Here is a 126,000-nt window from a genome sequence, read left to right as displayed (position 1 = left end):
GTGGAGGCAGCCAGCTGGATTTGCCACCTGAAGTAGGTGCAGACAAGGGTGATGCAGGTCTCCAGCACCATGAACATCAGCAGGATGCCCAGGAGCCCCCTTGCCACACACTGGCAAGAAAAGAGACTGCATGAGACCGAGTGGCAAGCATCGCCTTGCTCCAGGGCTTTACCAAGATGTTACAGCCTCAACCACAGCAGGGAGGGAGCAAATAGCACCTTTTCCCTCTTGCATAAACTTTGCATGTCTCAAAAAGCATGGAGTAATGCTATAAACATAGTAATATCCTCAAGAAGCAGTGATGAGCTGCTGCACCTGTAGAAAGAGGTCATCCTTCAGCAGCAGCATGTCCTCCATGCACATCCCAACCTGCCCTGGGGAATGGGCACCCATCTCTGCCTCCCCCGCATGACCACCAGGACATCTGATCACCATGAACCTGGTCCTGAGCCGACAGCACTCACCAGCTCCTGATGCAACACAGGCTCGTAGCAAAGCTCGTCGCAGAGGTTGAGGTCCCAGAGCACCAGGGTGATGCCCATCACTGTTGCAAGGACACTGGTGACGTTGAGGGCCATGCGGCCCTCACCTGAATGGGACAGGGCCAGGCAGGCACCCTCCTTGGGGCAGGCTCCCTCCAAGCCCCTTCCAAGCCACCACAGGCATTTTTCCCTTTGGCTCTTTTCCTCGGTGGGGTTTTCTCAGCCACAGAGTCCTCGTGTCTCCACTTACCACATAGGTGCCCTGGTTCTTCTCTGCCACCATGGAGCAGGAGCCAGAGGAGATGAAATGTTTGGAAAGGAGGATGTGGGCATGACAGAGCAGGCACTATCCTGAAAGCAAGGGGACATGTCTGTCCCCTGCTGGGTTAGGGGTGGCTGGGGGCTTTACCCCCTCTGCAAGGCATGGTCCCAGGGAAGCTGCGCATGGTCAGGGTCATCGCACGTGTCCTGGGACACCCAGAGCTTGCTGCATGCCCTGTTGCCCTTCCCACCTGGGGCATCATCCCCTTCTCCCTGCTCCAGCCCTGGCCGACAGGGTCCTCACCTAGAGTTCCCCCCCGAGAAGAGGTATCAGGAGTCCATGGTCAGCATCTCCACCAGCTCACTGGTGAAGGAGATGAGGACACCGCCAGCACCGCCGTGAGCAAAGCCGAGGAGGAGCTGGGGGCCCTTGGGAGGAGAAGGGACATGGGAATGCCTGGAAGTGGCTGCAAGCCCGGCAGGGGGGCAAGGGCTGGCAGGCACTCTCACTTACCCCCAGCACGCTGAGCTCTGCTTTTGGGATGCACTCGGCACCAGCCTGCAGTGGCTGCCCCACAGCACTGCCCCCTGCCCCACCAGCATGGGCTCCTGAGTGGTGTAGGGAGGGAAGGCAGCAAAGGGCTCTCTGGACATGGTCCCCAGCACCGCCACCCAGGTGCTGCAACAAAGAGGACATGCAGCCAGCTGCTCAGCACCATCCCCTTCACCCAGCGCCAGCAGCAGGGCGAACGGGGGACGTGTTGCAGCTTTGAACCAGCTCTTGGTAGCCCTCAGTGGGTTTTATTCTCCCCTTCCATGCCAAATTGCTTGGCTGATCTCTGAGCCTTTTCAGCTCTGTGTCGCCCATTTCACTGATTGTGGGGTGCAGAAACCCCTCCTGCAGCCCCTTCCCAGCCAGCTCGCTTCACTTGACGTTCCCTGCATATCAAATAAAGATAGGGAACCAGCATTTCCTTTTCATCTTTGGCTGCCTCACATGCTCTCCTAGACCTCTTTTCCAGCTGTCTTTTCCACCCCAAAGAGCACAAGCCTGCTCATCTGCCAGCTGCCCTGTCTTTACTTTTCTTACCCTCTAAGAGGGGACCTACTCGGGACCGCCAGGATGAGCCAAGCAGTCCTTTGGCCCTCAGGCATGTCTGAGGGCCGCAGCACATGTTCAGAGGGGTGAGCAGATACGTACGGGAGGTCGATCCTAGGTCTGCTTGTGGGAGCCGGTGTAGGGATGTGGTCCCTGGGGAACATTGACAGCTCCCAGATGTGGTTTCAGCCCCCAACCCAAGGAGGAGAAAGCCAGACCTTTCTGAGCAAACCCAGCTGACACAGAGGGAGAGACACTGGTCCTGTCTTCAGGGTCGGCTTGCAGCTGCAGCAGCTGTTGCGAATGCCATAAATAAATGCTTTAACATGCTTCGAGGGCTGCGCTGGGACAAGCCCAAAGCATTTTTCGGGGCAGTGCAGGGCAGGGCAGGGCAGGGGACGCAGGGACCAGTGTGCTGGGCATCTCTCCGGCTCCCCCAGCCCACAGAGGTGCTGCCAGAGGCAGGGGGAGTCCCACCAGTGGCACCAGGGCTCAGGGCAGAACAGCTGCTCCGCCAAGCAGAGCTCTCCTGGGAGTGAGCCCCAAGCCCTGTGGGCCCCCCGGGTTTCCCATGGGCCCTGAGCACAGAGGAGCAAATCCCCCATCCTTCTGCCATCCTCGCTATCATCTTGCCAGCCACCATGCCTGTGGCGAAGGCATCTCCCTGTTTCTCCGCCCGGCATGGGGCACTCACCGCGCTCCCAGCAAGCCCCGCTCTCACCGGCACGGGGCGCATCGGCTGCCAGCCTTTGCCCTGCTGCCTCACCAGTCACTACCCCCTGCCTGCCTCTCCACCCTTTTTATGGCCCTCGCAGTGCCACCACCCTGCTGGCTCGCCAGCACCGCGCTTGGGCCGAGCATGCCCCCCTCATTGCCCTGCCGGGTTCTGACCCGTGCCATGTGCTGTCCCTGGCCCCGGCATGCCGCGTTGTGGGTGACTCGCTCCCAGGAGATGCCCCTTCCTCCCCCTAGGCAGCAAAACATAGATGTGCGCATGCAGAAAATACATACATTTCCATGCATGCATATTTCTGCATGTAAGGGAGCAAGTTGCACTGAAACACAGCAAAGCAGTGGAAAACTTTGAAAGCCGGTAGAAACAAGCCCTGGGTATAGAGATCCCCAAGTTACCGTGTGGGCTTTTGGTTATTATGGTGTTAACATCTGATTTCACAGAAATGCATGTTGAGCACAAAGCTGTGGACACAAGTCCAAGCCAGAAATGGATGCAGGAGTGGCTGGAGAGATGCTCTGGCCCCTGCCTTGCTCCTTATCCTCAGCGTCAGCCCGCCGGGGAGGAGCTGGGGCCTGGACAGACTCTGGGCTGTCTGGGGAGGCTGGCCTGACCTGACTGTAATTTCACTGAAAGTCTACAAATCCCACTCTATCGATCAGCATTAGAAGCAGCTTTACAGACAGACCTGACTGACCCTGGTGCTGCCGGCTCCTGGGCTCCAAACCTGCTTCTCGGAGCCCCGCGACGCTGCGGGTGCCTCCCTGCCAGCCACCCCAGAGCAGGAGGCTCTGGAGGCACCACTGAGGATCAGGAGTCATAATGGGCCGTAAATCAGATCCGAGACAGCCTGTTTGTCCATATTCCCTGAATCTCTGGGGCTTCTTCCACTGAACCCGGCTCATTATTTTTTCAGAGCTGAGAACAGAAATAACTGACAATGAGTGAATAATCCATGAGATTTCGGCTGAGCACTGTGTGTGTGTGCGTGCATGCGTGTGGTTGTTTGAAATGAGAAAGAAAACATTTAACTCCACCCCAAATGTCTTTTGGAGGATTCCAGGGCTCTCCAGGCACCGTGCAGACATGTGGGGGCTTGGCACCTCTGTCACCCTTCGTTGGCCTCGAGCACCCCAGCTGCTGTGGGAGGAAGGTGCCTGTGTCCCAGTCAGTAACAAGCTCATCGGGAGCTGACAAACCTCGGTGCTTGTTAAAAACGGGCTGAGAGCCATCTCAAAACCTGCCGGATCAGTGACTTTCTGGGGATCACTGGCGCTCTTTTAGGTTCAGGGGATCACCCAGCCCATTCACAGCCTTCCAGGGAGGGGAAGCATGTGCCATGGCTGTTCGCAGAGGGCTGGCAGGTCCCCTCGGTGCCCTCCTCCGGGGAGCTGCCAAGGGGCTTGAGGGTACCGCACGCCACAGACAGCCGGCTGCCGGCATGGAGGTTGCATCAGGGGAGCAGGACGGGAACTGTTTCTGGCAGCCTGAGCCCCACCGTCAGCCTGGAAAGGGCCTTACGCCAGCAGCAATACCAGACCCCAGCCATGTCCTGGGCCGGCAGGCAGCCCCGGGGGCACCTCCGACACCAGGAGCTGTTCCCACTAGCCGCCGTCTCCCTGGCTGCTTGTGCAAGGCTCCCTTCGCTCTCACAGCCACCAACTCTTTGCTCGGTCGCTTTGCAGCGTGCTTTGCCCCAGGGCCAGCGCCAGTCTGCCACGCTGGCTTGCTTCGCATTAGCGCTGAGTTAACAGCAGCCTCATGCTGCGGCTCTTTGCCTGAGCCCGGCGCTTGGTGCCCTTCTGCTGAGAGCAGCCCGGAGGCAGCTCCTCAGCCTGTGCAAGGCAACGCGGCACCGTGAAATCGAAGGAGCTGCTGTCATCTCTGCAAGCAGAGCAGCTGCTCCGGGAGCACTATATATAGCCAGCTGCTCTCAGAGACATCCTTGAACTTTCCCGTCTTCCTTTAACCTTTCCAGCTCAGTCTGAGGCGCCGTCGCTTGAGAGGTGCTGGCTCTCAGGCTCACCATAGCCCCCAAAGTGGCCGAAGCCAGAAGGGAGATGACCATAGGGCATTGTTCCTGGAAAGGAGCAGGGTGGCAGATTTTGGTGTGCAGATTTGGTTGCTGTAGGGAGCAGGACATAGGAACGGAGACACAGGAGTGTGTTGGTGTCCCAACATTTCCAGCGGGCCGGTCCCCACTGAAATCACTGCTATCCTCTGCTGCCCAGGTCTGAAGTACCCTCCAAGGATGCCCATCTCCATCCTTTGGCAGCCTGGCTCCTAAAGGAGCTTTAAAGCTGAATGAGACGAACCCCTCACCCTGACCAGGTGCAGCACGGACCTCGGCACATGGATGGCCAGCTCCGGAGGAGGGCTGGCCGGAGAGTTTTGGCCCGAGGGAGGATTTTGCAGCTCCCACTTCACGAAAGACCTGGCAAAGGAGAACACCAAGGTCCGACCAGAGCATTTATTTCAAAGATAAAATAAAGCCAACAGGGTACAACCCGAGGTAGAAGACCGAGTCAGATACAGGCTATCCACACAGCTCCTGGCGTACATCGGATCAGGGGTTTCTCTAAGCTACCTGTTACGTTGCTACCAGACCTCTGGAAGGTCACTTCATATTAATGAACCCCAGTAGCCAGTCAGGTATTTAATGGCTGGCAGAAACATCCCGTGAGGTCCCAAGATACCCTCCCCCCCCCAAGTAAGACCCTTCTCAAAAGCAGCCAGTGGGCAAAAAAAAGCCCCTCCTTGAGGCAACATGGGACGTGGGAGCAGGGGAGGAAGATGAGTAAAAAGCTGCCCCGCCACCACAGGGGATGTCCACAGGAGGGTCGCCAACTCAGGGCCGGCTGGGTCACGGGCACGGCCACGCGTTGGGAGGAGGATGCGCACAGCCTTCGGCCCTCGCCCCGGGGCAGGGCGCTGCGCCTGCGGCAGCCGGACCGCTCCAGCAGCAGCAGCCGGTTGGGGGCAGCGGGTTGGGGAGCGCAGAGGCAGGATCCAGCGCGAGGAGGCAACCCAGCGCTGCTCTTCGGCTCTGTGCCACGCGCCCAGGCGCACGGGACATCCTCGAGACGCGTCACCTGGCTAGACATCCGGGGCAACCAGCTGCAAGAAGAAGAAGGAAATGGTGGCTGCTGCTTCTGGGAGCTGCCTGCCCCGTGGCCCCCTGCACCCCAGCTCCGCTCCCAGCTGACCCACTCCTTGGGCTCATAGCTCACCTCAGTGTAGCTGGGCGGCTGGGGCAGGTCCGTCGGGGGCACCGCCAGGTCCGCCCGGGTGGTGCTGGGCACGATCAGCATGGCCTGCGAGGGAGGAGGAGATGGAGCTCGCTGTCGGGACCTGCGTGGCCAGAAGCTTCTGCTCAGGCTCGCTTCACCACCTCTACCTACCTCGTTGGAGCTGAGGCGAGTGGCCCGGCACCAGAAATTCGCAGTGGCAACAGCAATGCAGAACTCCAGGATGGTGAAGATGAGCAGCACGATGGAGATCCCGTTCCCTGCGAGCTCCAGGCCGGGGGAAAGCGCCCGTGAGCATCGCCGGCATGCACGCTCGCCAACCCTCAGCCCCTTTGGCTCTGCTCCCGGCAGCGCCCAGCCAGGAGGGTGAGGATCTGCAGCGCTGCCAAGCCCCAGTGGAAGTGCAGCACAGATCCCACCCCACATCTTGGGGGTGAGTGTTTCACAGCTCCACCTCCAGTCAGTCCTAAACAGCAGAGCCAGCTGTGCTACTGCTTACCATGATGAGATAGCTGTAGTAGTCAAAGCCGGAGCGGTAAAGCCCGTTCAGGTTCAGGTCTATGATGAAAGCAACAATGCCCAGCAGTGCGAAGATGGCACTGATGACGTTCATGGTCTGGCTGCCCTTCACCTGTGGCCACGGGGAGACGGGCAGGGGTTTTGGCGCAGGGGTAAAAGCCCTTTCCCCATGCTTGGCGGGGACGCCCGGCTCCCAGCCGGACCGGGCAAGCCACCCTGTCGCTGTGACAGGCCGTGGACACTCACCGCACACTCTGTGGGGCTCTTCTCCGCTCCAATGGACAGGCAGCCCGAGATGATGAACTGCACCGAGGGAGAAAGGCGGGCGGTCGGCCACAGCGCTGCCCCTCCACCCCACTCTCAGCTGTACATCCCCTTGGGCATGGTGGCGTTAAACAGCCGCCCACCACCGCAGCCTCGTGGCTGAGCACTGGCTTTCCCGTGGCTCTTCCAGGGACGGGGACCCCCCCCGCCTTGCAGGCAGAAGGGCCGGATGCTTTCATAGACTGCTAGTCCTTACATTTTGCTGCAATTCACTGTACTGAGCCACTGAACTTGAGCCCCCCACGTGCCCGGTCCCCAGCAGGCTAGGGAATCCTGGGAGCCCTAGGGGTCCCGGGGAGCATCCCCCCCACCAGCCCTGCTGTCACGCACAGACACGCCGCCCAGGAAGGGGATCTCGCCGATGACGAAGACGGAGGTGTAGACGTTGGTGAGCGTCGTTAGGACGATCCCGAAGCCGATGTGCATGAAGCCGGTCATGATCTGAATGGTCTGAGGGAGGAGGCAGGGAGAGAAAGTGGGGCACGTTCACACACCCCCCAGCACGGAGACAGGGGTGCTTGGCCGGACATCCCTTCACCTCACTGGTCTCCCCCCGCATCCCCCAGCTGAGCTGCCCTGGAGCAGCCCCCACTTGGCAGTGCTGCAGTGACGGGGGAGCCCAGGCTGGAGGGGATGTCGCTGCAGCCCCATTCCCAGGGGCTCATCTCAGCCCCCCTCCCTTGCAGCTCTCCAGAAAGGACAGGGGATCCCTCGGGTGCAGCCCCCCCCATTGCATCCCCCCCATCTCTTGCCAGCCCTCCAGGATGAGGTCCTCCATGACCAGCTCCAGCCTCGACAACGGGGGTGGAGGGGCTGAGCATCACCTCCTAGCAGCCCCCAGACGGGCCAGGAAAGCGCGTCCTGTCCCCGCCAAGGAGTTGGGGGCACCAGCCGGCAGCTCTCTGACCCCCGCCCCAGCCCCCTTCCCCGACTCACCCCCATCACTCGGTTCTTGCCCTTGGGCAGCGTCTCAGCCGTGTACATCACCGAGCGGCTGCCCAGCCGCAAGGTCCCCATGCCTTGCATGGGCGCAGCTGGCCGGCCTGCGGCGGCCCCCCCGGCACAGCCCCCGTCCCCGCTGGCTCGGGAGCAGCGGGGCTGCCCTACATCCCGCTCCGGCGAGCGCCGATTGGCGCAGCCCGGTGTGTCGTCAGAGGCAGCGAGATTGCAGCATCCCCGGGCTGACCCACGCGTGGCCGGCCGGCTCACTTGCCGGACGGGGGTCCGTGCTGCCCCGGGGCCCCTCGCTGCCTGGAAGGGGATGCTGCAGGGATGCACGAGCCTTGCCGAAACAGGAGACCCCCCCCGCGCTTGCTGCCTGCCTCCGATGGAGCTGGGAGGCTGGACATGGAGCGGTGGTCCCCAGAGCATCCCTGCAAACCCATCCAGACCCCCAAAAGAGTGGACATAACACTGGGGAGGGGGAACAAGGGACACGACGTACCACAGTCCCACTGCTCCCAGCCACAGGTGGTCTCAGAGACCGGCCGAAAAGGGGAACGCAGCTCAGACCTCACCCCCCAGCACACCTGGGGCTGCCTGGGGGCAGGCAGCAGGCCAGGGCGATGAGGGAACCAGGGGAGCAGGACAGCACAGAAAGCCCCACTAAGCCCCTCCCCCCCCCACTGGGGACCTCACGGCTGGGCAGCCGCTCAGTGATGTACACAGCTGAGATGCTGCCTAAGGGCAAGAACCGAGCGATGGGGGCAAGCTGGGGAAGGGGGCTGGGGCAGGGGTCAGAGAGCTGCCGGCTGGTGCCCCTTGACCCCCATCCGGCCCCACTGCTCAGGTGCTCTGAGAAATACCCCCTGCCCCAGGGCTCTCCACCTCCCCTGTGAAACGCCCTGGGGAGCGGAGAAGGCAGCGACCCACAGCCCTAGGGATGGGGGGCACCTCCCTTGGCTGAGCTAAGTCTAGCCGAGAACTGTCCCCACCTCCCCTTGAAACTGGCCCAGCAAGATAAAATGTTTACAGGGGCTCAAAAGAAGCAGGGGCGGGAGAGCAAAGCACCACAGCAAGTTCCTGGAAGAAAGATCCATCAAAGCCATTAGGCACAGAAATAAGTCTTCCCTGAGGAGCTCGCAGCACTTGGTGAGGCAGGGGGAGGCTGCAGAGAGCAGCTCCAGCCACTCAGCTCCTTCGCCAGCCCGGCGGGCAGCATTTGGGGCTGGGGGAGGGTGCAGCTTCCCCTTGGATCCTAGGATTTGGGGCTTTTTGGCCAGGGAGAGGGTCCAAATTTCCCTGGTGGTGCCACAGAGCTGTCTTACAGCTTTATCAGTCCTGCTACCCAGCACACTCAAGTGCTACTGGCAGCAACCCTGCTCCTTACCCTGGCATAGGCAAGCTGGGAAGAGGCTACTGGGGCAAAGCTGGGGAAGCTCCCACATGGGAGTCAGAGCAGATCCTGCCCAGCCCCAGGGACTAGTGCCAGGAGCCCACAGCAGCACCGATGCCCACCCACCTCTCCTCCTTTAACTTCTCTTTATCTTATCAGGTCTCTGCAGCTTGGAGGGCAAGGGGAGGGATTGGGAACCAGACCAAATGAGTCTAGCAGTCACATTGCACCAGCCGAGCTCAAGCTCCAGCCCAAGGCTGCCAGGCCTGCTGTTGGGGAGCCAGCCCAGGGGAGCTATTTCTTTGAGGGCGTTCCTGCCCAGCCAGGCAAGGACACATCTACTCAAGAGAGCACCACAGTTTAAGATAGGGGGGGAAAAAAAATTTCCACACTCTCAGGTGTTCCACAGAGTTCATGCAGAGATAGCAGTAGGACCAAGCTCAGAAAATTTGCAGCCCAAGAGGAAAACTATGCAAGTAGTGGGAACAGCATCAGGCAGGCAAGAAGGGCGCTACATCCAGCACGATTGTGCTCCATCCTCTGGCTCATGAGCGTGGTACCTCCCTTTCAATTCACTGCCTCCTATCCCAGTGGCTTCCAGGACTCAGGACACACGTGAGAAAACCCTGTGTTTTCAGGTCCCTTCTTCCCCCATTGGCTCAGGTTTGCAACCCCCCAGAGAAGAGGCTAACGCAAAAGCAGGTGGTGGGTCACCAATGCCCACCCGATCTCTATCCTTGAGAGCCAGGAGGAGCCACATTCATCCTCATCAGGTGTTGCAGGTATTGAGGTGAGCAGAAAGGGTTCATCTGCATTCCAGCATGCTCCTGAAAACACCGGGGAAATCAAACGTCCTGGTGCTCTGAGGGGAAGTTTTCTTTGGTGTATGGTGGCGGGAGCCCATAGGACAGCTGAAAGGGACTGGTCCCAGCCACATCTTGCTGAGGCCAAGCTTCCAGCAATGGGAAAGCCTGCTGCGTGGGCTGATGGTCCAAGCTTCTGTCTTTCTGCATCGAGAGCCAGGAGGATGTTAGTCCCTGCTGCCCCCCTTGCCGCCACACACACACACACACACAGCCCTCCTCTCCCCCCGATGGGTGCTGCCTCTAGCTGCTAGGGACAGAGCAGGCATCCTTACCAGGCTGTAGCTGAACATGATGGAAGAGATAGTCATCTCAAAAACAGTGAAGATAATCATCAGCAACAGCAACCCCTGTGCAAAGACGACAGGAAGGAGACAGTCACAGAACAGTTGAGCTTGGCAGGGACCTCTGGAGTTCCTCTAGTCCAACCCCCTGCTCAAGCTGGGTCACCTACAGCAGGTCACCCAGGACCACATCCAGATGGCTTTTGATCATCTCCAAGGATGGAGATGCCACAACCTTTCTGGGCAACCTGCTCCAGTGCTCAGTCACCCTCACAGGAAAAAATTTTTCATTATGTTCAGACAGACCTTCCTGTGTTTCAGTTTGCGCCCGTTGCCTCTCATCCTATCACTGAACACTGCTGAAGAGTCTGGCCCCATCCTCTTGACGCCCTTCCCTCAGATACTTATACACTTATACTCAGATACTTATCAGATCCTCTCTCTGTCTTCTCTCCAGGCTGAACAGGCCCAGCTCTCCCAGCCTTTCCTCAGATGAGAGATGCCCCAGTCCCTTCATCATCTTAGGAGCCCTTTGCTGGACTCACTCCAGGAGCTCCGTGTCTCTCTTGTATTAGGGAGTCCAGAACAGCACACAGCACCCCAGACATGGCCTTACCAGGGCTGAGTAGAAGGGCAGGATCACCTCCCTGACAATGCCTTGCCTAATGCAGCCCAGGATGCCATTGGCCTTCTTGGCCACAAGGGCACATTGCTGACTCATGGTCAACTTGTTAACTCCCAGGTCCTTCTCTGCAGAGCTGCTCTCAGCAGGTCAGCCCCCAGCCTGTCCCGGGGTAGGGGGTTAAGCAATCCTGGGGAGCCCAAATGCTGCCAGCCCCGCTCTCAGTGGGGACAACAGGGGACTGCATCACTAGCTTGGCCCCAGTGTTGTCTGCACCTGCACACTGGCTCCCCTGCCCATCCTGCCAGCACGCGCCAGCTCACCAGCTCATAGGTCAGGAACCTGCGACAGTGCTCAGCCGGGAGGTGGCTCCTCTCGCAGTACAGGAACACCGTAGAGCTGCCTGGGAGCGGGTAGAGGAAGGAAACCTTCACCAGGTCCCGGGCCAGAAGCACAGTTCCTATCAGTGAGGCAAAGAAGCTGAGGCAGCTGGAAACAGCACTGCAGGACACCTAGAGGGGCAGAGGCAGGGTTAGCCATGCCAACACTAGCAGTTTGGTTGAGACCGAGCCGGAGTTAGTCTAGGCTCTGGCCTTGTCATGCAGCTCTAACCTCTTCCCACCTCTGAGGGGCCCCAGCTGGGACTCAGAGGGGCCCTTTGGGGAGGGGAACAGCCACTGCCCTGGGGTTACTGGAGCAGGCAGAGACCTCCACCCCTCTCCCACTCACCAGACATCTTGAAGAATCTGTAGCAATGGAAGAGTTGTAATAGCCAGAGATGACATACTGGAAGGAAGAGAAGAATATGTGCCAAAGTCTTGCCTCCCCAGTTCCTCCAGCAAAGCCTTCCCAGTTTCCTACTTACCAGCGCAGCCCCCCAGAGCGGGTACCAGTAGGCAATGCATAAGTTGTAGTTGCTGGAAGCAAAGAACAAGGTGCCACCAAGCCCGAGGAGCACGAGCCCGATGAAGAACTGTACCACCTGCATGGAAGGAAACACCCAAAGGGGATGAGCACAACCACAACAGCCATAAGCCTCAGGCCTGGCCAAAGCCTTCCATGCTGGGCTAAGAGGCACATGAGCAGCCCCTTAAAGGATATGGGTTGCCTACAGGGGCTAGCAATGCCGGGGGAAGGCAACTGGCCCGCCATGACTTACCCCCATTACCCAGCACTTGGCCGACGCGGTGCGCCCAGCCTGGGCTGGCTGTGGGCCACTCCAAGGGGTGACTGGGTAGGTGGTGAGCGGCATCCAAGCTGCAAACAGGCTGTCTCACCCTCACCTCTGCTCTGGGGCCTGCAAAAGCAGGGCGCGTGGTGGGAGCCAAGCTGCCAGAACAGGGACTGATCCAGGGGATGGGACCAAAAAGGGGCTGGGAGCAAGCGCAGGGAGATCCCCCCACTGCCAGCCGGGGCTGTGCTGGGAGGTAGGTCACGTGTTTTCTGAGAAAAGCAGAAATGAAAGCTTTGCTTCGTAGAATCAAATAAGGAGCAAGCAAAGGAGCCTGGCAGGGGGTAAACAAGCAGGTACTCTGCCTGCACAGGAGCTGCTCCCTCTGTGGCAGAGGGGACCCAGCAAACCAGGAGACAGACATGCCGCTAGCAAGTCCAAGCACAGCTGTGCACAGGAGCCCCCTCACCCCTCTTGTCCCACGTGCAGAAACACCCTTGTGCAAAAATAGCTGGGGAGAGAAACCCTGCAAGCAGCAGGGTGCGCGTCCCAGTGCCACAGCAGTGCCACCTGCCTTTCAGCAGAGAGCTCTAACTCCTAGGCAGTTGCTTGCACGTCCTCAATAGTAAGTGGGAAGAAATGGATACGGGCTGAGGGGATTCACTGCCATCACCAAACACTGGCTGAATCGCACCCCAGGGAGACAAATAGGTCTGCTAGGTACAGAGGGAAGCGATTTCCAGCTGGGCCATGGGAAGCTAGCAGAGATGAACCCCACCTTGGTCTCTGCTATTTCCTCCTCATTATGGTTAAACAGAAAAAGGAGCTGAGCCAGAAACGGGTGCTGAATTATTAACTCTGGTTTGAGCAGCTGCAGTGTTTGCCAAGGCCAGCTGGGGTGGCTAAAGGATGTGGCCTTGGAGAAAAGGCACTTCCTTGGGATGCTTCTGGTCTTGTCTGTCTTTTTTGCCATTAAAAGCCAACCTTTTCCCTCTGTTAAAAAGCAAACCTTTCCTTGGAGGTCCTTGGTCCAGCCCAGGACCCTTCCTTTGGCAGGGGGAGATACAAAACCTCTGAAATACAAGAGGAAGAAAAACGTTCCCCCCTCCGATGTCGCACTGCACCAGTGTGTTTATAGGCAATGACCTGTTCTCCTCTCAGCCAAGCTCCCTTGGGCGAAGCAGGCTCCCGGCAGCTGTTCCCCAGCTGCTGCCACTGGGGCAGCTCCACTGCCCTCACCCAGGCTCTGCTCTTGGCCCCGTAGCACTTGGTGCATTATCTGGGTTTGGTGTTATCAAGTCAAGTGCTCCAGCCAGGGAGAAAACAAATAAAAGAAGTGAACAATTAAACAGCAGCACACCAACCAGGGCCAGGCGATATTGCCCCAGAGGCAACACTGCACCCACAGCCCTGCAGCAAGATGCTGATAAAGCAAGGCAACACGTGGCACCAGCAGCAGAGCCGCCCTTGCAGCTGGTGGCCCAGCCCCGAGGAGAAGGGGAGGGAGGAAAGAGGTTTTTTATGAATAGCCCCAGGACCGCGTTGGAGGCATCCGACAGAGCCACATGCCAAGACAACCCAGGAGCTCCCACACCAGACATCAGCCCTCTCCAGCTGCTCCGCTTGTCCCCCTCTTGCAGCTTCCCAGCCCACCTGCAGCCCTGCAAGCAGCTCCCAGCACTCCCTCCATCCTTCCCTGGGCCTCTTCCCCAGCCACCCTTCCCTTCAGGATGAGGGGCTGCAGCCATGCACGGCGTTCGGGAAGGGGTGGTGTTGCAAATAACCCAGACAGAGCGGCATTAAGACAGGTACAAACCAGCTTAGTTCCCACCCATGCGCAGGGACACTGGGAACCAGGGAAGCCCCTTGGGATCATGCTTCACCCCCCTCCCTTCCTCCCTGCTCGCCCACCACCCCTTCATGCACACAGCCGGACACGTCCTTCGTTCCACTGGTTTATTGCTAAAACGGGAGGCTCACACCATGCTGGGGTTTCCGGGAGCAGCAGGCGCCCCCGGCTCAGCGTTCCCAGGGCCAGATGTGGTGGGTGCCATGGCCATGCCATGGAGCTCATCGGGAGCACCCTCCTGGCGCCCGCGCCTCACGGAGCAGTAGCAGCCCAGCATGCCCACGGCAGCCAGGATGGAGCCCATGGCCACCATGGCCAGCGTGGGGCCGGGCGCCGGGAGAGCCAGCCCTGCAGGAGACATAGCAGTGCGGGGCCGTGAGGGCGACCAGAAAACAGCGTCTCCCCCATGCCAGGGGGGCTGTGCAGGGGGGCTCAGGGCATCCCCTGGTTCAGGGCAGCGGGTGCCCCAGGGGGTGCTCGCACTCACCCGAGTCCCTCCTCTCCCCTCTGACCACGGGGGCCGAGGGGCGGCGCAGCAGTGGCGTGCCCGGCTCCGGCGACGTGCTTGGCTCTGGTGACGAACTGGGCCAAGCCAGGAGCAGCCGCAGGGGGCCGAGGTGGGCGCTGGTTTCCCCCAGGAGCCCTGCAAGGGGAAACCCGCCAGATGCTGCAGCGTGGGCCAGGCTGGCCATGCCCCCCCCCCATGGGGCCTAGGCATGCCCACAGAAGGGCTCCTGGCCCCAGGCACGGCTCTCACCTCTGCCACCAGCCCCCCGGCGCTGCCGCCGGCCCCCGCAGCCGGCTGGAGCGCCGCAACACGAGCAGTTGGCCCCATCCGGGGAGTGCCAGGTGGCTGTGTCGCGGTCATACGAGCAGGCTCTGCTGGACTCGCCGCCAGCCTTGTGTGCTACGGCCTTCAGGTGACAGCGGAGGTAGATCTGCAGGGACAGGCATCCTCCTGGACCACTGCTGGGACCAGGAAAGGCCCCAATGCACCTCAGCAAGAGGCCACCCCACATCTCTCCTCTGGGGACAGGGCATCCCGTCCCCGTGCTGGCAAGCGGACATCACCCTGCGGCACCGACCTGGCTGCTGGAGGCGTTCGGGAAGACAAAGGTGTCCAGCTGGAAGCGCAGGGAGCGGCCGCGCCGTGGGGAGAGGAAGCGGGAGCGCCCGAGCTGCCCATCCACCAAGCACCTGGAGGGACGGGGAGGCAGGGGGTGAGCCCAGCTCTGCAGCGATGTGGGGGCAGCAGAGACCCCCCTGGAGCCACGGCCGCGCTACCCAGCCCCGGCCCTCACCCGTTGTCTGCGATGATCGGGTACATGACCGGCGAGGCCACGCTGGGGCTGGCCACACACTCGTCCACGAAGACGCGCAAGGGCAGGCGGGGGCCGGCGCGCACCGAGGCCTCAACGTGGATCAGGTCACCCCGGGAATACGTGGGCTGGCGCAGGCGGGAGGACCAGGCACCTGGGGGGCAGGCGGCGGTGGCTGCCCCACGTGCTGCCCACCCACAGGACCATCCTGCCCTGGTTCCCGCACTGCTGCGGGGCGAGGGGGAGGTCTTGGCCACTCACTGTCATACAACTCCAGGGCGAAGCGCAGGCGTCTGTGCTTGGACACAGTGGAGACCAAGGGCACCCAGGTGGGCTGGCTGGTCCCAGAAGACACATCCCTCCTGCAACACAGAGCACCCTTGAGCATCCACTGCGGGGCTCCCGGGTGCCGATCGGATGCACCCTCCCTGTGCAGGCCAGCAGGCTTGGCACCCAGGGTCCCGGGCGTCCCCTCACCTGGGGTAGGGGCAGTCCACAGGGAGGGAGACAGGGCTGGCGCGGGCGTCACGGTCCGGGAAGAGCTAGGGAGAGCAAGCGGACGAGAGCCCCTGCAGGGATGCTGCCCCAGCAGCGAGCAGGTCCCCAGGCCACCCATCTCCCCAGCCCCAGGAGGTCCCCAGCAACCCCATCAGGAGCAGCATCACCTGCCTGAGAGCCCAAAAGCTCCAGGCCAGTGCCAGATCTCAGGGGAATCGATAACAGCACCCCTGCTCACCACCCAGTTATGAGGAAAGCTAGCATTTCCGCTCAGGCTAATCAGCAAATGCTTTTTCGGGTATGTGCAGAGGGGAAGGTAATCCCACCGGGTGCTTGGAACAGCTGGCACCAGCAGCCCAGCTGTCAGGGACCCAAAAGGGCCAGTCCCACAGTTTCCTTCCCTGCTTCCAACCCAGGGTGCCCCGAGCCTATTCCCCCTGTTTATCCTCTTAAACATAGCCCCGTGCCCACCCCACACCAGCTCTGCAGGGACACCCTCCCCAGGCATCTCACCTCCATGGCAGGGTGCTCCAGTGGGTGCCGGTCTCCATTGATGGCAGTCACCAGGCAGCCAGCCCCCAGCCTCAGCTCGCTGCTGCCCAGGAGGGCAGGCAGCACCGTGCCACTGAGCTGTGAGCCACCACGTGCCATTGTGACTGCCGCAGGGCCAGGAGTGGGGCTCGGGGAGGCTGAAACAGGCAGGATGGGCACTGCTGGACTCAGCACCACCAGCCCAGGACAGGGAGAGTCAGTGCTCAGCCTCCCCAGCACCACATCCCACACCTGCAGCCCTGCTGCAAACAGCCCTGCCCAGGGCAGAGGGACCCAGCCAGCTGGTCAGCCAGCACAGGACTGCTGCCCCAGCACCCCCCTCTCACCCCCAACGATCAGCCCCTCCCCAGCCCCTTACCCAGGGCATTTTGGGCCCAAGCACTAGCAAGAAGGAGGAGCAGCCACCTCCTCCCCAGAACCTTCATCGTGAGCAAAGAGGAAGATGAGCAGCCCTCCCCCAACTGCTTTTACACCTGGGGCCGCAGTCAGGTGGCCACAGCTCTCCCAATGGGAGCCCCTGCAAGCCTGCACCCAGCTGGGACCCATCCCGCAGAGCCCTGCTCCTCCCGGGGGGGTAAGTCAGGGCCCTGCCCTGGGGAGGGGGGGGATGCTGCATGCATGTGCGTGCATGCACAAACATGCACTGGTGGCTTTCTGCACCAACCCTGCATTTCTGTCCCCCTGCCAAACCTGCCTCTACAACAGCAGGCCACTTTTCCTTACAGAGGGGATCCTCAAGGGAAATGCAAAGAGCCCACGGGAGAAGATCCTTGCTCACAGTGACAAAGGGTTCCTTGGCAATGCCTGCAGCACAGGACTGGCCATGCAGGTAAGCCTCAGGTGGAGTGCTCAAAGTCACCCTTGAGCGCCCGTGCCAGGCACGTAGATAAGCAGCTGGTGCTGGGCGGCACGGGGACAGCGGCTTCGGGGCAGGCGGACGGAGACGGGCACGGCCACCGTCCTGTCAGCGACTCAGAGCAGGGAGGACGCCCGGAGAGGCCAGGACCCCCCCCCCCCGGACCAGAGGATGCTCTGCGCGGCCCTCGGTGTCGTTGCCCTGCTGGGGCTGGCGGGCAGCTGGGTGCCGCCCGCCGCCGCGGACGGTTGCGGTGAGTGTCAGTCCCGCCGCGGGACCTGCCGGGGCAGCCCGCGGGGCTCTGCCGGTGACGTCCTGTGGGGTGTCCGACCGTGCTCCTTCCAGCTGCGCCGCACGACGCCGTCTCCCGGATGCTGCAGCGCCTGGAGGGCTCTGCCGGCGTGGACGAGCCACCCGACCCCAGCGTCCTGCTGGCGCTGAACCTGGCCGGGGCCGCTGACAGCAGCAGCTGCAAGCTGCTGCTCCAGCAGCTAAAGGAGGCAGCGGTGGAGAGGGCCCCAAAGGGTAGGTGGGGGCCCGGGGGTGCCCACCTCGGCCGCGTCCCTGGGGCCCGCACTGCCGGCTGCTCTCTGTCCCCGCAGATATGACGTCGGGGGAGCTGGCGCTGTACACGCTCGCCTTCCTCTCCTCCTGCCAGAGCCCCCGGCAGGTCCAGGCCCTGGGGCACACCGTCGACCTGCTCCGCCTGCTGCAGGAGAAGACGGACAAGGAGGTGGCCTACCTCGGTACGGCAGGGAGGGGATGGCCATGAGCCCTCCTGGGGCGCTGCGTCCCCCTTGCCGCTGGCTCACGGCGCCCCGCTGCTTTGCAGAGGTCGAGGACACGCCGCAGACCACGTTTTACCAGGTCAGCCTGGATGTCCTGGCACTGTGCCTGGAGGGGACGGGTAGCTACGAGGTGGCTGCCGTCATCCTGGCCAAGGAGGTGCTGAGCCCCCAGAGCGGGCTCTCCGTGGGTAAGACGCTTCGCCAGCCCCACGACCTCCTCCGTCCCCCGGCCGTGGGGCAGCCGGCTGATGCCAGGGCCTTGCAGACACCCGCGCTGTGGCAGCGCTGGCGCTGACTTGCGCCTACGGCCAGGCGGCCGCGGCGGGCCTCAGCGAGGTGCGGGACCTTCTCCGGGACGCGGTGACGGAGGTGGCCAACACCTTCCTGGATGAGCAGGAGCAGGGGAACGGCTTGATCGGGAACATCTACAGCATGGGGCTAGCCCTGCAGGTAGGGGGGAGCTGGCCGCGCCAGGGGCGGCCCAGCCACCCGCGCCCCCGCAGCCCCTCACGCTTGCCCCCCGCAGGCACTCACCGCCACGGCAGCATTTTATGCCCCCCGGGAGTGGGACTGCGCCCAGGCCTTCTCGGTGGTGCTCCAGCACCAATTCCAGCAGCCCGTGGCCATCGCCCAGGTGCTGCCCGCCCTGCTGGGCAGGACGTACCTGGATGCCGCCGGCCTGGACTGCGCCGCTGCTGCTGCCGCCGCCACCACCGCCACCGCTGCCGCCACCGCCGCCACGAGCACCACGCGGTCCCCAGCTCGAGGGCGCACGGCCAGGGCTGACCGAGGTTGGGTGTTCCCCGCCCCCCGTGATGTCCACCATGGTGTCCCCACCAAGGGGTGGGGGTGACAACCCTCGGCCCCATCCCTGCCACGCTCCACGCCGACAGGCTCTTCCCGAACTAACGAGGCGCCCAACCCACCCCTCGCAGCCTCCCTCATCACGGTGTATTACTCCGTCGTCAACGAGCTGCGGGGAGCCCACTTCAACTACACCACCCGGGTGCAGGTCCCCGCCGGCTCCGTGCTGCTGGCCGTGCTGCGGGCGGCCCAGGAGCAGGACCCCGCTCGCTTCAGGTGAGGCCCCGCGGCCGGAGGGGGCAGCCGGCGGCAGTTGGGGGGGGGACACCCCCTCCGAGCCGCCCTCCCTCCGCTGCCTCTCCGCGGCAGCTTCCAGACCGAGGCGACGTCCTGGGGCGCCATGGTGGTCTCCATCCACGGCCTGGCCGCCAGCGCCGCCGACAAGACCTACTGGCGGCTGCTGAGCGGCAAGGACGCCCTGGACCAAGGTGGGGGGCTGGGGCCGGGGCCGGGGCGGGGGGCCCGCCGTGCCGCCGCCTCACGCCGTGCCCTTGCCCAGGCGTCGACGCCTACGAGCCGCGGGACGGGGAGCACATCCAGGCCGTCTTCAGCACCTACTGAGGCGCCGAGGGACCCGCCACCGCCACCACGCGCAATAAACAGTTCTGGCACGCAGCCCAGCCTGTCTCCTTGCTGCCCCTGGGGTGGGACGGGACAGGGGGGCCCAGCTGGCCGCCCCCTACGGGCCTGCTGGGGCCGGGGTTGGGGGGGGGAGGGGGGAGACGTCGCCCCGCGGGGCGGACCCGTCGGTTCCGCCTCGGAACCAAGCTGCCGTGGCTCCGCGCCCCGCCGGGCGCCTCGGGCGGGAGCACCTCGGCCCCGTTTCCCCCCCCTCCTTTTGGGGCTGCCGGAAGTGTTTCCGGCCGGGCGGGTTAAGGGGGCGGTCCAAGATGGCGGCGCCCAAGGGCGAGTTCCGGCCTGGTGGCAGCGGGGATGTGGCAGCGGCTGGGGCGGCCGCTGGCGGCCGGCGGAGGTCAGGGGCGGGGGCGAGCCGGGGGCGAGCGGGACGCCGGGGTCCTCACTGCCCTTTGCGGGGCGGGGGGTGCTGCTCAGAGGCGGGGGGAGGCTGGACGGGGAGGGGGCCCGAGCCCTGTCTGAGTGCTCTCCTCCTGCCCGCCAGGTCCCGGCGGCACCCTGGTCCCCCGGGCCGGCCTCAAGAAGTACGTGCTGCCCCCGGACTACAGCGGTAAGCGGGGCGCGGGCCCCTCCGCCGGGCTGGCGTCGCTTCCCCGAGCTCGGCGGCGTCGCCGGCGCGGCCGGGGCCGGCCGAGCCTGCGGTGACCTTGGCGCGTCTCTCCCCTGCCAGATGTCACCTTGCCGGAGAGGCCCAAGCTGAAGTTCATGGACAAGGTCCCCGCGGTGCCCAAAGTGAGGCGGGAGCCCCGGAGGCTGCGTGACATCCGCGGCCCGTCCAGCGAGGCCACCGAGTTCAGCCAGGGGCAGTACGGCATCCTGGTGAGCGCGGCGGCCTGGTGCCTCCGAGGGGGGCAAGGCGCAGGCGTGGGGAGGGCACAGCCCGAGGCAGGTCACGGGGCTGCCCCAGGGTGGCTTGCACCCTCCCAAAACCAGCAGAGCTGGCTCCGTGCAAGCTCTGGACCCCAGGGGCAGGATTCGGCTGTGGCTGCAGCCAGAGCAAGTGGCAAGAGGTCCTGCTCCACAGGCTCCAACGGGCTCTGCGTGGGAATATCTTGCTTGCCCACCCGACTGCGACCGAGGTTGGGGCTGGAGAAGCGGTCGCAGGTCCGCAGGTTTACTCCGGCCACTTGTCCTGCAGCCTGTTCTGGTGCCAGCAGGTCCCGGGCTGGAGATCCCCCATGTGGCGCTGAGCCCTCCTGCAGGCAGCAAAACGGCCAGCGCTCTTTGAAGAAACGAGCCAAGGGAGGGAGCCAGTACCAGATCAGCCCTTCTCAGAGCCAGAACTAGGCTCTGAAAAGCTGAATTTCCCAAGTTATCTGGCCTCCCTCTGCCAGCAGGGACCTGCAGTTCCTCTCTGGTGACAGGGTAAGGAACGTACTGCCTAAATCAGATTTGAAAGGCAACTCTGAAACCTCTTAAATGAGGCTGCTCCCACCCAAAAGCAAAAGGGAGAAGAGACAGCTACTAACGTGGCAGAAGCAGGTCATGTATTTGCACCCCTCATGCCCCTGTGAGTGTTTTGGTCCCTGATGTGCCTCCTCCTTTTCCTCCCGCAGGCCTTGGGGGGTGGTTATCTCCACTGGGGCCACTTTGAGATGATCCGCCTGACCATCGGCCGCTGCATGGACCCCAAGACCATGTTTGCTGTGTGGCGCGTGCCAGCCCCCTACAAGCCCATCACCCGGAAGAGCCTGGGGCACCGCATGGGGGGCGGCAAAGGACCCATCGACCACTACGTGACAGCAGTGAAGAGCGGGCGCCTGGTCGTCGAGGTGGGTGGGCGCTGCGAGTTTGGGGAGGTGAAACACTTCCTCACGCAGGTGGCCAGGAAGCTGCCCTTCCCTGCGGTGGCCGTCAGCCGCGACACGCTCCAGCGCATGCAGAAGGAGGAGGAGGAGAAGCAGCTCAACAACCAGAACCCCTGGACCTTCGAGCGCATCATCACAGCCAACATGCTGGGGATGCGCAAGTACCTCAGCCCCTACGACCTGAGGTTCAAGGGACGCTACTGGGGCAAGTTCTTCCTGAAACACAGGGTGTAACGCGCGGGGGGGGCTGGGCTGCCTTAATAAATCTCCCCCCATAACTTCTTGTACTTGCTGCTGTGTTGTTTGGAGACCCCAAATTCAGAAGAGGAGGCCAGGGACATCCTTGGTGTTGACTCCCTAAATCAGGGCCCCCGCTGTTGGCACCCCTGTGGTGGACTCAGCACCTCCGAGCAGCAATGTAGCTGATCTCTTTATTGCGAAGGAGGGCTCCGGTGCGGGTGGCCATACATCCGGACAGCTGGCTATACAGAGACATCACCGCAGACAAACTCCAACCGAGGGGAGAGGTTTCTCCCCTCAGCCACTCTCCAGGACAGGTGACAGGAGACGCATCACCTCGGAGGCTGGGAGGAGCGGGGTGTCCTGCGCCCCCGGGGCACCCAGCGGCTCCACCCGACTTTCCCAGCTGCTGGGTTCCCTCTGCCTCCAGCGATCGACAGCAGTCCTGGTGGGCAGCGTGACCGGGAGAGGAATCGGCTCCTCCAGCGTGAGCGAGGAGATGCAGCGACGGCTGCAGCCGAGGAAGGTCCTATGGTGGCAGGGGCCTCTCCGCGAGCTGGAGGAGATGAGCACAGGCAGGATCATCCGGATGGCAGGGCAGGAGAGGGAAAGGCCATCTGCAAACCAGAGGAGGAGGAAGAGGAACCGCTGAGGACGGAGACGTGGCTCCCACCACTGCAGGGGTCCCCATCCCCCTCCTCCCTGACAGCCCAGGTCTGTGCCAGCTCCTTAGGGACCCGCTGGCAAGTCCGAGGGGGACAAATTCTGCCAGCCCAAGCCCTGCTAAACCCCAGAAAGGAGAGGCCCAAGCCCAAGGAGGGTTCAGGGGACCCCGACCACCACCATCCCCTGAGGCGCCAGGTCACCTGGAGGGCAGGTGGGGTCTCAGGCGAAGATGCTCCCAATGCTGGCAGCCAGGATGATGGCGAGAATAATGCAGCAGATCATGATCATGATCTTCTTCTACTTTGCAAGAGAGGAGAGAGGGTTCAGGCAGGGACGTGTTGGATGCAGGGACGGGGAGGTGGGTACAGGAGGCTGGGCAGGCGGTGGGGCAGGCATGAGCTGGTCTCATGCAGCGCCAGGACACGGCTGGTGTTGGTGACTCCCCTACAACCCAGCAACTTACCCGAAACCATAGGGGAGGACAGTCTGGGCCGGTCCGGCAGGGTCCAGGCAGCGTGCGGCTGTCTGCGGCCGTCCGCTCACCCACAGCACCGGGCTCCCCTGCCCAGCCTGCTTTGGCCACCCTTCTGAGGGGGCACTTTGCTGCATCGTGGCAAAAACGAAGGCCAAAGCCGCTAGCTGGGCTTTAACACAACGGCGGCCACGAGCAGCGCTGAGGCGCGAAGGCTCTGTGGGGTGAGCTGAGCTGAAGACGTTCTCAGCCCAAGGGCATGCAGGGGTGCTGCTGCCATCCCCTAGCCCAGGGAGGGCTCCCTGCTTGTCCCCCGCAGCCTCAGGGCTGTGCAGGGCTGGCCCCCAGCAGTCACTTCACATCAGGAGAGGCAGGGGTCAGCATCGATATTTATTGTAGCCGGGAATTAAATAACAGCAGCCACCGCTTCCCCACCCCACCCCAGGGTGGCCAGCGGCTCCATCTGCCCTGGCACGGGGAAGAGCCAGCAAGGGGTGGCGGCGAAGCCTAGCCAGACCCGCCGGGAGCTGTCGGTGCCAGCCCAAACACACCCCGTCCTGACGATCATCCCTGTCGCCTAGCTCCCAGCCACACCTTTGCAGGGTAAGGATCCCGCCCGCAGTGGTCCCTGCTCCCTGCAGCTGCAACTGGCATTGCTACGGCCGGGAAAGGGGTCCTGAGCTGGCAGGCGGCCGCGCGCGCAGCCAGCCCACGCCGGGAATGCCGAGGCCAAGAGCCGAGTGCTGCCGTTTCCCGTCAGGGACGCGGGGGGATGCGGGGTCGGCGGGCAGGAGGTGCCAGGGGAAGAGCAGGAGTCGCAGGGGACCATCAGGTGGGGGGAGCGCTTCCAGGAGGGACGAGGCAGGTAGTGCCGAGCTGGGGGCAGGTCCGGGAGGAGCAGGGAGAGGAGGGGATGGGGCCGCAGCACCCGGGAGGATCCTGCAGGGAGGCTTCCCCGCTGGGACGGTCGGGAGCGTCTGCAGGAGGGAAAGGGGGAGACATCAGCTCTGGCAGGAAGCACCAGCGGGGAAAAGGGGACACGGGGTTCCAGGAGGGACCTATGGACACCCACAGCCCAGCACCCACAGCCTAGTGGCAGCGCGTGTCCTTGGCCCAGCACCCACAGCCTAGTGCCAGCACCTGGCCCAGCACCCACGGCCCAGCACCCACGGTGGGTCCCTGCCTGCCTGCCCCATGCTACTTACTTACGTCTTCGGGGACTTATTTAACCCCACAGCGAGTCCAATGATGAGGGCAACTATGCCCAGCAAAACTGCCACCACCACTGCCAAAATCAGCATTTTCTGGAGGGGACAAGAAGTGGAGGGGGGGGACGCAGGGCCCAGTTACACATGTCCCACGCATGGGGACAGCAGAGATGGGTGCAGAGGAGCCCTGAGACACCGTGGTGGGACAGCCCTGGGGGGGTCATGGGAAACTGAGACTGAGCCCTCACCAGCTCATCACACCTGTGGGGTAGGAGTGGGGACGGGAAAGGGATGCACTGGGGAGGGGAGAGCAGAGCTGTGCGCCACACGGAGGTTGCCAAGGGAGTGGGCAGGGTAGCAGGGACCATTGGGGGCGGCTGGGGGGATGCACGGGGGGCTCAGGGCGCTGGGGTGGTGGGGATGCAGGGAGCTAGGCCGCTGCTGGGGACAGCTGGGGGACATTGGGGCCAGCAGGGGCACTGGTCCTTCTCACCCTCCTGGCCTCGCTTTGGTACTTCACAGCCTTTTTGGTGTCGGCCACGGCCCGCTCCACGAAGCCCACGGACTGGTCCATGTTGTTCTCTATGCGGTCGATCATGGCTCCCTGTCGGGGCGCGGGCAGAGAGAGAGGGGTGCTGAGCACCCCCGCAGGCACCAGCACCCCCAGACCTTGCGGGCCTGGCCCTGGTACCGGAGCGCCTTCCTGGCGTGCTCAGCCGCGTGCGTCCTGCTCAGCTCCGCGGTATCCACCAGCCCGCCCTGCAGATACGGGGGCAGGAGGGGCTCAGCAGGGGCCCCGGCACGGCCCCCGGCCCCCCGGCACGGCCCCGTGCTGCGGTACTCACCCTGCCCTGGTGCGTGCGGCCGGTCCTCACGTGGCGTGGGGATGACAGAGAGGGGCTGAGAGGGGGGCCGGGACCACCATGCACAGCGCGCGCCCTCCCCAGCGTGCTGCACACCCTCCCCACGTGGCCCTGTGCTTGGGTCCTGGCCAGGGGTCCCTGGGCAGGTTCCTGAGCAGCCCCATGCGGCACCAGGCACCGGTCCCCATGCACAGGTCCCCAGGTGGCCCCATGCACAGGTCCCCATGCACAGGCCCCCAGGTGGCCCCATGCACCGGTCCCCATGCAGCTCCATGCACAGGTCCCCATGCACAGGCCCCCGGGTGGCCCCATGCACCGGTCCCCATGCAGCTCCATGCACAGGTCCCCACGCACAGGCCCCCAGGTGGCCCCATGCACCGGTCCCCATGCAGCTCCATGCACAGGTCCCCATATGGCCTCATGCACAGGTCCCCATGCACATGTTTCCAGGTGGCCCCATGCACAGGTCCCCATGCAGCTCCAGGCACAGGTCTCCATATGGCCCCATGCACAGGTCCCCATGTGCATGTTCCCGGGTGGCCCCTGGCACAGGTCCCCATATGGCCTCATGCACAGGTCCCCATGCACATGTTTCCAGATGGCCCCATGCACAGGTCCCAGGCAGCTCCAGGCACAGGTCCCCATGCGCAGGTCCCTATACAGCCTCATGCACAGGTCCCCGGGTGGCCTTGTGCACAGGTCCCCATGCACAGGTCCCCATACGGCCTCATGCACAGGTCCCCATGCAGAGGTCTCCAGGTGGCCCCATGCACAGGTCCCCAGGCAGCCCGCGTGCGGGGCCCCGCACCACGGCCCACACCTGGTTCTCCACCAGCATGGCGATGTCGACGAACATATCGTGCAGCTCCTTGATGCTGCTCTCCAGCCGCACGATGTCCTTGTGCCGCCCCTCGATCTCGCTCAGTGCCTGCTTCGAGATCTGCGAGTCCATGATCTGCGACAGAGCCGGGGCCGGGGCGGGGGGGACATCAGCGGGGGGGTCCCTGCTGCCGGCGGGACACTGCGCCCTCTCCCCCCCCCCCCCCGCGGCACCCCCTGCGCCCTCACCCCCGAGGTGAAGATGGAGGGGTTCCCGCTCTCCAGCATCTCCTCCAGCTCCTCATCCGTCGTGTTCTTGCCGGCTGTGGGGCACCGAGGGTCATGGCGGGGGGGCCCCCCGGGGGGAGGGGCCTACTGGAGAAGCCCCGCCTCAGCCAACAGGGGAGGGGCCTGAATGGCTCTGGCTCCACCCATCTGGTGAAGCCCTGCCCACTCCATGAAAGGGGCGGGGCCTGCAGGGGTCCAGCGGGCAGGGGGCTGGGTGGGGGGACGCACTGATCTCCAGCTGGCGCTGGATCCGGCCCTTGCTGCGCTCCCGGAAGTCGACCTGCGCCTCGTTGTACTTGGTCATGACGTCGACGAACTTCCGGGACAGGACCGAGTGCTGGGGAAGGGGACGGGGGCGTGAGCGGCGGGGACGCCCCGGACGCGGTGGGGGGGGCTGCCCCCCACCCCCCGCCCGGGCAGCGGGGTCCTGGGGCCGCATCCCGGAGCCTCACCTGGGACTTGCGTATGCGGAGGTCGGCCGACGAGCGCGCCTCGTCCTGCTCGATGTTCCTCTCCATGCCTGGCCAGAGCGGAGACCCCAGCCTGTCAGGGCGCCCTGCGCCACCCCGGCACCCGCGGGACCCCCGGCCACCCTGCTCGGCCCCGCGGCACGGCGGCAGGCACGTCGCCACTCACTCTTCAGCTTGTTCCGGACGCTGTTGGCCATTTTCTTGATCTCGGCCGTGAGCTGCTCCAGGTCGTCTTTGGTCTCTGCGGGGGGCACGGGCAGCTGAGCCGGGGCGGCCCGCGAAGGGGACCCCCGCGCCCGTCCCCGCCAAGGGGACCCACAGCCCCGGGACGGGGCACCTTACTCTGCTCGGGGATGGGGGCTGAGAGGATGATGCTGTAGAGCTTCTTGGCCTCCTCCACGTTCTCCGCGATCTTGTCGATGTTTTGCCGGGTCTCCTCGATCTGGCCAAGCCGGGTGGGCGTTAGGCCGGAGCCGGCGGCCCCCTGCCGGCCCCCCGGCCTGGCCGCCCCGCTCACCTCGGAGAAGAACTCGTCCATGAAGGCCGTGTTGTCGATGGCGATCTCCAGCTCCTCGGCGTCATCGTCGGCGTCCTGCTTCTGCGGGAGGCGGCGAGGCGGCGCTCAGCCTGCACCCACCCGGGGCTCAGCGCCGTGCTGGCGCCGGTCCCCTCTGGAGGCCGAGCGCCCCGGCGTGGGGGCGGCCACCCAAGGCAGGCGGGAAGGGGGCTACGGGCGCCGCGCCAGCCCCTGTCCCCTCCGGCCCCGGCGGGGACGGGCGCCGCAGGGCCAGCCAGGGCCCGGAGGGGACCCCCCGGCCAGGAGCGCCGCAGGGTTTTGGGGCCGGGGCTGGCGGGGCAGGGGTTAAGCCGGGCAGAGGCTGCTGTGCCATCTGCGCAGGGAGGAGCGGGGCTAATCTCACAGCTGGCCGGCGGCAGCGTATTAAGGGCTCGCTGGATGGGGATGGGACGGGGACAGGCACCGGCGGGCGGCAGCTGCCTCTCGCGTGCCCACACAGCCCTGCCGGGCCGCCGCTCGGGCCCCCGCCGGACCCTCCGGCCCAGCTGCCCGTCCCATGGCCGGCGGCGGCTCGGCTCGGCAGCCTCCCCGGGACCGCCAGGAGCGGCTGTCACCCTGGCGTTGCGCCTCCGGCTCGCGCAGGGGAGCCGGCTCGCACGGCCGCCGCGGCTCGGCTCGGTGCCCCCCGGGCCGGGGGCTCACGGCCGGGCCCGGCCCCTGAGCTGGCGCCTCGGCCCCGCGCGCGGCTGGGAGCCCCGAGCCGGGGGCCGCCTGGCTGCGCCCTGCCCTCCATCCCCCACCCCTGCTCCTCCCACGGGAATAAAAATAAAATTAATCCCTTCTCTCCCTCCCGAGCGTTTTATCCCCTCTCCCCGCGGCTGACGGCTCTGTAATCCCCGCTAAGTCCCTGCCAAGGCTCCCGGCTGCCCCCGGCCCCGCGCTGCACCCCGGGCTCGGCACCCTGCAGTGGGGCCGCTGAGGAAGAGCGCAGAGGAGGAGGAAGTAACCGCCGGAGACGCGGGGCTGCGTGGCCCCGGCTGACCCACATCCGCTCCTAGCCCCTCACGTGCCCCACAGCTGCACGGCCTCTCGGGGGGAAGGCACCCAGCCCGGAAACCCCCAGCCCCACACGTCCCAGGTGGGGTCCCACCACCGCACCCCATGTCCCAGGGGACAAGGTGCAGCAGGGCACCCCCCAGCCCCACACATCCCGCGTGGGGGGTCCTGCCGCAGCACCCCATGTCCTGGGTGATGTGGGGCAATGCGCTGCTGGTCACCATTCCCAGGACTCCCCAGTGCCCCGTGGGGCCAGTCCCAGGGATCTCCCCATGACACCCCGGTGGCCCGTGGGGCTGGTCCCAGCTATCCCCCCCATGACACCCCAGTGTCCCCTGGGGCCGGTCTCGGCGATCCTCCCGTGACCCCCCGGTACCCCGTGGGGCCGATCCCAGCGATCCCCCCCGTGACACCCCGGTGCCCCGTGGGGCCTGTCTCGGCGATCCTCCCGTGACCCCCCGGTACCCCGTGGGGCTGGTCCCGGCGATCCTCCCGTGACCCCCCGGTGTCCCCTGGGGCCGATCCCGGCGATCCCCCCCATGACCCCCCGATGTCCCCTGGGGCCGGTCTCGGCGATCCTCCCGTGACCCCCCGGTACCCCGTGGGGCCGATCCTGGCAATCCCCCCCGACCCCCTGATGTCCCCTGGGGCCGATCCCGGCGATCCCCCCCGTGACCCCCCAATGTCCCCTGGGGCCGGTCCCAGCTATCCCCCCGTGACCCCCCGGTACCCCGTGGGGCCGATCCCGGCGATCCCCCCCGTGACCCTCCGGTGTCCCCTGGGGCCGGTCCCGGCGATCCCCCCCATGACCCCCCGGTGTCCCCGTGGGGCCGGTCCCAGCAATCCCCCCGTGACCCCCCGGTGCCCCGTGGGGCCGATCCCGGCGATCCCCCCGTGACCCCCCGGTGCCCCGTGGGGGCGATCCCGGCGATCCCCCCCGTGACCCCCCGGTGTCCCCTGGGGCCGGTCCCGGCGATCCCCCCGTGACCCCCCGGTACCCCGTGGGGGCGATCCCGGCGATCCCCCCCGTGACCCCCCGGTGTCCCCTGGGGCCGGTCCCGGCGATCCCCCCCATGACCTCCCGGTGTCCCCGTGGGGCCGGTCCCAGCAATCCCCCCGTGACCCCCCGGTGCCCCGTGGGGCCGGTCCCGGCGATCCCCCCCGTGACGCCCCGGTGGCCCCGTGGGTCCCCCGGGGCCGCCGCGGGGCCGCTCACCGCCTTGAGCTGCTCCAGCCGGTCCTTCATGGTGCCGGGGCCGGGGGGCCCGGGGGGGCCGGGGGCAGCGGGGCTGCTCCTCGGCCGCCTACATGCAGGCGAGGCGCGGGTGGCCCGGCGCCGTCCCCGCCCGGGCGGTCCCTCCGCTAATCCCCGGCCACGGGAGGGAGGCAGGAGGCGCCGGGGGAGGGACGAGGTGGAGCCACCCGCGGCCACGGCTGCCAGGACAGGCGACGGGGCGGCCACCGCCGAGCCCCGACGGGGCGGGCGCCCTCCCGGCGCCCATGGCGGGGGGGGACACGGCTGGGGGGGAGGCGGCTGGCACCAGGCCGGGGCCCAGGAGCCGGCGCTGCCCCAGGGCCGGCGGGCACAGCCCTGTCCCAACGCCACGGGGATGGGAGCGCACGCGTGTGGCCGTCTGTGCACGCATGTACACGCGTGTGCACGCGCGCGCGCGCGCGGCTGCGTGCGAGGGGGTGCCCACGGGCGTGTGCCCGCTGCTCTGCTCGGCCCCTCTGGGAGGGGGGAAAGCTCGGGCTCCGCGGAGACCCCCAGGCGCAGAGCAGCCCCCGCGGAGAAAAGGGGCCGCTGGCCCTTTAAGAAGAACCCATCGCGACTCTGCTACTTTAAGGCGGGGAGGGGGCGGGGCTCACGCACCCGGGTGCTCCGCCCCCCGCCTGGCGCTCGGCCCCCTGCCGGATCCTCCGCGCCCTACCCATTGCGCATGAGCACGGCGCGCTTCCCCCCCCCCCCCCGTCGGCACCCCGGCGGCCGGTGGAGGGCGGGGGTGACGTCATGCGCGTGCGCCCGCGGCGGCGCATGCGCGGCGGGGCGCGGGGCCGGAGCGGGCCGCGCGGAGCCTGCGGGGCGGGGGGCGCCGCCGCCGCCGCCATGTTCCGGTACCAGGTGAGGGGGGGGCGGCGGGGGCTGGGGCAGGGAGAGGCCGGGGGGGTAACGGGGCCTGTGGGAGCGCCTGGGGGAGACGGGGCCTGTGGGGGCGCCTGGCGGGGGGCGCTGGGGAGAGACGGGGCCTGCGGGGCACGTGGCGGGGGGCTCAGGGAACATGGGGCCTGTGGGGGCGCCTGGCGGGGGGCTCTGGGGGAGAGGGAGCCCGTGGGGGCGCCTGGCGGGGGGCTCTGGGGGAGAGGGATCCTGTGGGGGCACGTGGCGGGGGCCCAGGGAGGAGAGGGGGCCTGTGGGGCGCCTGGCGGGGGGCTTTGGGGGAGAGGGGTCCTGTGGGGGCATGTTGTGGAGGGCTTGAGGGGAGACGGGGCCTGTGGGGCACCAGACAGGGGACCCGGGGGAGATGGCAGCCGGGGCGGGCTGCAGGCTCCCGTGGGGCAGGTCTCTGCGCACCCCGTGCATGTGCGGCCGCGGGGCACAAGGAGGATTGTGGCAGGGGGCAGGGGGCTCTCTCTGTGGAGGCAGAGCAGGGATCCCCTGCCCCGGCTGGGGGAGACGGTCGGCAGGGAGCGCTCCTCTGGGGCTGTGTGGTGGCACCTGCTTGCGTGAGGTCTGGCGTGGACAAGGATGAGTTCTGCTCTGCGCTGCCAGCTCTGGTCTCCTGGCGGCCGCCCCCTCTGCTAGTCAGAGAGGGTTAGAGCCGCTCGGGGGGAAGGTGAGGGACCGAGGCAGAGCAGGAAACTTAGGGCAGGGGGCGAAGATGCTGGAAGTCTTTTGGTGGGGCTGAGGCGGGGTTAGGGGGCTCCTAAAGAGGGGTAAAGGATGACAGCAGGAATGAGGGATGCGAGATGAATAAGGGAAGAGGAGGTCTGGCAAAGTGTGTTAGCAGCCAGCAAGCGGCCCTGAGTCGCGTGCTCATCCCCTGCTCTCCTCAGTCCCTGGAGGACTGCCCACTGGATGAAGATGAAGACGCCTTCCAGGCCCTGGGCGAGGAAGATGAAGATATCGACCAGTTCAACGATGACACGTTTGGAGCTGGGGCTGTTGGTGAGTGCTCGCTTTCCCCCTTATTCCCTCACCACTGCGGTGCCTGGTGTGAAATCTCCGCAGCCCCTGCTGCCCCCCCACCCTCAGGGCTGGGCCCTCCATCCTTGCCCATCCTGTCTCTGCCCTGGTGAGCGCATCGCTCGCGGCTCAGCCTGCGGTGGGGGAGCTACGATGCCGGCATGCGGAGCAGGCTTGCCCTCCTCACTGCCTCACTGCGAATCCCACGCAGACGACGACTGGCAGGAGGCGCACGAGCGGCTGGCAGAGCTGGAAGACAAGCCCGCGGCGGCTGGGGAGCAGGATGGACCGGGTGGTGATGACGCAGACCTGCTGGGCGACCATGAGGACACCCTGGCGGAGAGGCTGACTAGGCTGGTCATCGACAGTGAGCTGGAAGACCCCGCCATCATGCAGGCAGTGCAAACCAGGGCCCCTGCCCAGGTGGGAGCAGGCTGGAGGGCTGGGCTGGGGGCAGGCCTGGCGGCCTCCATGGTGCTGACTCCCACGTCTGCTTTCCAGCAGCCAGGAGGGCTGAACTCCAGCATCTGGGATGGCTCGGCTGTCCTGCGGCGTATCCGAGGGCCGCTTCTCACTCAGGTACGATGCTGCGGTGCTGATGTGCCAGCGCTCAACTGTGACCTCTCTGGGGGAGGAGGGGAGATGCTCTCCCTATCCTAGCTCACCCTACCCAGAGCAGAAATGGTGTGGATGCGCTTGGGCACTTGCGGTTTGCCCGTCCTAGATCTCGTGCTGAGTCGCTGGTCCATCCCACTGAGCTGGAGCCTCTCCTGAAAGAGGAAGCAGAGACTTCCCTAACATCCCTTGTGATTTCTCCCTGAGCCCTGTGTCAGGCAGCTGGGCCCTAAAGGGTGAGACTTGCTATACTGCAAAAGGTTTGTCAGTGCTGGGAAGCACCTCCAGAACAGCCTAGCAAAGCAGTGCACTTTGCTTGCTTCTTGCTGGGTCCAGATCAAGGTGTTTCAGTTCATTTATAGATGCCTCTCAGAAATCTCCCCTGCCCTCCTGATTCCCTCTGCGGCTGGAGAGCCACGCTAGGGTGGTTTATTGCCAGTATGTTATCCCAAGTAACTGTTCTGTCTGAGAGATGTCAGTGCTCCTGTGAGGTCTGGGAATATTGGCGCCTCAAGGCAGAGGGTTTTGTTTGTTGCGGCTTAATTAATAATCAGGCTTTAAAGCGCAAGTGGAGTGCGCTGCGCATCCAGCCTGTCTCCCAGCTCTGCAGGGTGAGTGAGGGTGGAAACCCAGCCTGTATGTGCATGCACGAGGGCTGTGCAGCGGCAATATGGAGCATTCACGCGCTGTGCCCAGGCAGCGCTGTCACTGCAGACAGGCATCCTGGCAGTGATGTGAGATCTGCTGGACAGGCCCGGGGATTTCCCAGGGATCCCTGGCCGTCATGTGGGGCTGCCGAGTGCCCAGGGAAATGGAGTGGGGTGTGGAAGAGACTGCGTAGGAGGACTGATGGGGCAGTGACTGGCTCTGCGGGTGGGCAGTTCAGAGCATTGCTTTGTGCTGCGAGTGCCATATCTCCGTGGAGGCTGAGGGCCTCTAGCTGTTGTCTCCCTCACTGCTTAGCCAGGCAGGAATATCTCTGGGACGTGTGGTGGTCGTCTGCCCAGTCCCAGTAAGTGACTGCTATCCTGGGGGGAGGTTTCTCTCCCCTTCTGCTTGCAGGAGATGCCTTCGGTGTCCGTGCTGGACTATGCTCTGCCTCAGAGACCCCCACAGGCCCGAGAGGAAGAGCGGGACCCCTCAGAGCGGGCGCTGCCCCGGCGTTCGTCATCCCCGGTCATCGGGAGTCCCCCAGTCCGGGCCATCCCCATTGGCACCCCTCCCAAGCAGGCTGCTGTGCCCAACTTCAACCAGCAGGTACTTGCTTTCAGCTCCACTCTCCAGGCTGGTGGCTCAGATGGTTTCAGCAGCGGACTGACTGCTGAATTGTATTGCTTTCCTGCCCTCAGATTCTATGTCCAAAGCCTGTTCACATCCGGGCCACCATGCAGCAGCGTTACCCTGCTCCCTACGGCGAGAGGATGTCCCCCAATCAGCTCTGCAACGTGCCGGTACCAAGTCTCCTCTTGACCCCTTTCCGTGGGTGCTGCCTTCAAGGCCCACATCGCTCTGAGGTCCTCCAACCTCCCGTGAAATCGTGACCACCCTGTTCCCCTGTTCCTTTTCGGCTCCCACGTGTAAATCCAGGCCCTGTTGTGCAGATAAGCTGCTTTCTCAGATCACTGGACTCTGCATGTGTGCAGACAGCAAACTGCTTTGTCTTGTCTTCCCTAGCTTGGCCCGTCTGCCCCAACGTGCCGTGCCCTGGGCAGAGTTAACTCTGCTCTTTGGAGCCTGGCCTGGCTCCCAGCCTGCCTGGGGCACTCTCACGGGGCTTGGTCTTGTGCCCTCCTCCATTCCACGTCTGTCCGCTGGGTTGTCCTGCCTGGGAGGGCTGTGACCAGAGTCCTCTTTCTGTTCTCTTTCACCAGAATTCCTCCCTTTTGGGCCACCCGTTCCCCCACAGTGTCTCTCCTGTCCTCACCCACCTGCAGAGAGCACAGCTGCTTGGAGGAGCCCAGGTAAAGCCCCACTTCCTACCCCTTCAGCTGTCCCTTCCTGCAATTCCCTGGGCAGGGCTTGGGGGCCCTACATTTCTCTTCAGCCCTTGGCATGGCCATCAGGGCTGGCTTTACAGCTGTCCTTCGTGGCTGTCCCAGGCAGAAGTGGCCACCCTGGCTGGACCCTTTTCCTTGGCCCTGAATTTCTCCCTAGCTGACTCTGAGGTATTCTTTCTGCCCCTCCAGGCTGGCCGAATGTCTCCCAGCCAGTTTGCCCGGGTCTCCAGCCTTGTTGGGAGTCCCCTTCCCTCTGTGAATCCCAAGCTGCTCCAGGGCAGAGTTGGGCAGATGATGTCTCCGGCCAGCGGGTTTCGTGCCTTCTTCGGGGCTCCCCCTGCTCCACCTCCATCCCAGCCACAGCACCCACCGGGCCCTGGATCCCACCTGCAGAGCCTGAGGTAGGTCCTGTGCCTTTTCTGGCCGTGTGTTTAGCTGAGGCTGGGCTCTCCAGGGGTCCCTGCCGCCTCTGCAACCTCTCGCTCTCCTCAGGCCGCAGCCGCAGATGTTCCGGCCAGACACGACCCACCTTCACCCCCAGCATCGCCGCCTCCTGCACCAGCGGCAGCAGCAGAACCGGAAGTGAGTGTTTGCCCCACGCAAGGAGCAGGGAGGGATGGCCGGGGGAAGGGACCGGCTGGCACTGGGGAGGGTTTGCATGACCCTCTTCTGGGGGGGTTTGTGCTGCCGGGGCTAGCCTGTGCACTGCTCTCTGTCCCTTCCTGTAGCTCCTGTGTGCTCACGGGTGCCCTTCTTGCCTCCTGCCAGCCAGCACCGGAGCCTCAACGGCTCAGTAGGGGACCGAGGGGGCCACCGGAGCAGCCACCAGGAGCAGATGCGCAAAGACCCCTACGCCAACCTCATGCTGCAGCGGGAGAAGGACTGGGTGTCCAAGATCCAGATGATGCAGCTGCAGAGCACTGATCCCTACCTGGATGACTATTACTACCAGGTACTGGGGAGACTAGTGTTCAGCCCACTGCACTGCGCGTCTCACCCACCTGTGATTGCTTGCAGGGCAGCACTTTAATGCTCCCACCACACCCGCATCTTGCCAGTGCATGCCCAGGGTCACTCAGTGCCCACCACGTGGGGACTGTAATGGGCGTTGGGGACGCTGCAAGTGACTCTCGCCGTTGTGCTGAGAGTCTGAAATGAGCCATGGAACAAACAATGGCAGAAGAACCATTTCTAGATCCAATTGCAGGGAATAGGCTGTGAACGCGAAAGGGGATGGGGCGAGCTTTCCCCTACGAGAGAAGTGAGGGGCAACTGCAAGAGGTAACCTGCCTCCTTGCAGTCTGCAGTGAGCACTGGAAGCTGGTGAGCAGGATCTCCAGGGGTGAGGAGAGGCTGGGGAATGCTAGCAGCACCAATTTGGAGGGTGCAGTGGAAGGCCCGAGAGCGGAGCAGGAAATCAACTTGTCTAAACCAGCAGCTGTGCCTGGCATGGCAGCGGAAGAGTAAAACACCCACAAGAGGAGACTGGGAGGCTACTAAAGGGGACTGACTGAATGTACGAGGTGGCCCTGGACAGGGAATGGCTGAGTAAGGGAGGGCTCTTTAGTCTGAAAGGAGGGATGGTGATGAAGCCTATGGAGTCCGAAGAGCAAGTTGCAGACAGTGGATGGGGAGTGACTGCTCGCTCTCTCTTCCGGTTCAAGAATAGGGAGCACCAGACGGGGCCAGGAGGAGCCAGATTTGGAGCCGACAAAGCAAGGTGACGGTTGGGCTCTTGCCAAAGGTGGTGGATGCTCAAGGTTTAGCTGGGTTTGAGGGTAGACAGGGCAACTGTGTTGGCGGGAGGGAATCCACAGAGGGCTTTTAGCTACGCAGCATGGACATGCGGCGTGGGAGCACCTTGAGCTGGGCTTGCAGGGTGCATGGGAGAGTATCTGGGGCGATCATCACCTGTGACCACCTGGTTATATACCCCTTAGGTGTCTTCTTCGGGGCACTTTGGGAGACAGGCTCCGTGGCCTGGTGGACCTGTGGGCCTGGCCCAGCAGAGCTGCCCTTAACAGGCAGGAAAACCTCGCACGTAGGGGTCAAATGGCAAGGGCTGGCGCACAAACTGAGCGGGAGGCAGCAAGAGGCAGAAGCCTATGAGGGTTGTTGGAGAAATGTGGGTTTGCAGCTTAACAGGCAGGAAAGGCTACAGCAGGCGCCACAGAGAAGTACAAAGGATGCCTTTTTTAGCCCTGATCTTCGCTAAAGATGGTTAGCAAGGCTTTTGCTGGGTGATAGGGAGGAAGGTCAGGATTAGGGAAAGAACAACCTAGAAAGTACTGAAATGTTTCTGGGGTGTTTGCACCTGACAAGTTTTGCCTTGAGATGTGTGAAGAGCCCTGGAAGTTCTCTTGGAGCTGCTAGTAGTGATTTCTAAGTGCTTGTGGAGGGGCCAGAAGACTGGAGAGGGGCAGACATAGCACCTGTCTTCATAAAAGGGGTCGAAAGGAGCCAGCCACGGTTCCGAGAAAAGTCCCGGAGCAGCCATGTGGTCATGAGTGTGGGGCAGGAGCAGGGAAGGCAGTCACCCAGCTTGGCCTTGGGATGGTGAACCACATCAAAGTAGTCCAGTCTCCTCCTCCAGCAGGTGGAGGGCTCAGCAGGAGGGGAGACAAGCAGTTGGTGCGGTTTGTCTTGGCTTTGAGTCTGGCTGCTCGGTTGTATTGGCAGTCGGAGGGGCTCACTGGGGAAACGCAGTCTGGATAGAGCTATTTAAGGTGGGCGCAGGTGGCTGCAGACAGCAGATCTCGGTGTTTGCTCTCAGGCTGGAGGGGAGGCACTGTGCAGAGCACTGTGGCAGCTTGTGCTACCTGGGGTTTTCACTGGAGATATGGGTGAGTTGATCCCCAGCAGAGGACGGGAACTGATGTGGCTGCAGCCAGGACATGCGTCAACAAAGTCCTGCTGTTGTGAAAGAGGCAAACATTGTCTGGGGTGGATAGGAGGAGCTCGTGACCACACGGCACAGGTGCTGGTGTGGGAGGCCTCGGCCAGATGCAGCGTGCAGCCTGGGCACGACGCTAATGGAGCAATGCAGGCTAACTGGACTATGCTGGGAAAGACTGGGAATCAGAAACCTTGGAGAGAGAAAGAGAACAAAGGAATCGTTGTTTGCATCGAGAAAAAGAAGGCTGAGGAGAGGCTTCCGAACAGACCTCTGCGATCCCAAGGGATGCTAGAGAGGAGAACATAACTATCTCTTTATGTACTGGGGGAAGGAGGGGGGTGTAAACTGCTGTGAGGAGGCTTATGCTGGATGTTGGAAAGACCAGTAAGTGATGGGGTGAGGGATGGAGCCATATGCGGGGTGGGGAAAGGCATGTGTGTTGCATCAGTCCTTGCCAGCCATTTTTCTGAGGTCGCAGTTTCTCCTCTCTCCCTGCCTCAGAACTACTTCCAGAAGCTGGAGAAGTTGTCAGCAGCTGAGGAAGTCCAGGGTGATGGTCCCAAAAAGGAACGCACTAAACTCATCACGCCTCAGGTGGCAAAGCTCGAGCACACCTACAAGCCAGGTAAGTGCTGGTTGTGGACTGGACTGGCTCGGGGGCAGGGCAGGCAGGTCAGGAGATGCAGCCCAGACCACTGTGGGTGGAGGATGGTGGTTCATTCTGGGCTGAGGATGGGATTTCCAGTGTGGGCTTGAGTTTGGGGACAGCCATGAGGCTACCCTGGGATGCAGATAAACCGGGGTGATATGGGGTTGGGCCCAGACTGACTCCTTCTGCCTCCCTTCTCCTCCCTTCCTGTAGTGCAGTTTGAGGGCTCACTAGGGAAGCTCACAGTCTCCAGCGTGAATAACCCCCGGAAGATGATAGATGCGGTCGTGACCTCCCGCAGTGAGGATGATGTGAGTTCTGGCCCTTCCTCCCCTCCGATACAGCTCTGCGGCCTCACGCGCTCAGCCAGCGCGGGAGCCAGCCACGCCTCTGATTTGCTGTCCCTTCCCGCAGGAGACGAAGGAGAAGCAGGTTCGAGACAAGAGGCGCCAGACCCTTGTTACGATTGAGAAGGTGAGCTTGAGAGGGGCTATCACAGCCTTCAAAGATCTGCTGTGTGGCAAAGGAGGGGCCAGCAAGACCACTGTGCAGTAGGGAGGAACCCGTGGAGGCCACTGAAAGGAGTCGTAGGTGCCTTGGTTTTAAAGACCAGAAGACTCAGTCTCATCCTTGCTGGATTCAGAGCAGGTTCATGCTGTATTTCAATGACATGCTGAGAGATTATTGGGTGTCCTGTTGGCTATGCTGGTGATTGGAGCCCCTGTGCCTGTATAGCTGGGGGCAACACTGGCTGAGGTCCTCCTTGCAGGAGAGTGGGGATCCTGAAGCAGAAAGGCTGGAGCCTGGTACCAGCCGTGCCTTTGTTCTGTCCCGGAACAGCCCAGGCAGACTTTGCGGGGTCAGTTAGCAGTTCACAATGGGGAGACAGTAACTCTCGCCCCTCTGCAGCTGCCGTGGGAGGGGGTACCTGTCTGCTGGTCCCCAAGTCCCTGCTCAGTCACCTTTCACAGCCTTTTGGGACTCAAGGAGACTGATGTGTTCTGGGTGGGGATGCAGCTGCTGTAGCGGCAAAGGAGACAGGAGGGCCCTGGCTGGGGCCGAGTGTGTTCCAGGTCTGTGGGGCAGGGCTAGACCAGACCTGAAATTTAGAGACCACCACCAGTACTTGTCGATTTCCTTGGCAAGGCAGAGAGAGGGCGAACAGGTATTTCTGCAGGGGAGGGCTCAGAAATTGGTTTCTGGTCTGAACCCCCTCGAGGAGGGCACAGATCCCCATGCCCTGCTGTGATCACTGTCTCTCCGGCAGACGTACAGCCTTCTCCTAGACGTGGAAGACTACGAGAGACGCTACCTCCTGAGCCTGGAAGGCGAGCGGCCGGCCCTCATGGGCGAGAGGAAGCAGAAGATATGTGACATGTATGACAATCTGAGGGGGAAGGCACCCGGGCAGGAGAGGTGAGGAGAGATGTGGTATCTGCAGCTCAGTTGCTGCCTGGGGCTCAAGACAGTCTATCGCTACTTGCAGCTGTTGTTTCTGGCTTTCCAGTGACCTATTTCCCAACTAAGAGTCAGTAGTTTCCCAAATAAGAGCAAGTTAGTTAAACTTGCTGCCTGGGGGCTTGGACAGGGGTGAAATAACCTTTTTTTCCTTTCTTTCTTTTGCCATTTTCCTCCATCGAAATGCCCACTGTGATTACAAACCCTTAACAACATCCACCCCGGCAACTTGGGTGCTGCTAACGGTGCTTGCCTGCATGTTTGTGAGCGTGTGTCAGGTGCTCAGCACCATGGCACAGCTCTCACTGCCTGTTTTTAAGTCTGTCACCTCTTGCCTAACCTGTAGCTGCAGCTGCACAGATGAGCATGGGAGGATGCAGGGCCTCAGTGGCTCCTTCTCTACTGTCCTGTAAGAAACCGGGCCTTGTCCTCCTACCTGGCCTGTCGGATGGGCAGAGGCACACAGCTGCTGTCTGCCAGCCTGGTCCTTTCCATAGTTAATTCAGGGTGTCCTTTTTGGCATTACCAGCTTCTGAAGTGGCTGGAAGCTGGGGAATGCTGTTGGTGTTGCAGGAACAAAAGGATAGAGGTGGTTTAGGCTATATCCTTATTGAGGCAGGGAGAGCTCATGCTGCAGTTCTGGCTTGCGGTATCCAAGCCCAGCGTGACAGCCAGGACAAGGCAGCTGAAGGGCCTGTCCTGGAGGAGAGTTTGGCCACATGATGAGAGCATCCATCATTCCCTGCATTGCTTCTCCCCAGCGATGTTTTTTGGTGGAGGCGTATTCCATGCCTGGTGCCAGCGCAGGGCTGGACTTTGGACTTTGCCACGGGGACACCCCAGGTACTCTGGGATGTTTCCAGCTGATGGTCGGCGCTTTTCTCCTCTGCAGGCCGAGCGATGACCATTTCATCCAAATCATGTGCATCCGGAAAGGAAAACGCCTCGTGGCCCGGATCCTCCCCTTCTTGTCACCAGAACAAGCAGCTGATGTACTCATGGCAACAGCCAGGAACCTGCCCTTCCTCATCAAGAAGGATGCTCAGGACGAGGTGACCACAAGGGGGTGTGAGGGCTCTCCTTGTCAGCAGGGGTTGTCTCTGCAAGGTGGGGGGCAGCATGGGGTGGCACAGCAAGGCCCAGCTCTGGCGGGAAGGAAGTGGGGAGGGTTTCTGATAAATGGTGCCTTTGTTTAATGATCCCAGCTCTTTGCCAAGCATTGGCAAAGAGAGAACTTGGCTAAAGGTCTGCTTCTCTGACTCGTCGGATGGCAATGAGAGACTCCATCTTCCAAGGGCAGAAAGCAGAGAGCAGTATCTTGGAGCTTCAGAGGGATGTGTTATAAGAGGTTCTTTGCAGTGTTTTTTCTCTATGAAACAAAAATTAAGGCATCTGTGAAATAAATCCCAGCTTGCTTTCACAAAGGGGATCATTTAAAAAGGAAAAAGCCTAAATTTAAAGTGGAGAGTTTCCCCTTTGGCCTATGCTGCTCTAGGGATGCCCAGCAGGAAAGGCCACTAAAAAGAGTTCAGCCTCACCCTGAATGTGAGGGGCACTCAAGGCAGAGGCAGTGATGCCCTTCTGCAGAGGCCGCGTTCTTGTCTGCTGGGCTGTGAGGTCCTGGGGCAGCCAGCCAGGTATGAGGAAACCTAGCTGAAAGCAGCAACTGCAAGCCCATGCTGGCTGGCAAGGAGGTGCAGTGCAAAGGCTGGGGGTCAGTGTAGCCACGGGGGTGGAGTACTTGCATCCCGAGCTGTTAAATCCCGTCTCAGGAACAGTACCCACAAGGCTGGGATGCCCAGGAAAGGCTGGCTCCCCTTGTCCTGCCTTTTGTAGCCACAAGTCAAGACGTGGTTCTTGCTCTTCTCTCCTTAGGTGCTGCCCTGCCTGCTGAGGCCCTTCTCTCATGTTCTCTATCACCTTCCCTTGGGGACGGTCACCAGCCTTGTGCAGCAGCTAACGAACCTACCTCAGAGCGCGACTGCGCCAGCACCCACCAACCTGCACCTCACTGCTGTGCTCCAAAACAAGGTGTGCCCCTCTCCCTCACGCTTCTGTGCTCCCTTGGCCAGGGAGCACTTGTCTGAGAGGCAGTTTGTACCTGTCTCTTCCCTCCTGCTGCAGCCACAGCGAGGTCCTGACTTGTCTCCAGCTGCCTGAACAGCTCGCCTGTTGGCAAGCATGTCAGAGCCAGGACCGTGCCAGGGTGGGCTGGATGGGGTGTCCAGCTGTCTCGTGGCAATGGCACCCAGGATGTCAGCCTGGGCAGTCCCTCTTCCCGTAGTTGGGAAATCCAGTTTCCCAGCAGCTTCTGGTGCTCGATGGTGGATAAGGGGATGCAGCCATTGTGTAGAAGCCGTGCTGGGACAGCTCAGGAGCCACAGGCTGCCTGCCCTGCTGTAAGAGAGCCTCCTGGCTCCCTTCCCTTCCCTTGGTGATTAATGAGAACGTCTTTCACAATAATCAGCTGTCTGAGTGGCCTGGGTCTCCTCTGCAGTCTGACAGCCAGGTCCCTTTTTTATCCCGCTGGGTTGCAGACTGCTTCCCTAAAATACCAGTACAGGCCTGCCCAGAGGTGCTCCCAGAGCTGGACATCTGTTTTTCTCTGCTGCAGGAGCTGGGAAATGCAAATGTGTCCCTCCAAGCTAGGCTCCCTTTACAGGCTGGGCAGGGATGGGCACTTCCAGGGTGCAGCCCATCGCTCCATGTCACTTCTCACAATGGACGTCTAAAATAAGTGAGGTGACTCAGGCCTGTGAACCGGCCTCCTCCCCAGGGGCTGTAAAGGGAGCCAAGGATCTTCCTGCGTGTGCTTGTGGGAAGTGCCAGGAGGATTAGGAGATGGAGGTTATTCCCAGAGGCACCTTAAAAATGCTCGGACAGAGGACCGATAGTACAAAAGCTCTTCCTGTCATGCCCATCCCCTGCTGCGGGGATTTCTTTGTGAGGTGCGACAAAGCCCCTGAAATGCCAGCAATGGCTTGTTTACCCTGTTTGTCATTCTCTTCTCTGCTGGGTGTAAATACAGTCCAAGTCCAGGACCTCTGTAAGGCCAACACTTCCAAAAACCCAGACAGTCAGCATATGCGACAGTGAGCCAGCTAGGGGAGTGAACAGGCAGCCTGGAGTGTCTGTGCTCTGAGCTTGGGCTGCTACATGTGTTTCAGAGGAGCAGGAGCTGTTTGACTGTGGTGCTGGGGACTTGTGAGAGAAGGAAGGCTGTCTAGGTTGGGAGGCTTGGGTAGGTTGTCCCTGAGCTAAGCCAGCCCAGGTCACTCCTGTAGGTCCATGCTTCGACATTTTCCTCCTTTGCTCCACATCCTGGACAAACCTCATCCTAGCTTGCAAGTGAGGGAGTGGTTCATCCTTGAGGGAAGGAGGAAGGATGATCTGACCTTGGAGAAGCTGTGGGAAGAGTCTGGGGTCTGGCCAGGAGCGTTCCCTGCGTGCTGCTAGAGCTTTGGCCGCTCTCGCTAGGCCTAGGGAAGCCGGGAGCAGCCGTGGCAAAGGGGAAGTGAGAGTTAGTCGCACGAGGGGGACGTGCACCTCTGTCGGCACCAGCAAGACGTTTCCATGCTGGCAATCGTAAAGCCCAGCCTGCTCCCAGTGTCCTTCCTTCACGAGCCTCTCTCCCCCTGCCAGTTCGGCCTGTCCCTGCTGTACTTGGTCCTGAGCCGTGGGGAGGAACTGCAGAGCTCGGATGCGAACACGGAGCTAATGCAGGACAACCAGTGGTGAGTGCCCGCCCGCTTGCTGTGCCTTGGGCATCGCACTGCCTAGCCAACACAAGGAGCAGGGTGCAGGGGAGGGAGGCAGCGATGCCGCTGGGGATACAGCACGGTATCTCTGTGCCACCATCTCCTGCTTGGTTCCAGTGCCAAAACACTGCTAGGCACGTTTACCCGGGGTGCCCCTGTCCCCAGCAGGGAACTGGGAAGCATCCAGGCCACCTAGCTCCCGGAGTGGTAACGTCTCTCACTTGTCCCTTCTCCCTGTGCCCCTCTCTGGCAGGACGGAGCTGATGCTCATGGCAACCCGGGAGCTGCTGCGGATCCCCCAGGTGGCCTTGGCGAAGCCAGTGTCCACCCCCTCGAACCTGATCTCCCTCTTCTCTCGCTACGTTGACCAGCAGAAGCTGAACTTGCTGGAGACAAAATTGCAGTAAGTGTTAGCCTGGGCTCCCGCTGACCCTTCCTGCCCCTCTGCTCACGCGTGAGCAAGGCACCGTTGCAGAAGGGGAGAAAGCTCGCGTGGCTGCTGTCTGACCCCCTTCGTCATTGTTCCCTGGTACCAGCTTAGTGCACGGGATCCGGTAGGAGGTCTCTGCGGCCCCTCGCCACTGCCGTTGGCACCAGAGCGTTTCAGTGGATGGAGGGCAGGCGATTCCCCGCAAAGTGGAGCCTCACAAGACGTGTTTCCCTGGGACACCTGGTGCAGGAGACATGTCTCGCTCTGTGAACCTGGCTGGGTGTGTGTTTGGTCTCTCCCCCTGCCCTCCCTCCCCTGCCCTCTCCTCCCTCGCCGCTAGGTTGCCAAGTGCTGCGTGTCCTTGCTGCCTCTCACCCCCCTGGTGCCCTCCCTGTGTCCTCACGACGGCTGCTGTTTCTCCCCATGTAGACACGCACACACTACTGAGGGATGTGGGCAGCCCTCGGTCCCGGGAAGGAGGGGGGTTGTGGGACTGCGCGATGCCTGCGTTCCCTGTGTCTGGGGGTGGGCATGGCGCTCCCCCCTCTCTCCCCGGCCCCGGGGGAAGGTGTGAGACCCTCTCCCAGCCCTCACCTGAGCACTGAGACCTGGTCCCCATCGCAGTCCCTCCCACACTGCACCCGGTGGCTCCCCGCCCCCTCCAGCGTGCTGAACAGGCCCGTGAACACACCTCTTTTGCACACTTGCCTTGTCTTCCCGAGAGCCCGTTTGTTCATTCGCCCTTTGCTCACCTGCACCTAGGTTCAGTCCCAGCAGCTCCAGGGCCGGGCTAGGCTCGGCCGGGTCCCTGGCGTCCTCGCGGCGCCGGGGCGGCCGGCCCTGTTGACCACCTCCGTCTCCTCTGCGGTTGGATCCTGCTGTTCTGCTCCTCGGGAAGGTGGTGGGGTTTTAATTTTACTTTGCTTTTAAAAAAAAAGAAAGACAAAGAGATTTGCACATGTAGGTATTTTACGACCTGTAACTCCTCCCTGGTATTAACCGGCTCCCTCCCCCCCGGCTGCCTACCACCCTCCCAGCCCCCTCCAGGCCCCCCCCCCCCCCGCCTGATCAAGTGGAAAGTTCCTTTATTATATATATTTTTTTCTTTGTGCTTTTTTTTCCTTCCCTGTTTTTGGTTCTGGTTAATGAGAATAAAGTTTCTAAAATTTACATTTTTATAGGGTATTGTAAATAAAGATGAATTGTATACTTCTGGGAGCGTGGCGTGTCCTTCGCCGCAGCCGCCGGGGGCGGGAGGACCCGGCCCGGCCCGCCGCGGCCGCCGCCCGGGGTCAAAGGTCGGAGGTCGCTCCCCCGCCCCGGGCAGGCGCTGCCCCGCTGCCAGGTCGGCCGCCTCCTCGGCCAATCGCAGCCCGCGCCGCCCTAAGGCCCGCCCCCGGCGGCGGCACGCCCAATCCGCGGCGGGATGAGTCACCCCCTCCGCTCGGCCAGTACCCCTCCCCGCTCCTCGGTGACGTCACGGTTCCCCCTTCCCCCCCCGCAAGGAGGCCTCTGTGATTGGCCCGCCCAGGTGACAGACGGGCGGGAGGGCTGCTGAGGAGGGGGAAGGAGGGCGCAGCCCTAGAGCCGCAGGCCAATAGGCGTGCGGGCACCGCCCAGCGCGGCCGGGCGAGCCAATAGAGCGGGCGGGGCGGGGCGGGGCGGCCGGCGGCGGTCCAATGGGGTGCGGCAGGGGGCGGGGCTGGTGACGGAGCAGCGCGCGCGGAGGGGCGGGCGGAGGCGCTGGGCTCCGGCGGCTCCTCGGGCGATGGCGGAGCTGCGCGCGGCGGCCCCGGGCCCCGGCGCGGCGGCGGCGGCGGCGCTGCCCGGCCCCATGGCGCTGCCGGCGGCGGCGGCGGCGGCGGGAGGCCCCGGGCCGGGCGCCGCCCCCGCGCTGCCTTCGCCGGCCGGCGCCGCCGCCAGCGGGGCGGGCCCGGGCGGGGTGACGGCGGCTCCCGGAGCGGGCTCCGCTTCCGGGGCGGGCGGCTCTGCTTCCGGGTCGGCGCGGGAGGGATGGCTCTTCAAGTGGACCAATTACATCAAGGGCTACCAGCGCCGCTGGTTCGTCCTCAGCAACGGGCTCCTCAGCTACTACCGGTAGGCCCCGCCCCGGCCCTCCTCCCGCGGCGGGCTGGGCCCCCCGAGCGCCGTCGGCCCCCGGTGTGTCCTTCCCCCCCCCCCCGTCGGCCCCCGGTGTCCTCCTCCCATCCCCGTCGGCCCCCGGTGCCCCCCCCCATCCCCTGGTGTCCCCCCCAATCCCCCGTTGGCCCCTGGTGTGTCCTCCCCCCCCCCATCTCCTGGTGTCTCCCCCAACCCCCCGTTGGCCCCCCTTGTGTCCTCCCCCCGTTGGCCCCCAGTGTGCCCCCCCCCATCCCTGTTAGCCCTGGTGTCCTTCCCCCCCCCCCAACCCCCACTGGGTCCCACTGTCCTCCTCCCCCTGCCCTGTTCCCTCCTTCCCCTCCTGGCCATCTAGTAGCTCCTGGTTTCACCCCCCCTCCCACGCTACCACCAACCCCCGCTGGCCCCGGTGTCTTTCCCCCCTCCCCCCTGTTAGGCCCCGGTGTCATCCTTTCACCCCTGCCCTCACCCCACTAGACCCCGTGTCCCCCATCCCCACCTGCCGTTAGGTTCTGGTGGTCTCCTCCTCCCCTCCCGTCTTAGTGTCCCCGGTCTGGCTGGAGGGCAGTTTGCGGGGCTCCCTGGTGACCTTGGCCAAGCTGTGCTGTCCCGTGGCCGTGCTCCCGCGGGACCCGTCGGCTGGCAGGGCGCAGCTGGCGTCGCGCAGGCCTCGCGGCCCCACCTGGAGAAGGTGGACAAGGGCTGCCACGTCCTGTCCCTGCCAGGCTCTGCTGCCTGTCCTCGCCTAGGCGGCTGAACCGGGATGGTGTCGGGGCAGCCTGAACGGAGGGAGAGGTGGGCAGCCATCCTGGAGGCTGCTGGTTGCGAGGAGAGGGGCTGTGTGAGAGGGGGTCCCGAGCTATCTTGGGAGCACCTGCCAGGACCACCGGCCTGGTAGCGTGTCTGGGAGCAGATGAGTTTGAACGTGCCGTGCCTCGTTTTCCCCAGCCCGCTTGTGGGCGCCAGCGGGGCCGGTGCGGGGACACCTGCCCTCACTGCCTGTGCGGTGCGAGTCCCCTGCGCCTTTGGGACCAGCAGGGGTTCGAGGCAGGGCCCAGCGCGTGGCCTTCAGGCGGACTGAGCAACCCCGCAGCAGAGCAACACCGTGTGAGAGAAAGCCCCTGTCGGTTACTAGCTAGCAGCGCCAAGGCCGTTCACCTCCTGGCAGCGGGTTTGGGGCACTCTCTGGTGTGGGCACCCTGAGGGCAGGGCCTGAGCCATTCGGAGGTCCTGCCCTGTCCGCCTCCAGCCCTCCATTATTCATGGGGCAGCCGGAGCCGCTGGCTCGAGTTACAGGTCCTCAGAGAGCCGCGGGCTGGGGGAGGCGCTGGCTGTGGTGGCCCCTTGGCCAGGCACAGCTGCGCGGGTGTCCCCTGCATCGGCACGGTTCCCTGGGGCTGGTGGCACCTTCAGCCCGGCGGGGCACAGTGACGTGGAAGGTGGTAGCGGGAGATGTGCCAGCCTGGTACAGCCTCACACTGTGCCAGGAACTTCGCCCTCTTCCTGGGCTGCAGGGAGATGTGCAGCCGCGCTCTGCGGGGAGCGTGGGACTGGGGCTGAGCACAGCAGTGAGGGGACAAGTGCTCGCTATCTCTGCTCCGTGAAGGCACGTTTATAGCCAAGTGACGTGGCTGCTCGGGGACTTTTGAGCTGTCACTTTGTGTTTGCTTTGGGAGTGGGGAGCCCCGCTGGGAGCCGCACACCCCTTCCCGGTGTCTTTTCCCAAAGTGGTGCTGCCGGTCCGGGCCCCGTTGCAGCGTTAGCACACAAAATCCCCCACCACTGGGTGTGCGGCCGCCCGGCCAGCTTGGCAAAATTGCCCAATTTGGAGCCGTCACCCTATTAATAGCCTTGCCTGCGGACTGGGGAATGCTGGGCTCCCTTTCCATGGCCTCCGAACAGCTCAGCCCCGGCCCAGAGAGGGGAGAGACCAGGACAGCCTGCCCAGGGCAGCGAGGGGCTGTCCCTCTCCAGTCCTTGTCACTGCTGTGCGCGAAGGTTGGCCCCCGTCTCTGGCTTGTCTCGTTCCCCTGGTACCGAGGAGAGCTGGGCACTTCCTGGGGCCTTGGCCACAGGGGCAGCGGGTCGCTGGGCTTGTGTGTGATCCCAGCCCTCGCAGCCAGCTCCGCTTTTCCCAGCTGCATCCACTCCCATGGCAGGGCTGCAGGGGGTCCTGTGCCCCCTGCAGTGCCCCCTGGCACTGCCCGTCCTGCTCACTGTGCCCCTGGTCTGCCTCCCCTCGCAGGTCCAAAGCAGAGATGCGGCACACTTGCCGCGGCACCATCAACCTGGCCACGGCCAACATCACCGTGGAGGACTCCTGCAACTTCATCATCTCCAATGGCGGTGCCCAGACCTACCATCTTAAGGCCAGCTCGGAGGTGGAGCGGCAACGCTGGGTCACTGCCCTAGAGCTGGCCAAGGCCAAAGCTGTCAAGATGCTGGAAGAGTCAGGTATGGCCTGCGCGCTGCGAGGACTTGGACGCCTCTGCCAGGGCTTCACAACCCTCTTGAGAGCCACCGCGCGTCCTTCCTGGCGCTGCCACAGCCCCCAGAGCTTGCCAGCTCCTTGCCGCATGTACCCATCTCTTGCTATGCCTGTGCGGGCCCTGCTCCCAGAGCTTTTGGGGCAGTTTTTTCCCTCTGCAGAACGTGAGCCCATTACGTATCACATTATGTTTCCCAAGCCACCTTGTTTGCTGCCAGCCAGAAATGCAGCCTGGTTTTTCGGTTCATTTGTTTGTTTTGGGTCTCCCCCTCCCCCATTCATCTCCTGTGTCTGCTCAGGGATCCTGCTGGGCTGTTTTGCAGAGATGGAGTCACTGCACGCTGTGCAGGGGCATCTCAGACCTGGGCTGCTGGGCGGTTGCTCCCAAAGCAGGGTTTGGAAGGTACAGCCCTGTCCGTGCTGTGGGGAAACTGAGACACCGAGCGGGCAGGTTAGCTGAGCCACCAGGGTACTCTTGTGCTCTCGGCTCGTGCTTTGCTCTCTGGGCCACGGGGCCCTGCTCTGAATGGGCACTCGGAGAAGCCAGGACTCCTAGACAGCACTGACAGCCCTGGGGGGTTTCCAGTTTTCTCGTTCTGCTCTTGCGGGTGAGCTCGGCCAAGCGCAAGCTCAGCAGTGCTGTCCTGCCAGCTCGGAGCCGGCTCCCCTGCTGCCTGGCTCTGGCCTGGAGAGCTGCCAGCAGCCTGGCACTGCCTGGCACTGGCTTCCTTGTTAACGTAATTTCTCATGTGCCCAGAAATTCAGCCACCTGCTCTGACCTGCCTCTCCCTGGCGTTTTCCCGCCTTGCTCTGTGGCCGTGGCCCCTCAGTCTAGGACGCCGTGGTGGTTGCAGTGGTATGCTACCCCGTGGGTGCCGCTCCTGCCAGCAGCGTGCTGCGCTGCACTGCATCCCAGCAGCCCTGTGGTCTGAGGCTGGCATGGCCCTCCAAGAGGAGGCAGTCTTGTTGTTCCCTGCGCACAGCTATCCCTTCTTCCTCCTCCTCCACAGGAAGGAGAGAGGTCTTGTGCCCTGCCCTGGTGGGCACACCTACCTCGTTGCACAGTCGCTCCTGAGCACATGAGAGCTGGGGGGTTCGTAGGTGGTTTCAGTGTGAGGCTGGAGCTAAGGAGCTCTAGGCTGCGCGCTCTGACAGACACCGGCGCGGTCCTGCCACGCTGCGGAGCTTGACAGGCAATGGGGCTGGCCTGGCATCTCTGCAGCCGAGCGGCACCATACTAATGACCCTCCCTGCTGGCAGATGACTCTGGCGATGAGTCGGTATCGCAGACAGACAAGACAGAGCTGCAGAGCACGCTGCGCACCCTGTCCAGCAAGGTGGAGGATCTGAGCACCTGCAACGACCTCATTGCCAAGCACGGCACGGCCCTGCAGCGTTCCCTCAGTGAGCTGGAGACCCTCCGGCTGCCAGCCGAGAGCACCGAGAAGATCAAGCAGGTGAACGAGCGAGCCACCCTCTTCCGTATCACTTCCAACGCCATGATCAACGTGAGTCTGTACCCTGCCCCATGGGGGGAATAAATCTAGCGCCTCTCCTGCGCTGTGCGAGGAGGCTGTGCTGGAGATAGTGGGGTGAACAGTGCACCGACTGGGCGTCTTGACCCTTCAGGCCTGCCGGGATTTTCTGGTGCTGGCCCAGACCCACAGCAAGAAGTGGCAGAAGTCGCTGCAGCATGAGCGGGACCAGCGCATCCGCCTGGAGGAGACACTAGAGCAGCTTGCTAAGCAGCACAACCACCTGGAGAGGGCTTTCCGTGGCGCCACTGTCCTGTCTGCTAATGCGCCTGGCACTGGGGGCTCAGTCAAAGGTACTGCGGGGCCCCTGTGTGGGGTGCTGGGTGCTAGTCAGAGGGATGCAAGCAGCTGCAGTGCTGATGCCAGGGTGATGCTAAGGGGGCAGTGGAATATGGAAAGCCAACAGTAATATTCTCTAGATAATCCCCAGCTGTTTCCCAGGCCATTTCCTGAGCCAGACTTGGTTTCTTCATGTCACTAACCCCGAGTGAGGAATTTATCCGATCTCCCTCCTGTGTAACTGAGCGTCCACAGCATGCTGCAGCAGAGCGCTTCCCCACGATGCAAGAAACTCCCCCATCTGCTGTGACCCTGACTCCTACTAGCCTTGCCTGCTGCCTCTTAGCGTTGGGGTGGGCAGAGATGGCGTACAACTGACTGCCGGCCCCCTCCCTGGCCGATGGTGATGGGAGACAGCTCCAGTGCCCCTCTTGGGGACCTTGGACTCGCTGTCCGTCCCCCCTCTGGGCCAAGGAGAGCCCAAACATAGAGCCCATCCTTCTCCCCCTGCCCAGATCCATGCTGTCCTGCGAAAGGAGACATGAGCGACGAGGATGATGACAACGAGTTCTTTGATGCCCCAGAGATCATCACCATGCCAGAGAGCATGGGTCACAAGTGAGTGCTGGGGCCAGCAGCCCAGGGCTGCCCTCCCGTGCCTGGCCTAGCCTCGCACTGCCCGGAGCCCTGTGGGGAGGGCAGGGGCAGGCCAGACCCTGACTCTGCTCCTTTCCTCCCCCCAGACGCACTGGCAGCAACATCAGTGGCACCAGCAGCGACATCAGCCTGGACGACCAGGTGGGCCGTGGGGCGGAGTGGTCCTGCAGACCGCGGGATGCCCCAGGTGGCCACCAGCCACCCTCTCCCTCTGGAGAGGCCTGAGCTGAGCAGGTGGCGGGTCACGGAGCTAAGGAGCAACCCAGCAGTCCTGCCACCTGCCCTGCACCCTTCCCAACCCGAAACAGTGGCTTTCTGCTGGCTTTGTCAGCTGACCTGGCTCAAAGCAGGACTGAGTGAGAGCTGGGACAGCAGGGCTGGCAGGGGGGCTGCTGCCTCTGAGCTTGCGAGGCAGGGCCGGGCTCAAGGACTTCTGGGTTCCCGTGTAGCCGTTGTTGTGGTGAAGCAGGCCGGGGGCGGGAGGGGAGTGATCACAGCAGCTTTGCGATGGCCCTTGTCTCGCCCCTGCCTCCCCAGTACAAGCACCAGCTAGAGGACACCAAGAAGGAGAAGAGAACCCGCATCCCCTACAAACCCAACTACAGCCTCAACCTCTGGAGCATCATGAAAAACTGCATTGGGAAGGAGCTATCCAAGATCCCCATGCCGGTGAGCTGCGGGTGCTGCCGGTGGGACGGTCTGGCAGGCACTGTGCACCCCATGGGCTCTCCCTCACTTCTCACTCTTAACCCAGGTGAACTTCAACGAGCCGCTGTCCATGCTGCAGCGCCTCACAGAAGACCTGGAGTACCATGAGCTGCTCGACCGGGCAGCCAAGTGCGAGAGCTCTCTGGAGCAGCTGTGCTACGTGGCCGCCTTTACTGTCTCGTCCTATTCCACCACTGTCTTCCGCACCAGCAAGCCCTTCAACCCACTCCTGGGGGAGACCTTTGAGCTGGACCGCCTGGAGGAGAATGGCTACCGCTCCCTCTGCGAGCAGGTACCGCCAGCCCCTCTCCCCTGGGCTTGCTGGCCAACCCTGCGCCACCAGTGCTAACTTGTCCCCTCTCCCTGCCAGGTGTGTCACCACCCACCAGCGGCTGCCCATCACGTCGACTCCAAGCATGGCTGGACACTTCGCCAGGAGATTAAAATCACCAGCAAGTTTCGGGGCAAATACCTCTCCATCATGCCTCTGGGTAAGCGCCATGGCTCCATGCGCACACATCGCACAGGGAGGCACTTCAGGGAGGGAGAATGTCTCTATGGGACATTAGAGACATGCTTAAGTGGGAGCATGGCAGGGGCAGGACTGTGGCTTGTCCAACCAAGTGTCTGTGGTCCCAGGGCTATGCAGGCACTCCTGGCATGCTGGTTTGGCCCAGCTTAAGGGGCTGTGGCTGACAAATTCATGCAAAATCCAGCATCAGAAAGACCTGTGTTTGGCCGTGCCCATCAGTTCCTTCTCCAGCCTCATCTCCTCCTGGATCCAGGCTGTCCCCCTGAGCAGAGGAGGACCCAAACCTGCCCAAGTGGCCACGGGCACCCTTTGTGGTCAGCCTTGGTCTCATTGGCCCCAGGTAGCCAAGAACACTGTGCTAAGGGGAGTGACTGGGAGGTGCAGGATGGGATAAGCCCCAAGGAAGGGTTTAGAGAGCCGACTACGTGACCAGCAGGCAGCTCCTCATCCTGGCCCGTGGCAGTTTGCCCTTCACTGGGACAGGCAGTCTCAAGGGGACCGTTCCCAGCACAGCCCTCCTCTCCGCAGGTACCATCCACTGCGTCTTCCACTCCACCGGCAATCACTACACATGGAAAAAGGTCACAACCACCGTGCACAACATCATTGTGGGCAAGCTCTGGATAGACCAGGTAGGACAACGCCCGAGCAACACGGAGCCAGGACTGCCCCAGGGCTTGTCTCTGCTGGCCCCTGGGGAGGCATCGATGCTCCGTGCCTCAGTTTCCCCACACTACTGGAGGAGAGAGGGGCCATGGGCCAGGTCTAATCTTGTCCTCCCTTCTGCAGTCAGGTGAAATTGAGATCGTCAATCACAAGACGGGTGACAAGTGCATCCTCAAGTTCGTCCCTTACAGCTACTTCTCCCGGGATGTGGCGAGGAAGGTAGGGGCCATGCGGCTGCAGTGCAGTGTTACTGTGTAGTCTGGCAACTGTGCACTGCTGTGGGGTGCCGGGGGAGCAATCCGGGCGTGGAGGCTCCCTGGTGTGAAAGAGGTTCGTCTGCCCTAGATGAGGATGGGGATGGCCCAGATGTGATGCTCCTGGCTGCAAGCACTCTGGGGGTTGTAGATCAAGGGCAAACTCAGGGCTCCTGGATGTCATGATTCAGGGTCTAATAACCTTCAGGCAGAGCTCTGTCTTTTCTTCTGCCAGTTGCCTTTTAAACCATGTAAATTTAGTGGGTCTGCAGTGTGCTGCAGCAGGGTTTCCCTGGGTTAATAGTTCTGACTCGGCTCCAGGGTAGGAGAGGAGGGCAGAAGGTTTGGGTGTCTCTGGCTGTTCATTCCTCCCAGTGCAGAGTGCTCCATGTCCCCTGTCCTGGCAGGTCACTGGGGAGGTGACAGACCCTGCCGGGAAGGTGCATTTTGTCTTGCTGGGCACCTGGGATGAGAAGATGGACTGCTACAAGGTGATACCAGGTGTCGGGGACAACGGTGCGGAGGGACGTCAGAGGGTCCACGAGGCTGAGGAAAGCCGAGTGCTGCTGTGGAAAAGGAACCCCCTCCCGTGAGTAGGGTGGCCGGGGGCATGGGCCTGCAGCGGGCAGGACAAGGCGACGTCCTGAGAGCCAGGGCTCGCTCTTTCAAGGGCAGGAGCTGGGCTTTGAGGCTGCCATGGGCTAGGGCTTGCTCCTCTCTCATACCCCACTGCCCAGCTGTGGGGGAGAGGGGCCAGGACATGAAACCTACTGGCAGGGGTGCCACTGGCTGAGGTCTCCCTCCCTCCACATGCAGGAAGTACGCGGAGAACATGTATTACTTCTCGGAGCTGGCGCTGACGCTCAACGCCCCAGAGAGCGGCACAGCACCCACAGACAGCCGCCGGCGCCCCGACCAGCGCCTCATGGAGAACGGGCGCTGGGATGAGGCCAATGCTGAGAAGCAGCGGCTGGAGGAGAAGCAGCGCATCTCCCGCAAGAGGCGCGAGGCTGAGGCTGCGAGGGCCACAGAGGACGGTAAGGAGGGTGCAGGTGGGCCCCCACCCCACATCCTGCTGCCTGCTTGGCCACGTGTCCCTAACCCACTCGCCGCCCCCAGGCACCCCCTATGACCCCTACAAGCCGCTGTGGTTCGAGCGCAAGAAGGACCCCATCACCCAGGAGCTGACGCACGTCTACAAGGGTGGCTACTGGGAGAGCAAAGAGAAGCAGGACTGGACCTTGTGCCCGGACATTTTCTGAGCTGGCAGTGGGAGGAACAGCAGGGTGAAGGCGAGCTGACTGCGAGGGGAGCAGCTGCGCTGGGCCAGCATCGCGTGGCGCTTTCCGCAGCACGCATCTGTCTGTCCGTCTGTCTTAACTGCCTGTCCGTCCTCATGTGTCGCTGCGAGCACCAGCTGCGCTCGCCTGCCGGGGTTGCCTTAGCCGATCCAAACTGACCTTGATGCCGGGGTGGGCAGCAGGAGCCAGCCCAGCCCTGTGTTTGCTCCCTCGGGGGTTTTCCCCCTCCATCCCCCACGTCCGCACTTGTGCACAGCCCGGCCCCAGCGCCCCTCCCCAGCAGGGGGTAAATCACACCCTGTGCATTTCCCTGGGGTGCCAGGACATGGCCCCTCAACATGCACACCCAGGAGCGGGAGGCAAGCGTGACTCCCAGGGAGGACAGGGTGCCACCTCTGCCTGGGGCGGGAGGCACCGCGGGGGAGAGCCTGAGGCTGGCCTTGGTCTCTGCCCACCCTCTCATTTCCTTCCCTGTTTCCCCTGCCCCCAGGTGGCCAGGTGCTCTCTTCCGCTCAGGGTGCCTGGGCTCCTGGGCGCCCCTTGCCCTGCCCTGCAGCCTGGTCTATAGGTGTATATGATAAGATATATAGAGAGCTACTGGGGCCCCTGGTCCCGTTCTTCCCCTGCAGCTCTGCGGCACTTGAGGGGAGCGGGCACCTGGCCTACCCCTGCCTCAGGGCCTGGAGTGCCCTGTCCCCCAGCCTTCCTGGCCACACCGCTCCTCCCAGGCTGGGGCTTCCTTCTCGAGGTGCCTTCCTCGTAGGTTATGTAGGGGAAAGGGAGATCCTCGGTTGTGTGTGGGCAGCCCTGGGCATCAGCGGGCTGTGCTAGGCTGTTCTGTGCCCACTACCCTCCCCTGGTAGAGGCAGCGTGGCACGGTGGCCCATGTCCGTCTCCCCTTACCCATCCCCTTCCTGCCCTCCAGGTGGGAGTTCTCTGTGGAGCAGGTGAGCAGGGGTCCCTGCATCCCCAAACACTACAGTCGGGTGGAGACACTCAGCCAGGGGTGGGAGGGAGGGGATTGCTGGTGAGCAGGGGGCCTCTGCACCTCCAAACACAATGTGGGAGCAGTGCTGCCCTTCTAGGGGGCATCTCTGTGGGCAGGGGCTCACTGCATCCCCCAAAATGACAGAAAAACAGGGGCGTATGATGCCTTTTTTTTTCTTTCTTTTTTTTCCTTCCACGAGAACTAAATTAAAACCTGTGAATGCCCCAACCTGGTTGCGTGTGTTGTGTGAGGTGAGGGTGCCTTGCCCCAGGGGGCCTGTGGGGTGCAGCGGCACGGGCTCTTCTCTGGGCACCTACCCAAGTCCAGGGTTTGTCCCCATGCTGCCACGATCACGCTGACCCTAACGTGGCTTTGGGGCTGGGGGGGGGGGGTCTTCTCCTGGCCCCTGAGGCAGCACTGCCTGCCAGCCCCTGTGTCCCCAGCAGCCCTGTGCCAGGTCCCCCTACCCAGGTGCCTCTGCAGGGCCATGACCACCTTGGTGCCGGGGGCCCCCTGCACAGCCCCTGCCTGGGGCGATGGGGCCATGCCTAGCCAAACAAAAACACAAGCAGAAGGTACAAAAGGGGAACCTCACCCGCCCGAACAGGGACTTGAACCCTGGACCCTCAGATTAAAAGTCTGATGCTCTACCGACTGAGCTATCCGGGCAGCTTCTGGTAGGGAGGGGGCATGGCTGGGAGCCACATGGTTCCCCAGGCCTTCCTCCTCCTCCTCCTCCTCCTCCTCTTCCTCCTCCTCTTTTTCTTGTCTCATAGCTGTGCCCCCCAGGGACCATCACTCAGGGCAGGTGTCACCATGCCCAAGGGCTCTGGAGGAGAAGGGTCACCCGCTCCTGGCATCCATGCCCTGGCCACAGTGGGGCTCATGTGGTGTCTGAAGAGATGAGCATGGGCCCTGCTGCACCTGCAGCTGCTGTGATGACCCCAACCCAGGCCAGTCCTGGCCAGGCCTGGACACCTGGGTCCCTGGCAGAGCAGGGTGGCCATGGTGTCGCTCTGTGCATGCCAGAATGGCCGAGAGGTGAAGGCGTTGGACTTAAGATCCAATGGACATGTGTCCGCGTGGGTTCGATCCCCACTTCTGGTAGCCGGGCCTGCAGCCACCACTTTTGGAGGGGCGGAGGGTGGCCAGGCCCCTTCCCAAGGGCTTGGCATGCTGGGACATGGGGATTGGGCTGGCCACGTGGCTGCTGCATGGGCGACAGCAATGGGACCAAAGTGTCCCTGTCTGCTGGGGTCTCCAGGGCCCAAGGCACAATGCCACACACAGGACCCTGTACTGCCTGGGGGAAACCATGTCCCACAGGGTGCCCTGATGTCACCCCCTGCCCCTCATGCCCCCAGTGGCCCACAGGCTGCCCAGGTGTCACCGTGGGCACACCAAGCTCCCCAGCTCTCATTGCAGGCACCCTATGTCCCACAAAGTCCCCAGGTGTCACATAGGCACCTGGTGCCCCCCCCCCCCAGCTGCGGGGGTGCAGGACCGTGTTAAGGATAGGTTGCCTAAGGAGGGTGCCCACCGCTGGGGTGCCCCCAAAAGGGGGCATGACCCTGGTGGGACTCAAACTGTTGATTGTCTTATGATTGGCTAAAAGCCCAATGCGCTCTCCATTGCACCCTAGAGCCAGGTGCCAGCACCCATGGGTGCCAGGGGTGCACCCACTGCTCCCCAGGGAGGGAGGTGGTCCATGAGGAAGCCCTTGTAAGGTGGGGACACAAGCACCCAGCCTCCTTCACCCAGGTGCCACTGCCCAGGGGCAGTTGGGTCTCTGGTGCGCTGCAGGGTCCTGGTGCAGTTTGTGGTCCCCAGTAGGGATGGGGGACCCAGGACAGGACTGGGCGCCCGGCTGCTTCAGCACACACGGCCAGGCAGGAAAACAGAGCTGCTGGCTACCAGAAGTGGGGTTCGAACCCACGCGGACACATGTCCATTGGATCTTAAGTCCAACGCCTTCACCACTCGGCCATTCTGGTGCTGCCCTGGGGCCGTTTCACCCCCAGGGGCTCTCCTGCCCCTGTGGGGAGCCTGGGGCCACCTGCCTGCCTCCATCCTGCAGCAGCCTGGGGCTGACCCTGCATCCCTTGGGGACAACTCCATGTCCCCCACAGCCGACCTGGCATTTCCTTCCCATGGTGGTCTGGGGCTGACCCTGCATCCCTTGGGGAGGACCCCATGTCCCGCACGGCCGACCCGGCATCTCCTTCCCATGGTGGTCTGGGGCTGACCCTGCATCCCTTGGGGAGGACCCCATGTCCCCCACAGCTGACCTGGCATCTCCTTCCCATGGTGGTCTGGGGCTGACCCCGCATCCCTTGGGGAGGACCCCATGTCCCGCACGGCCGACCCGGCATGTCCTTCCCATGGTGGTCTGGGGCTGACCCTGCACATCCCTTGGGGAGGACCCCATGTCCCGCACGGCCGACCCGGCATCTCCTTCCCATGGTGGTCTGGGGCTGACCCCGCATCCCTTGGGGAGGACCCCATGTCCCCCACGGCCGACCCGGCATCTCCTTCCCATGGTGGTCTGGGGCTGACCCCGCATCCCTTGGGGACGACCCTGCTGTCCCATTCCTTGCCCAGCAAAAGCAGCGACTCTGGTGGGACTCGAACCCACAACCTTTGAATGCCGCCTGCTGCTGCTAGAAGTCCAACGCGCTCTCCGTTGCGCCACAGAGCCACCCACGGCCCCTTGTGTCCCCTTCTCCCAGCCGGGACCCCCCCCTCCCGGGACACCCTGTCCCCCTCCAGGGGCTCAGCACCCAAGGGTGGCCACGGTGCCACGGTGCACCAGGATGCCCGCTGTCGTCAGGATGGGAACATGATGCAGTGGAGACTGGGTGGGGGGGGGGAGGGGATGTCCCTCATGACCCCCCCGGGGTGACTTCCCGGACCAGGGGGCACCCACCCAGCTGGCTCCATGGTGTAGGGGTCATCACGTCTGCTTTACACGCAGAAGGGCCTGGGTTCAAGCCCCAGTGGAGCCACCACAGCTCAGGGCTTTTGCCCCTCCCAGGGTCTCTTTTTTTGCCCCAGGGTGTCCCCAGTGGGATGCAAGTGGGGACGGTCACAGGGCAGCTGGCCCTGTCCCTCCCCAGGCAGGCCCAAAGCAGAGCCCCCAGGGGTGCCTGCCTCAGGGACTATCCCCATCCCCCTGCAAGAAAAAGCCTCCTGTTCTCCTGTTCCCAAAGTGTCCCTGCAGGCAGCACTGCCCCATGGGCACCCGTTGCCTTTGCCCCTTGGGGGGCTGCTGGCACCCAGAGGTGCCCCAGCTCCTCCACCTCCCCAAACACAGGCCAGCAGAGCCCTGCAGAAGGGGAAAAGGAGAGCACTGGCTCCACTGGGGCTCGAACCCAGGCCCTTCTGCGTGTAAAGCAGACGTGATGACCCCTACACCATGGAGCCAGCAGGGGGACAGGGACCCTGAGCCCTCTGGGACCCCCATCCTGGGGCTGCCCCGTGGGCACCATGGCTCCCATCTCTGCCCCTCCCACAAGAGGGGTAAGACCCCTCCCACACACACACTGTCACCACCAGGTGGGCACCCTTCCTGGGACGCTCTGGGTCCTTGTCCTGCCCCCAGGGCCATGCCCTAGGACCCTGCCAGGGGACGTGTCCTGTCCCCCTGGGGCCCATCCTAGTACATCCCAGACTTCTGCCTTACCCCCTTAGGGATGCACCAGATCCCTCCCAGCTGCCGGCCCCAGCATTCCCGGGGACCTGCCAACACCCTGCCTGCAACCTACCGGCACCCTGCACGCACCCCGCACGCACCCTGCACACACCGTCTGCACCCTGCCTGCAATCTACCTGCAACCTGCATGCAACCTGCCCACATCCTGCACGCACCCTGCCTGCACCCTGCACACACCCTGCCCGAACCCTGCCTGCACCCCATCTGCAACCTACCTGCATCCTGCATGCACCCTGCATGCACCCTGCCTACAACCTACCTGCACGCACCCTGTCTGCAACCTGCCTGCACCCTGCCAAGGACATGGGGCCATACAGGGCAGCTGGAGAGACCCCCCTTTTCCCCTCTGCAGGTGCTGACCTACCCAAACCCCACCCTGCCACACAACCAGCAGGCAATTTTCTCCACGTCTGCACAAGGAGCTTTATTGGGTTTCACCTAGCCCACCCTGGCCCTGCTACCCCCCGGGGGTTTTGGGGTGGGGGGTGGTGTCTCGTGTCTGCCCTGCCTCATGCTGGCTCCTAGATGTGGGCTCAGCTCCAACTGTTCACTCTGAACCCTAATGCTGGCCAGAGAGGCTAGGATGATCAATGCTCACCAGGCAGGGAGTATCTGGGGGGATGGGGACGTGCCTGGATCTGCTGACAAGGGCCGTGTAGGGGGGAGTGGCGCGGCTCAGCCCTGTATGCCCTCCTGCCCCACGACTTCGTTATCGGGAAGACAGCATCATGACGAACTCTGTGGGATGAGAGAGGAGAGAGTTGGGCGGATGCAGGGCTGAGCCACCCCTGCAGTCCCCAGCCCCCCTCATGACACTTGGGGACCACCCCTGGAGCCATCAGGCCAGGGGACCCTGGGGCCGTGAGGTGCCCCCTCACCGTCAAAGTCCACGTGACCGTCCCCGTTGAGGTCCACGTCCTGCAGAATCTCATCCACCTCCTGTGCCTTGAGCTGCTCCCCCAGCAGCGCTGCGATGGCCTCCCGCATCTCCGCACTGCTGATCTCCCCATCCCCGTTCACATCGAACTGTGGCACCAGCAGGTTGGGGGGGCAGCCCAAGCCCCACAGCCTCCCCACACATGGCCCCTCAGCCTCCTTGCCTGGCCCCTGCGATCCTCTCTCTGTGGCCGTGGTCACCCTTATGGTCATGGTCCCCCCCAAACGTGGTCCCCTCATGACCATGGTCACCCTCATGGTCCTAGTCTACCCATAGTTGTGGTCCCTCCATGGTTTTCCTGTGGTTCTTGTCCTCTCTATGCCTGTGATCACCCCCCTAGACATGCTCCCTTTGTGGCCATGGTCTGCTCTGCAGCTGTTGTCCCCCCCTACAGTCTTCTTGTAGCTTTGGACCTCCCTGAGTGTGGCGCACTTCCATGACCATGTCCTCCTCTGTGGCCATGGTCACCCTCATGGTCCTGGTTCTCCCACAGTTGTGGTTCCCCCATAGTTTTCCCATAGTTGTGGTCCCTTCCATGCCTGTGGTCACCCTCCTGGACATGGTCACAACGTGTCCATGGTCCTCTTTGTGGCCCTGGTTTCTCTATAGTCTTCTTGTGGCTGTGGACCTCCCTGACTGTGGTCCACTCCCATGGCTGTGGTCGTCCTGTGGTCTTGCTATGGCCAGGGTCTCCCCACGTCTACAGTCCCCCCGTGGCCTCCCCATGGCCATGGCCTCCCTGTGGTGGCTGTACCTCACGGAAGGCAATCTTGAGCTCCCGCACGCCCACCATGTGGGCTGTCTCCTCCCGCAGCTTTGGGCCCATCATCTGCACAAAGTCCTCGAAGTCCACGCGGCCACCCACTGCACCATGGGAGAGGCATGGGCTCAGCACTGCCCCGGGGGGTCTCTGTCCCCAGCCCTGTGCCCTCCATGTTCCAACCCCCCACGGCCCTGTCCCAATGGCCCACCTGTGACTTTGTCTCACTATCCCCATGCCCCAGCCCCCTGTGGTGCTGTCCCCATGTCTCAGCCCCACCATGCCCTGTCCCCATCCTCGTGTCCCAGCCACATGTCCCCACGGAAGCCAGTCCTCTGCTCACTCCTCATCTTGATGTGCTGCGAGATCTCAATGAGCTCCATCTCGGTGGGCATGTACCCCAGGGTGCGCATGCAGGCGCCCAGGTCCTTGTAGCTGATGAAGCCGTCCTGGTCCGTGTCAAACTCCTTGAAGGCATCCAGCAGCTCTGCCGCGCACGCACACGCGTGCATGCGGACCCCCATCAGCCACGGGCACCACTGTGGATGCCTCCCCGTGGCACGCATCCCCATGGGATGTGTCTCCCTGGCTCTGCGCTCCACGGCAGACGAGGCACCCCCTATGCCCATGGGCCAGCCCCATAGATAGCCGTGGGCATCCTTCGCACCCCCATACTCACCGTCCAGCTCCTCCGGAGACAGCTCCCGCTCCTCAGCACGGGCACGCAAGGCATGAGGGCAAAGTGAGACCCCCAAACCCCGTCCCCCCCCAAGCCAACAGCAGTGTCACCTTCATTAAGCGCAGACCAAAATTAACTCCCACAAGAGGGATTAGAGGGATTGGAGACAAAGCTCTGTCCGGCCCCCGCCATGCCCACAGCTACACGCCTGCACCCCGAGCCCGACCTCAGCCCAGCCCTGGTGCCCCTCATCTCCCCCATACCCACGGACCAGAGTGTCCCCATCCCTCCCTGGTGCCCCTCATCTCCCCCATACCCACGGACCGGAGTGTCCCCATCCCTCCCTGGTGCCCCTCATCTCCCCCATACCCACGGACCGGAGTGTCCCCATCCCTCCCTGGTGCCCCTCATCTCCCCCATACCCAGGGACCAGAGTGTCCCCATCCCTCCCTGGTGCCCCACATCTCCCCCATACCCAGGGATCGGCATGTCCTCATCCCTCCCTGGTGCCCCCATCCCCTACACCCTGGGACCAGAGTGTCCCCAACCCTCTCTGGTGGCCCCCATCTCCCCTTACACCTGGGGATTGTATCATCCCCATCCCTCCCCAGTGCCCCTCGCCCCTCTCCCCCCTCGGGACACGAGGACCAGAGCATTCCCCATCCCTCCTCAGTGCTCCCCATCTCCCCCCATACCCGGGGACCAGAGCGTCTCAGACCTCCCCCTTGCCCGCGGGACGCCTGGGCCCCATGCCCTGCACCTTGCCGAAGACAGTGTTGAGGAAGGGCGAATAGGCCTTGACGGCGGCGGCGTGAGGGTCGCTGGGGCCCTTCTTGCTGTTCTTCCGCCCGTGGCCGCTGTGGCGCGACTCAGAGCCGGGGCTCTTGGTGCCGGAGGGGACGGTCTCCTCGGGGGCTCGGGGGCTTCTCTCGCCCACCTCCCCACCCTTGCCCTTGCCTTGGGCCTCTACCTCCTTGGGGACCCCCGCGTCTGCCGGGGCCTGGGTGCGTGGCATGGGGCCGGCGCCGGGGGCAGGCGGGCACGGAGCGGGAGCCGGGGCGGCCGGGCCTTAAGAAGGAGGCAGGGAAATCCTCTTAGGGGGCCCCCGGCCTCGGCCGCGCCGGGGCCCCGGCGAAGGCCAAGCCAATTAGCAGGGATTAGCAGCAGGCCCGTCCGCGCCCTCAGGGCTGGGGGGCGCCTGGGGTCCGGCCGCCGCGGCCGCCTGGCTCTGCGGAAACGGGGGAGTGGGGCCGCGGCGGCGGGCGGGCAGCCGTGGCGTTGGGCCGGCCCAGCACATGCCGCCCGGGGCGGCGAGGGCTGCAGCAGGAAATGGCGGCCCGCTCCCACCAGCCGGCCTGCCGGGCACCAGCGGCTATCGGCATCGCTCCTTCCGCTCGGCGTTTCCTGCCTGTCCCTGCCCCCTCCTTCTGCCATCGCCTCCCTCCGCGCTGCTCCGCGGCTGGCTCCGGGCCGGGGGAAACTGAGGCAGGGCCCGCTCCCGCCTAGAGGGCTAGCCCGCCGCCGCTCGGGGTCTCGCCTCCATCGAGGTAGGTCCTACCGCGCTGGCCGCCCCGGGGCGGGGGCCGGCCAGGCTCGGTGGGCGCAGCGGGTCCCCTTGGGCACAGCCAGGGCAGGGCGCCCCCGAAACGGAGGCGGCAGGAGGCAGCGGCGGAGCAGCCAGGGGTGAAGGGCGCCCTGGGCAGGGACGTCGGGCCCTTGTTGAAGGCAGTTCCCGGGGCCGGAGGAGCCGCCGGGCGCGCCGGGGCCAGGTGCTGCAGGAGGCCTGCCGGCCCCGTGGCCAGCTGGGCTGCTCCACCAAGGGCCCCCGGCCGCGCGCCTGAGCCTGTCCACCCGCTTTGCAGCACCGGCCGGGCCGGGCAATGGAGCCGGACACCACCATGCCGGCCTTCAGCCTGCCGCCCAACAAGGAGCTGCCGTGGGATGGGCAGCTGCTGGTGGCCTGCGCGGCGCTGGGCCTGCCGGCCAACGCCGTCACCATCTGGCTGACGGGCTGGCGCCTTCAGTGCCGGAGGTTGGCTGTCTTCACCTTCAGCCTGGCTGCCTCCGACTTCCTCTTCCTCGCCAACTCGGGGCTGCAGATCTGGACGGTGGTCAACAGCGACATGTGGACGCTGGGCACGCCGCTGTGCCGCCTCCACATCTTCCTCTACAACGTGGGCTACTACAGCGGGCTCTTCCTGCTGGTCGCCATCAGCCTGGACCGGTGTCTGCTGGTGCGGGCGCCGCTGTGGTACCGGTGCCGGCGGCCGGCGAGCTTGAGGGCGGTGCTGTGTGCCGGCTCGTGGCTGGTGGCGTGCGGCTGCAGCGCGCCCAACATGGCGCTGGCCGAGGTGGTGGAGCTAGAGCTCGGCATGGTGGCGTGCCACAGCGAGCAGGGCAGCTGGGAGGCCCCGCTGCGCGGGCTGGAGATGCTGCTGGAGGGGCTGCTGCCCTTCAGCCTCATCGTCACCTGCCACAGGGCCATCCTGGCCCGAATCCTGTGGCGCCGCCTGGCCCAGCCACCCACCCGCTTCCAGCAGATGGTGGTGGCCACGCTGAGCGCCTACGTGCTGCTCAATCTGCCCTTCCAGTTGGTGCAGCTGGTGCAGCTGGCAGTGCCCCACCTCAACAGCCAGCTCATCTACTTCATGGGGCTGACCTTCAACCTCAACAGCTGCCTCAACCCCTTCCTCTACCTTCTGCTGGGCTCCACCGGCGGCACCCGCCTCGTGCGGGGGCTGCGCACCGCCCTCACCTGCCTGCGACCCACTGCCCTCGCCCAAGGGCCCCCTGCTGCCCTCGCCAACGTGCCACCCGCTGACTTCGCCAACATGCCACCCGCTGACCTCACCATGCCACCCGCTGACCTCGCCAACGTGCCACCCACTGACCTCGCCAACGTGCCACCCGCCGCTCTCACCTGCAGACCACCTGCTGCCCTTGCCCATGGGCCACCCACTGCCCTCGCCAGCATGCCACCTGTTGCCCTTGCCCATGGGCCACGCACCGCTCTCTGCTGCCCACCAGCCCCTGGGCCCGTGGGCGGCCCAGTGGCACCCCTCTGAGGTGCCCCACGCCGCGTCCCTGGGGCGTGTGGGCCCGGCGTGTGCCACAGCCCCCCGCGTGTCCTGGCGCCGCCCCCCCCCCCGTGTGCCCCGGTGCTGCAGTGGGTCCTGCAGCGCTGATGCCCCGGGGTGTCCCGAAGCCCCCATGTGCCCTCGGTGCCCCTACTGTCCCGTGCCGCACTGCGCACGCGCGGGCGGCGCCCCCCACCCCCGGCAGCGCCCCCGGAGGCGCAGGGCCGCAGTGCGCAGGCGCCGGCAGCACCCCCCACCTCCCCACCCCCCAGCAGCGCCCCGGCAGCGCGGAGCGCGGGCCCGCAGTGCGCAGGCGCTGGCCGTGCTGGGCGGGGCGGCCCCGCTCACTTCCTGCCCGGCCGTACCGGCAGCGGCAGCGGCAGCGGCCCCGCTCCGTCCGGCCCAGCCCGGTTCGGGCCCGGCCCGGCCTGGCTTTTGGCCCGCTGGTGAGTGCGGGGCTGGGGCTGCCGTGCTGAGGTGCCGCGGCCCGGGGATGCCGGGCGTCCCGTCGCGCCCGGCGGCGCGGGTCCCTGCCGGCCCGGGGGAGGCGGCCCCGAGATCCCTCCCGGCCCGTCGAGGCCAGCCCCGGCCCTGACTCTAGGGGGCCGCCCCGCTCCCCGGCCCCTTCCGCGGGGGCGATGCCCTCCCCGTCCCCGGGCCTGGTGCGGCCATCCCCGTCGTGACCCGTGGGGCGATCCCGTCCCCTCCCTGAGGGGGCGATCGCTTCCCCGTCCCCTTCCCTGAGGGGGAGACCCCTATCCCCGTCTGCCACGGGGGGGCACCTTCCCTGGGGGGGTGGGTGATCCCCTCAATGTCCTCTCCTGGGGGGGGGGGGTGATCCCCATCCCCCAGGGAAAAATCCCATCCCCTCCCTGCCGGGGCAGTCCCTATCCCCATCCCTCGTGGGGTGATCCCCATCCCTGAAGAAGTGATCTCTCCCTGGGGGGGGGGGGTGATCCCTATTCCCCATGGAGTAATCCTATTCCTCCCCGGGGGAGTGATCCCCATCCCCGGGGGGGTGATCCCCATCCCCAGGGGGGTGATCCCCTCAGTGTCCTCTTCCTGGGAGGGGGGGGTGATCCCCATCCCCCAGGGAGCAACCCCATCCCCTCCCTGGCAGGGCAGTCCCTATCCCCATCCCCTGGGGGGTGATCCCATCATCTCCCTGGGGGGGTGATCCCCATCCCCTGGGGGGTGGTCCCCTCCCCTCCCTGGGGAGGCCGTCCCCATCCCTGTCCCCCATGGGGTGATCCCTGTCCCCTGTCAGGCAATTCCATCCCTTTCCATGGGGGGGCCAGCCCCATCCCCCTGTGGGACAATCCCCTCCCCAGGGGGGCGACCCCCATCCCCTGTGGGACGATCCCCGTCCCCTTCCCTTCCATGGAGGAGCCATCCCCTCCCAGGGAGCTGATCCCAGTCCCCATCCCCCATGGGACGGTCCCACCCCGTCCTGGAGGGCCATCCCTGTACCCCTCAGAGTCCCTGTCTCCTGCCCCCCCCCCCCCAGCAGGGCCTGTTGGCTGGGCCCACCAGTTGCCACCAGGCAGGGCAGGGAGGAGTTTGTTTGCCCCACCAGGCATGAGGGCAGGTACCAGCCCAGCTTCCCGCTCCTGCAGGGAGCAACGAGCAGGCACCCTTTACCCTGGGGTGTGAGACAGGATAGAGTCCCCCTCCATGGCGATGCCCTGACCACCCCCTGCACCTGGACATGCTCCCACGCAGGGGCATTTGGGAGCCCGTTTGGGGAAGGGGGCACATCCCTCTTCCTTAGCCCCAGGGCTGGGTGCCCCACGTCGCCTTCCCTGCAGCTCACCCTTGCTGAGCGCATCCCGACCAAGGGACCCGACTGCCCTTGCTGGCCGACTCCTTGGCCCCATGTCCACACCCTGGCTGCGCTGGGCCTGCCCCTGGCGCTGTTGGGTGACCAGGACTTGCCCCCTCCTGGCCGTGCTCTGGTTTATCTGACCCCGCGGCCATGCCATGCTCATGCCACGTCTAACCCTGCCTTGCGGCTGTGGCCGTGGCCACGCCGGTGGCCGTGGCATGTCTGATCCCCGTGCCGGGGTGCGCCCCAGCCATGTCGTTCCGCAAGGTGGTGCGCCAGAGCAAGTTCCGGCACGTCTTTGGGCAGCCGGTGAAGACAGAGCAGTGCTACGATGACATCCGCGTGTCCCGGGTCACCTGGGACAGCACCTTCTGTGCCGTCAACCCTGCCTTTGTGGCCATCATCGTGGAGGCCAGTGGTGGGGGCGCCTTCCTTGTCCTGCCCCTGCACAAGGTACCAGGGCTGAGAATGAGAATGACGCCAGCGTAGGGCGGTGTGGGCAGAGGGAGCGGGGTTTGTTCTGAGCAGCGACTCCATGTCTCTCTGTCTCCAGACTGGGCGCATCGACAAGTCGTACCCTACGGTGTGCGGGCACACGGGCCCTGTACTCGACATTGACTGGTGCCCCCACAATGACCACGTCATTGCCAGTGGCTCGGAGGACTGCACCGTCATGGTGAGGCGCTTGGGGGAGGCTCGGGGGATGTGGGCACAGCTGGGTGCCCTGCCTGCACCTGCGCCCACCGCCCCCTGTTGCCCTGGCAGGTCTGGCAGATTCCCGAGAACGGGCTCACCCAGCCCCTGACAGAGCCCGTGGTGGTGCTGGAAGGGCACTCGAAGCGCGTGGGCATCATCACGTGGCACCCCACCGCCCGCAACGTCCTGCTCAGCGCAGGTACTGCGGGGAGTGGGAAGGCGATGGGTGCAGGCGGCATGGGCTGCCCGCGGCCGAGCTGTGCCCATGCCTGTGCCCCTACCCAGGGTGCGATAACGTGGTGCTGATCTGGAACGTGGGCACGGCGGAGGAGCTGTACCGCCTCGACGGGCTGCACCCTGACCTCATCTACAGCGTCAGCTGGAGCCGCGACGGCGCCCGCTTCTGCACTGCCTGCAAGGACAAGAGCGTGCGGGTCATCGATCCCCGCCGGGGCACTGTCGTGGCGGTGAGAGCCTGTGGCGCTGGCCTGCCCGGGCCCTGCCCCGTCTCCAGGGTGCCATCCTGCCTTGGCCCTGCCCGTATCCTCCGGTGCTTGTCCTGCCCTGGCACTGCCCATGTCTCCAGTGTGACTATCCTAACTTGGCCCTGCCTGTGTCCCCAGGGGAGTTCCCATGCCCTCCCCACTGTCCTGTGTCCCTGGGGTGCTCCCTGGCCCTCCCTGCTGTCCCATGTCCCCAGGGTGCCCGCTGACCCCGTGTCTTGTGCCCAGGAGAAGGAGCGGGCGCATGAGGGGGCACGGCCCATGCGGGCCATCTTCCTGGCCGACGGCAAGATCTTCACCACTGGCTTCAGCCGCATGAGTGAGCGGCAGCTGGCGCTGTGGGACCCGGTGAGGGCTGCGCACATGGGGCACCTGTGGGGCCGGGTTGGGGGGGATGAGGGCAGAGGGTGCCCACAGGGCCAGGCTAGACGGGATGAGGGCAAGGGGTGCCTGTGGGGCTGGGCTGGGGAGAACACGGTGCCTGTGGGGGCGAGGGCAAGGGGTGCCCATGGGGCTGGGGTAGGGGCTTGGGGTGCCCACAGGGCTTGGCACCCGCATGGGGACTCATGCCAGACATCAAATGGGTGTGTCGTCCAATGGGTGGGGTTTGGAAGAGGGTGGAGTCTCCTGTGGTCGTAGTCTCCAGTTGGCTGAGTGTCCTGGGGGTGGGGTCTTGGGAGGGTGTGGGAGGAGCTTCCACCAGGTAGAGCTTCCACCATTCATGGGCAGGGCTCCTTAATTGGCTGCATCCGTGAAATGGGCGGAACAGAGGGGATGGGCATGTCCCTGTGTGGGGGTGAGGCCTGGACTGGGTCCTGCCCCTGGGGGACAGGGCAGGGGACAGGGCTGGGGACAGGGCTCTGTGAGGCTCACCCCTGGCCCTGGCAGGAGAACCTGGAGGAGCCCATGGGGCTGCAGGAGCTGGACTCGAGCAACGGGGCCCTGCTGCCCTTCTACGATCCCGACACCAACGTGGTCTACGTGTGCGGCAAGGTAGGGCCCCTGCCATGCCCACTGTACCCCCACCTGCCCCCTCTGTCCCCCTCTAACGGCCCTGCCCCCAGGGCGACTCGAGCATCCGGTACTTCGAGATCACGGAGGAGCCTCCGTACATCCACTTCCTCAACACCTTCACCAGCAAGGAGCCGCAGCGGGGCATGGGCTGGATGCCCAAGCGTGGGCTGGACGTCAACAAGTGCGAGATCGCCAGGTGGGCCTGGGGTGGCAGTGTGAGTCGGGGGCCCGGGGTGGGAGCAGGGAAGGGCCCATCAGCCCCCACTGACCCCCCCCCCACCACCGTCCCTGCACCGTCATGCAGGTTCTACAAGCTGCATGAGCGCAAGTGTGAGCCCATCATCATGACGGTGCCAAGAAAGGTGAGCAAGGCTTGGGGGTGGGGGGCCCTGGGGTCTCTTCTCGATGGCAGCAGCAGGCCCCAGGCTACCGTGCCCTGGGAGCTCTGCTTCATAGAGGAGAGAGCTGGGTGCTGGGAGGGGGCTGGTGACCGCCAGGAGGATGCACCAGTGGGCTGGTGATGACTCGGGGTACCCAGGCAGGGCAGGGTGGTGGGGGGCACCCAGGTGGGATAGACAGGAGGGGGGTACCCAGGAGGACAGAGCGGGGGTACCTGGATAGGGTTACCAGTAGGATGGGGGTACCCAGACGGGCTAGGTAGTAGGCTGGGGGCACCTGGGCAGCGCCCCCCATGACGGGCGCGGCGGGGCGCAGTCGGATCTCTTCCAGGATGACCTGTACCCCGACACGGCGGGCCCCGAGGCGGCCATGGAGGCGGAGGAGTGGGTGGCGGGGCAGACGGCGGGGCCGGTGCTCGTCTCCCTGCGCCAGGCCTACGTGCCCAGCAAGCAGCGGGACCTCAAGGTGAGCCGCAGGAACGTGCTCAACGAGGGACGCCCCGCCGTGGCCCCCACCCCGCCGCCCGCCGCCGCGGCCCCTGCCGCCACCGCGCCCACCCGCCTCAGCGCCCCCCCGGCCCTGGGCGCCACCACCGCCGGCTCCACGGTATGCGGGGGGCGGGGCTCGGTGAAAGTGGGCGGGGCTGGTGCGACTGGTGGGCGGGGCTATAGTGGGGTGGGGCTGATGAGCAGGGCGGGGCAGGTGGGCGGGGCTACGGTGGGGTGGGACAAAGGAGGACAGAGGCGATGGGTGGGGCTATAGTGGGGCGGGCCTGATGGGAGGGGTCATGGCGATGGGTGGGGATTGTGGGCGGGGCCACGTGGAGGTGGGGCGGTGGTGGGCGGGGCGGGGGCGGGGCTGAGTGCGGTGTCCCCGCAGGCGGGGGGGCGGCTGGAGGAGGTGCTGCAGGAGGTGGCCGCCCTGCGCCTGCTGGTGACGGAGCAGGGCCAGCGCATCTCCCGCCTCGAGGAGCAGCTGAGCCGCCTCGAGAACGGCCACGTCTAGGGGGCGCTGGGGCCCGCGGCCCAGGCCCCCCACTCTGATAGCCCCCTGCCCCCTTCGGGGACCCCAGCATCCCCCAGGGAGCACGGCCGGGACCACGGCTCTGCCCCGCGGCCCCCACTTCTGTCCAGACCTCCTAGGGACCCCAGCTCTGTCCCCTAGTCCCCTGACCAACTGGTACCACCCCGGGGGCTCCCTCCTGCTGCTGGCGCTCCCTCGTTTTGTATGGCTGACCAAATCCCCCCTCCCCTTCTCCCGTGGCAGCTTCCTCCATCACCCCCATTGCCTTACTGGGTGCTGCCCTTGGCTGTGCCCCCCCAAATCATGGACCATCTCCCCCCACCCACCCACCCCCTCAGGATGGGGGGGGTCATTCTAGGGTCAAAAACTATATGCCCTGCACCCCTTCACCTCCCATGTCCCTGTGGGGTTGTGGGGTCTTCCACCCCTCCTATGGGGCATGGCATCATCTGCTCCATGCCTATGGGAGCGTATCCCTCCCCGTATTTTGGGGGCTTCTTCCCCTCCCTTCATCTCATCTCCCTCCTCCCCCACCGTGCAGGGTCAAAAACTATATTTTCACTCCAAATAAAGGTCTTTATAAGAAAGACGTTTGCTGACTAGGAGGGCTGGGGGCAGCTCAGGTGCATTAGGCACCGCAAGAGCTATGGGGCCAGAGCTCCCTAGGGGCGGTTGGGGGGGGCGGTCTCAGGCCTGTGGGTGGCAGGGTGTGCGTGAGCATCCTCATCCTGCAGTGGGAGCGGGGTAGGGGGCCAGTTCCTCTGTGCCCCCCCATGCGAAGCGGGCAGGAAGGCACAGTGGTCACGAGTGCTGCGCTCTCGCCTCAGGCAGGAAACAACGCAGATGGTGGGGCTGGCGGGGGGGGGCTCACACCCGGGGAGGGGGCTGCTGGTCTCCCCCACCGGAGGCAGGCCTAGGACAGCGTGAGCTGGGGATGCAGGACCCCCCAACCCCAGGACCCAATTGCAGGCCGTCATAGCTCTAGTGCATTGCCTTGCACCCCTGGGTTCACTGGGTGCATTTTGGGTAGGCAGGCAGCACCCATCCTCCCCCCCCCCCTCCCTGATACATCCGCTGCCGGAAATGCCGGGGAGGCCCCCCCAGTGCAGCTCCCACGGCACCAGGACCTGCTCTGGCAGCACCCGGTGATGGTGAGCTTCCTAAAAGTGGGCTGATGGGAGGGGGTCCAGGGTGCTTGGGGGGGGGGGGGAATGAGGGCCCATGGGACCGGGCTGGGGTTGGTCTCTGAGAATGGGATGTGGGGGCTTCTAACACACCTCCTGCCCCCTAAGGAGCCCCTGCCCCATGCGTGGCTCCAGCCTCGGTTTCCCCAGCTCAACTCAGGTGGTTTTTTTTTTTTTTTTTTTCCGGGGGGGGGGAAGGAGTTTCCATTGTTCATCCAAATTCAGCCCCCTCTCTGCCCCCCCCCCCCCCCCAGCAGGACTCTGGGGAAGGTGCTATGGGGTGTGGGGCTGTGCTGCTGCTGTAGGGTTGCAGGGCTGTGCAGGTGCTATGGCACTGTAGGGGTGGTGCAGGCAGGGGCTAGGAGCTTGGGGGGGGGGGGATGCAGGTGCCATTGGGCTCCATGGGGCCAGGCAGAGCGATGAGACCAGGGCAGCTGCTATGGGGCTGTGTGGGGCCGGGGGGGAGGGGAGGGCACAGGGTTATGGGTTGAGCCAATGCTTCTGGAGCTGCTGGGGTGGGGATGGAGGGGGAGAGGGGTAGGCACTGTGCAGCTGTGGGGGATGTTGCTGCATCATGGCCTTGCAGGTGCTGTGGGGCAGGGTGATGGGGTGTGCAGGGCTGTGAGGAGCTATGGGGCTGCGCAGGGGAGGCCGCTCGCAGGGCCGTGAGGCTGTGAGGAGCTATGGGGCTGCACAGGGGAGGATGCTCGCAGGGCCGTGGGGCTGTGCAGAGCCGTGGGGCTGTGCAGGGGAGGAGGCTCGCAGGGCTGTGCAGAGCTGTGGGGCTGCACAGGGGAGGAGGCTCGCAGAGCCGTGGGGCTGTGCAGAGCCATGGGGCTGCGCAGGGGAGGATGCTCGCAGAGCTGTGGGGCTGTGCAGAGCCGTGGGGCTGCACAGGGGAGGATGCTCGCAGGGCTGGGGGCTGTGAGGAGCTATGGGGCTGCGCAGGGGAGGATGCTCGCAGGGCTGTGGGGCTGTGCAGAGCTATGGGCTGCACAGGGGAGGCTGCTTGCAGGGCTGTGCAGAGCCATGGGGCTGCACAGGGGAGGATGCTCGCAGGGCTGTGCAGAGCCATGGGGCTGCACAGGGGAGGATGCTCGCAGGGCCGTGGGGCTGTGCAGAGCCGTGGGGCTGCACAGGGGAGGATGCTCGCAGGGCCGTGGGGCTGTGCAGAGCCGTGGGGCTGCGCAGGAGAGGAGGCTCGCAGGGCTGTGGGGCTGTGCAGAGCCATGGGGCTGTGCGGGGGGGGATGCTCGCAGGGCTGTGCAGAGCCGTGGGGCTGCGCAGGGGAGGAGGCTCGCAGGGCCGTGGGGCTGTGCAGAGCCGTGGGGCTGCGCAGGGGAGGAGGCTCGCAGGGCTGGGGGCTGTGAGGAGCTATGGGGCTGTGCAGGGGAGGAGGCTCGCAGGGCTGTGGGGCTGTGCAGAGCTGTGGGGCTGTGCGGGGGTGGCAGGCCCAGCCCCCCCTCCCCGCTGCGGCTGCAGGTGCTGCAGCCACCCGACGACCGCAGCTTCCCGTCACGGGGGCTGGCGTGGGCACCTGCCCAGGGGAGACGCTGGGGGTGGCGGCAGGGGGATGGGGGGGGGGGCACCTTGCGTGATGCTGCAGCCCCATCCCCCCGCCTCGGTCCCACTGCCCTTTACCCCGGGCCCGGCCTGCCCCTTTCCGGGATGGGGACGGGAGCGGGACGGCATTGCCGTGCGGGGAAACCCCACGGCAGCGGGTGGCAGGGAAGAGGCACGGCGCCCGCCGGGTCGCCTGACCCAGCGCCGCCCTCCCACAGGCTGCGGCGCGGGGCTACCCGCGGCCCCCGGAGCTGGTGCTGCTGACGCTGCCCGGGCTGGTGGCTGCCTCCGAGCCGGCGGCCAGCCGCAGCGACCGGGCCGTGGGGGTCCTGCTGGGCGTCCTGCTCTGCCTGGCCGTGGGGCTGGCCCTGGCCTGGCACCACCTCTGCCGCCTCTCGGCCGGGCGATACCACCCCCGGCCCCTGGGCCGCCGGGCGCTGGCAGTGCTGCGGGGCCACTGGAGCCGCCTGCAGGGACGCGGTGGCCTGGGGGCGCGGGACGGGGACGGGGAGCAGGACGTGGCGGGGGCCCCTCGCGATGAGGAGGAGGAGCTGATGCCGCCGCCCCAGGATCAGCACCGGGCGGATGAGGTGGCCGGACAGGAGGAGGAGAAGGAGGAGGAAGAGGAGGAGGAGGAGGTCACGGCCACCTTGGACACAGAGGCAGATGGCGCCCAGGGTGCAGAGCCCGCAGACCTGGATGGGAGCCCCCCACCCGCGGGGCAGGCGGCGGGCGGCAGTGCCGAGGCCCTGCTCAGCGACCTCCATGCCTTCTCGGGGACGGCAGCTTGGGGGGACACGCGGCCCCATGTCACCGTCCTCTGAGGCCACGCGCAGCATGGCCTGCGCGGTCCCCCTGCCCAGGGGGACGCCCTGTCCTGGGGGGGGTGGCACCCTGCCTGAGGGGTCCCCCAGCCCAGGAGGACGCCTTACCCTTGGCGACACCCTGCCGGGGGGGAACACCCTCCCCAGGGGGACGCTTGGCTGTGGGGCCAGCCCGCCGGCCGCCATGCTCTGCCCTGAGCCCCAGCCGCCGCCTCCCCAACCCCGGACCCCACTGCGCCCCCTCCCCAGGGCCCGGCAGCCTGTGGGCGCCCGCCCCCCGCGGAGGCTCCTCATTGGCTGTGCAGCTGCAGTGGCCGACCAATAAAAGAGCAGATCTGCCCTTCCGTGCCCTGCCCCATCTGTGGGCTTGACGGGGGTGTGGCTTAGGGGAAGGGGGCGTGGCTTGACGAAGGGGGTGTGGCCTGGAGATGAGGGCGGAGCCTGGGGAGGGGACGGAGCCTACACGTGGGGGCCCAGCCCCTCGCCCCCCCCCAACCCCAGCACCCTCCCGCAGCAGGCGGGGGGCTGCCCCACACCTCCACCCCAGCACAGGGGCCACCCACGACTGATCAAAGTCCTTTAATTGGCACAGATCCAGCAGCAGGGCAGGGGCACCCCCAGCCCGCGCCCGCCCCGGCGGGGGGGCACGGTGCCACGGGGCCTTGCCCGCACCGCACGGAGGGGGGGCCGCGACCCCCGCCCTCCAAAAAGACCATGATTGGCAGCAGTGAGAGTGGGGTACGTTACCAGCCCCCTGGGGAGCGCCCTCCCCCCGCACCCCATGCCAGCGCAAGCAGCTCTGTGGGGCGCCTGCTCAGCCCCACAGCGGGCACCCGGGCCCTCTGCCGTGGGGCAGGACCCCCTTCGAGGGCTAAGCCGGACCCTGGCCAGAGGATCCCCCTCCTTCACCTGGGTCGCCCGCCCCCACCCCGTCCCCAGCCTCCCCCCCACCGCCCCTACCTGGGCACCCGCCCCCGGCCCCCCTTCTGCTTCTTGGCACCGGCGGCGGTCTTGATGGGCAGCGGGGCCGTGCCCTCAGGCGGGGGGGGCAGGCTGGGCCCCAGCTCCATGGGCTCTGCCGCAGCGCCCGCCTTGAAGGGCTCGAAGGGCGAGAACTTCACGGGGCTGCGGGGGGGACAGGGGGTGAGGAAGGTCCACCATTGCCCCACTAACCGGAGGGGCAGGGGGGGCAGCTGGCGCCCACAGAGCAGGGCCAAGAGCCGGGGAGGGGGGGGTCCCTGCACGGCTCCAGCAGTGGCTTCAGTCCCCCTGGCGCCTACCCCAACGCCCTGCACCCCACCACCCCGAGTGCCCCCATCCCTCCCAGCCTGAAAGGCCCTCCGGCCGCCCACCACGCCGTGCCTGCCCCAGCTGCCCCCCATGGCACCCCCCTGGGTACCTGACGGGCGTGCGGGGGCTGCTGTTGAGGCGCCGGGGCGAGCGCACCTTGGGCTGGAAGGAGAACCCCTCCTTGATGCTCTCCAGCACCGACGGGGCCACATAGGTGAAACCCTAGGGGGAACCAGGGCATCAGGGAGGGTCCTGAGGCCCCACCCCTTTGCCCCACCCTCAGGCCCCACCTCCTTCTTGGAGGGGGTGGGACAGCCACAGGCCCCGCCCCTTTGCCCGAGGGCAGCAGGACCACCCCACAACCCGCCCCCCCTCACCAGGAAAGCCTGGTTGGCGCTCTCGCTGATGGCCGCGTCGTCGGGGCTGTCGACAGGCGTCTGACGGGTGAAGCGGGTGTCGAACTGGCTCACGTCCTCCTCCGACTGCTGCAGGGGGGGGCCAAGGCATGGGTGCCAGGGCAGGGGGACCTCGCCCAGACGCCTAGGTCCCACTGGCACCCCCCAAAAGCTTACCTCTGACCCCTTGGGTCCTATGCCCTCCCCAGTCCCTGGGTACCTGCGTCCCTGCCAGCTCTGACCCCCCAAGCCCCAGACCAGCTCCCCAGCCCCCAGGCAGCCCCCGAGGCCCCACGGCAGCACCCTGGCTCCCAGGGGCCCCGGCCGTACCAGGCAGGGCTTGAAGGGAGGGTCGAGCTTGCGGGCCAGGAGGTCGTCCCAGTTGATGTGGCGAAAGAAGGGCTGCTTCTGCGGGCATTTGGGATCAGGGCATCAGGCTCGGTGCCAGCCCCATTGCCTGCCCCTGCCAGCCCTGCCCATACCTGCACATCAGCTGCGTCGCCCGGGCCCCCCCCGACCCGCTGGCTGGGGTTTCGCTTGAGGAACTGGGAGGAAAGGGGAGCAGTTAGGGACGCAGAGCAGGACCCCACAACCACCAGCAGGGTTGGGACCCGCGGGCTGGCACGTACCTTCTTGAGCAGGTCTCGGGCATCGGGTGTCAGGTAGGGTGGCAGCACCAGCTTGCCCTTGAGGATTTTATCAATGGTTTTCTTGCGGTTCTCAGCTGTGAAGGGGGGCTGCGAGAGACAGGAGATGACGAGGAAGAGACGGGATGGGCGCCACAGGGCAGGCATCAGGCCAGGACATGGCCTGAAGACAGCGGCTCACATCCCCCCATCATGCCAGATGGACACTCATCGCCCTGCCCCGGGCACCTCCTGCCCTCGTTCCCAGGCACAGCAGCCTCCATGGGTCCCCCCTGGGCACCTGCTGCCCCCCTGCCAGGCACAGCTGGTGCCGTGGGTCCCTGCGCCCCCCTCAGAGGTAACAAGTCCAACTTGCCGATCCTGTGAGCATGTCGTACATCAGGGCGCCCAGGCTCCACCAGTCCACTGCCCGGTTGTGCCCACTGCGGACCAGTATCTCCGGGGCCCTGGTACGGAGCACAGACAGGGGAACCTGAGCCACCGGGCTGGGCCAGGCCCGTGGCACGGTGCATCCCCCAGGGCTGCGCCAGGGCTCACATGTACTCGATGGTGCCGCAGAAGGTGTGCGTCACAGCCCCGTCATGGATCGACTCTTTACACAGCCCGAAGTCTGTCAGCTTGATGTGGCCTGGACAAGGCCACAGAGGAATGAGAGCCGGCCCAAGGGCTGCTGGGGCCCCCGGTGCTCCCTGGCCACGAGGCCACCCCTGGCTAGCACTGCTGCCCACCTTGGCTGTTGAGCATGATGTTCTCCGGCTTGAGGTCTCGGTAGATGATGCCATTGGAGTGCAGGTGGCCCAGCGCCAACGTGATCTCACTAAGGTAGAAACTGTAGCACAGGCTACAGTTGAGCAGTGCCTGGGGGACACCAGGATGAGCAGCCCCTGCCCTCACAAACACCAGCATCCCAGCACTCTTCTCCATCTCCCAGACCACACCAGCAGCACGGCTCACTCCTGCCTCACTTTCCCCTTCCATGCCAGGAGCAAGAGGGTGTGCGAGACCCCCGCTCCTGCCACCTGTGGCAGCTAGGGTGTCTGAGGACACAGAGCCAGCCTTACCAGGCAGTGTCCTCTAGAAAGATGCCCTCCCGCTCAAGCTGCATGAAGAGTTCTCCACCTGCAAAACACGGTGGAAATGGGGCACATGAGCCACTGCCGGCCAATAGCACCCTCAAATCCCTGCCACCGGGCACTGCGGGGCCCTGCTTGTTCTGCCAGGGCTGCAGCAAAGCAGGTCCTGGCTAGCACCAGCCACCCTTCGCCCCCAGCCCTTGCCACAGAGCAGGTGCCGGGCAGGGGCCGTGGTGCCCGGGGTGCCCCATGCCCGTACCGCTGAGGCACTCCAGGATGAGATAGAGCTTGCCGCCCGTCTGGAAGGCGTACATGAGGTCGACGATGAAGGGATGCTTGACGGCCTCCAGGATGTTCCTCTCAGCCCGCGTGTGCGCCGTGTCCTTGGCGTTGCAGGCAATTTTGGCCTGGGGGGGGGGGGATGGAGAGGCGGTGAGTGGAGGCACACTAGGCAGCACGAGGGGGCCGGGGGCGTGTTACCTTCTTCAGGACCTTCATGGCAAAGATCTTGCCCGTGTTGGTACCCTGCACTTTGCGAACCTGGAATACCTGCAACGATGATTGAGGGAGCTTGGGCCACAGCCATGCAGTGATGCCCCCCAGTAGCCCATAACCACAGTATCAAAGAATGCTTGAGGTTGGAAGGGACCTCTGCAGATCATCTAGTCCAACCCCCCTGCTCAAGCAGGGTCACCTAGAGCACATTGCACAGGATCGTGCCCAGATGGCTTTTGAATATCTCCAGCGAAGGAGACTCCACTACCTCTCTGGGCAACCTGTGCCAGTGCTCAGTCACCCTCTCAGGAAAGTTATTCCTGGTGCTCAGATGGAATTTCCTGTGTTTCAGTTCCTGCCCATTGCCTCTCATCCTATAGCTGGGCACCACAGAGAAAAATCTGGCCCCCATCCTCTCGACACTCTCCCTTCAGATACTTGGACACGTTGACACGATTCCCCCTCAGTCTTCTCTTCTCCAGGCTCAACAGGCCCAGCTCTCACAGCCTCAGATGAGAGACGCTCCAGTCCCTTCAGCATCTTAGGACCCTTCACCAGACTCGCTCCAGGAGCTCCATGTCTCTCTTGTACTGGGGAGCCCAGAATTGGTCACAGTACTCCAGGTGATGCCTCACCAGGGCTGAGGAGAAGGAGAGGAGCACCGCCCTCCACCTGCTGGCAACACTCTGCCTAATGCAACCCAGAATGCCATTGACCTTCTTGGCCACAAGGCCACATTGCTGCCTCATGCCTCACTTGTTGTCCTCCAGCACTCCCAGCTCCTTCTCTGCAGAGCTGCTTTCCAGCAGGTCAACCCCCAGCCTGTCCTGCTGCATGGGGTTCTTCCTCCCTAGGTGCAGCACCCTGCATTTCCCTTTACTGAACTTGATGAGGTAGGTTCCTCTCCGCCCAGCTCTCCAGCCTGCCCAGGTGCCTCGGCATGGCAGCACAGCCTCCTGGTGTGTCAGCCACTCTCCCCAGCTTTGGAGCATCAGCAAACTTGCTGAGGGGGCACTCTGTGCCTTCCTCCAGGTCACTGATGAATAAGTTAAACAAGACTGGAGCCAGTACTGACCCCTGTGGGACACCGCGAGCTACAGGCCTCCAACAGACTTTGTGCTACTGACCACAACCCTCCGAGCTCTGCCAGCCAGCCAGGTCTCCATCCACCTCATCGTCTACTCATCCACCCTGTACTTCCTGAGCTTGCCTACATGGACGTGATGGGAGACAGTGTCTAAAGCCTCGCTGAAGTCCAGGCAGACAGCATCCACTGCTCTGCCCTCACCTACCCAGCCAGTCATTCCATTATGGAAAGCTACCAGGTTGGTTAACTCCCTCGCGCTCTACGGAAGGCTACTAGTCCTAGCTGGACTACATCTCCCATGATGCACAGCTGCCCCCAGACCCTTCCTGCGGCTGAGGAGGGAGCCACGCTGCATGGCGGGAGATGAGGTCCACAAAGCGGGTGCTCACACCTGCGGAGGGCTCACAGACCCCTCACCCCCCCGCAAGCTGCAGTGCACCATGGGAAACACTGTCCATCCGCAACACCCCCCCGGCCCCCTACGCCCGCCCCACCTTGCCATAGCCGCCCTTGCCCAGGACGCGGAGCAGCTCGAAGCAGTGCGGGCCGATGCGCTCGGGGCCATTGTTGACGCTGCTCTCCGAGATCTCAATCTCCTCGTAGTGCCCCACGGGCCTGGGGGGGACACGGGGCTGAGCGGGGCCAGCTGTGGCCCCCACCCCAGGCAGGCAGCACCCCTGTGCCAGCCCTGGCAAGGCCTGCCATGCCCGCCCCGGCGTCCCTGCACTTACTCCAGGCCGTTCCCTCGCGGCTCCAGCTCCATCTCCTTGGGGAGGAAGCAGCAGTTAGCAGTGCCCGGCGGTGGTCGGAGGGGCACGGGGACCCAGGCTGACAGGAAGGGTGCCCCCGGCAGAGGCAGGGTGCCGGCGGGAGGGCGGGTGCCCGCAGCAGGCAGGCCAGGGCGAGGTGCCGGTGCGCTGTGTGCCGGCTCAGCGGGATGTTTTTGGGCTGAGCCACAGCCCTGCCCAACGGGTCCCTCCCTCTGCCCAGCTTGCGGAGGGGAGCTGAGCCAAGGCCCTGCCGTGACCCCGCTGTCCCTCTGTCCCCACACCCCAAGCCTGGCTGCGCCCTGGTCCCCAGTGTCCCCAGCCCATCCCCATCCCCCTGTCCCCAGCCATCCCCATCCGACCCCAGCTGCCCCATCCCCATCTCATTCCTATCCCTCCTCCCTCCCATCTCCAGCAGATCCCAGACCCCCCTCATCCCCAACCTCATTCTCCCTGTCCCCAGCTGGTCCCTGTCCCCTTCACCCCCAGCCAGTCCATGTCCTTGCCCCCAGCTGGGGCTGGTCTCCCTCACTTCCAGCCTGTCCCCTTCTCCATACCACTATCCCCAGCAGCTCCCAGTTCCCCTCATCGCTAACTCGTTCCCCTCCCCACCTCCCCATCCCCAGCCTGTCCTAGTCCCCCTCACCACCAGCCACTCCATGTCCCCATTCCCTGTTCCCAGCCAGCCCATGCCCGTCACCAGCAGGTCCCAGCCCCCCTCATCCCCATCTCATGCCCATCCCCGTTCCCCGTCCCCCAACAGTCCCAGTCTCCCAGCGCTCCTGGTCCCCCACCCCCTCACCCCTAGTGGGTCCATGTCCTCATTCTGAGTCAGTCCCTGTCCCCCTCACACCCAGCAGGTCCCAGTCCCACCTACCCCCCAGCCAGTCCATGTCCCTGTCCCACAGTCCCCAGGAGGTCCTGGTGCCCCCGCTCCCAGCCATTCCCTCTCCCAAAGTCCCCAGCAGGTCCCCATCCTGTCCCCACTGGTCCATGTCCTCCTCCTGGTCCCAAGCTGGTCCAGGTCCCTGACTGATCCCGGTCCCCCTCGCTCCCAGCCTGTCCCCACCCCCGTCCCCCCTGTCTGCCCCCCTGGTCCCTACCCCCCTCTCTCCAGCGGCTCCGTCCCCTGTCACCACTCGCTCACTAAGTGCCTGTCTCCCGCCAGTCCACATCACTGTCCCCTCACTGTCCTTGTCCCCCATGCCCCCAGCTGCCCCATGTCCCCGTCCCCAGCCGGCCCATGCCCTGCTCCCCCTGTCCCCCGCCAGGCCACGTCCCTGTCCGCCTCGCCCCCCACCCGCTCCACGCCCCCGTCCCCAGCCGGCGCCGTCCCGGTGCCGCCCTCCCCAGCCGGTACCCCGGCCGCACCCCCGTCCCACCCCGGGCCCCGCCGCGGTGCCCCGACCCCGCTGCCCCCGCTCACGGCGCCCAGCTCGGGCTCATCTCCGTCGCTGCCCTCCTCGGTCTCCAGGTCGATGTCGAACACCCCGGCCATGACGCCGCCGCACCGGGACCCCCGGCGGGCCCGCCCCGCCCACCCGCCGCGTCACTGCCGCGCCGCGCGCGCGCCCGCGTCACGCGGGGACACCCGGCGGCATCCCCGCCGCGGGGCGCGCTGGGAGGCGGGGGCGGCCCTCGGCGCCCGGCGGGAGGCGGAGTCCGTCCCGGGGCGGGGCCCGGCGGGAGGCGGAGTCCGTCCCGGGGCGGGGCCCGGCGGGAGGCGGAGTCCGTCCCGGGGCGGGGCCCGGCGGGAGGCGGAGTCCGGCCCAGGGTGGGCGGAGCGGAGCGGAGCGGTGGGCGGCGGGGCGGGGCGGGGCGGGGCGGGGCGGGCCCGGCCCGGCCCTGGGGCAGCGCGCGGGGCTGCGCCGGCCGGGCCGTGTCCTCACGCCCTGTGCCCGTACCCCTGTCGGCAGCAGGGCCCGGTCCCCCTCGCCCCCATCCCGTCCCCGTCTGCTGTCCCCTCACGGTGCTGCTGCCCTGCCCCTGTAGCCAGGCCAGGTGCCCAGCCCCACCACCCCAAGCTGGTCTCTGTCCCCGTTCCCCGTCCTCAGCCGGTCCGCGTCCCCCTCGCCCCCAGCGGGTCCCAGCCCCCTCACTAACCTGTCCCCATCCCCGGAAGGTCCTGCTTCCACCCAACCCCCAGCCGGTCCGTGTCCTTGTCCCAAAGTCCCCAGCAGGTCCCCATCCCACGCCCAGCTGCTCCATGTCACAGACGCACAGAAGAGCTGAGGTTGGAAGGGCCCTCTGCAGATCATCTAGTCCAATCCCCCTGCTCAAGCAGGGTCCTCTACAGGCTATTTCCCAGGATCGCCTCCAGGCGGGTTTTGAATAGCTCCAGCGAAGGAGACTCCACTACCTCTCTGGGCAACCTGGTCCAGTGCTCAGTCACCCTCTCCGGAAAGAAGCTTGTCCTCAGGTCCAGATGGAACTTCCTGGCTTCCAGTTTCTGCCCGTTGCCTCTTGTCCTGTCACTGGCCACCACGGAGACGAGCCTGGCCCCCCATCCTCGCGACAGCCTCCCTCCAGATACTTGGACACGTTGATGAGATCGCCGCTCAGTCGTCTCTTCTCGCAGCCTTTCTGCAGAGGAGAGATGCTCCAGTCCCCCCTCCCCCCATCCTCTTTGTAGCCCTCCACTGAACTCGCTCCAGTAGTGTCATGTCTCTCTCTCTCTCGTACTGGGGAGCCCAGAATTGGAGCCACTACTCCACATGTGGCCACACCAGGGCTGAGGAGATGGGGAGGAGCACCGCCCTCCACCTGCTGGCAACACTCTTCCTCAGGCACCCCAGGATCCCCTTGGCCTTCTCGGCCACAAGGCCACATTGCTGCCTCATGCTTCACTTGTCCTCCAGCACTCCCAGCTCCTTCTCTGCAGAGCTGCTTTCCAGCAGGTCAGCCCCCCCACTCTCTCTCCCTCCCTCCCTCCCCCAAGCCTGTCCTGCTGCTTGTGGGGGGGTGTGGGTCTTCCTCCCTAGGTGCAGCACCTTACCCTTGCCTTTGTTGAACTGCAGCAGGTTCCCCTCCGCCCAGCTCGCCAGCCTGCCCAGGTGCCTCGGCATGGCAGCGCAGCCTCCTGGTGTGTCAGCCACTCTGCTCACCTTTGGAGCATCAGCAAACTTGCTGAGGGGGCACTCTGTGCCTTCCTCCAGCTCCTCGAGGAAGACATTGAACAAGACTGGAGCCAGCACTGACCCCTGCGGCACACCGCCAGCTACAGGCCTCCAACTAGACTCTGCGCCACTCACCACCACCCTCCGAGCTCTGCCAGCCAGCCAGTTCTCCATCCACCTCACTGCACACTCATCTCAGCCACACTTCCTCAGTTCACCTGGGAGGATGTGATGGCAGGCAGCGTCCAAAGCCTCGCTGAAGTCCAGGGAGACAACAGCCACTGCTCTGCCCTCACCTACCCAGCCAGTCCTTCCAGCACAGAAGGCTAGCACATTGCTCAAGCATCACTTCCCTTTGCTGAAGCCATGCTCACTACTCCTGCTCACCTTCTTGTCCTCCTCATGCTTGGCGAGGACCTCCAGCAGGAGTTGTTCCATCACCTTTCCAGCGATGCAGGTGAGGCTGACAGGCCTGGCGGTTCCTGCCTCCTCCTTCTTGCCCTTTGGGAAGACTGGCGTGACGCTGGCTTTCTTCCAGGCCTCAGGCACCTCTCCTGTTCTCCAGGACCTTGCCACAATGATGGAGAGCGGCCTAGCAATAACATCCGCCAGCTCCCGCAGCACTCAGGGGTGGGGGGCGGGGGGGTGCATCCCAGCGGGCCCATGGGTTTGTGGCTGTCAAGTTTGCCCAAATAATCTCTAACCCCATCCTCCTGCACCAAGGGGAGGAGTCTTCCTTTCTCCAGACGTTCTCTCTTGTCCCCAGGGTCTGAAGTTTTCCCTAGTCTTCCTTTTGCTATTGATGTATTTGAAGAACCCCTTCTTAGTCTCCTTGACATCCCTTGCCAGATTTAATTCCAAAGGGGCCTTAGCCTTCCTTGTCGCATCCCTGCACACTCTATCAACGTCCCTATGTTCCTCCCAAGTGGCCTGTCCCCTTTGCCACATTCTGTAGACTTCCTTCTTCTGTTGGAGTTTTGCCAGGACTCACACAGAAGGAGTCTGTGCAGGAGTTTTGCTGCATTGCTCAGCCATGCAGCTCTCCGGCCCACTTTGCTCGACTTCTTACTCAGCGGGATGCACCCGTCTTGAGCCTGCTGGAAGTGATACTTGAATGTTAACCAGCTCTCCTGGACCCCCCTTCCTTCTGGGGCCTTACCCCATGACAGTCCCCTAGGTAGGTCCCTGAAGAGGCCAACGTTAGCTCTCCTCAAGTCCAGCGTTGCCATTCTACTGCTTCCTCCTCGCAGGATCCTGAACTCTACCATCGCACGGTCACTGCAGCCAAGGCTGCCCCCAGCCTTCACGTCTCCAACTAGACCTTCTTTGTTTGTTAGAACCAGGTGCAGCAGCACACCTCTCCTTGTTGGCATCGCCACCCCCTGGGTCAAGAAGTTCTCCTCAATGCTCTGCAGGAACCTCCTCGACTCTTTGTGTCTAGCTGGGCTTTCTCTTCTCAGCAGATGTCAGGGTGCTTGAAGTCCCCCATGAGAACCAGGGCCTGTGAGCGTGAGGCTACTTCCAGCTGTCTGCAGAAGGCCTCCTCGACTGCCTCTTCCTGATCGGGTGGCCTGCAGTAAACCCCCCCCCCACCACCATGTCACCCACGTTAGCCTCCCCTTTAAGCCTTACCCATAGGCTCGCAACTTGCTCTTCATCCACCCCACCCCACCCCAGGCAGAGCACTATACATTCTAGTTGCTCCCTCACATAAAGGGCAACTCCACCACCTCGCCTTCCTGGCCTGTCTTGCCTAAAAAGCACATACCCATCCATGACGACATTCAAGTCCTTGTCCCAAAGTCCCCAGAAGATCCCCATCCCATCCCTAGCTGGTCCTTGTTCCCATCCCCAGCTGCTCCCTGTGCCCCTCACCGCCAGCTGGTCCCCATCCCTGTCTCCTTGCCCGCAGCCGGTCCAGGTGCCCGTCCCTGTCCCCAGCTGGTCCATGTCCCCATCCCCAGCCGGTCCTGGTCCCCCTCAGCCCCAGCCTTTCCCCATCCTGTCTCCCTGTTCGCCAACTGGTCCCTGTCTCCCACATCCCCAGCCGGTCCCGGTCCCCATCCCTTGTCCCAGCAAGTCCTCGTGCAACTGACTTCAACCAGCCCACAACCCTATCCACTTGGTCCTTGTCTGTGCCCCTCTGACCCCCAGTCAGTCCATGTCCCCATGCCGCAGTCCGCAGCTGGTCCCTGTCCCCATCGCCACTGGGCTGTTTTGGGCTTTGCTGGGTGGCACAAGGCTGCGTTGGGTTGTGCCGGGTTGTGCTGGGCTATACTGGGCTGGGCTGGGCTGCATCGGGTGGTGCTGGGCTTTGCTGCGCTTTTTCAGGCTGCTCTGGGCTACACTAGGCTTTGCTGGGGGACCTTTGGGGGGGGCTCTCTTTTTTTACCTTTTATGATTTTCCTGGGCATTTTTGGGTTTTCTTGAGCTTTCTTGGGCTTTCTTGGGATTGTGGGTGCTTATCTGGTCTTTTTTGCACTTTTTCTGGCATTTTTGGACTTTCTTGGACTTTCTTGGACTTTCAGGGGCTTTCTTGGGCTTTTTCAGGCTTTTGGGGGCTTTGGAGGGATTTTTGGGGCTTTTCCAGATTTTTGTGGATTTCTTGGGATTTTCAGGCTTTGGGGAGTGTTTTTGGCTTTTTTTGGTCTTTCTCTTTGATTTTCGGGGTGTTCTTGGGCATTTTAGGGCTATGGGGAACTTTTGGGCATTTTGGGGTATTTAGAGGCTTTGGAGGGGGCTTCTTCAGATTTCTTGGGCCTTGGGGGATGTTTGGGGGCTTTTTGAGCTTTTTGGGGCTTTCTTGGACTTCTTGGGACTTTGAGGGGCTTTGGGGGGCCTTTTTGGACTTTGGAGAACTTTGAAGGGCTTTTTGGGGTCTTTCTTGAGCTTTTCCAGGTGTTTAGGGGCTTTTGGGGGCTTTCTGTGGCTTTTTTGTTTTTTCTGGGCTTTTGAGGGCTTTTTTGGCTTTTCTAGTTGTGGGAGTTTTCTTGGTCTTTCTTAGCCTTTCTTGGGATTTGGGGGCTTTCCTGAGCTTTTCTGGGCTTTGGGGGGCTTTGGGAAGCTTTTTCAGGTTTTGGGGGCTTTCTTGGGATTTCTTGGGATTTCTTGGGATTTTTGAGCATTTTGAGACTTTCTTGGGCTTTTTCAGGCTTTCTTCTTCAAAGCATTTTTGGATGTTGGGGGTCTTTTGGCACATTTTTGGATATTTTGGGGCTTTGGGACTTTTTCTTTGTTTTTTCAGGGCTTTTCTGTTTTTTGGGAGGGCTTTTGGGGAGGTTTTGGAGGGTTTTATTTGCCTTTTATGGCTTTCCTGGGCATTTTTGAGCTTTTGGGGGCCTTTTCCAGGCTTTTGGTGCTTATCTGGGGTTTTTGGTCTGTCCTGGACTTTTCCAAGCTTTTCTGGCATTTGGGGCTTTCTTAGGCTTTCTTGGGCTTTTGGGGGGTTTGGGGGGGCTTTTGGGGGCATTTTGGGGCTTCTGTGGGCTTTTTGGGGCTTTGGAGGTTTTTCAGGGGTTTGAGCAGGCTTTTTTTTTCAGGCTTTCTTGAGCTTTTCCAGGGTTTATTGAACTTTCTTCGGATTTCTTGGGCTCTTTCAGGCATTTTAGGGCTTTTTAGGGCTTTTTCATTCTTTTCTGGGCTTTCTTGGGCTTCTTGGGACTTTTGGGAGGTTGGGAAGCTTTTGGGACTTTTTGGGGGGCCTTTTGGGGCTTTTCCGAGCTTTTGAGGGTATTTGAGGGTGTTTTGGGGCTCTCTTGGGATTTTTTGCCCTTTTTCGGCCTTTTCCAGGCTTTTAGGGGCATTTTCTTTTTGGGATTGATTTCTTGGGACTTTCAGGCTTGTTCAGGTGTTTTGGCACTTTTTTGGGCTTTTTCGGGCTTCTTTGAGCTTTTTCAGGTTTTTTGGACTTTGGGGGCTTTCTTGGGCATTCTGGGGCATTTTGGGTCTTTTGGGAAGCTTTGGAGGCTTTTTGGTGTTTCTTGGGCTTTTGGGGGCTCTTATGGGGGCTTTTTGTGGTTTCTTCAGTGTTTTTCATAGTTCTTCAGGCTTCTTCATGGTTTTTTTGGGCTGTACCAGCCTATGCTGGATCTTTCTAGGCTTTTTGGAGTACTTTTCTGGATTTTTGTGCACTTTTTCTGGGCCTTTGAGGGCCTTTTCCACTTTCTTGGGCTTTTGGGGGCTGGGGGAGCTTTGGGGGCTTTTGGGAACATTTTTGGCTTTTTTGGGCTTCTTTGGTTTTTGGTGGGCTTTTTGGCTTTCTGGGACTTTCTGGACTTTTTCAGGCTTTTCTAGGCTTTCTTGGCTTTTGAGGACTTTTCTATGCTTTTTCTGGCTTTGGGGGGCTTTTTCAGGTTTTCTGTTCTACTCTTGGCCTTTTTTGGCTCTTTTTGACATTTTTTGGTCTTTTTTGGTGCTTTGAGGGCTCTGTTGGTTTTTTTCAAGGCTTTTCAGGCTTTTGGGGGCTTTTTCAGACTTCTTGGGCTTTTTCAGACTTCTTGAGGTTCTTCAGGCTTTTTTGGGCTGTGCTGGGCCTTTTCTCTCTTTTGGGGGCTTTTTCAGGCTGTTTCAGGATTTGGGGGCTTTTTGAAGCTTTCTGGGTTTGGGGGGGGGCTCTGGGGGGCTTTCTGAGTGTTTTGAGGCTTTTTTAGGCTTTCTTGGCCTTTAGGGAGTTTGGAGGGGATTTCTTGGATGCTTGGGGGTTTTGGGGGGCTTTTCCAGGCTTTTCCAGGCTTTCTTGGGCTGTGGTAGTCTATGCTAGGCTTTGGGGGGGGTGAGGGATTTAGGGGGCTTTTGAGGGCATTTTAGGCCTTTTCAGGCTTTTTGGATCCTTTTTTTTTTTTTGCTTTGTTGAGCTTTTGGGGGGTCTCTTGGTTTTGGGGGGCTTTGGGAGGCTTTCCCTCAGCTCTTGGGCTTTTTTTTGTCTTTTTGGGGGCTTTCATGGGCTTTTTTTGTCTTTGGGGGCTTTGGGGGATTTTGGAGGGCATTTTCATCCTTTTGGGAGCTTTTTCCAGGCTTTTTTGGCTACTTTTTGGTGCCTTTTTTTGGACTATTTGAGGCTTTTCTGGGCTTTTGGGCACTTCTTGTTGGCTTTTTAGGGCTGTTTTGGGCTGTGCTGGGTTGTGTCAGGCTGTGTCGAGCTGTTTTGGGCTGTGCTGAGCTGTGCTTGGCTGTGCTGGGCTTTTCCCGGTGGAGCTGGGCAGCAGCAGCTGGTGCCAAGATGTGCTGGTCTTTACCAAGCTATGCAGGGCTGGGCTGGGCTGGGCTTTTTCAGTCTGTATTGGGCTGTGCTGGGCTTTTGGGGGCTGTGCTGGGTCTTTTTGGGCTTTGTCAGGCAGTGCTGGGCTGTAGTGGGCTGTTTCAGGCTGTGCTGGGGTGTTTTGGGGTGCTCTGGCCTTTTTCGGGCTAGTCCGAGCTGTGCTGGGCTACGCTGCACTATTTTGGGCTGTGCTGGGGTTTTTTTTGGGCTGTGCCAGACTGTGTTGGGCTATGCTGGGCTCTTCTGACCTGTGCTGGGCTTTTTCAGGCAGTGCCAGGCTGTGCTGAGCTTTTTGGGGCTATTTCAGGCTATGCTGGGCTATTTCAGGCTGGACTGGGCTTTGTCAGGCTGTTTCGAGTTGTTTTGGGCTGGTCTAAGCTATACTGGGCTTTTTGGTGCTGTGCCGGGCTTGTCGGGTGGTGCTGGGCTGTGCTGGGCATTTTTGGGGCTGCGCTGGGCTGTTCTGGGCTTATGGCAGCTTGTTCCGGACCGGACTGGGCTCTGCTGGGCTGTTTTGGGCTTTGTCAAGCGGTTTTGGGCTGTACTGGGCTAGCTGGGCTTTTTCAGGTCATGCCAGGCTGTGCTGGGCTTTTTTCGGCTGTTTCAGATTTTGCTGGGCTGTTTGGGGCTGTTTTAGGCTGTGCCAGTTTGCGTTCGGCTGTTTTGAGCTGTTCGGGGCTGTGCCGAGGCAGGTAGCGCCGCGCGAGCCTGTGCTTTGGGATGCCGGGTTTCTTGGGGCTGTTGCAGGCTGTGCCAGGCGGGACATGGCTTTCTCAGGCTTTGTCGTGCTCTGCTGAGTTGTGTCAGGCCGTGCCGGGGCTTTGCTGGGTTTTGGGGGCTCCAGGGCCACCCTTGTCCGCGGGCTCCCCGGGTGCCAGCACCTCCCTTGCCCCGGCCCTGGCTCCCCGCCGGCTCCGCTGCTTCCTCCCCGCCGGTAACCGGAGCCGGGCAGGTGGCCGGGAACAGCTGGTGTCCCCAGGCGGCGGGGCTGGCACAGGCGAGGGGGGCAGCCCGCGTGCGGGGCGCCGCGGAGCCGGGCAGCGGCCCTCCGGGCCCGCGGTCCCCAGCCCCCGGGGTGGCGCCGTGCCTGGGATGGGATCGGGTTGCGGCGCGGGGGTCTCTGCCCGGCTGTGGCCAAAGGGCAGGAGTCAGGCTGAAATGTCACCGCTGGCGCAGGGCGGCAGGCAGCGCCAGGGCCGCGGGGACGCGCGGCGCCCACCACGCAGGGAGGCGGCGGGTGCGCACGGCCTTTATTGGGGTGGCAGGGCCGCTGCCTGGGGGCTCCGCCCCCTTCTGTGATGTCATCGCCCGGCGCTGTGACCTCACGGAGTCTGGCTGTGATGGCACCTCGAAGGAAGGGCACAGAGCCCCCGCGCTCCACACAGACGGCAACGCCTAACCACATCTCAGGCCGCTCGATTTGCTCACACGTTACTCTAGGGTCACAGTGTAATTGTAGGGTCACGGGAGTACACAGGCTGCATGTTACTGTAGGGTCACAGTGTAATTGTAGGGTCACGGGAGTACACAGGCGACATGTTACTGTAGGGTCACGGGAGTACACAGGCAACATGTTACTGTAGGGTCACACTGTTATTGTAGGGTCACGGGAGTACACAGGCTACATGTTACTGTAGGGTCATGGGAGTACACAGGCGACGTTACTCTAGGGTCACAGTGTAATTGTAGGGTCACGGGAGTACACAGGCTGTATGTTACTGTAGGGTCATGGGAGTACACAGGCAACATTACTCTAGGGTCACAGTGTAATTGTAGGGTCACGGGAGTACGCAGGCGACATGTTACTGTAGGGTCACAGTGTTATTGTAGGCTCATGGCTACAAGTACACAGGCTGCATGTTATTGTAGGGTCACACTGTTATTGTAGGGTTGTGGGGACTACATGGGCTGCGTGTTATCATAGGGTCACTGGTGTTATTGTAGGGTCATAGGACAGGCATGGGCTGTGTTATTGTAGGGTACAATGCTGTCTTAGGGTCTCAGCAACTACACAGACTACTGCTATTTTGGGGTCCCAGTGTTATTGTAGGGTCTCCAAGAGGTCCCAGTTTTACAATAGGGTCCCAGGGACTGGAGAAGTTGTGTGTTATTGCAGGGCCCCCAGGATGCCCAGGCTGTGTATTATTGTAGGGTCTCCTTCACTCAGAGTTGTGACAGAAGCACTGCGCTGGTGCGGTGGGCTTAGCTGGGCTCCCGAGCTGTTCGCACAGGCTGTTATTGTAGGGTCACTTGAGGATGCTGCTGTGCCATTGTAGGATCATGACATTATTGTTGGCTTGTTGGCCACCACTGTTGTGACCCTGCCATAAGACAGTGGTGTGCACTGGGGTGTTATTGTAGGCTCTCCCTGGACTGAGAGGAAATGCACTGGTGGGTCTCCACTGGGTGCTGTTTAGGACAGTGAAGACATGGAGACTTGGGCCAGGCATGCTAGCATGTCATTGTAGGGTCTCCCAGGGCCCTGGGTTGTTATTGTCAGCCTTCCCTGAGGTTTTATGTTATGGGAGAGGCTCCCCTATGCTAGTTTATTTTCATAGGGTCTCCCCAGGGATAGTTTCTTATCATACAGTCTCCCCACAGTAGTTTGTTACTGCAGGGTCTCCCTGTAGTGGTTTGTTATTGCAGGGTCCCCTGGTGCTGGTTTGTTATTGCAGGGTCTCCCCATGCAGGTTTGTTATTGCAGGGTCCCCTGGTGCTGGTTTGTTATTGCAGGGTCTCCCCATGCAGGTTTGTTATTGCAGGGTCTCCCCATGTAGGTTTGTTATTGCAGGGTCTCCCCATGCAGGTTTGTTATTGCAGGGTCCCCTGGTGCTGGTTTGTTATTGCAGGGTCTCCCCATGCAGGTTTGTTATTGCAGGGTCTCCCCATGCAGGTTTGTTATTGCAGGGTCTCCCTGGTGCTGGTTTGTTATTGCAGGGTCCCCTGGTGCTGGTTTGTTATTGCAGGGTCTCCCCATGCAGGTTTGTTATTGCAGGGTCCCCTGGTGCTGGTTTGTTATTGCAGGGTCCCCTGGTGCTGGTTTGTTATTGCAGGGTCTCCCCATGTAGGTTTGTTATTGCAGGGTCTCCCCATGCAGGTTTGTTATTGCAGGGTCCCCTGGTGCTGGTTTGTTATTGCAGGGTCTCCCCATGCAGGTTTGTTATTGCAGGGTCTCCCCATGTAGGTTTGTTATTGCAGGGTCTCCCCATGCAGGTTTGTTATTGCAGGGTCCCCTGGTGCTGGTTTGTTATTGCAGGGTCTCCCTGGTGCTGGTTTGTTATTGCAGGGTCTCCCCATGCAGGTTTGTTATTGCAGGGTCTCCCTGGTGCTGGTTTGTTATTGCAGGGTCCCCTGGTGCTGGTTTGTTATTGCAGGGTCTCCCCATGCAGGTTTGTTATTGCAGGGTCCCCTGGTGCTGGTTTGTTATTGCAGGGTCTCCCCATGCAGGTTTGTTATTGCAGGGTCTCCCCATGTAGGTTTGTTATTGCAGGGTCTCCCCATGCAGGTTTGTTATTGCAGGGTCCCCTGGTGCTGGTTTGTTATTGCAGGGTCTCCCCATGCAGGTTTGTTATTGCAGGGTCCCCTGGTGCTGGTTTGTTATTGCAGGGTCTCCCCATGCAGGTTTGTTATTGCAGGGTCTCCCCATGTAGGTTTGTTATTGCAGGGTCTCCCCATGCAGGTTTGTTATTGCAGGGTCCCCTGGTGCTGGTTTGTTATTGCAGGGTCTCCCAGCGCTGGCTGCTGGGGCTGCCCCAGCCCCCCGGGGTGCTGAGCGCAGGCAGGCTCTGCTCACCCTTCTGGCCTGCCTTGGCGAGCACAGCGCTGGGGACAGGGCTGGGGTGTCCCCAAGGGCGCTGTCCTGCATGGGGACACTGCACCCACCTGGGGCAGGGGGGTGCCAGGGCAAGGTTTGGGGTGCCAGGCATGGGGTGCTGGGCCGGGGGGTGGCAGGAGACAAAGTACCCAGGATCAGGGTTTGGGGTGCCAGGGGATGGGGGTGCCAGGGGACAGGGACGACAGGGGCAGGGTTTGGGGGTACAAGGGATGGGGGTGCCAGGGTAGGCAATGGGGGCACCAGGAGACAGGGATGCTGGGGACAGGGCTTGGGCAGGTGCCAGGGGATGGGGGTGCCAGGGGACGGTGATGACAGGGGCAGGATTTGGGGGAGCCGAGGGACAGGGCTTGGGGGTGCCAGGAAACAGTGGTGCCAGGGAACAGGGATGCTGGGAACAGGGTTTGAGGAGTGCCATGGTGTGGGGGTGCTAGGGGAAGGGGGTGCCAGGGGACAGGCATGCTGGGGACAGGGCTTGGGGCTGCCAGGGGAAAGGGGTGCCAGGGGCAAGGTTTGGGAGTGCGAGAGCATGGGGGGGGGCCAGGGGATGGGGATGCTGGGGACAGGGCTTGGGGGGTGCCAGGGAATGGGGATGCTGGGGACAGGGTTTGAGGAGTGCCATGGTGTGGGGACACCAAGAGGCGGGTGCCAGGGAAAGGGGGTGCTGGGGACAGGGATGCTGGGGACAGGGTTTGAGGAGTGCCGTGGTGTGGGGTTGCCAGGGGAGGGGGGTGCCAGGGAATGGGGATGCTGGGGACAGGGTTTGAGGAGTGCCATGGTGTGGGGACGCCAAGAGGGGGATGCGAGGGAAAGGGGGTGCTGGGGACAGGGTTTGAGGAGTGCCGGGGAGGGGGGTGCCAGGGGATGGGGATGCTGGGGACGGGGCTTGGAGGGTGCCAGGGGATAGGGGTGCCGGGGGAGCCGGGGAGGTGGCCGGCCGGGGCGGCGGGGTGCCCACGGTGGGAACCCAGGCGAGCCGGTGCGGCGCCGGCCCCCGTTCGCTCCCCGGGGGCTATTTGAAGTGGGAGAGGAAGTGGGCGACGGGGTAGCAGGGCGAGTCGATGCCCAGCGCCTGGCAGAGGCTGAGCAGGCGGAGGCAGGCGTCGCGGTGCGTCCCGCCGCCGCAGGCCACGCTCAGGTAGGGCTCCTCGTACTCGCCCGCCTCGGGCTGCTCGAAGAGGAGGTTGAGGCGGACGAGGCCGCGGGCCTGCAGCGCCCGCAGCGCCGCCAGCCCGCCGCCGGCGCGCAGGGCCGGCCCGTGCAGCGAGGCCAGGCACATGACGCCGGCCAGGTGGGTGCGGGCGGCGGGCCGGGCGGGCAGCACGGGCCGCAGCCCGCAGGCCACCAGCACGGCGGCCAGCAGCAGGTCGGCGCCGTAGACCTCGCGGATCCAGTCGCGGAGGTAGAAGCCGCCCATGCGGGGGTTGATCTCCAGCAGGCGGGGGCCGCCCGGCCCCAGCTTCAGCTCCACGTTGAAGACACCGTCGGCCAGCCCGCACGCCAGGCAGCACTGGTGGGCCGCCCGCACCAGCTGGGCCTGCCGGTCGGCCGGCAGGCACGAGGGCATGCAGGCCGCCGTCTCCAGGAAGGCAGGCACCCGCGTGGGGCCGTTGTCGGACACCCAGGCGCCCAGCAGCTGCCCCTCGAAGAGCACCAGGTCCACGTCGTGCTCGGTGCCCGGCACGTACTCCATGAGCAGCATGGCGTTGCCCCAGCCTAGCCCGATGCCCGGGTGGTCGGCGTCGGCCCGCAGGTCGCGCCACAGCCGCTCGGCGTGCGCGTGGCACTCGCCGGCGCTCTCCACCAGCCGCACGCCCACGGCGCCCGCCCCGAACTCCAGCTTGGCCACGGCCGGGAAGGGCAGGGCGGCGGCGGCCCGCTCCACGTCGCCGTGGCTCTGCACGGGGCAGCAAGGCACGGCGTAGGCGGCGGGCGGCGGGCGGCCCCGGCGGCAGCGCAGCAAGTGCTGGTGGGTCCGGCTCTTCTGCTTGGCCAGGCGGACGGCGGCGGGCGGGTTGGTGCGCAGCCCCAGGCGCTGGCACACCAGGGCCGCCAGCACCACGCAGTCGTCCCAGTAGCAGAGGCAGGCGTGGGGGCGCAGCCCCCGGGCCCGCACCAGCTCGGCCACCCGCTCGGCGTGCTCCTCGTCGCGCCGGTGCTCAGTGCTGTCGTAGGGCAGGAAGGTCTCCGCCAGCCCCGCCGCAAAGTGCTCCGGGTCCGACTCCACCAGGTGGATCTGCGCCCCCCCCCCCCGCCAAGGGACACGGCCGGCGTCACCACGCTGGGGCCGCCACGGCCCCCGCCCGAGTCAGCCGTGGGGGGAGCACGGCTGCGGCCCACGCTGGGTGTTCACTCTGAAACCCACTGAGGGCGGTCGGTGCCGGGCCCGGCCCCGGCTCTTACCTTAAGGCCGTAGTCTCGGGCCGCGTCCCAGACGAAGCTCTTGCCGATGCCACCAGCCCCGATGAGCAGGATGTCCTTGCCCTCTACGAGGTGGCGCTGCGCCCGGTGCAGCATGGTCTCGGCGAGCAGGCGGGGCAGGTCACCGGCGGGCTCGCCCACGGCGCGCCCCATGGCCTCGGCCAGCCCGCAGGTCTCCAGGCACCGCTGCGTGTTGGCCGACAGGGCCATGAGCTCCAGCGAGTCGCCCACACAGGTCAGCAGGAAGTCCACGCCTGGGGGACACGGGGACGCCGCCGCGCTCAGCCCCGGGGAGCGGTCCGGCCCGGCCCGCCACCCGCCCACGGCCTGCCTGGCGCTCACCCATGACGTCGGTCTGCACGCGGGCGCCGCCGCGCTGCTCAGGCGTCAGCTCGGCCTCCATGTCGAGGACGGCGGCCATGGCAGCCTCGGCGGCACGCCGCAGCCGCGCACCCAGGGCCTGCCGCTGGCCCGGCTCCGTCAGGCCCCACTGCTGCAGGGCCGAGTCCAGGCCCTGGGGCAGCGCCGCCCCGTGGCGCACCGGCGCCTCGGCCCGCCCCACGCCACATGCCACCTGCGAGGACAGCGCTGCCAGGGGGCGGGGATGCCCTCGGCCACGCCCCCAGGGGGGTGGGGGTGCTCTTGGCCACGCCCCCAAGCTGCCTGGGGGTGGGGATGCTCGTGGCCACGCCCCCACACTGCTGGGTGTTGGGAGTGTTCATGGCCACGCCCCCCGGGGAGGTTGCTCGTGGCCACGCCCCCAAGCTGCCTGGGGGTGGGGGTGTTCGTGGCCACGCCCCCACACTGCTGGGGGGGTGGGAGGTTGCTCGTGGCCACGCCCCCATGCTGCCTAGGGGTGGGGATGCCTTTGGTCACGCCCCCTGAGGCAGGAGGTGTTTGTGGCCACGCCCCCAAGCTACCCGAGGGTGAGGATGTTCAAGGCCACGCCCCCAAGCTGCCAGGGGGCGGGGATGTTCATGGCCACGCCTCCTGTGTTCCTAGGGGCGGGGCCATGTACTGCCACACTCCGCCCAGCCCCTGGGGCCAGGGCCCCCCCATTGCCCCACCGCCCTCGGGGGCGGGGCCAGCAGAGCCGGGGGTGGGGCCTACCTGGCAGAGCTGGGGGCGGTCGCCCCAGGAGCGGCAGACCACGGTGCAGATGCGGAGGGCCATGGGCGGCCTCGGGGAGGTGCTGCCTGGGGGGCGAGGGACGAGGGCAGGGGCGGGCGGGCGCGGGGTGCCCCCCGCCCCACCGCCCTGGGGGGCCGCCCACCCTCCGCCCCCCCAGGGGCCACGACTACCCAGCCCCGAGGGCTCCCGGGGTGGCACAGCAGCCCCCACCCCTACCCGTTCGGGTCCCCATGGCCCCCTCCCTGTCCAGGCTCGGGGGATGCCACGATGGCCACCTTCCCCCCAGCCCAAGGGGATTGTGGGAGTCAAAGATGGCCCCCTCCCACCCCACCCCAGGGCACCATGGGGGTCCAGAGCGGCCACCTTCGCGCCCTGCCCTGGCAGTTGGGGGGGATCCCAGCTGGCTGAACTCCCCCCCAGGGGGTTGTCGGAGTCCAAGATGGCCGCCTGCCCCAGGGAGCCAAGATGGCGGCAGCGGGCGAGGCTTACGTGTGGGGCCGGCGGGGGTGGGCAGGCGGGCGGTGGGCACCAGGGCCTCCAGCAGGACGCTCTCCTCCTCCCGCAGGCCGCAGAGCCGGCCCTGCACCGCCTGCGCCACCGCCGCCCCCTCGGCCTTCGCGTGGGTGCTGCGGGCGCCGCTGCCGCGCCACCGCCACCCGGCCGGCCGCACCACCACCTGCGCACAGCGCCGCGTCACCCCGCCGGCCGCACCGCCGCCTGTGCACAGCACCGCACCACCCCAACCGCCACAGCGCCACCCCAACGGCCACACTGCTGCCTGCGCGCAGCGCCGCGTCACCCCAACCGCTGCACCGCCGTGGTGCCCCACGCCATCCCAACAGCCACACCGCCGCCTGCGCACAGCATTGTGTCACCCCAACTGCTGCACCGCCACAGCGCCCCGCATCACCCCTACCGCCGCACCGCTGCAACGCCCCGCGCCCCAGCAGCCACACCACCGCCTATGCGCACCACCATGCCACCCTGTGTCACTCCAACAGCCGCACCGCTGCCTGCATCAACCGCCATGTCACCCCACCAGCCACATCATCACCTGTGTGCACTGCTATGTCACCCTGCATCACCCCAACAGCCACGCTGCCACCTGCATGCACCGCCGCATTGCCCCGCGTCACCCCAACGGCCGCACCGCCACCTATGCACAGCACCATGTCACCCCAACAGCCACACTGCCACTTGCATGCACTGCTGTGTTGCCCTGCATCACCCCAACCACCGCAACGCCACCTGTGCGCACCACAGCGTCACCCCCGTGCCACCCCAACGGCTGCACCCCCACCTGCGTGCACCACCACGTCACCCAGCGTCACCCCGAACAGCCGCACAGCCACGACACCCCCTGCCACCCCGCAGGCCACCTCGCCGCCCGTGCACACCGCGTCGCCTCGCCCCCCCCAACGGCCGCCCCGCAGCGCCGGCCCCCGGGGCCCACCTGGCTGTAGGGGGCCATGGCGGCGCTCCCCAGGAAGGCGCCCACCTCCTCCTGGACGAGGCCGTCCTGGCCGGCGGCGCCGCCCAGCCGCACCAGCCGCAGCCCAGCCGCCTCGGCGGGGACGGGGACGGGGACAGGCAGGGCAGGCGCCGCCCCCCCGGGCCGCGGCAGGGCGAAGGCCAGCGTGGGGGGCACGGGCAGCCCGGCGCGGGCCGCCAGCACCCCGCGGGCGGCCAGCGGGTCCTCGAGCAGGCGGGCGAGCGGGGCCGAGCCGCCCGTGGGGCAGTCGAGGTCGCGGGCCAGCTCGGCGGCCCAGGGGGCGGCGGCGAAGGCGCCGGTGGCGTAGGCGGCGCGGCGGGGGGGCACGAAGGCCTCCAGGGCGCTGCGGCCCCCCGCCTCGAAGGAGACGGCGCGGGACAGCAGCAGGGACCAGGCGCCGGGCCGCGTCTCCGAGGGCACCCGGCTGGCCCAGGCGGGCGACAGGCACAGCAGCATGGCACCTGCGGGGGGACCGGCTGCGGCAGCCGCCCGGCTGCGGCAGGGGGCACGCGCGCGGTGCGGCGTTGGGACGGGGTTTGGGGGGGGGGCGCGTACGCACCTGGGCAGCGGGTGCCCCCCTCCAGCAGCACCGGCAGGAAGGCGGTGGGGGCGCCCAGGATGCAGACGGTCAGGTCCGGCGGGCCGAACCCTGCCGGCGGGGCGAGCGTTGGCGCAGGCCTGACCCTCCCCCCCCCCGCGCCCCACGTTTCCAGCCTGGCCCCCCCGGCCCCCGTCCTACCCGTGCGGGGCTGGGCGGTGCGGTCCAGGGTGCGGGGCAGCCCCTCCTGGCGCAGGGCGCTCTGCAGCAGCTCGTAGGCTTCAGGGGCGCCGGCAGGGTCCAGGGGGCCCTCGGGGGCCTCGGGGCTGTCGGGGGCCCCGTCGCAAGGACAGCCCAGGCAGGGCCCCCCCGGCTCGGCCCAGGCTGCCTCCTTGAGGCTCAGCGGCTGCTCTGCGCTGATCTGGTCCACGGAGAGCTGCGGGGGCACAGACGGGGCTGGCCTGGGGCTGGCGTGGGGCAGGGACGGGGCTGGCCTGGGGCTGAGATGGGGCTGGTGTGGGGCTGGCATGGGGCAGGGACAGGTCTGGCGTGGGGCAGAGATGGGGCTGGTGTGGGGCAGAGATGGGCCAGAGATGGGGCTGGTGTGGGGCAGAGATAGGGTTGGCGTGGGGCTGGCATGGGGCAGGGACAGGGCTGGCGTGGGGCTGAGATGGGGCTGGTGTGGGGCTGGCATGGGGCAGGGACAGGGCTGGCATGGGGCAGAGTCGGGGCTGGTGTGGGGCAGAGATGGGGCTGGTGTGGGGCAGAGTCGGGGCTGGGATGGGGCAGGGACAGGGCTGGCATCAGGCAGAGATGGGCCAGAGACGGGGCTGGTGTGGGGCAGAGATAGGGTTGGCGTGGGGCTGGCATGGGGCAGGGACGGGGCTGGCATCAGGCAGAGATGGGCCAGAGAAGGGGCTGGCGTGGGGCAGAGATAGGGTTGGCGTGGGGCTGGCATGGGGCAGGGACGGGGCTGGCATCGGGCAGAGATGGGCTGGCATGGGGCTGGCGTGGGGCAGAGATGGGGCTGGTGTGGAGCAGAGACGGGGCTGGCATGGCGCAGAGCTGGGGCCGAGGGGGCAGCCGGTGTGGGGCACAGACAGACAGAGATGGGGCTGGTGTGGGGCAGAGCTGGGGCCGAGGGGGTGGTCGGCATGGGGCACAGATGGGCAGAGATGGGGCAAGCGTGGGGCAGGGACAGGGCTGGCATGGGGCAGAGATGGGGCAGAGACGGGGCTGGCATGGGGCAGAGCTGGGGCCGAGGGGGTGGCCGGCGTGGAGCACAGATGGGCAGAGATGGGGCTGGCATGGGGCAGAGACGGGGCTGGCGTGGGGCAGAGACGGGGCCGAGGGGGCGGCCGGCGTGGGGCACGGGTGCCCAGGCGCCCGCTCCCAGCCCACGGGGGCCGCGGGGCAGTGCCAGCCTCCAGGGCTCCCGGACAAAGCGGCCCCTTGTCCCGGCCGGGTCACGCGCGGGGGCACGGCGCAGCCACCCCGGCAGCCGCCCCCGGCCCCACTCACCATCCCGGCGGCGGCGGCGGTGCGGCTGCAAGACACAGGGTGGGCGGGCGTCAGCCAGGCTTCGCCGGGGCCCCCCGAATCCGCACGCCCCCCGGCATCACCCTGCTTGCGCCCCACCGCCCGCGGCACCCGCCGGCGCCGGCCACCCGGCAGCCCCGGCGCAGACTGCGGGGAGATTAGCGTAATCCCCTGGGGCCCCCCCCCAAGGTGCCCTGGGGCGAAGGGCCCAGGAGTCCATGGCTGCCCCCCCACCATGGCGGTGCTTTCGTTCCCAGCAGGGTGCAGGGTGACTGTACCGGGGCGGGGGGGTGGCAGGGTGTCCCCATGGGGCGGATGGGACCCGCGGCGCAGCCCCCCCACGGGCGCACAGCCGGAGGGCTGCCGGCACCCCCAGCCTGGGTGCCGCCCCCCGCCCCCCCCCGCTCCCCCCTGCCAGGACCCCTGGGCCCCGCCGCCGGTACCTGGCGAGGTGGCCGAGGCGGCGAGGGCGCGGGGACGCGTGGCACGGCGGCTCTCCGGCGCGGCTCTGCCTGCGCTGCCGGGCAGCACCGGGGCCTTTAAAGCCCAGGCGCCGCCTCGCCGCCCTGGGGTGCCCCCGGCCCCGGCCCCGTGCCCCGGATTACTGGGGCCGGCCGGCGGCAGCACAGAGCCCGATTGTTCCCGCGGGCCGGGGCCAGCGGGGGGGCTCCCCCAGCACCCACGCACGAGGGTGGTCGAGAGCGGGGACCCTCGCATCCTCGAGGGCTGGCAGCGGGCGAGAGCGGGACCCTCGCACGAGGGCTGGCGAGAGTGGGACCCTCGCACGAGGGCTGGCAGTGGGTGAGATCGGGGACCCTCGCACGAGGTTAGGCAAGAGCAGGGACCCTCGCACGAGGGCTGGCCACTCCCGCAGTGACATCATGGGCTGCCCTTCCCCTGGCACCAGTGATGTCATCGATGAGGTCACCGTGCCACCCAGGAGCGGGAACGTGCGGTGCTGCCGGTGGGAGGCTGGGTCCGGAGATGACACGGGGGTGTCCCCGTGCGTCCCCAGTGTGCCAGCCCCCCTTGCCCCAGCCGGGGCACCCCTGTCCCCGAGGCGGCCAGGCCGGGCTCGTCCCCCCGTCCCCCACGGAGCTGCCACGCCGCACGCCCCCCGGCTCAGGGCTCCAGCTGCCCACGACGTCACCGCCGCCACCACGGTCACCGCCTGCCCGCCGGCACGTGTGCAGCCCCCGGCCCGGCGACCGCGCTGCGCGGTGCTGCCCGGCCCCTCGTACACTGCAACAGCTGCACAACGGCCACCTGCCGCACAGCCCGACCGACACAGCCGCAGCACATCCCACGCAGCGCTGTGCCCAGGCGCATGCTGGCGCTTGCAAACGCAGCGGGTACGTACAGCCGCAACTACAGCGGGTACTTACAGCCGCAAGCACAGCCCTCCGCACACAGTCACAACCTCACCCACACACAACCCTAGACACCTGGCCCCGCACAGCCCAGCCCTGCAGCCCGCACCCCGGTGCACAGCCCCGCAACCGCCACCCCGCGCGCCTTCCCCGTCGCACACCCCACCCGCTCACAACCACTCGGGGGCACAGCCGCTGCACACCCGTGCCGCTCCCTCCCCGCAGCTGTGTGTCCCCCGCGTACACACACGTGCACACGCTCACACTCGCACACACAGACACGCACACGCTCGCACACTCATACGCACACTCCCATACGCTCCCGCGCACATTCCCCGCGCACACGCGCGCACACGCACACGCGCGGGCACCCACCGGCGGCGGCGGCGGTCGCTGACCCGGCAGAGGCTCCGTCCGGCCCCGGCCCGGGCGGGGCTGCGAGGGGGCCGGGCTCAGCCGGCCGCGGGCGGGGCGGGGGGCGGGGCAGGGGGGCAGTGGGGTGGGTGCGGGGGGGGCAGGGGGTAGTGGGGCAGTAGGGTGGGTGCAAGGGGGCAGGGGGCAGGAGGCAGTAGGGTGGGAGCAGGGTGCAGGGGGGCAGTGGGGTAGGTGCAAGAGGTGCAGGGGGTGCGGGAGTCAGTGGGGCAATGGGGTGGGTGCAGGGGACAGAGGGGTGGGTGCAGGGGGTGCGGGGAGCAGGAGGGCAGGGGATGAGAGCAGGGGGGCAGTGGGGTGGGAGCGGGGTGGGCAGGGTGCGGGGGTCAGTGGGGTGGGTGCAGGGGGTGCGGGGAGCAGGGGGGCAGAGGGGTGGGTGGGGGGGGCAGAGGGTGTAGGGAGCAGTGGGGTGGGTGCAGGTGGTGGGTGCAGGGGATGCAGGGGGCAGTGGGGTGGGTGCAGGGGGTGGGTGCGGGGGGGCAGGGTGCGGGGGTCAGTGGGGTGGGTGCAGGTGGTGGGTGCGGGGAGCAGGGGGGTGGGTGCAGGGGGTGCGGGGAGCAGGGGGTCAGTGGGGTGGGTGCAGGGGGTGGGTGCGGGGACTGGCGCAGCGCAGAGCAGCCTGGCCCCCCCCGGCCCCCCCGGGCCCGGCCGGGGCTGGGGACGGCCGGCGCCGGGTCGCCTGGGGACAGCCGACAACCCGACACCAGGCGGCGGGGAAATGTCAGCGCCGCGGCCGGGAGCTATTCTGGACGGCGCGGCGCGGCGCCCGCGGGGACTCTCGGCTGGCTCGTACGGGGCTGGGCTCCGGCCCCGGGGCGACGCGGGCGGCGGCCCGGGCTCTCGGACGCCTGGGTCCTTCTCCCAGCTGCCGGGGGGTCAGCCCGGGAGGGGCCCGCTTTGGCGCCCAGAGCTCTCGGCGCTGCCGGCGCCCGGCCGTCCTCGCTGCCTGTTTGCCTGGGCGCCCTCACCTCGGGGACTAATTAGCCCTTGCAATTAGCAGCGGGGCACGGGGGGCTGCAGCTGTCCCCCGAATGCGGTGGGGGGCAAAGGGCACTCAGCCCCCCCCTCCGCTCCCCCGTGCCACCCCTGCCCCGCTGCCACGGCCTCGGTGTGCCACGGGGGACCCAGGTGTCCGGGCACCCCCCAGGGAGGCGGGGGTGGCAACAGCGTCACAGCAACAGCCGTCACCGTCAGCAACAGCAGGCACCGGGGGAGCACCCGGTGCACCGCTCTGGGCTGGGCTGGGTGCCCGGGGTGGGCTGGGGGGCGGCGCGTGGGGCCAGGGCAGGGTGGCACAAAGGGGCTCTGTGCCCCCACACCGCCGCCGAACGGCAGCCGCTTGTGCCGCCCCCGGGGAGCTGCTGCGGGCGGGCACCAGGCGGGCCCCCGGACACCCTACAGCCAGGCAGAGGTGTCGTCAGGACGGGGTGCCCAGCCTGCACCCCTGTGTCCCGCTGCGGGCCAGCCCTGTGCCCCCTCCCTGGCCGTGCCCCACACAGCACCACCGCAGCCACCACACAGCCTGAATGGGGCACATCTAGGGGGCTCTGGAAACTGCCAAGGGACAGCTGGGGGAGCCCAGAAACTGCTAAGAAACAGCTGGGGGGGCCTGGAAACCACCAAGGGACAGCTGTGGGGGGTTGGAGACTGCCAAGGGACATTTGGGAGGCCCTGGAAAGGACCTGGAGACAGTGGGGGGGGAGCTGGAAGCTGCCAAGGGACATTTGGGGGGCCCTGGAAACCACCAAGGGACAGCAGCAGGAAGGCTCTGGGCCTTACCCCTCCCTGCAGGCTCCGCCCCCTGTGGGGGTTGGCCCTGCCCTCCCCATGGCTCCTCCCAAATGCCCCACCTTGCCCATGGGCACTGCCCTCTCTCCCAGCCCTGCAAGGTCCACTCTCCTCCGAAGCGCCACAGGCTCTCTCCCGCTTCTCTACCCCGGGGCCAAGCTGTGCCACCCGGTCACAGGTGCCACCCAGCCCATCTCCACCCTGTGGACACCTCCCAGCCCATCCCCCCTCCCCCCCCCCCCGTGGGCATCTCCCAGCTGGTGCCCACCCCATGGACACCTCCAAGCCCATCCCGACCTCATGAGCATCTCCCAGCCCATCCCCACCCCGGGGGCATCTCCCAGCTGGTGCCCACCCCGTGGGCACCTCCCAGCCCATCTCCACCCCATGGACCTCCCCCAGCCTGTGCCTAGCCTGTGTGCTAGTGTGTACCCAGCGCCAGGGTGGCAGGGGCAGCCCAAGTGGGAGAGGATGGGGCTGGGTGGTCGGGGGACAGACAGCTGGACAGATGGACAGAGGGTTGGTGGGACGGACGGCTGGGCAAGGACAGACAGACATGGGATGGGCCACCGGGTAGCGAGCAGGACGGTGGCAGGGGCAGAGAGCAGACAGTGCCCATCCGACAGGGTGGATGGATGGATGGACAGACGGACGGGGTGCAGGTGCACGGGCAGGGCTGGGGCGCAGCGCTTTCACCTTGGGGTTGCTGGGCCACGCCAGTGCCAGCGCCCATGTCCTGTGCCACGGGTGGTGCCACATGTGGTGCTGGCCCCGGTGCCCTGCGCTGCCCTGCCCTTCCCGGGCCCTGCCAGCCTCTGTCCTCCACGGTCTCCAGCCCCTCAGCGAGCCGGGGACATCGAGGGGACACAGAGCGAGCTGGGGACACCACGTCCAGCAGTGGGTGCGGGCACGGCAGCGACGGGCCGTGGGCAGAGTTAAGGGTAGGTGGCCCGTCGCTGCGGGAAAAGGCAGCTCCTCCCTGGGGCGCCCCGCGGGCCCTCCCGAAACATGGCCACGACTGCCGCCTGCCAGGTCCCTCGCCCTTCTGCCTCGGGGGGGGGGGGGGGGCGGTGTAGATTCTCTGATGTCTTATATAAGGGTTGGGGCCTCCCCCACGTGGGGGCAATGCCTGCATGAGCCCACTCCCACGAGCAGCCAAACCCTTTGGCGTCTGTCCCTCAGGAGGGTCCCATGGGTCTGCCCCACGCAGGACCCCCAGCCCCAGGGGGTTCATCCCCCACGTGCACCCCCACCTCCTGGCTCCTGCCCTGCAACAGCCCCCTCCCGCTGGGGGCCCCCTGCTCCCAGGGCCCCGTGTCCCTGTGCTGTGGGCTGCCCCCGTCCTCATGTCCCCATGATGGGGGGGTGCACCATGTCCCCATGTCCTCATGTCCCTGTGTCCCATGTCCCTATATTCCATGTCCCCGTGTCCCCCATCCCCATGTCCCTGTGCCCCCATGTCCCCTGTCCCAGTGTCCCATGTCCCAGCATCCCTGTGTCCCCATCCTCTGTCCCTGTGTCCCCATCCCCATGTCCCCTGTCCCCGTCCCCATGTCCCATGTCCTGTGTACCCATGTCCCATGTCTCCCTGTCCCTGTGTTCCCCTGTACCCATTTCCCCTTGTCCCCTGTCCCCATCCCCCATCCCCTGTCCCCTGTCCCATGTCCTCATGCCCCAGTGTCCCATGTACCCCTGTCCCCGTGTCCCTATGTCCCCATGTCCCCCTGTCCCCCATCCCCCATCCCCTGTCCCGTGTCCCTATGCCCCAGTGTCCCATGTCCCCATGTCCCCCATCCCCATGTCCCCTGTCCCGTGTCCCCCTATCCTCTGTCCCCGTGTCCCTATGCCCCCTGTCCCCCGCCCCATCCCCTGTCCTCTGTCCCCATGCCCCAGTGTCCCCTCTCCCCCATCCCCATGTCCCCAAGTCCCCGTGTCCCATGTCCCCCGTGTCCCCTGTCCCCCCGACCCCATCCCCGTGTCCCATGTCCCCATCCCCTATTCCATGTCCCCATGCCCCTGTGTCCCAAGTCCCCCTGACCCCGTGTCCCCTGTCCCCCTGTCCCCCTGTCCCGTGTCCCCATGCCCCTGTGTCCCAAGTCCCCGTGTCCCCGTGTCCCGTGTCCCCCTGTCCCCCTGTCCCCTGTCCCCCCCGTCCCCCGTCCCCTGTCCCGTGTCCCCATGCCCCAGTGTCCCCCATCCCCCCATCCCCCGGTCCCCCGTCCCCTGCCGGCGGCGCGATGCCTCCAGGCCGCCAGGGGGCGCCGCCTCTGGCCGGCGGCCGCGCGCGCCCGGCGGGGGCGGGGCGGGGCGGGGCGGGGCGGAGCCGGGCCGGGCCGGGCGGCGCGCGCGCGTGGGGGCCCAGGCGTCCGGGGCGGCTGGCGGCCATGGCGGACACCGAGAAGCTCAACCTGGACTCCATCATCGGCCGCCTCCTGGAGGGTGAGCGCCGCGGCGGCGGCGGCGGCTCTGCCCCGGGCCCTCCGCGGCCCCGGCCCCGCCCGCCCCGGGGCCTCCCGCGGCCGCGGGCCCCCAACTGCCCCCGGGCCCCCATTAACTGCCCCCGGGCCCGCCCAACTGCCCCCACCGCCTCAGGGCCCCCCCCCCCGCCTCAGGGCCCCCCAAGTGCCCCGCCGCCCCCCAAACGCCTGTGGGCCCGCCCAGCTGCCTCAGAGCCCCCCCCACAGTCTCAGGGCCCCCCCAAATGCCCCGCCCCCCCCACTTCCTCAGGGCCTCCCCAGCTGCCCCGACCCCCCAACTGCCTCCGGCCCCCCCCTACTGCTTCCGGGGTCCCCAAGTTCCCTGGACTCCCCCCCACTTCCTCATGCCCTCCTCCACTGCCTCACCCCCCCCCCACGGGCTCCTCCCCCCCACACTTCCTCAGGGCCCCCCCAGCTGCCCTGGGGACCCCTCAACTGCCTCAAACACCCCCATTCCGGCTCCCCAACTTCCTCAGAGCCCCCCCCACTGCCCCAGGGACTCCCCCTGGACTTGCCTTAGGGCCACCCTGCTCCGTCCTGGGCCCCCACCCCCTAGCCCGTGTCGGGACTGGACTGGGGGGCAGTGCTGGGGACCCCAGGGGGGGTTTCCTAGGCCTGGTTTTGGTGAGGGAGAGAGTGTCAGGTCCGGGGTACTTGTTTAGAGGGGTTATTAGTCTGCAAGCCCTAGGGGGCAGTTGCTTGGTTGGGGGGCAATAGGTGGGGTCCCCAAGGCCCCATGCAGTACCAGTGCATTAGGTCCAGACCTTGAGCCTGGCTGGGGGTTGTGGGGATGGGTCTTGGGGGGCCTAGGGGCTGGGTATTGGGGGATTGGGAGGAACTGGGGGGTCTTGGAGCTGGGATTTGGGTTTGGGAGAGACTGGGAGTACTGAGGGGCTGGCTTTGGGGGATAGGAGGTCTTGGGCCTGGGGACTGCATGTTGGGGGAGATAGAGATGGGGATCTTGGGACTGGCTGTTGCGGGGCTGGAGATGGGGGGGCTGTGCAGAAGGTGAGGGTTAGATATTGGGCTAGGAGGCTTGGGAGGCAGCAGGGAGGTCTGGGGGGCTGTGGGGTTCAGGGGCTGTGCAGAGGTCTGGGGGTTAGGTTTGGGGGGCTATGGGGTTTGGAGGCTGTACGGAGGGTGCAAGGTGGATTTAGGGGGTGGCAGGGACTTCTGGAGTTGGATGTTGAGGTTGGGGCTCAGGGGAGTGAGGAGCTGACAGTGGGGCTGCTGGATTCGGGATAGGACCGGAGGCGGTGTGGAGGGGCTGTGGGTGGGGGCTGTGTTGGGAGTCAGGGGGGCCAGGTTGGTGGGCACCAGGAGGTCAGGCTGGAGATCAGCGAGGAGGAAGGGGTTTGGAGGCTCAGGGGGCGCAGGGGGGGCATGGGTGTGTTGCAGCCTCAGGGAGTCCCTGTGCCTCAGGCCCAGCAGGGTCACAGGCTGTGATGCCCTAGCACAACCCTGGCTCTGGCAGGAGAGGGGGGAGGGCTGATCCGTGCCCACCCTGGGGGCAGGCAGGGGCCGTCTCCTCCGTTGTCAGCCTGTGGGTGCTGCTTCTCTCATGTCCGTCTTGTCCAAGCGTGCTGTGTGGGTGCGCTCAGGGTGGCTGTCTCTGGCTGTATTGAGGTTGTGCCAGTGTCGCTGACACCGGTTTCTTCCCTAGTGCCAGTTCTGAGGGGCGTGGGGAGTCCTTACTGGGTGCCTGATGCCTGTCTCGCTCTCTCTTGCGGTGCCAGTCCAGGGGTCACGGCCAGGGAAGAATGTGCAGCTGACGGAGAACGAGATCCGAGGGCTGTGCCTTAAATCACGGGAGATCTTCCTCAGCCAGCCCATCCTGCTGGAGCTGGAGGCGCCCCTCAAGATCTGTGGTGAGCGCTAGCTGGGCAGCGCGCCGGCCGGGCACCCTGGCATGCGGCTGGGAGAGCCCCTGAGGGACGCTGCGGGGGGAGGTTTGGGATGCCGTGGCAAGCTGGGAGTCCCAGTGACACCCCTGTGCTCCCCAGGGGACGTGCATGGGCAATACTAGGGCCAGCTGCAGGGTGCCTTGGGGGGCTATGGGTCGCATTGACACCCCCTTCCCCCAGGGGACATCCACGGGCAGTACTATGACCTGCTGCGGCTCTTCGAGTACGGGGGCTTCCCCCCCGAGAGCAACTACTTGTTCCTGGGGGACTATGTGGACCGAGGCAAGCAGTCGCTGGAGACCATCTGCCTCCTGCTTGCGTACAAGATCAAGTACCCCGAGAACTTCTTCCTGCTGCGTGGCAACCACGAGTGTGCCAGCATCAACCGCATCTACGGCTTCTATGATGAGTGTGAGTGCTTCTGCCAGAGCCGTGTCGCTCGTGCCATCCCTGTGTGCCCCAGCATCAGCCGCATCTATGGCTCCTGTGACGGGCATGAGTGCTGGTGCCACCCTCATGCCCACGTACCACCCAGCATCAACCACGCTGACTGCTTCTCTGCCGAGGGGGAATGCCCTACGCCTGTCCCTGCACCCCCTTTGTACCCCTGTGCCAGCCACCCCTAGCAGAGGCCACAAAGGGCCGTGTGCCCCAGGACACCCCCTGCATGAGCCAGTGCCAGCCCATGTCGTTGGCCCCTGCAGTCACAGCTGTGCCTAGGGCCCACAGGCACCCATGCAGCTCTGGATGTATCACCTGGCACGTGTGCCCACCCAACCAGCCCTGTGGCTGTGCCGAGGGCAGCGCCAGGCCGGGGGCAGCCCCGGACACCCCCTTGTTCCCCTGGGTGGCAGCGCGAGGCAGCCATGCCCACCTGCCTTGCAGGCAAGCGGCGGTACAACATCAAGCTCTGGAAGACCTTCACCGACTGTTTCAACTGCTTGCCCATTGCTGCCATCGTGGACGAGAAGATCTTCTGTTGCCATGGAGGTGGGCATGGGGGACAAACCCAGGCCCTGCCAGGGGCTGGGAGACACGGACCTGGGCTTGGGGGAAAGGGCCACCAGGGGCTGGAGGGGGCAACAGGCACTGCACTGGGCACAGCCCTGCTGGGGGACTTTGGGGCACAGGGACACAACCCCATGGGCAGTGTCAGGGGTCAGAGGCCGTGAGGGTGCCCTTGTTGGGGGGGCCTGTTGTCCAGGAGGCAGGGCCTGATGCTGCCGCACCCCCCACAGGGCTGTCCCCCGACCTGCAGTCCATGGAGCAGATCCGGCGGATCATGCGTCCCACGGACGTGCCGGACCAGGGCCTGCTCTGCGACCTGCTCTGGTCTGACCCTGACAAGGATGTGCAGGGCTGGGGTGAGAACGACCGCGGCGTCTCCTTCACCTTCGGGGCAGAGGTGGTGGCGAAATTCTTGCACAAGCACGACCTGGACCTCATCTGCAGGGCACACCAGGTACCAGTGGCATCTGGGTCCTCTGGGCAGGGGGTTGTGCCCTGGGCGGGTATTTGGGTCTCTGAGGCAGGTGTTTGTGCACCTGGCGTTTGCCCCCCAAGGGCAGCATTTGCTCTAGGGTATGCCTAGTCTCTACAGGCAGGGCTCCCAAGGAGGTGTTTGCCCTCAGAGGGGAACGCTTGCCCCAGCGGGTGTTTGGGCTTTATGTGGGTGTTTGCTCCCATGGAGTGGTATTTGCCGTGGGGAGGTTGCCTGGACAGTACGTGGGCAGGATCCCGGCGGGTATTTGCCCCACGAGGTGGTTATTTGCCTCAAGGGGTGTCTGGCTGAGTGCCAGCTCTGATGCCTGTGCCAGGTGGTGGAGGATGGCTACGAGTTTTTCGCCAAGCGCCAGCTTGTGACGCTCTTCTCGGCGCCCAACTACTGTGGGGAGTTCGACAACGCGGGTGCCATGATGAGCGTGGATGAGACCCTCATGTGCTCCTTCCAGGTGGGCTGGGGCCCTCAACGCCCATGGGGTTGGGGGCAGGAGGGAAGGGCGGGAGGGTCCCCGGTTTCTGCAGGGCTGGGGTAGGGAGGGGAAGGGCGGTCCTGGTGCATGCAGGGTTGGGGGGCAAGAGGGGAAGTAGAGGGAGTCCCCGGTACACGTGGAACTGGGGGGCAAGGAGAGGTGTTGGGGGTTCCACAGTGCCCGCAAGGCAGGAGGGGACCTGGGGGGCTCCCGTGCCCGCAGGGTTGGGGGACAGGATGGGACACGCACGTGCAAGCCCTCCACTCACCCCCTTCACCCCAGATCCTGAAGCCGGCCGACAAGAACAAGGGCAAATACGGGCAGTTCAGCGGGCTCAACCCCGCGGGACGCCCCGTCACCCCTCCCCGCAACTCCGCCAAAGCCAAGAAGTGAGCCGTGAGCCACCAGCCCGCTGCCCACCCGCTGAGGGCACGGGGCCCGGCCTGGTGCCCGCGGGCCCCAGCCCTCCCCAGCATCAGGTTGCTTTTCTTTCAATTCGTTTTTTTATTTGTAATATCCCCCTCCCCCCCCGCCACACTCCACAGTACCAAAAACACCCCTCCGGGGCCGGGAACGCGAGGGGCAACTGGGGGAACCTGTCCCCAGGATGGCAGTGGAGGGGGGGCAGGGGGTTTTTTGGGAATAAACTTGTAATGGGTCGTGGGGGGGTGCCTGTGTCTGGGGGCTGATGCTGGGACTGGGGGGGCAGCAGTGCCCAGCTGTGCCCATTGTGGCGCCTGGGTGCTGGGGGGTGACGCCGCGGGGGGGAGCCACGTGCCTGGTTCGCGGTTGCAGCCGTTCCACGAGGAACCCAGGCGTCCAGCCCCAGAGAGGGGGCGCCCAGGCAGCGCCAGCCACTGCCGTGCAAGGGCCCTGGGGCCAGCCCAGCTCCGAGTGCGGCCATGCTCGCAGGCCGGGGGTGCTGTGGACAGTGCGGGGGGCCCGCGGGGGCCAGGGAGCTTGGCGGCGTCAGGGCTGTCAGTACTCGCCATCGCTGTCCTCTGCCAGCACCTCCTGGGTTGGGGCCACGCATGGCCCTCCCGGTGTCAGCACGGAGCCAAAAAACAGTGAGCGAAACTAAGAGGGGAGAGACAGGGCTCAGGGAGGGCGCTGTGCCCGTCCCCATGTCCCCCAGGTACACCCGTGCCCATCCCAGACCTTCTTGTGAGGGGGTGTCCCTGGCACAGCTTCTTCCTCCTCCTCTTCAGGCTCACTGTCTGCTGGGCCAGGGGTACGCAGGGGGAAGGTGGGGCTGGGGGGCACGCCGGAGCCTCCCTCATAGGTGCTGGTTTCCATGGCAATCATGTAGGGTTCAAGATCGTCTGCGAAGTCGTCCGGAGGGGCAGGCAAGTCAGAGGCACTGTGTTGGGGAGAGAGCAAGTAAGGGGAGCAGAGGGAAGCTTGTTGATTCTGGCCCCTACTGATGGCAGCTGGAGGGCTGAGCTGGGACTGTCACCCCCGCCGAGGCTGGGAGCACTGGGCACTGTCCTGCTTACCCGTTGGCCGTGGGGGATTGCGAGCTGCTGTCCGGATCCGAGAGGGTGGCCAAGACCAGGTGCACTTCCAGCAGGGGGTCATCCACGGTGAACACTGCTGGCCTGGGGACACAGAGGGCCTGAGGCTCGGCACGGGAGCGCAGGGGGCGGCCAGGGGCCTGGTCCTACCTGCCGGGTGCGTCATAGTGGATGGTGAGAGGCAGGTTCGAGGCCTCAGCGAAGGTCAGGAGCCCCTGTGGGGCAAAGATGAGGCTGAGGTAGGCAGAGGAGTAAACTGGAGCACCCTGGCATAAAGGGGAGGGGGCCGCAGTAGGGGCTCACCCGAAACTCCTTGAGGCAGAAGGTGATGCAGGTACCCGGGGCCACGGCCACCGTCTGGAACTCGTCCTCAGCCAGCCACAGCTCCGTCACCATCGTCCTGCCCAACTCTGGGGGGGCGGGGGGGGGGATCAGGGGGTCATGCTGGGGCCCCGGCCCAGGGGAGCGGGCAGACGCTGCCCGCCAGGCGTCATGGCTCACCCTTCTCATCCTCCACGTAGTTTCGGAGGCTGATCTTGCCCCCAGGGCCGGCGCCCAGCGTCACCTCAGCCAGTGTCGCGGGGAAGTGGACCACGGCCTCGGCCAGGACCCTGGGGGGCCGTGGTGCGTGGGGCTGGCAGGGGTGCATGCGCAGAGCTGGGGGCCCTGTGCCCACCCCGGGGCCTGCAGGGCCAGCCCTGCCCACCAGCAATCCCCCTTCTATCCCCAGTGTCCCCCACCCATCCCAGTGCCACCCCAATCCCCATGCCATGTCCCCACCCATCCCAGTGCCACCCTGATCCCCATTCCAGTGTCCCCCCCCCGATCCCCATGCCATGCCCCCCCACCCATCCCAGTGTCCCCCCAATCCTGCCAGTGCCCATCCTAATACCATCTGCAAACCCCTCGCTCTGCCCATAGTGCCACCCCTGATCCCCACTTCGCATTGCCCCAGTGCCAGCCCTGTGCCACCGCTGCTTCCTGCAGCTCCCAGTTCTCCGCTCTCATCCCCCTCCCAGGCGCTGCCGCACTGCTCCGGCCCCGCTCTGCCCCTTGTCACCCCACAGCCGCCCTGCTCACCGGGCTGGGGCACAGAGGCTGTTGGCGCACTGCTGCGTGCTGAAGACGGCCTGAAGCCGCTCGCACTCCTGGAAGGCCAGGTTATGGGTCTTGGTGACACCTGGTGCAGGAGGCACGGGCTCAGCGGGGCAGGGGTGGCCCCGGCAGCCTGGGTGGCGCCGGTGCCCACACACTGCCCTCCAGCGCTCACCGTACTTGCAGTGGAGCTGCACGACCAGGCGGCTAGCCTGGGGCTTGAGCAAGATGAGGCATTTCCCCACCGTCTTCTCCAGCGAGGGCAGCGACCGGAAGATGCCCAGGAAGGACTGCAGACACAGGACAGATGTGTGGACCCGTCACCCTGTCCTGCCGCCCCACGTGGCTGCAGAAGGACTGGGACCCGAAGGGGACGCCGGGGCGCAGGCTCCCAGAGGCAGGGCGGCCAGGCGCCGGGTACCTTCATGAGGACTTTGCAGCGGAAGAGCTCCCCAGCGGGCTGGGGGCTGCCCTTCTCATAGAGCTGGAAGAAGAGGGGGGCGAAGAGGAAGGAGGCGAAGGCCGAGCGCGAGGAGTTCACAGCCCGCAGGGACAGCTGGGGGGACAGCGCGGCCGTCACCGTGCGGGGCCTCTCCCGCTGCCCCAAAGGCCTGGACGCCCGGGCAGAGACCCGCGCCTCCCCGGAGTCGGGAGCCACGGGCCCCCTCAGCGCCCCTTACCCCGTTGTCGGCGGGCTCCAAGTAGAGCTCGTCCCCGATGCGGGACAGCGAGTGCACGGCTTTGCCGAGGACTGGTGAGGCGGCAGAGAGGGGGTGAGGTGGGGCAGCGCCCCCGGCCCGCCCCGGCCCCGGTGCCGCCCCGCTCACCTTTCACGTTGCCTCCCCCGACGACGCACCTCATGGCGCCGGGCTGCCGCCGCCACCGGGCCAGGCTCAGCACTGGGGACCACGACGGGGCCAGCGCCAGGCCTCGGTCCTGCTGAGGCCCGTGCCTTAGCCCCGCCCCGGCCACACCCTGCTTGGCCCCGCCCCCAGCACTGCCCCGCCCCTCGATGGTTGTGAGCTTCCCCCCACCCCCATCCTCCGCGCCCAACACCCGCACGGTCGCACCCCCTCCGCCCCGGGAGCACCGACAAGATGGCGCCCACCCCCGCTCCCCAACGGCCCCTGGGAATGGTTTAATCCACGCATTCCACACACCCCCCCCCCCGCGGCCCCGAGTGGTTGCTCCCGCTTCGCCTCACCGCTGCGCAGGCTTCTGCGCTCCGCGCGCCGCCCTCACTCGTTCTCTTCCCATTGGGCGGGCGCCCGCCTTCGCAACGCCCCCACGGGAGGCCTATTGGCTGGCGCGGCCACGTGAGCGGCTGAGAGGCTCCGGCTGCCCTCCGTCCTCGCGCCAAGCGTCGCGTCACCTGACGCAGGGGCGGAGCCTTCCCCCCTCCCCCGCTCCTAGCGCCGCGCGGGTTCGGCGCTGCGCGTGCAGGTGAGCCCGCCTCCTGCCGCCTGGCCATTGGGCGGGAGAGCACAGACGACGCCGAAGACTGGAGAGAGAGTTTGAGCGACATAGCCGTTAGCCAATAGGACGTCGACTGCGGGAGGCGGGACGGGGGACGAGCGTTCCCCCTCAGAGAGTCTTAAGGCAGTGAGCGCGGTAGGGTATGTGGCGGGTGCTTGGGTTGGTAGGGGCTCGCTGGCTCCAGCCCTGCCCTGGGCCACTGGCTCTGGGCCCTGCCTGCCCTCCCTACAACTTGCCGTGATCTGGTTCCTGGCCCTCTGTTGTGTTCTTACCCCATCCCGAGGCCGCGGGCCTGGACTACTCTGTCCCTGCCCAATCTCTTAGGCATATGCCCTGGCCTCTGGCCCTCCCCTATGTCCCTGCCCCGTCTCCAAGGTCGTGGCCCGGTCCTTGGCCTTCCCCTGTGTCCCATCTCCAGGCTGGTGGCCTGGACCTTGGCCCTCCCCTGTGTCCCTGCCCCATCTCCAGGCTGGTGGCCCGGTCCTTGGCCCTCCCCTGTGTCCCTGCCCCGTCTCCAGGCTGGTGGCCCGGTCCTTGGCCCTCCCCTGTGTCCCATCTGCAGGCTGGTGGCCCGGTCCTTGGCCCTCCCCTGTGTCCCTGCCCTGTCTCCAAGGTCGTGGCCCGGTCCTTGGCCCTCCCCTATGTCCCATCTCCAGGCTGGTGGCCCGGTCCTTGGCCCTCCCCTGCGTCCCTGCCCCATCTCCAAGGTCATGGCCCAGTCCTTGGCCCTCCCCTGTGTCCCTGCCCAATCTCCAGGGTGGTGGCCTGATCCTTGTCCGTCCCCTGTGTCCCTGCCCCATCTCCAAGGTCGTGGCCCGGTCCTTGGCCCTCCCCTGTGTCCCATCTCCAGGCTGGTGGCCTGGTCCTTGGCCCTCCCCTGTGTCCCTGTCCCATCTCCAAGGTCGTGGCCCATTCCTTGGCCCTCCCCTGTGTCCCTGCCCCGTCTCCAAGGTTGTGGCCCGGTCCTTGGTGCTCCCCTGTGTCCCTGCCCCGTCTCCAGGCTGGTGGCCCAGTCCTTGGCCCTCCCCTGTGTCCCTGCCCTGTCTCCAAAGTCGTGGCCCGGTCCTTGGCCCTCCCCTGTGTCCCATCTCCAGGCTGGTGGCCTGGTCCTTGGCCCTCCCCTGTGTCCCTGCCCCGTCTCCAGGCTGGTGGCCCAGTCCTTGGCCCTCCCCTGTGTCCCATCTCCAGGCTGGTGGCCCGTTCCTTGGCCCTCCCCTGTGTCCCTGCCCCGTCTCCAAGGTCGTGGCCCGTTTCTTGGCCCTCCCCTGTGTCCCATCTCCAGGCTGGTGGCCTAGTCCTTGGCCCTCCCCTGTGTCCCTGCCCCGTCTCCAAGGTGGTGGCCTGATCCTTGGCCTCCCCTGTGTCCGGTCTCCAAGGTCGTAGCCCTGTCCTTGGCCCTCCCCTGTGTCCCATCTCCAGGCTGGTGGCCCGGTCCTTGGCCCTTCCCTGTGTCCCTGCCCCGTCTCCAAGGTCGTGGCCCGGTCCTTGGCCCTCCCCTGTGTCCCGTCTCCAGGCTGGTGGCCCAGTCCTTGGCCCTCCCCTGTGTCCCTGTCCTATCTCCAGGCTGGTGGCCCGGTCCTTGGCCTCCCCTGTGTCCGGTCTCCAAGGTCGTGGCCCTGTCCTTGGCCCTCCCCTGTGTCCCGTCTCCAAAGTCGTGGCCCGGTCCTTGGCCCTTCCCTGTGTCCCTGCCCCGTCTCCAAGGTTGTGGCCCGGTCCTTGGCCCTCCCCTGTGTCCCATCTCCAGGCTGGTGGCCCAGTCCTTGGCCCTCCCCTGTGTCCCTGCCCCGTCTCCAGGCTGGTGGCCCTGTCCTTGGCCCTCCGCTGTGTCCCGTCTCCAGGCTGGTGGCCCGGTCCTTGGCCCTCCCCTGTTTCCCTGCCCTATCTCCAAGGTCGTGGCCCGGTCCTTGGCCCTCCCCTGTGTCCCATCTCCAGGCTGGTGGCCCAGTCCTTGGCCCTCCCCTGTGTCCCTGCCCCGTCTCCAAGGTCGTGGTCCGGTCCTTGGCCCTCCCCTGTGTCCCTGCCCCGTCTCCAGGCTGGTGGCCCGGTCCTTGGCCCTCCCCTGTGTCCCATCTCCAGGCTGGTGGCCCGGTCGTTGGCCCTCCCCTGTGTCCCTGCCCCGTCTCCAGACTGGTGGCCAGGTCCTTGGCCCTCCCCTGTGTCCCTGTCCCGTCTCCAGGCTGGTGGCCTAGTCCTTGGCCCTCCCCTGTGTCCCTGCCCAATCTCCAGGGTGGTGGCCTGATCCTTGTCCGTCCCCTGTGTCCCTGCCCCATCTCCAAGGTTGTGGCCCGGTCCTTGGCCCTCCCCTGTGTCCCATCTCCAGGCTGGTGGCCTGGTCCTTGGCCCTCCCCTGTGTCCCTGTCCCATCTCCAAGGTCGTGGCCCATTCCTTGGCCCTCCCCTGTGTCCCTGCCCCGTCTCCAAGGTTGTGGCCCGGTCCTTGGCCCTCCCCTGTGTCCCTGCCCCGTCTCCAGGCTGGTGGCCCAGTCCTTGGCCGTCCCCTGTGTCCCTGCCCCGTCTCCAAAGTCGTGGCCCGGTCCTTGGCCCTCCCCTGTGTCCCATCTTCAGGCTGGTGGCCCAGTCCTTGGCCCTCCCCTGTGTCCCTGCCCCGTCTCCAGGCTGGTGGCCCAGTCCTTGGCCCTCCCCTGTGTCCCATCTCCAGGCTGGTGGCCCGTTCGTGGCCCTCCCCTGTGTCCCTGCCCCGTCTCCAAGGTCGTGGCCCGGTCCTTGGCCCTCCCCTGTGTCCCATCTCCAGGCTGGTGGCCTAGTCCTTGGCCCTCCCCTGTGTCCCTGCCCCGTCTCCAAGGTGGTGGCCTGATCCTTGGCCTCCCCTGTGTTCGGTCTCCAAGGTCGTAGCCCTGTCCTTGGCCCTCCCCTGTGTCCCATCTCCAGGCTGGTGGCCCGGTCCTTGGCCCTTCCCTGTGTCCCTGCCCCGTCTCCAAGGTCGTGGCCCGGTCCTTGGCCCTCCCCTGTGTCCCATCTCCAGGCTGGTGGCCCAGTCCTTGGCCCTCCCCTGTGTCCCTGTCCTATCTCCAGGCTGGTGGCCCGGTCCTTGGCCCTCCCCTGTGTCCCATCTCCAGGCTGGTGGCCCGGTCCTTGGCCCTCCCCTGTGTCCCTGCCCCATCTCCAGGCTGGTGGCCCGGTCCTTGGCCCTCCCCTGTGTCCCTGCCCGATCTCCAGGCTGGTGGCCCTGTCCTTGGCCCTCCCCTGTGTCCCTGTCCCGTATCCAGGCTGGTGGCCCGGTCCTTGGCCCTCCCCTGTGTCTCATCTTCAGGCTGGTGGCCCAGTCCTTGGCCCTCCCCTGTGTCCCTGCCCGATCTCCAGGCTGGTGGCCCAGTCCTTGGCCCTCCCCTGTGTCCCGTCTCCAGGCTGGTGGCCCGTTCCTTTTCCGTCCCCTGTGTCCCTGCCCCGTCTCCAAGGTCGTGGCCCGGTCCTTGGCCCTCCCCTGTGTCCCATCTCCAGGCTGGTGGCCCAGTCCTTGGTCCTCCCCTGTGTCCCTGCCCCGTCTCCAAGGTGGTGGCCTGATCCTTGGCCTCCCCTGTGTCCGGTCTCCAAGGTCGTAGCCCTGTCCTTGGCCCTCCCCTGTGTCCCGTCTCCAAAGTCGTGGCCCGGTCCTTGGCCCTTCCCTGTGTCCCTGCCCCGTCTCCAAGGTTGTGGCCCGGTCCTTGGCCCTTCCCTGTGTCCCATCTCCAGGCTGGTAGCCCGGTCGTTGGCCCTCCCCTGTGTCCCTGCCCTATCTCCAAGGTGGTGGCCCGGTCCTTGGCCCTCCCCTGTGTCCCATCTCCAGGCTGGTGGCCTGGTCCTTGGCCCTCCCCTGTGTCCCTGCCCTGTCTCCAACGTCATGGCCCTGTCCTTGGCCCTCCCCTGTGTCCCTGCCCCATCTCAAAGGTCGTGGGCCGGTCCTTGGCCCTCCCCTGTGTCCCTGCCCCGTCTCCAAGGTCGTGGCCTAGTACTTGGCCTCCCCTGTGTCCCGTCTGCAAGGTTGTGGCCCAGTCCTTGGCACTCCCCTGTGTCCCATCTCCAGGCTGGTGGCCCTATCCTTGGCCCTCCCCTGTGTCCCTGTCCCATCTCCAGGCTGGTGGCCCGGTCCTTGGCCCTCCCCTGTGTCCCATCTGCAGGCTGGTGGCCCGGTCCTTGGTGCTCCCCTGTGTCCCTGCCCCGTCTCCAGGCTGGTGGCCCAGTCCTTGGCCCTCCCCTGTGTCACATCTCCAGGCTGGTGGCCCGGTCCTTGGCCCTCCCCTGTGTCGCTGCCCCGTCTCCAAGGTAGTGGCCCGGTCCTTGGCCCTCCCCTGTGTCCCTGCCCTGTCTCCAAGGTCGTGGCCCGGTCCTTGGCCCTCACCTGTGTCCATGCCCGATCTCCAGGGTGGTGGCCCGGTCCTTGGCCCTCCCCTGTGACCCTGCCCGATCTCCAGGCTGGTGGCCCGATCCTTGGCCTCCCCTGTGTCCGGTCTCAAAGGTCATAGCCCTGTCCTTGGCCCTCCCCTTTGTCCCGTCTCCAGGCTGGTGGCCCGTTCCTTGGCCCTCCCCTGTGTCCCATCTCCAGGCAGGTGGCCCGTTCCTTGGCCCTCCCCTATGTCCCATCTCCAGGCTGGTGGCCTGGTCCTTGGCGCTCCACTGTGTCCCTGTCCCATCTCCAGGCTGGTGGCCCGATCCTTGGCCTCCCCTGTGTCCGGTCTCAAAGGTCATAGCCCTGTCCTTGGCCCTCCCCTGTGTCCCGTCTCCAGGCTGGTGGCCCCGTCCTTGGCCCTCCCCTGTGTCCCTGCCCCATCTCCAGGCTGGTGGCCTGGTCCTTGGCGCTCCCCTGTGTCCCTGCCCCGTCTCCAGGCTGGTGGCCTAGTCCTTGGCCCTCCCCTGTGTCCCTGCCCCATCTCCAAGATCGTGGCCCGGTCCTTGGCCCTCCCCTGTGTCCCTGCCCGATCTCCAGGCTGGTGGCCCGGTCCTTGGCCCTCCCCTGTGTCCCATCTCCAGGCTGGTGGCCCGGTCCTTGGCCCTCCCCTGTGTCTCTGCTCCGTCTCCAGGCTGGTGGCCCGGTCCTTGGCCCTCCCCTGTGTCCCATCTCCAGGCTGGTGGCCCGGTCCTTGGCCCTCCCCTGTGTCCCTGCCCCGTCTCCAGGCTGGTGGCCTGGTCCTTGGCCCTCCCCTGTGTCCCTGCCCCGTCTCCAAGGTGGTGGCCTGATCCTTGGCCTCCCCTGTGTCCGGTCTCCAAGGTCGTAGCCCTGTCCTTGGCCCTCCCCTGTGTCCCGTCTCCAAAGTCGTGGCCCGGTCCTTGGCCCTTCCCTGTGTCCCTGCCCCGTCTCCAAGGTTGTGGCCCGGTCCTTGGCCCTCCCCTGTGTCCCATCTCCAGGCTGGTAGCCCGGTCGTTGGCCCTCCCCTGTGTCCCTGCCCTATCTCCAAGGTGGTGGCCCGGTCCTTGGCCCTCCCCTGTGTCCCATCTCCAGGCTGGTGGCCTGGTCCTTGGCCCTCCCCTGTGTCCCTGCCCTGTCTCCAACGTCATGGCCCTGTCCTTGGCCCTCCCCTGTGTCCCTGCCCCATCTCCAAGGTCGTGGGCCGGTCCTTGGCCCTCCCCTGTGTCCCTGCCCCGTCTCCAAGGTCGTGGCCTAGTACTTGGCCTCCCCTGTGTCCCGTCTGCAAGGTTGTGGCCCAGTCCTTGGCACTCCCCTGTGTCCCATCTCCAGGCTGGTGGCCCTATCCTTGGCCCTCCCCTGTGTCCCTGTCCCATCTCCAGGCTGGTGGCCCGGTCCTTGGCCCTCCCCTGTGTCCCTGCCCCGTCTCCAGGCTGGTGGCCCGATCCTTGGCCCTCCCCTGTGTCCCTGCCCCATCTCCAAGGTCGTGGCCCTATCCTTGGCCCTCCCCTGTGTCCCTTCTCCAAGGTCGTGGCCCGGTCCTTGGCCCTCCCCTGTGTCCCTGCCCCGTCTCCAAGGTTGTGGCCCGATCCTTGGCCTCCCCTGTGTCCGGTCTCCAAGGTCCTAGCCCTGTCCTTGGCCCTCCCCTGTGTCCCGTCTCCAGGCTGGTGGCCCGTTCCTTGGCCCTCCCCTGTGTCCCATCTCCAGGCTGGTGGCCCGGTCCTTGGCCCTCCCCTGTGTCCCTGCCCCGTCTCCAGGGGGCCCTCCCCTATGTCCCATCTGCAGGCTGGTGGCCCGGTCCTTGGCCCTCCCCTGTGTCCCATGTCCAGGCTGGTGGCCCGGTCCTTGGCCCTCCCCTGTGTCCCTGCCCCGTCTCCAGGCTGGTGACCCAGTCCTTAGCGCTCCCCTGTGTCCCTGCCCCATCTCCAAGGTCGTGGCCCGATCCTTGGCCTCCCCTGTGTCCCTTCTCCAAGGTGGTGGCCCAGTCCTTGGCCCTCCCCTGTGTCCCGTCTCCAAGGTGGTGGCCCGGTCCTTGGCCCACCCCTGTGTCCCTGCCCCGTCTCCAAGGTTGTGGCCCTGTCCTTGGCCCTCCCCTGTGTCCCTATCCCGTCTCCAGACTGGTGGCCTAGTCCTTCGCCCTCCCCTGTGTCCGTGCCCAATCTCCAGGCTGGTGGCCCGGTCCTTGGCCCTCCCCTGTGTCCCTGCCCTGTCTCCAAGGTCGTGGCCCGGTCCTTGGCCCTCACCTGTGTCCATGCCCGATCTCCAGGGTGGTGGCCCGGTCCTTGGCCCTCCCCTGTGTCCCTGCCCCGTCTCCAGGCTGGTGGCCCGGTCCTTGGCCTCCCCTGTGTCCGGTCTCAAAGGTCATAGCCCTGTCCTTGGCCCTCCCCTTTGTCCCGTCTCCAGGCTGGTGGCCCGTTCCTTGGCCCTCCCCTGTGTCCCATCTCCAGGGTGGTGGCCCGGTCCTTGGCCCTCCCCTATGTCCCATCTCCAGGCTGGTGGCCTGGTCCTTGGCGCTCCCCTGTGTCCCTGCCCCATCTCCAGGCTGGTGGCCTGGTCCTTGGCGCTCCCCTGTGTCCCTGTCCCATCTACAGACTGGTGGCCTAGTCCTTGGCCCTCCCCTGTGTCCCTGCCCCATCTCCAAGGTCGTGGCCCGGTCCTTGGCCCTCCCCTGTGTCCCTGCCCGATCTCCAGGCTGGTGGCCCGGTCCTTGGCCCTCCCCTGTGTCCCATCTCCAGGCTGGTGGCCCGGTCCTTGGCCCTCCCCTGTGTCCCTGCCCCGTCTCCAAGGTCGTGGCCCGATCCTTGGCCTCCCCTGTGTCCCGTCTCCAAGGTCGTGGCCCAGTCCTTGGCCCTCCCCTGTGTCGCTGCCCCGTCTCCAAGGTAGTGGCCCGGTCCTTGGCCCTCCCCTGTGTCCCTGCCCCGTCTCCAAGGTTGTGGCCCGATCCTTGGCCTCCCCTGTGTCCGGTCTCCAAGGTCCTAGCCCTGTCCTTGGCCCTCCCCTGTGTCCCGTCTCCAGGCTGGTGGCCCGGTCCTTGGCCCTCCCCTGTGTCCCATCTCCAGGCTGGTGGCCCGGTCCTTGGCCCTCCCCTGTGTCCCTGTCCCATCTCCAGGCTGGTGGCGCGGTCCTTGGCCCTCCCCTGTGTCCCTGCCCCGTCTCCAGGCTGGTGGCCCGATCCTTGGCCCTCCCCTGTGTCCCTGCCCCATCTCCAAGGTCATGGCCCTATCCTTGGCCCTCCCCTGTGTCCCTTCTCCAAGGTCGTGGCCCGGTCCTTGGCCCTCCCCTGTGTCGCTGCCCCGTCTCCAAGGTAGTGGCCCGGTCCTTGGCCCTCCCCTGTGTCCCTGCCCCGTCTCCAAGGTTGTGGCCCGATCCTTGGCCTCCCCTGTGTCCAGTCTCCAAGGTCCTAGCCCTGTCCTTGGCCCTCCCCTGTGTCCCGTCTCCAGGCTGGTGGCCCGGTCCTTGGCCCTCCCCTGTGTCCCATCTCCAGGCTGGTGGCCCGGTCCTTGGCCCTCCCCTGTGTCCCTGCCCCGTCTCCAGGGGGCCCTCCCCTATGTCCCATCTGCAGGCTGGTGGCCCGGTCCTTGGCCCTCCCCTGTGTCCCATGTCCAGGCTGGTGGCCCGGTCCTTGGCCCTCCCCTGTGTCCCTGCCCCGTCTCCAGGCTGGTGACCCAGTCCTTAGCCCTCCCCTGTGTCCCTGCCCCATCTCCAAGGTCGTGGCCCGATCCTTGGCCTCCCCTGTGTCCCTTCTCCAAGGTGGTGGCCCAGTCCTTGGCCCTCCCCTGTGTCCCGTCTCCAAGGTGGTGGCCCGGTCCTTGGCCCACCCCTGTGTCCCTGCCCCGTCTCCAAGGTTGTGGCCCTGTCCTTGGCCCTCCCCTGTGTCCCTATCCCGTCTCCAGACTGGTGGCCTAGTCCTTGGCCCTCCCCTGTGTCCCTGTCCCATCTCCAGGCTGGTGGCCCGGTCCTTGGCCCTCCCCTGTGTCCCTGCCCTGTCTCCAAGGTCGTGGCCCGGTCCTTGGCCCTCACCTGTGTCCATGCCCGATCTCCAGGGTGGTGGCCCGGTCCTTGGCCCTCCCCTGTGTCCCTGCCCCGTCTCCAGGCTGGTGGCCCGGTCCTTGGCCTCCCCTGTGTCCGGTCTCAAAGGTCATAGCCCTGTCCTTGGCCCTCCCCTTTGTCCCGTCTCCAGGCTGGTGGCCCGTTCCTTGGCCCTCCCCTGTGTCCCATCTCCAGGGTGGTGGCCCGGTCCTTGGCCCTCCCCTATGTCCCATCTCCAGGCTGGTGGCCTGGTCCTTGGCGCTCCCCTGTGTCCCTGCCCCATCTCCAGGCTGGTGGCCTGGTCCTTGGCGCTCCCCTGTGTCCCTGTCCCATCTCCAGGCTGGTGGCCCGGCCCTTGGCCCTCCCCTATGTCCCATCTCCAGGCTGGTGGCCTGGTCCTTGGCCCTCCCCTGTGTCCCTGCCCGATCTCCAGGCTGGTGGCCCGGTCCTTGGCCCTCCCCTGTGTCCCATCTCCAGGCTGGTGGCCCGGTCCTTGGCCCTCCCCTGTGTCCCTGCCCCGTCTCCAAGGTCGTGGCCTGATCCTTGGCCTCCCCTGTGTCCCTTCTCCAAGGTCGTGGCCCTGTCCTTGGCCCTCCCCTATGTCCCATCTCCAAGGTGGTGGCCTAGTCCTTGGCCCTCCCCTGTGTCCCTGCCCCGTCTCCAAGGTCGTGGCCCGATCCTTGGCCCTCCCCTGTGTCCCGTCTCCAATGCTGTCGCCCGGTCCTTGGCCCTCCCCTGTGTCCCGTCTCCAAGGTCGTGGCTCGGTCCTTGGCCCTCCCCTGTGTCCCTGCCCCGTCTCCAAGTTCGTGGCCAGGTCCTTGGCCCTCCCCTGTGTCCCTGTCCCGTCTCCAGGCTGGTGGCCCGGTCCTTGGCCCTCCCCTGTGTCCCTGCCCCGTCTCCAGGCTGGTGGCCCGGTCCTTGGCCCTCCCCTGTGTCCCTGCCCTGTCTCCAAGGTTGTGGCCCGGTCATTGGCCCAGCCTTGTGTCCCTGCCCGTCTCCAAGGTGGTGGCCCAGTCCTTGGCCCTCCCCTGTGTCCCATCTCCAGGCTGGTGGCCCGGTCCTTGGCCCTCCCCTGTGTCCCTGCCCCGTCTCCAAGGTCGTGGCCCGGTCCTTGGCCTTCCCCTGTGTCCCATCTCCAGGCTGGTGGCCCGGTCCTTGGCCCTCCCCTGTGTCCCTGCCCGTCTCCAGGCTGTTGGCCCCGTCCTTGGCCCTCCCCTGTGTCCCATCTACAGGCTGGTGGCCCGGTCCTTGGCCCTCCCCTGTGTCCCTGCCCTGTCTCAAAGGTCGTGGTCCGGTCCTTGGCCCTCCCCTGTGTCCCTGCCCCGTCTCCAAGGTCGTGGCCCGGTCCTTGGCCTTCCCCTGTGTCCCATCTCCAGGCTGGTGGCCCGGTCCTTGGCCCTCCCCTGTGTCCCTGCCCGTCTCCAGGCTGTTGGCCCCGTCCTTGGCCCTCCCCTGTGTCCCATCTCCAGGCTGGTGGCCCGGTCCTTGGCCCTCCCCTGTGTCCCTGCCCCGTCTCCAAGGTTGTGGCCCGGTCCTTGGCCCTCCCCTGTGTCCCTGCCCCTTCTCCAAGGTTGTGGCCCGGTCCTTGGCCCTCCCCTGTGTCCCTGCCCTGTCTCCAAAGTCGTGGCCCGGTCCTTGGTCCTCCCCTGTGTCCCTGCCCCATCTCCAGGCTGGTGGTCCAGTCCTAGGCCCTCCCCTGTGTCCCTGTCCCGTCTCCAAAGTCGTGGCCCGGTCCTTGGCCCTCCCCTGTGTCCCATCTTCAGGCTGGTGGCCCAGTCCTTGGCCCTCCCCTGTGTCCCTGCCCCATCTCCAGGCTGGTGGCCCGGTCCTTGGCCCTCCCCTGTGTCCCTGCCCAATCTCCAGGCTGGTGGCCCGGTCCTTGGCCCTCCCCTGTGTCCCTGCCCCGTCTCCAAGATTGTGGCCCGGTCCTTGGCCTCCCCTGTGTCCCGTCTCAAAGGTCGTGGCCCGGTCCTTGGCCCTCCGCTGTGTCCCGTCTCCAGGCTGGTGGCCCGGTCCTTGGCCCTCCCCTGTGTCCCTGCCCCATCTCCAGGCTGGTGGCCCAGTCCTTGGCCCTCCCCTGTGTCCCTGCCCCGTCTTCAAGGTCGTGGCCCGATCCTTGGCCTCCCCTGTGTCCGGTCTCCAAGGTCGTGGCCCTGTCCTTTGCCCTCCCCCATGTCCCATCTCCAAGGTCGTGGCCCGGTCCTTGGCCCTCCCCTGTGTCCCATCTCCAGGCTGGTGGCCTGGACCTTGGCCCTCCCCTGTGTCCCTGCCCCATCTCCAGGCAGGTGGCCCGATCCTTGGTGCTCCCCTGTGTCCCTGCCCCGTCTCCAGGCTGGTGGCCCGTTCCTTGGCCCTCCCCTGTGTCCCATCTCCAGGCTGGTGGCCCGATCGTTGGGCCTCCCCTGTGCCCCTGCCCCGTCTCCAAGGTCATGGCCCGATCCTTGGCCCTTTCCTGTGTCCCTGCCCCGTCTCCAGACTGGTAGCCCGGTCCTTGGCCCTCCCCTGTGTCCCGTCTCCAGGCTGGTGGCCCGGTCCTTGGCCCTCCCCTGTGTCCCTGCCCCGTCTCCAAGGTCATGGCCCGGTCCTTCGCCCTTTCCTGTGTCCCTGCCCCGTCTCCAGACTGGTAGCCCGGTCCTTGGCCCTCCCCTGTGTCCCTGCCCGTCTCCAAGGTCATGGCCCGGTCCTTCGCCCTTTCCTGTGTCTCTGCCCCGTCTCCAGGCTGGTAGCCCGGTCCTTGGCCCTCCCCTGTGTCCCTGCCCCGTCTCCAAGTTCGTGGCCGGGTCCTTGGCCCTCCCCTGTGTCCCTTCCCGATCTCCAAGGTCGTGGCCCGGTCCTTGGCCCTCCCTTGTGTCCCATCTTCAGGCTGGTGGCCCAGTCCTTGGCCCTTTCCTGTGTCCCTGCCCCGTCTCCAGACTGGTAGCCCGGTCCTTGGCCCTCCCCTGTGTCCCTGCCCCGTCTCCAAGGTCGTGGCCGGGTCCTTGGCCCTCCCCTGTGTCCCTTCCCGATCTCCAAGGTCGTGGCCCGGTCCTTGGCCCTTCCCTGTGTCCCATCTTCAGGCTGGTGGCCCAGTCCTTGGCCCTCCCCTGTGTCCCTGCCCCATCTCCAGGCTGTTGGCCCAGTCCTTGGTCCTCCCCTGTGTCCCATCTCCAGGCTGGTGGCCCGTTCCTTGGCCCTCCCCTGTGTCCCTGCCCCATCTCCAAGGTCGTGGCCCGGTCCTTGGCCCTCCCCTGTGTCCCGTCTCCAGGCTGGTGGCCCGGTCCTTGGCCCTCCCCTGTGTCCCTGCCCCATCTCCAAGGTCGTGGGCCGGTCCTTGGCCCTCCCCTGTGTCCCTGCCCCGTCTCCAAGGTCGTGGCCTAGTACTTGGCCTCCCCTGTGTCCCGTCTGCAAGGTTGTGGCCCAGTCCTTGGCACTCCCCTGTGTCCCATCTCCAGGCTGGTGGCCCTATCCTTGGCCCTCCCCTGTGTCCCTGTCCCATCTCCAGGCTGGTGGCCCGGTCCTTGGCCCTCCCCTGTGTCCCTGCCCCGTCTCCAGGCTGGTGGCCCGATCCTTGGCCCTCCCCTGTGTCCCTGCCCCATCTCCAAGGTCGTGGCCCTATCCTTGGCCCTCCCCTGTGTCCCTTCTCCAAGGTCGTGGCCCGGTCCTTGGCCCTCCCCTGTGTCCCTGCCCCGTCTCCAAGGTTGTGGCCCGATCCTTGGCCTCCCCTGTGTCCGGTCTCCAAGGTCCTAGCCCTGTCCTTGGCCCTCCCCTGTGTCCCGTCTCCAGGCTGGTGGCCCGGTCCTTGGCCCTCCCCTGTGTCCCATCTCCAGGCTGGTGGCCCGGTCCTTGGCCCTCCCCTGTGTCCCTGCCCCGTCTCCAGGGGGCCCTCCCCTATGTCCCATCTGCAGGCTGGTGGCCCGGTCCTTGGCCCTCCCCTGTGTCCCTGCCCCGTCTCCAGGCTGGTGACCCAGTCCTTAGCGCTCCCCTGTGTCCCTACCCCATCTCCAAGGTCGTGGCCCGATCCTTGGCCTCCCCTGTGTCCCTTCTCCAAGGTGGTGGCCCAGTCCTTGGCCCTCCCCTGTGTCCCGTCTCCAAGGTGGTGGCCCGGTCCTTGGCCCACCCCTGTGTCCCTGCCCCGTCTCCAAGGTTGTGGCCCTGTCCTTGGCCCTCCCCTGTGTCCCTATCCCGTCTCCAGACTGGTGGCCTAGTCCTTCGCCCTCCCCTGTGTCCGTGCCCAATCTCCAGGCTGGTGGCCCGGTCCTTGGCCCTCCCCTGTGTCCCTGCCCTGTCTCCAAGGTCGTGGCCCGGTCCTTGGCCCTCACCTGTGTCCATGCCCGATCTCCAGGGTGGTGGCCCGGTCCTTGGCCCTCCCCTGTGTCCCTGCCCCGTCTCCAGGCTGGTGGCCCGGTCCTTGGCCTCCCCTGTGTCCGGTCTCAAAGGTCATAGCCCTGTCCTTGGCCCTCCCCTTTGTCCCGTCTCCAGGCTGGTGGCCCGTTCCTTGGCGCTCCCCTGTGTCCCATCTCCAGGCAGGTGGCCCGGTCCTTGGCCCTCCCCTATGTCCCATCTCCAGGCTGGTGGCCTGGTCCTTGGCGCTCCCCTGTGTCCCTGCCCCATCTCCAGGCTGGTGGCCTGGTCCTTGGCGCTCCCCTGTGTCCCTGTCCCATCTACAGACTGGTGGCCTAGTCCTTGGCCCTCCCCTGTGTCCCTGCCCCATCTCCAAGGTCGTGGCCCGGTCCTTGGCCCTCCCCTGTGTCCCTGCCCGATCTCCAGGCTGGTGGCCCGGTCCTTGGCCCTCCCCTGTGTCCCATCTCCAGGCTGGTGGCCCGGTCCTTGGCCCTCCCCTGTGTCCCTGCCCCGTCTCCAAGGTCGTGGCCCGATCCTTGGCCTCCCCTGTGTCCCGTCTCCAAGGTCGTGGCCCAGTCCTTGGCCCTCCCCTGTGTCGCTGCCCCGTCTCCAAGGTAGTGGCCCGGTCCTTGGCCCTCCCCTGTGTCCCTGCCCCGTCTCCAAGGTTGTGGCCCGATCCTTGGCCTCCCCTGTGTCCGGTCTCCAAGGTCCTAGCCCTGTCCTTGGCCCTCCCCTGTGTCCCGTCTCCAGGCTGGTGGCCCGGTCCTTGGCCCTCCCCTGTGTCCCATCTCCAGGCTGGTGGCCCGGTCCTTGGCCCTCCCCTGTGTCCCTGTCCCATCTCCAGGCTGGTGGCGCGGTCCTTGGCCCTCCCCTGTGTCCCTGCCCCGTCTCCAGGCTGGTGGCCCGATCCTTGGCCCTCCCCTGTGTCCCTGCCCCATCTCCAAGGTCATGGCCCTATCCTTGGCCCTCCCCTGTGTCCCTTCTCCAAGGTCGTGGCCCGGTCCTTGGCCCTCCCCTGTGTCGCTGCCCCGTCTCCAAGGTAGTGGCCCGGTCCTTGGCCCTCCCCTGTGTCCCTGCCCCGTCTCCAAGGTTGTGGCCCGATCCTTGGCCTCCCCTGTGTCCGGTCTCCAAGGTCCTAGCCCTGTCCTTGGCCCTCCCCTGTGTCCCGTCTCCAGGCTGGTGGCCCGGTCCTTGGCCCTCCCCTGTGTCCCATCTCCAGGCTGGTGGCCCGGTCCTTGGCCCTCCCCTGTGTCCCTGCCCCGTCTCCAGGGGGCCCTCCCCTATGTCCCATCTGCAGGCTGGTGGCCCGGTCCTTGGCCCTCCCCTGTGTCCCATCTCCAGGCTGGTGGCCCGGTCCTTGGCCCTCCCCTGTGTCCCTGCCCCGTCTCCAGGCTGGTGACCCAGTCCTTAGCCCTCCCCTGTGTCCCTGCCCCATCTCCAAGGTCGTGGCCCGATCCTTGGCCTCCCCTGTGTCCCTTCTCCAAGGTGGTGGCCCAGTCCTTGGCCCTCCCCTGTGTCCCGTCTCCAAGGTGGTGGCCCGGTCCTTGGCCCACCCCTGTGTCCCTGCCCCGTCTCCAAGGTTGTGGCCCTGTCCTTGGCCCTCCCCTGTGTCCCTATCCCGTCTCCAGACTGGTGGCCTAGTCCTTGGCCCTCCCCTGTGTCCCTGTCCCATCTCCAGGCTGGTGGCCCGGTCCTTGGCCCTCCCCTGTGTCCCTGCCCTGTCTCCAAGGTCGTGGCCCGGTCCTTGGCCCTCACCTGTGTCCATGCCCGATCTCCAGGGTGGTG

General features: G+C 65.5%; 15 protein-coding genes and 6 non-coding genes across 42 annotated transcripts; 10 read left to right on the top strand and 11 right to left on the bottom strand.

The window, feature by feature from the left end:
• Positions 1–5,033: 5,033 nt before the first annotated feature.
• Positions 5,034–12,196, bottom strand: LOC104151143 (membrane-spanning 4-domains subfamily A member 12). Of its 5 annotated transcripts, none has more exons than XR_011141215.1 (11): positions 11,930–12,196; positions 11,636–11,752; positions 11,500–11,556; positions 11,094–11,282; positions 10,140–10,214; positions 6,997–7,116; positions 6,589–6,645; positions 6,323–6,454; positions 5,977–6,083; positions 5,806–5,889; positions 5,034–5,692 (listed from the first exon to the last, which is right to left on the bottom strand). XR_011141215.1 is itself a non-coding variant. In XM_009685751.2 (11 exons), the coding sequence occupies exons 1-11, from the start codon at positions 12,020–12,022 to the stop codon at positions 5,672–5,674; spliced, it is 1,059 nt and encodes a 352-aa protein (XP_009684046.2). In that variant the 5' UTR covers positions 12,023–12,196; the 3' UTR covers positions 5,034–5,671. The 5 variants fall into 5 exon arrangements, 3 of the variants coding, with proteins under 3 accessions (XP_009684046.2, XP_068800280.1, XP_068800281.1); XM_009685751.2 differs by having other exon boundaries at positions 5,977–6,090; XM_068944179.1 differs by lacking the exon at positions 5,977–6,083 and having other exon boundaries at positions 5,806–5,926.
• A 1,693-nt stretch (positions 12,197–13,889) lies between these two features.
• LOC104151142 (zona pellucida sperm-binding protein 3-like) lies at positions 13,890–17,688 on the bottom strand. 2 transcript variants are annotated; one of them, XM_068944178.1, is made up of 9 exons: positions 17,567–17,688; positions 16,121–16,296; positions 15,587–15,651; positions 15,371–15,471; positions 15,092–15,263; positions 14,876–14,987; positions 14,548–14,728; positions 14,278–14,433; positions 13,890–14,138 (listed from the first exon to the last, which is right to left on the bottom strand). In XM_068944178.1, exons 2-9 carry the CDS (start codon positions 16,256–16,258, stop codon positions 13,918–13,920), a joined length of 1,146 nt encoding a protein of 381 aa, XP_068800279.1. In that variant the 5' UTR covers positions 16,259–16,296; positions 17,567–17,688; the 3' UTR covers positions 13,890–13,917. The 2 variants fall into 2 exon arrangements, with proteins under 2 accessions (XP_068800279.1, XP_068800278.1); XM_068944177.1 differs by having other exon boundaries at positions 16,938–17,621.
• CBLIF (cobalamin binding intrinsic factor) lies at positions 16,595–19,405 on the top strand. 4 transcript variants are annotated; one of them, XM_068944167.1, is made up of 10 exons: positions 16,595–16,988; positions 17,136–17,268; positions 17,361–17,540; positions 17,618–17,761; positions 17,848–17,991; positions 18,069–18,253; positions 18,330–18,594; positions 18,697–18,883; positions 18,977–19,095; positions 19,167–19,405. In XM_068944167.1, exons 1-10 carry the CDS (start codon positions 16,602–16,604, stop codon positions 19,226–19,228), a joined length of 1,806 nt encoding a protein of 601 aa, XP_068800268.1. In that variant the 5' UTR covers positions 16,595–16,601; the 3' UTR covers positions 19,229–19,405. The 4 variants fall into 4 exon arrangements, with proteins under 4 accessions (XP_068800268.1, XP_068800269.1, XP_068800270.1 ...); XM_068944168.1 differs by having other exon boundaries at positions 16,597–16,988; positions 18,739–18,883; positions 19,167–19,351; XM_068944169.1 differs by lacking the exon at positions 16,595–16,988 and having other exon boundaries at positions 19,167–19,349.
• Positions 19,406–19,541: 136 nt separating this feature from the next.
• Positions 19,542–21,389, top strand: MRPL16 (mitochondrial ribosomal protein L16). Its single transcript, XM_068944181.1, has 4 exons — positions 19,542–19,640; positions 19,788–19,853; positions 19,974–20,122; positions 20,860–21,389. The coding sequence occupies exons 1-4, from the start codon at positions 19,601–19,603 to the stop codon at positions 21,343–21,345; spliced, it is 741 nt and encodes a 246-aa protein (XP_068800282.1). The 5' UTR covers positions 19,542–19,600; the 3' UTR covers positions 21,346–21,389.
• Positions 21,390–21,528: 139 nt separating this feature from the next.
• On the bottom strand, positions 21,529–29,101 carry STX3 (syntaxin 3). 5 transcript variants are annotated; one of them, XM_068944174.1, is made up of 11 exons: positions 28,927–29,101; positions 26,655–26,735; positions 26,480–26,579; positions 26,304–26,378; positions 26,120–26,187; positions 25,896–26,004; positions 25,629–25,702; positions 25,381–25,515; positions 24,191–24,301; positions 22,218–22,314; positions 21,529–21,968 (listed from the first exon to the last, which is right to left on the bottom strand). In XM_068944174.1, exons 1-10 carry the CDS (start codon positions 28,954–28,956, stop codon positions 22,237–22,239), a joined length of 861 nt encoding a protein of 286 aa, XP_068800275.1. In that variant the 5' UTR covers positions 28,957–29,101; the 3' UTR covers positions 21,529–21,968; positions 22,218–22,236. The 5 variants fall into 5 exon arrangements, with proteins under 5 accessions (XP_068800275.1, XP_068800277.1, XP_068800272.1 ...); XM_068944176.1 differs by having other exon boundaries at positions 21,529–21,907; XM_068944171.1 differs by lacking the exons at positions 21,529–21,968; positions 22,218–22,314 and adding exons at positions 22,867–23,466; positions 23,699–23,793.
• Positions 29,102–29,741: 640 nt separating this feature from the next.
• PATL1 (PAT1 homolog 1, processing body mRNA decay factor) lies at positions 29,742–43,909 on the top strand. Of its 2 annotated transcripts, none has more exons than XM_068944166.1 (19): positions 29,742–29,832; positions 30,765–30,876; positions 31,106–31,317; positions 31,399–31,473; positions 32,572–32,766; positions 32,859–32,960; positions 33,381–33,470; positions 33,696–33,907; positions 33,999–34,088; positions 34,275–34,458; positions 36,904–37,027; positions 37,265–37,362; positions 37,466–37,525; positions 38,319–38,467; positions 39,402–39,561; positions 40,385–40,540; positions 42,152–42,243; positions 42,521–42,670; positions 42,804–43,909. In XM_068944166.1, exons 1-19 carry the CDS (start codon positions 29,746–29,748, stop codon positions 42,823–42,825), a joined length of 2,370 nt encoding a protein of 789 aa, XP_068800267.1. In that variant the 5' UTR covers positions 29,742–29,745; the 3' UTR covers positions 42,826–43,909. The 2 variants fall into 2 exon arrangements, with proteins under 2 accessions (XP_068800267.1, XP_068800266.1); XM_068944165.1 differs by having other exon boundaries at positions 29,755–29,832; positions 31,396–31,473.
• A 556-nt stretch (positions 43,910–44,465) lies between these two features.
• On the top strand, positions 44,466–54,451 carry OSBP (oxysterol binding protein). Its single transcript, XM_068944164.1, has 14 exons — positions 44,466–44,794; positions 47,061–47,269; positions 48,564–48,811; positions 48,933–49,131; positions 49,633–49,735; positions 49,861–49,915; positions 50,312–50,443; positions 50,529–50,774; positions 50,853–50,973; positions 51,543–51,646; positions 51,804–51,899; positions 52,342–52,523; positions 52,751–52,971; positions 53,054–54,451. Exons 1-14 carry the CDS (start codon positions 44,466–44,468, stop codon positions 53,194–53,196), a joined length of 2,388 nt encoding a protein of 795 aa, XP_068800265.1. The 3' UTR covers positions 53,197–54,451.
• Positions 54,452–54,819: 368 nt separating this feature from the next.
• On the bottom strand, positions 54,820–54,892 carry TRNAK-UUU (transfer RNA lysine (anticodon UUU)). The gene has a single exon. It is a non-coding gene; the product is annotated as a tRNA-Lys (tRNA).
• A 355-nt stretch (positions 54,893–55,247) lies between these two features.
• Positions 55,248–55,330, top strand: TRNAL-UAA (transfer RNA leucine (anticodon UAA)). The gene has a single exon. It is a non-coding gene; the product is annotated as a tRNA-Leu (tRNA).
• An 804-nt stretch (positions 55,331–56,134) lies between these two features.
• On the bottom strand, positions 56,135–56,217 carry TRNAL-UAA (transfer RNA leucine (anticodon UAA)). The gene has a single exon. It is a non-coding gene; the product is annotated as a tRNA-Leu (tRNA).
• A 616-nt stretch (positions 56,218–56,833) lies between these two features.
• Positions 56,834–56,921, bottom strand: TRNAR-UCU (transfer RNA arginine (anticodon UCU)). Its single transcript is given in 2 exon segments — positions 56,834–56,869; positions 56,885–56,921. It is a non-coding gene; the product is annotated as a tRNA-Arg (tRNA).
• Positions 56,922–57,155: 234 nt separating this feature from the next.
• On the top strand, positions 57,156–57,228 carry TRNAV-UAC (transfer RNA valine (anticodon UAC)). Its single transcript has one exon. It is a non-coding gene; the product is annotated as a tRNA-Val (tRNA).
• A 345-nt stretch (positions 57,229–57,573) lies between these two features.
• On the bottom strand, positions 57,574–57,646 carry TRNAV-UAC (transfer RNA valine (anticodon UAC)). The gene has a single exon. It is a non-coding gene; the product is annotated as a tRNA-Val (tRNA).
• A 693-nt stretch (positions 57,647–58,339) lies between these two features.
• CABP4 (calcium binding protein 4) lies at positions 58,340–61,617 on the bottom strand. Of its 2 annotated transcripts, none has more exons than XM_068944163.1 (6): positions 61,072–61,617; positions 60,312–60,342; positions 59,976–60,119; positions 59,627–59,736; positions 58,814–58,961; positions 58,340–58,673 (listed from the first exon to the last, which is right to left on the bottom strand). In XM_068944163.1, exons 1-6 carry the CDS (start codon positions 61,324–61,326, stop codon positions 58,645–58,647), a joined length of 717 nt encoding a protein of 238 aa, XP_068800264.1. In that variant the 5' UTR covers positions 61,327–61,617; the 3' UTR covers positions 58,340–58,644. The 2 variants fall into 2 exon arrangements, 1 of the variants encoding a protein (XP_068800264.1); XR_011141214.1 differs by having other exon boundaries at positions 58,537–58,673; positions 58,814–58,932; positions 61,072–61,459.
• A 114-nt stretch (positions 61,618–61,731) lies between these two features.
• GPR152 (G protein-coupled receptor 152) lies at positions 61,732–63,523 on the top strand. Its single transcript, XM_068944161.1, has 2 exons — positions 61,732–61,858; positions 62,174–63,523. Exon 2 carries the CDS (start codon positions 62,192–62,194, stop codon positions 63,374–63,376), a length of 1,185 nt encoding a protein of 394 aa, XP_068800262.1. The 5' UTR covers positions 61,732–61,858; positions 62,174–62,191; the 3' UTR covers positions 63,377–63,523.
• A 183-nt stretch (positions 63,524–63,706) lies between these two features.
• Positions 63,707–69,435, top strand: CORO1B (coronin 1B). Its single transcript, XM_068944160.1, has 11 exons — positions 63,707–63,834; positions 65,464–65,666; positions 65,767–65,889; positions 65,979–66,108; positions 66,195–66,376; positions 66,641–66,760; positions 67,301–67,405; positions 67,477–67,622; positions 67,731–67,788; positions 68,141–68,431; positions 68,705–69,435. The coding sequence occupies exons 2-11, from the start codon at positions 65,466–65,468 to the stop codon at positions 68,828–68,830; spliced, it is 1,482 nt and encodes a 493-aa protein (XP_068800261.1). The 5' UTR covers positions 63,707–63,834; positions 65,464–65,465; the 3' UTR covers positions 68,831–69,435.
• Positions 69,436–69,660: 225 nt separating this feature from the next.
• PTPRCAP (protein tyrosine phosphatase receptor type C associated protein) lies at positions 69,661–72,759 on the top strand. 2 transcript variants are annotated; one of them, XM_068944159.1, is made up of 2 exons: positions 69,661–69,999; positions 71,814–72,759. In XM_068944159.1, the coding sequence occupies exons 1-2, from the start codon at positions 69,997–69,999 to the stop codon at positions 72,417–72,419; spliced, it is 609 nt and encodes a 202-aa protein (XP_068800260.1). In that variant the 5' UTR covers positions 69,661–69,996; the 3' UTR covers positions 72,420–72,759. The 2 variants fall into 2 exon arrangements, with proteins under 2 accessions (XP_068800260.1, XP_068800259.1); XM_068944158.1 differs by lacking the exon at positions 69,661–69,999 and adding an exon at positions 70,562–70,618.
• Positions 72,760–72,982: 223 nt separating this feature from the next.
• RPS6KB2 (ribosomal protein S6 kinase B2) lies at positions 72,983–79,720 on the bottom strand. 3 transcript variants are annotated; one of them, XM_068944155.1, is made up of 15 exons: positions 79,600–79,720; positions 78,138–78,172; positions 77,901–78,021; positions 76,305–76,373; positions 76,084–76,231; positions 75,813–75,870; positions 75,480–75,580; positions 75,289–75,379; positions 75,107–75,197; positions 74,734–74,841; positions 74,587–74,649; positions 74,435–74,512; positions 74,087–74,194; positions 73,819–73,931; positions 72,983–73,544 (listed from the first exon to the last, which is right to left on the bottom strand). In XM_068944155.1, exons 1-15 carry the CDS (start codon positions 79,669–79,671, stop codon positions 73,376–73,378), a joined length of 1,425 nt encoding a protein of 474 aa, XP_068800256.1. In that variant the 5' UTR covers positions 79,672–79,720; the 3' UTR covers positions 72,983–73,375. The 3 variants fall into 3 exon arrangements, with proteins under 3 accessions (XP_068800256.1, XP_068800258.1, XP_068800257.1); XM_068944157.1 differs by lacking the exon at positions 77,901–78,021 and having other exon boundaries at positions 79,600–79,688; XM_068944156.1 differs by lacking the exons at positions 74,435–74,512; positions 74,587–74,649.
• An 8,090-nt stretch (positions 79,721–87,810) lies between these two features.
• On the bottom strand, positions 87,811–96,635 carry CARNS1 (carnosine synthase 1). Its single transcript, XM_068944154.1, has 8 exons — positions 96,162–96,635; positions 95,982–96,071; positions 95,384–95,883; positions 94,420–94,606; positions 93,910–93,995; positions 93,142–93,373; positions 92,782–93,053; positions 87,811–92,614 (listed from the first exon to the last, which is right to left on the bottom strand). The coding sequence occupies exons 1-8, from the start codon at positions 96,487–96,489 to the stop codon at positions 91,391–91,393; spliced, it is 2,919 nt and encodes a 972-aa protein (XP_068800255.1). The 5' UTR covers positions 96,490–96,635; the 3' UTR covers positions 87,811–91,390.
• A 6,774-nt stretch (positions 96,636–103,409) lies between these two features.
• On the top strand, positions 103,410–108,102 carry PPP1CA (protein phosphatase 1 catalytic subunit alpha). Of its 2 annotated transcripts, XR_011141212.1 has the most exons (8): positions 103,410–103,528; positions 105,303–105,434; positions 105,651–105,881; positions 106,356–106,460; positions 106,709–106,932; positions 107,288–107,422; positions 107,726–107,941; positions 108,072–108,102. XR_011141212.1 is itself a non-coding variant. In XM_068944153.1 (7 exons), exons 1-7 carry the CDS (start codon positions 103,474–103,476, stop codon positions 107,834–107,836), a joined length of 993 nt encoding a protein of 330 aa, XP_068800254.1. In that variant the 5' UTR covers positions 103,410–103,473; the 3' UTR covers positions 107,837–108,102. The 2 variants fall into 2 exon arrangements, 1 of the variants encoding a protein (XP_068800254.1); XM_068944153.1 differs by having other exon boundaries at positions 107,726–108,102.
• RAD9A (RAD9 checkpoint clamp component A) lies at positions 107,928–111,605 on the bottom strand. 4 transcript variants are annotated; one of them, XR_011141211.1, is made up of 12 exons: positions 111,257–111,604; positions 110,880–110,988; positions 110,733–110,803; positions 110,474–110,608; positions 110,228–110,342; positions 110,038–110,137; positions 109,459–109,591; positions 109,261–109,367; positions 109,108–109,172; positions 108,940–109,041; positions 108,602–108,803; positions 107,928–108,520 (listed from the first exon to the last, which is right to left on the bottom strand). XR_011141211.1 is itself a non-coding variant. In XM_068944151.1 (12 exons), exons 1-12 carry the CDS (start codon positions 111,575–111,577, stop codon positions 108,422–108,424), a joined length of 1,536 nt encoding a protein of 511 aa, XP_068800252.1. In that variant the 5' UTR covers positions 111,578–111,585; the 3' UTR covers positions 107,928–108,421. The 4 variants fall into 4 exon arrangements, 2 of the variants coding, with proteins under 2 accessions (XP_068800252.1, XP_068800253.1); XM_068944151.1 differs by having other exon boundaries at positions 109,459–109,568; positions 111,257–111,585; XR_011141210.1 differs by lacking the exon at positions 109,108–109,172 and having other exon boundaries at positions 108,940–109,107; positions 109,459–109,568; positions 111,257–111,605.
• Between the last annotated feature and the right edge of the window lie 14,395 nt (positions 111,606–126,000).

The sequence above is a fragment of the Struthio camelus genome, chromosome 5 (genome assembly GCF_040807025.1).
Source record: "Struthio camelus isolate bStrCam1 chromosome 5, bStrCam1.hap1, whole genome shotgun sequence".
In the NCBI taxonomy this organism is placed as follows: Eukaryota; Metazoa; Chordata; class Aves; order Struthioniformes; family Struthionidae; genus Struthio; species Struthio camelus.
This window is presented reverse-complemented; position numbering and strand designations above follow the sequence as displayed.

What these genes read in the sequence shown, in the direction of transcription:
- STX3 (XM_068944171.1), bottom strand. Translation starts at nt 28,956, where the DNA reads ATGAAGGACCGGCTGGAGCAGCTCAAGGCG. An exon ending in AGCCCCCATCCCCGAGCAGA is followed by an intron (nt 26,379 to 26,479) that starts GTAAGGTGCCCC and finishes TGCCCCCCGCAG; the next exon opens with AGACCAAAGACGACCTGGAG. An exon ending in CCATGCTGGTGGAGAACCAG is followed by an intron (nt 24,302 to 25,380) that starts GTGTGGGCCGTG and finishes GCGCCCCGACAG; the next exon opens with GGAGCCATGATCGACCGCAT.
- PATL1 (XM_068944166.1), top strand. Translation starts at nt 29,746, where the DNA reads ATGCGCGGCGGGGCGCGGGGCCGGAGCGGGCCGCGCGGAGCCTGCGGG. An exon ending in CCGCCATGTTCCGGTACCAG is followed by an intron (nt 29,833 to 30,764) that starts GTGAGGGGGGGG and finishes TGCTCTCCTCAG; the next exon opens with TCCCTGGAGGACTGCCCACT. An exon ending in AAACCAGGGCCCCTGCCCAG is followed by an intron (nt 31,318 to 31,398) that starts GTGGGAGCAGGC and finishes GCTTTCCAGCAG; the next exon opens with CCAGGAGGGCTGAACTCCAG.
- RAD9A (XM_068944151.1), bottom strand. Translation starts at nt 111,577, where the DNA reads ATGTCGCTCAAACTCTCTCTCCAGTCTTCGGCGTCGTCTGTGCTCTCC. An exon ending in CTACGTGGAGGATGAGAAGG is followed by an intron (nt 109,368 to 109,458) that starts GTGAGCCATGAC and finishes CCGCCCCCCCAG; the next exon opens with AGTTGGGCAGGACGATGGTG. An exon ending in TCTGCCTCAAGGAGTTTCGG is followed by an intron (nt 109,173 to 109,260) that starts GTGAGCCCCTAC and finishes TTTGCCCCACAG; the next exon opens with GGGCTCCTGACCTTCGCTGA.
- CARNS1 (XM_068944154.1), bottom strand. Translation starts at nt 96,489, where the DNA reads ATGCCAGCCCCACACCAGCCCCATCTCAGCCCCAGGCCAGCCCCGTCC. An exon ending in GGGGGGCACCCGCTGCCCAG is followed by an intron (nt 95,884 to 95,981) that starts GTGCGTACGCGC and finishes GTCCCCCCGCAG; the next exon opens with GTGCCATGCTGCTGTGCCTG. An exon ending in CCCGAGACTACGGCCTTAAG is followed by an intron (nt 92,615 to 92,781) that starts GTAAGAGCCGGG and finishes GGGGGGGCGCAG; the next exon opens with ATCCACCTGGTGGAGTCGGA.
- CORO1B (XM_068944160.1), top strand. Translation starts at nt 65,466, where the DNA reads ATGTCGTTCCGCAAGGTGGTGCGCCAGAGCAAGTTCCGGCACGTCTTT. An exon ending in TTGTCCTGCCCCTGCACAAG is followed by an intron (nt 65,667 to 65,766) that starts GTACCAGGGCTG and finishes CTCTGTCTCCAG; the next exon opens with ACTGGGCGCATCGACAAGTC. An exon ending in CCACCACCGCCGGCTCCACG is followed by an intron (nt 68,432 to 68,704) that starts GTATGCGGGGGG and finishes GTGTCCCCGCAG; the next exon opens with GCGGGGGGGCGGCTGGAGGA.
- LOC104151142 (XM_068944178.1), bottom strand. Translation starts at nt 16,258, where the DNA reads ATGGCACGTGGTGGCTCACAGCTCAGTGGCACGGTGCTGCCTGCCCTC. An exon ending in CCGATCATCGCAGACAACGG is followed by an intron (nt 14,988 to 15,091) that starts GTGAGGGCCGGG and finishes CCGTCCCTCCAG; the next exon opens with GTGCTTGGTGGATGGGCAGC. An exon ending in CCGGGGGGCTGGTGGCAGAG is followed by an intron (nt 14,434 to 14,547) that starts GTGAGAGCCGTG and finishes TTCCCCTTGCAG; the next exon opens with GGCTCCTGGGGGAAACCAGC.
- CABP4 (XM_068944163.1), bottom strand. Translation starts at nt 61,326, where the DNA reads ATGCCACGCACCCAGGCCCCGGCAGACGCGGGGGTCCCCAAGGAGGTA. An exon ending in TCAACACTGTCTTCGGCAAG is followed by an intron (nt 60,343 to 61,071) that starts GTGCAGGGCATG and finishes GCCCGTGCTGAG; the next exon opens with GAGCGGGAGCTGTCTCCGGA. An exon ending in CGGTCACGTGGACTTTGACG is followed by an intron (nt 58,674 to 58,813) that starts GTGAGGGGGCAC and finishes CTCATCCCACAG; the next exon opens with AGTTCGTCATGATGCTGTCT.
- GPR152 (XM_068944161.1), top strand. Translation starts at nt 62,192, where the DNA reads ATGGAGCCGGACACCACCATGCCGGCCTTCAGCCTGCCGCCCAACAAG.
- MRPL16 (XM_068944181.1), top strand. Translation starts at nt 19,601, where the DNA reads ATGTGGCAGCGGCTGGGGCGGCCGCTGGCGGCCGGCGGAG. An exon ending in GCCGCTGGCGGCCGGCGGAG is followed by an intron (nt 19,641 to 19,787) that starts GTCAGGGGCGGG and finishes CCTGCCCGCCAG; the next exon opens with GTCCCGGCGGCACCCTGGTC. An exon ending in GCTGCCCCCGGACTACAGCG is followed by an intron (nt 19,854 to 19,973) that starts GTAAGCGGGGCG and finishes CTCCCCTGCCAG; the next exon opens with ATGTCACCTTGCCGGAGAGG.
- OSBP (XM_068944164.1), top strand. Translation starts at nt 44,466, where the DNA reads ATGGCGGAGCTGCGCGCGGCGGCCCCGGGCCCCGGCGCGGCGGCGGCG. An exon ending in CCAGAGAGCATGGGTCACAA is followed by an intron (nt 49,736 to 49,860) that starts GTGAGTGCTGGG and finishes TCCTCCCCCCAG; the next exon opens with ACGCACTGGCAGCAACATCA. An exon ending in GCAAGCTCTGGATAGACCAG is followed by an intron (nt 51,647 to 51,803) that starts GTAGGACAACGC and finishes TCCCTTCTGCAG; the next exon opens with TCAGGTGAAATTGAGATCGT.
- CBLIF (XM_068944167.1), top strand. Translation starts at nt 16,602, where the DNA reads ATGAGCAGCCCTCCCCCAACTGCTTTTACACCTGGGGCCGCAGTCAGG. An exon ending in GCACAGGACTGGCCATGCAG is followed by an intron (nt 16,989 to 17,135) that starts GTAAGCCTCAGG and finishes TCAGCGACTCAG; the next exon opens with AGCAGGGAGGACGCCCGGAG. An exon ending in CAGGACCCCGCTCGCTTCAG is followed by an intron (nt 18,884 to 18,976) that starts GTGAGGCCCCGC and finishes TCTCCGCGGCAG; the next exon opens with CTTCCAGACCGAGGCGACGT.
- LOC104151143 (XM_009685751.2), bottom strand. Translation starts at nt 12,022, where the DNA reads ATGCCGCTCACCACCTACCCAGTCACCCCTTGGAGTGGCCCACAGCCA. An exon ending in CGCTCTGGGGGGCTGCGCTG is followed by an intron (nt 11,557 to 11,635) that starts GTAAGTAGGAAA and finishes TCTTCCTTCCAG; the next exon opens with TATGTCATCTCTGGCTATTA. An exon ending in TCATGTTCAGCTACAGCCTG is followed by an intron (nt 7,117 to 10,139) that starts GTAAGGATGCCT and finishes CTCCTCCCTCAG; the next exon opens with ACCATTCAGATCATGACCGG.
- RPS6KB2 (XM_068944155.1), bottom strand. Translation starts at nt 79,671, where the DNA reads ATGGCCGGGGTGTTCGACATCGACCTGGAGACCGAGGAGGGCAGCGAC. An exon ending in TTTCTAGAGGACACTGCCTG is followed by an intron (nt 75,581 to 75,812) that starts GTAAGGCTGGCT and finishes CCTGTGCTACAG; the next exon opens with TTTCTACCTTAGTGAGATCA. An exon ending in CCCGAGACCTGCTCAAGAAG is followed by an intron (nt 74,650 to 74,733) that starts GTACGTGCCAGC and finishes CTTTCCTCCCAG; the next exon opens with TTCCTCAAGCGAAACCCCAG.
- PPP1CA (XM_068944153.1), top strand. Translation starts at nt 103,474, where the DNA reads ATGGCGGACACCGAGAAGCTCAACCTGGACTCCATCATCGGCCGCCTC. An exon ending in GATCTTCTGTTGCCATGGAG is followed by an intron (nt 106,461 to 106,708) that starts GTGGGCATGGGG and finishes CACCCCCCACAG; the next exon opens with GGCTGTCCCCCGACCTGCAG. An exon ending in TCATCTGCAGGGCACACCAG is followed by an intron (nt 106,933 to 107,287) that starts GTACCAGTGGCA and finishes TGCCTGTGCCAG; the next exon opens with GTGGTGGAGGATGGCTACGA.